Below are 144,179 nucleotides of genomic sequence, written 5' to 3' on the forward strand. Positions count from 1 at the left end.
TTCTTCTTCAGTATCCACACTCACCAACATATCATCGACGTAGTGATTTTCGATTATACACTTTGAAGCATTAGGGTACTCCTGTTTGAATTCTTCACCATTCTTATTTTTGACATATTGTGCGCAGCTTGGTGAACATGTAGCCCCAAAGGTCATCACCGTCATGACAAACGTAGTTGGCTCATTAGCGTTTGGTTCATACCAAAGAAAGCGTTGGAAGTTCTGATCTTTTTTTCGGACACGAACTTGATGAAACATTTCAGCAATATCGGCAGTGATTGCAATTCGCTTTTGTCGAAACTTAAAGAGCACCTTGTGCAAAGGGGTGGTTAGATCGGGACCTTTCAGCAGCATGCTGTTTAGAGATATGCCATTTACCTTAGCAGCTGCGTCCCAGACTAATCGAATCTTTCCTGGTTTGTTGGGGTTGGTTACTGCAAAAATCGGCAAATACCAGTATTTTTTTACGGCAGCGTCCGATGGCCCTAAACGTCTGATGTACCCCTTCTGCATATAATCGTGAATCTTTTGGTTAAGAGTTTCAGCCAGTTTGTGGTCGCGTTGCATTTTTGTCCGTAGACATCGGGCCCGAAATAAGGCCATTGGAAGGCTATCGGGTATCTGGATGTCCGGATGCTTCCACAATAAACTGGTCTCAAAATGACTTCCAATACGAATAGTATGGTTTTGTAATTGCTCCAAAGCAGCCTCGTCCTCCGTAGATATTATGACAACAGGTTTGGTTGACACACCCAAGTTGTCGAGGCAAATGTACGATTTGGTAATTTCAAGCAGTTCGGCTGTTGCCGAGCAATCACAAATATGGTAGACATGGTGTATGGTATCAACGTATGGGTCAGGCGTAAGACCTTTCAATGTCCATCCAAGTTTAGATTTTTCTGCAATTGGTTCATTTTCTGCTCCATATAATGATTTTATAGGAGATCCTAATGTCGCGTTATTTAAGCCAATAAGCAGTTGCGGAATGGCGTTCGAATAGGATTGCAATGGCAACCCTTCCAAGTGTTTGAAATCGGACTGCAATTTGAAAGCGTTAAGCGATTGCGTAGGCAAATGAAGCTTCTTGACGGAGCGAACACCCTTAAGAGCAAATTTCTTATGCCCATTTGGAGCTGATATGCTTAGGTCGGCTACGACCGACTCGTTCTCATAACGATGTGTGTCACCAGTCCAACGTAGGCAGAGTGGTTGCGGTGTGCCTCTTACTTTCAGTCGTTTTAAAAGCTCATCATCGATGAGGGTAAGAGACGAACCATCATCTATGAAAGCGTATGTTGACACTCTACAATGGCCTGAGTGTAAAACTACTGGAAGTATTCGAAACAGAGTGCAACTCCCGGTTGAAATATGCGCATTTATATTGGCAGACTGCGCTCTGGATAACACGTTGACGTTTTTTGATGATTTTTCAGCTACTGCTTGATTAAGGTTTAAGTTGTGGAGTAGCGGATGATGATTGTGAGTGCATCCATTAACGCTGCAAGGTTTAACTGCAATACATTTATTCGTTGCATGTTTTCTCAAACATCGATGACATAGTTTCGATTTTCGAACTACTTGCCACCTTTGACTTCGTGGCATTTCCTTGAAAGAGGTACAATTAAAGACTTCACCACAGTTTTCATCGCAAACGATACATCTTACCGAATTAAAATGATGATTAACTGTCCCGCGTTTACGCTCTCTTACCGATTCCTTCGGGACGATAACGCAGTTGGCCCCTTGAGCTAACTGGAATAGCCAATCGCTGAAGTTTTGTAGATTGCATACTGTCAGGGTTCGCTTATGCATGCCCCAGTATGCCGGTAGAAGCCCAGGTAATTTCGAAACCAACCGCTGTTCAAATTCGGGATTATTCAAATGACTAATCAGGCCAGATACTGACATTGTTGCACAGATGTTTTGCACTTCTACAGCAAAGTCGACTATAGATTCCAGATGACTCTCTGATGGAGGAGGCAATTCGTAAATTTGTCGTTGCAAAACACTGATGATCAATTCTGGTCGTCCAAATCTCATTTGAAGCGTAGCCATAATTTGGTTCACGCATGAGGAGTGAAGTAGCAGATTTTTAACTGCCTTCCGCGCTGGACCTTCCAACGCCTGCCGCAGTCGTAACAGATTCTCTTCGTCAGAGAATCCACAAACATCTGTCGATTGATTATAAGCAGCATAAAACAACGGCCACTCGCTGGGTTTGCCATCATATTTGGGCAACTCTTTAGCAAGGCTGTTACGAGACGCCACCTGATCCCTGGTTAGCCGGCGATAAGCTGAGGCTCCAAAAGACAGGCTGTTAGCGTGTCCAGCTGTAGGCAAAGTTGTATGCGTTGGTTGCGGCGGAGGACATTCCGGAAATAATGTCGAGTTTTGTCGCAACTGTTGCTCTAACGACTGTATCCTGTCCAATAACGATTGAAGGATAGGTGCTTGTAGGTTACTTTCACCTCGTTGATCAGATGATGTTCTATTTGGGATATTGTTGTGCTGCGTAGGTCCACTATTACTTACAGAGTTTGCGATTGAAACGGCTCTATTAAAGGGCGCTACAAATTCTGGAGGTAACTGCAATATTTGTGATGGGAGAGGCGCCTGATCCCTCATCCCGGTTGAGACTCTAGGCATTGAGTATTCATCTATGTCATCTTCGAAACCCATTGCGTCTATGCGATCTAGGAAGCTGTGCTGTTCCCTCGGTAAAGCTTCCCGCTGACGTAGAATTTCACTCTGCTCACGTAGCAACTCAGCCCGGCGACGTAGCCCTTGAGGACCAATAGAATTTGCGGAGTGAACAGGAGTTGCGGGTTGGCTTCCATGAAAATGCATTTGTGGGCGTGATACCGTATGCACCCCATCGACACGTGGTGGAGCTCCATACGAGGTGCCCACGTTCAAATTCTCAGCGTGCATCACAGAGATTCCTTGTTCGGCAGGCCTTTCAGTAGAACTGCTTTCTTCCAAATTACTCACCATTGGGAAGCTTGTAGAAGCAGTGAGACTGGTAGCTCCAGCGAAGTTAGCTGGTACAGCGGACATCTCAGGATTGTTAGCACGCAACATTATAATTTCCACTTCTATGGAATGTGCGATGAGGGTAGAGTAAATTTTTTAAGATGTAAAAAAATATAAAGAATTTTTTGCAATTCGAACTAAAACGCTAGTTTTGAATTAATTTATATTAATTTATTATTTTAATTTAAATTAATTAACAATTAGTTCTGAGAATTAAAAAATTTACTTTACACTCTACCCTCTAATGCGATAATGCCGATCTGTTAGCAACGGCTCCCGCTTTTGCCTATTTATTCCTTCTTTGCTAACTGATCTTCTGATTGCCCCCGTTTCTCCAAATCGACCAATCAAAATTCGCCACGATAGCAATAAGCGCGTATGTAATTAGGACATACGTAAGTAATTAGGAAAAAACGTAACTAATTAGGATTACGTTAATGATGCTGCCATATCGTTCGTAACATTATTTATTTAAGTGTTGTTCATCAGACATTAACATTTTTGTGAAGATTAAATGTTAGTACAACACCCTAATTACCTCAATTGTAGCAAAAAAAGCATAGCACACAACCCAAGTACGCCTCGGTGGTGTGTAAAATTATGAAAAATAATGTAAACAATCCATAAGTTTTCTATTGTATGTTCTAAGTTCTTTGTTCGAGACGTTAATTTACGGCAGTAAAGTAAAAGATCCCAGCGGGATATGGTAGACATTGGTAAGCGAGCAAGGTAAACGATGTAGCATGATTGTTTCGCTTACTCCGACCGATGAAAATTAACAAGGCGATGTCCTACGAAAAGTAACAGATCACCCCTTTCGCTTACCATAGGGACGAAGAGTTCTTTGATGCCAAAGTAAATGAAGAGTTCTTCGATGCCACAGTTAACGATGAATTCTTCGATGCCACAGTTAACGATGAATTCTTCGATGCCATAGTTAACGAAGAATTCTTTGATGCCATAGTTAACAAAGAATTCCACCATGCCACAGTTAAATTCGATACAATCGTTATAAAGGTTTTATTTTTTGCGAAATGCACTTAAAAATTGTTATAACAAAATGCGTTTAACTGAACTGAATTATTACAAATTGAAATAGTTTAAAAACGTTAAATACACATATATATAGTATATATAAAATGATCAAAGGTTGAAAACAGCAGGTTTTAAAAAACGTTAAATATATATAACTATATGCGGGTAACTAGCGGAAAGAACCGGGATGCTGCGAAAGCGGAGATGTTGGTCGAACGACGTCGTAATGAAAAAAGGTGCGCGAGATCCTTTCTCGTTCCTTTTTGTTCGAATTGGTATGCTGCTTTTAATTTTGTGGCTGAGCCTCTTTTCGTTTTTTATCCAAGCAACGAGACTTGAAGAAACGGTCTTTGGCGAGTTTGATACTTTTTTGAATTTGGTGTATATACTCCGACTCGGTGAAACCTTCAACTTTCACACATTCTACAAAAAAAGTTGAAAGAGTATGTTTATAAATTTGAAGCTATGTCCTTCAATGTTAAAAATACGAAAAACTTACCAAATAGTAACGCATTAAAGTGCGTAAATTCCTTCAAAGATTTTTTACCCTTCACACCAAAGTAATTGTATTCCAGCTACAATTCAACTGCTATAATTTTATGCAGTGATTTTTCAATTGCATTGTGACCTAGCAGGTCTTGTATTATAGGCATCTGCAATAAAAAAATGTTGATTTTTGAATTAAAATGTGACACTGAAGTGTAGTATTTTTAAAAAAACTCACATGTTTTTCCTTGTTACCTTCCAATTCTTTGTCAAGTTCTTTTAATGCTGCATCAGTTTTTAATGGAAATTTATTAGTAGATTTGCGCCTGCAACTCATTGCATTTATGAGGGCATTATTTGCTGACTGCACGGTGGTTAATTTTCTCAACAGCTCATTTGTGGTGTCAACGTGTTTCGTCAATTTCTCAATATGTTGTTGCATTTCATCAATTTTTTTTTCCAGACTGGCGATTTTGCATGGACAAGAATCTGAAAACATAAATTAAACGTATAACGTTGTGAAATATCTACTTTTCGTATTAAAAGAACTTACTTTCGTTTTTGTAATTTTCCGCAACCGATTTCACGCTAAAAGGCTTCAGCCCGTGGTAACTCATCTTATAGGCCCTTGCTGTGAATAATCGGTAGAAATACAAATTGATTATCGTAAGGCAGACACATTAATTTGTATAAAATAAGTTGGACATCATAGATTTGCTCCGCTTCTTCGGTGTCAATGTCAGCTATGAAAACGCCCAAATCTATCATCGATTTCAATGGTTCCGTAAATAGATTGCAGCAGTTTTTCAAAACTTTTCCTTATATGCATGGAATCATCTTTCTTCGATAATCTTATAATTTGTATTGCCACTCCCGGTTTAACGTAGCAAAAATTATCCGGTAATTTATCGCTGATATTAAAGTCATTTCCATAAAATCGAATAACCTTCCCACATCTATTGACTTTTGGACCCAGATATCTGTCTTTTGTAAACACGTTTTCGTATTGGTATCTGTTATTTATTTGTTGTAATGTTTCTCGGGGTCTTTTAACGAACCGCTTTAGGGTTTGCAAAAAATTTTCGAATGCATATGCTGATAATGAATTCAGAAAACCGCACGATTTAACGGAGTCCACCAAATGCAGCACTGAATGTACATTGTAACTTGCTTTTTCTTCTCCATAAAAGGTTGGGAAAAGGTGCACGAAGTAATTAAGCATTTGCTTTATTTCTTCTAAATTGTTTTCATAGGTTTTTTGTGACGAAAGCAATGCATATGCACAGTGCAACAAAGAAAAATGATAATAAATACTGTCAGATACAATGTCTTTCAAAGCAACCATTCCCGTGTAAAGTACAAACTGTCGGAACTCTATTGCTTTCCATCTTGCAATTTCATCTAAGCTTCGTGGTTTTCGAGCAAATTCATTGGGTATGTAAGGTATGTACGAAATCAAAGTTTTCGACAGCATATTTTTCTGCTGCTTTGTCAACTGATATCCTACATTCGGACCATTAATTAGACATTTTAGCACTTTTCTTACAACTCCAAGATCTAAAAGGTGCATTGGTTCAACAGGAAAAGCGGAGACCATTCCCACACCTATTTCTTCGAGACACGATTTTTCCATTTTTTTATGATGGCCCACGCTATTTCTTGCAGCAAAGTCATCGTCAGTTCGAAGATTTTCCGTCAATGTACTGTAAGTTATTGTATGGTTTATTTTTTTACCCACTTGTGTGCACTTGCTGCATCCTTGAAAAGAGTTGTGACCTACTGTTTGGCAGATAAATGCTCTTGCTGGGGCATCGCAAATAAAGCATCGCACTTTCACTTTGATTCTTCTGCCATTGACTTCCATTCCGTATTGCGTTAAAGTTTTTAGTTCATAAGCAAAATCGTGTAAATAGTTATTCACGTCTGCCGGTTTCTGTTTGCCTTCAAAAACACCAATCAACATCACCTTCGTATTTCTTTTTGGATGCAATTTTGCCAATATAGGCCACAAGCTTACATTTGAGCTTTTGTACAAAGGTAAGCCGTCAATAACGATATCGATTTCAAATTTATCAACGTGACTCAACGTTATCGCGATACTCCTTAGTTGCTTTTCTAGGCCTATGTGCAAATAATTTCCTGGCGCAACAGTTCTCAATCTGCAGGTCGCTTGCCGTAAAATTCCTTTCGAAGATGTTGGTACAGAAATATTCTCCGACTGCAATATTTTTAACAAATCATCGAAGCAGTTCCTTGTGACTTTATGACGCGCAGTCCACATTTTCAATTTTTCAATTAATTTGTCACAGTTCGTTTTTTGTGAACTTTCTTCTTTTTCAAAAAATTCGACTTCAGCATCAATATTGTCAAAGCTACAATTCACCGCATCCTCTTCAGAATCATCTTCAGTCATTTCGTAAAATTCACTACAATTCACCGCATTCTCTTCAGAATCATTTTCAGCCATTCCGTAAAATTCACTTTCTTCATTTTTAATAAGTCTTCTCATATGTCTTTGTGAGAACATTCTTTTATTTTTTATTCTAAGTTTAAACACAAAAAAATAAACAAAATTTTTAATTAAAATAGTAGCTCACCTGATCACGACCAACTTTTTGCTTGATGATTTGACGAAATAATGAAAAAATTTACTTATAAATTTTATTCCATCAATTTGTATTTGTCGTTTTTCATGTACTTCCTTGATTTGTAAATATGAACACAGTAGAATTTAGCCGTATAGCTTACTTTTATGCATTACCTTGTATCGAAGAATTCTACATAGAATTTTCATCGAAATATTCTTCAAGAAAAATGTAAGCGAAGTTCCGCATAGCTTACTTTTATACATTACCAGGTATCGAAGAATTCAACATCGAATTTTCTTCGAAGTATTCTTCAAAGAAAAATGTAAGCGGTGAACCATTATCCCGCTGGGATGACATGATACGAAACTCTTTGTTTTGTGAGAGCGCTGTCAAAATCCACAGTTTTTATAACATTTGGCAGTGATGCCACTACCGAAGAAATCAGATTGGGTATTTTAGAAATCAATTTTGGGTGTTTTGCAGTTTCCACACTACTACTGAGGTATGCAATTACGCGTTAAGGTCCAGACCCAATGCTGACTGGCTTTACTTGCTTTGCTGTGAGAACTGTCAACACTGAATAGAACTATACTAGAGCATATGAAAAGAGACCAAATGAAGCTTTGCTTCAAGCGCTTGAAGTTACGAATAGATCTATGCTCTATTTGCCAGCGCTTCTGGGGCTTTTGACATTTGATATTGTAACTAGAGTTACCAGTTTGGGCGAAATGTACCAATTTCAGTATTTTTTTTGATGATACATTGACACGCAAATATTTATCACATATGCGTTCGCCAATACAAATAGTTAAAATGGAGAATATTTTAAATATTTGATATATGTATGAAATTTACAAAGAGTTTATAATAATATAACATTTAACATGAAACTATTACCAAGTTTTGATTGACTTTTTGATTTACAAAAAATAAGTGTGTTAAAATTCAGTGATTGTGACATTATTTTGAAAGCGTTCAAAGTGCTCATTTTGTCATACAAGCATTCAAAGTACGCAAAGTCAACGAAAGCAAGTAAAGCCAGCCAGCATTGGGTCTGGACCTTTACCGATGTTATTTTTGGGTGTTCGGTTCCCCAGTAGGCCTATATCACCCATATAACTATATACATATTAAAAATCAATAAATAAGGCAATTATATAACATATAAAACAAAAACAAAACGATTCATAATAAAATATCACAAAAAAAAAAATGATATAAAATAAATACATTTCATTATAAAATATAAAAAATAAATAACAATTTATTATAAAATATAAATAACAATAAAGCAAAACAATTTATTATAAAATATAAATAACAATAAAGCAAAACAATTAATTGTAAAATATCACAATTTTATGAGAAATGTATTATAATCAAATATTTCTCAATAATATAATGTAAACGTAAACAAAATTCCAATTTAAAACATTACAAAAATTCTTAAATACTATTTTTTCCATATTTACAAATAAATAAACAATGGCAAAAACGCCTGAAATTTGTCAGAATCCAGTTATATTTACACAGAAGCCGAAGAAAAACTAGGAAACAAAAAAAAGGTCTCGAAAATATATTTATAAATCATAACAAAAACCTACATATGTGAAACACAAAAAATTCTTTTTTAAAATGAGGCATGCTAAGGCCCCTGTTGAAAAATTTTAGAGTAAAAAGTATTCCATTTCTAATATATAAGGCTAGTATAGTGTTACTGTCGCTATTATTACAACATGTGTAGGGGCATGTTTCATTTTATCAAATAATAATTGCCCTACACCTGTCCTGTGACAAGTGCTCTCGAATTCTCTTATAAAAATTACCTCTATTTCTTTTAAATAATTCAAAAATCCCTGAGGCGGCTTAATCAAATTGCACCTGTCTGTTTGCCTTTCTTGTGTGAAGAGGTATTCGGGAGAAATTTCATCTCCTAAGTATGGGGGGATGGGGTCATATGTAGAAGTTCACGCAAGTGAGGAAAGTTTCTGATTGCCATTCACTTGGGAGTGGCCAGGAACGATTCTTTTGCATATGACTCAAGCAGCTCACGACTTCCGGTTTTAGACCAAGTATCCCCTGGGTAGCTAACAGACATCCGTTTGGAGGCGAGCTAAAGTGAGAAGGCGAAGCCCGCTTGTGCGGTTGTGCGTAGGGCTTGGGACCCACCACATAAAAAAATCTCCCCAATGAAAACAAACACCGAGCCTCGGATGAGAAACCCCCCTTTTGATGACGACCCCTGCAAACGTAATAAGGATCATGATTTGAGGGCATGCACCTGGAATGTCCGGACTCTTAATTGGGAAGGTGCCCCTGCCCAGCTGGTTGATGTCCTCATACAACTAAAGGCTGACATCACCACCGTCCAAGAAGTGCGATGGACGGGACAAGGACGGAAGAAGGTGGGTCCTTGTGACATCTACTACAGCGGCCATATAAAGGAGCGCAAATTCGGTGTTGGATTTGTGGTGGGAGAGAGACTACGTCGCCGAGTCCTGGCATTCACCCCGGTGGATGAACGTCTTGCCACAATCCGCATCAAAGCGAGGTTCTTCAACATATCGCTGATTTGCGCCCACGCCCCAACGGAAGAGAAGGACGATGTGACCAAAGATGCTTTCTATAAGCGCCTAGAACGCACCTATGAGCGCTGCCCCCGCCACGATGTCAAAATCGTGCTTGGCGATTTTAACGCCAGGGTGAGTAAAGAAGGTGTCTTTGGCACAACAGTCGGAAAATTCAGCCTCCATGACGAAACATCGCCAAACGGCCTGAGGCTGATCGACTTCGCTGGGGCCCGAAATATGGTTGTCTGTAGTACCAGATTCCAGCATAAAAAAATTCATCAAGCAACGTGGCTGTCCCCTGATCGAAACACGCGCAATCAAATCGATCACGTTGTGATAGACGGAAGACATGTCTCCAGTGTTTTAGACGTGCGTACGCTCCGAGGACCAAACATTGACTCGGACCATTATCTAGTAGCAGCAAAGATACGCACTCGCCTCTGTGCAGCAAAGAACGCCCGTCAACAAACACAAGGAAGGTTCGACGTCGAAAAGCTGCAATCACAACCGACAGCCAAACGATTTTCTACTCGACTTGCACTTCTGCTCTCTGAGAGCACTCATCAGCATCTCGATATAAGGGAGATGTGGAACGGCATCTCAAACTCATTGCATACCGCTGCAGCCGAAACAATTGGTCTCCGGCAACGCCAAAAAACCAGTTGGTACGATGAGAATTGTCGTTCCGCAGTGGAGAGAAAACAGACTGCCTACCTCGCAACGTTGCGATCGACCACAACACGTTCGGGGTGGGATAGATATCGAGAACTGAAGAGGGAAGCGAGACGCATTTGCAGATGTAAAAAGAAAGATGCCGAAATGCGTGAGTATGAAAAGCTTGAAAAGCTGGCCGACATGGGTAATGCTCGAAAATTTTATGAAAAGATGAGGCGATTAACAGAAGGTTTCAAGGCCGGAGCATTATCATGTAGGGACCGAGAAGGTAATCTGGTAACGGATGTCCAGAGCACACTGAGATTATGGAGGGAACACTTTTTCGACCTGCTCAATGGCAGTGAAAGTACAACACCAGGAGATGGCGAACCCGATTCCCCAATCGATGACGATGGAATAGATGTTCCATTACCCGACCATGAAGAAATTCGAATAGCAATTACCCGCTTGAAGAGCAACATAGCGGCGGGGGCCGATGGATTACCGGCCGAGCTATACAAATACGGCGGCGAAGAACTGATAAGGTACATGCATCAGCTTCTTTGTAGAATATGGTCGGAAGAAAGCATGCCTGACGATTGGAATCTTAGTGTGCTCTGCCCAATCCATAAGAAGGGAGACCCCACAATTTGCGCCAATTACCGTGGGATAAGCCTCCTTAACATCGCGTATAAGGTTCTGTCGAGCGTATTGTGTGAAAGACTAAAGCCCACCGTCAACGAACTGATTGGACCTTATCAGTGTGGCTTTAGACCTGGAAAATCCACAATGGACCAGATATTCACCATGCGCCAAATCTTGGAAAAGACCCGAGAGAGAAGAATCAATACTCACCATCTTTTTATCGATTTTAAAGCTGCCTTCGATAACACGAAAAGGAGCTGCCTTTATGCCGCGATGTCTGAATTTGGTATCCCTGCAAAACTAATACGGCTATGTAAGCTGACGTTGAGCAACACCAAAAGCTCCGTCAGGATCGGGAAGGACCTCTCCGAGCCGTTCGATACCAAACGAGGCTTCAGACAGGGTGACTCACTATCGTGCGACTTCTTCAATCTATTGCTGGAAAAAATAATACGAGCTGCAGAACTAAATAGAGAGGGTACAATCTTCTACAAGAGTGTACAGCTCCTGGCGTATGCCGATGATATTGATATCATCGGAAGCAACAACCGCGCCGTTTGTTCTGCGTTTTCCAGACTAGATAAAGAAGCGAAGCGTATGGGTCTGGTGTTGAATGAGGACAAGACGAAATATCTCCTGTCATCAAACAAACAGTCAGCGCACTCGCGTCTTGGCTCCCACGTCACTGTTGACAGTCATAACTTTGAAGTTGTAGATAATTTCGTTTATCTGGGAACCAGCATTAACAACACCAACAACGCAGAATCACTCTTGCCAACAGGTGCTACTTTGGACTGAGTAGGCAATTGAAAAGTAAAGTCCTCTCTCGACGAACCAAAATCAAACTCTATAAGTCGCTCATTATTCCCGTCCTGATGTATGGCGCTGAAGCGTGGACGATGACAACATCCGATGAGACGACTCTTGGGGTTTTCGAGAGAAAGGTTTTGCGCAAGATTTATGGTCCTCTAAACATTGGCAACGGCGAATACCGCAGACGATGGAACGATGAGCTGTACGATTTATACGACGACATTGACATAGTTCAGCGAATAAAAAGACAGCGGCTACCTGGCTAGGTCATGTTGTACGGATGGAAGAAAACACTCCAGCTCTGAAAGTATTCGATGCAGTACCCGCTGGAGGAAGCCGCGGAAGAGGACGACCTCCACTCCGGTGGAAAGACCAAGTGCAAAATGACCTGGCTTCACTTGGTGTTTCCAGTTGGCGCCAAAAAGCAAAAAGGAGGAATGAGTGGCGCGCTCTGGTGGATTCGGCTATAATCGCTTAAAGCGGTTCCTACGCCAAATATATATATATATAAGTATTGTAAGGGTTGTTAAATATTTTTAAATATAAATAGCCGCTAAAATATGCAAATGCATTTTCTTTCAAAAAATCAACCTCAACATCATCTACTTCTGAAGAACTTTCTAACCCTATTCGGTTGAACGAATGTTCAGGTCGTGGAAGTCCTTGGAACTCTTGCCACGACAAGTCCTGCACTAAACGGTCATTACACACACTTTCTATTAAATTATTAGAAATAGTAGGAGAAAAGCTTTCGTAATGTGTTAACGGTTCACAGTTTCCGTTGGTCACTATATTAGCATAACTCAATCCCCATGACTTCCTGAACAAATTACAAAACATGTGAGGTGTTATCCTTACACATCGACCACCGCCTCTCCTTATCTGTCCAAAATAATTTTCTAAATTGTCTTGACAAAGCCGTCTCGTTTGTAGATGTTGGAAACCTGAGAGTAACAAGAATCGCCACAACCGTTTCAAACTATTTATATTAAGGATCCAACCCATAAGGTAATTGAAGGAGGAAGTTATATCAGCCCCGGTGTCATCCCTAATACCCCTGACAGACGGCGTTGTTAATTCGGGTTAACTGCTTTAATCGGGGTTAATTCGAGAGTTATCTCAGTTAACTCCGTTTGCTAACTCCCATTTAATCCTCAAAATTTGGCATTTTCGTTGGCAACATTGTTAAACATGGCCGCTTTTTAAATGGATGTTCTAATAATTACGTATTTATGCATATTTTTTTAGTAATTAGTGATTTTGTACTATTTGAGCGGCTAACAACCGCAATAATTGCTTTCTATCCAATTTTATTTCACCAAAATGGAAATATTTTTGCCAATCAGCTGTTATGGGAGTTTATAACTCGCTTTGCTGCCGTCTGTCACCCACAAAATTGGAACTGATTAAAACCGCAGTTAATCCGAGTTAACTCTGTCGTCTGTCTAGCGTATAACCGTCTTTAAAAGTTTAACAGCCTCATCTAAAAACTGAATTTGTTCGGGTGTTGCCGAAAAAACTTTCTTACTAGGCAAAATAGCTTCAAAATTACTACTATTAAATAAATCAAAAAACCTATTAAATAAATTATATTCTGCCGTTTTACAAAAACTAGGGGAGGGACATGTTAAACGACCGGAACTATAAACGGATAACATTCCGGAAGCGACTGTGTCACAGAAAACTTGACCTGAAAGTTTGACACTCATTTTTTGAAAATTGTTAAGGGAAATATGAGCATCGGAAAGTTTGATTCGGTGCACAACGAATTGGATTTTGGGAGTCTTTATTATAAAAGTGCACTATATCGGACCAACTTATCGGAAGAGATTTGAAAGACAATTTATTTTTAAAATTTCGAGACAATTTCTCGTATTTTTCAAAAGGTGGGGGCAGTTATTAAAAAAATACCTCTTTGCCATTTACCTCAAAGTATGAATGCTCTATTGAAACTCCTAATACTCTAGCTAAATTAAGAAAATTAATGAAAAAAGACAAGGGATGAGACCAAGGCGTTCCACCAATATCTTGGACCATTAGAGTCATTGCACTATTTCCTATTCTATTAGTGCGATTTTCGTCGCCATAATCCTCTACTCCTACAATTTTATCATACTTGGGCAGGTATTGCATATGACTCTTAAGTGCCATTTCGTCACACAAAATCGACACGAATTTTGGTCCTCACTAAAGTCCCGACTTCTTAACTCTAAACACCTAATACTACTGCTGGATAACGAGGCCATTCCGAAACAAACTCGTCAAGAGTTCTCTCATCCGGAAACCTAAGGATGTCTTAAGGTGTCTATAAGCTAGAGGGGAAAGGAAGTATACACCTAAAGCCAGTGTTTGAAAATAGCTGTCGTATCTACGACAGTTGGGATTTCTATTAAAGTTTTTCGTACTATTGCGCACTATGGCGTCCATTTGTGGAGGAAAATTATCGCAAAAGTGGCCTATCGCATCAAAACCCTCAACTCTTTTTTTAAATTCTTCATCTAATAGCTTATATTTCCTAGACAAATCTTCTAACTGATATTTTAAATATGTCATTCTCCTTTCTTTTTCTTCTAATTCATTTTTTAACTTAGAATTTTCCTGCATCAATTTTTGTTCCCTATGAGCTCCTGAGCTTAATTTTTTTTTTTTTTATACATATTTCTTTATTTATTGAATCTGCTTTGTTTAAAGCCTAACAATAAGTAATAAAATCTTTAATCTATTTACAACTAAAAAAGCTCAGGAATGTGGTTGAGCTGTTTTGGTAGAACGGTGCTCTCTAATAGGCTGGCCGATCTCTCCTTTTTAAACGTGTTTGATTGCAGGAATGTACCAAAGCATTAGCCAAAGGGTTTGGATGTTCACGAAGTTTAGAAATATATTTCTTTCTACTGTCCTCTATCTCCTTCTTTACTGTAGGAATATCAAGATCTTTATGGATATTTTCGTTACGCATGTACCATGGTGAACCCGTGATTGTTCTAAGCATTTTAGATTGGAATCTCTGAATTATATCAATGTTGGTTGCACAGGTCGTACCCCACAGTTGAATGCCATACATCCAAATCGGTTTTATGATTGCATTGTATAACTGGACTTTGTTGTCTAGGCTAAGTTTAGAATTTTTGTTTAAAAGCCAATTTAAATTGGCTGCTCTTAACTTCATGCATGTTATTTTACTCGCTATATGTTTCCGCCACGTGAGCCTTCGATCCAGGTTAATCCCAAGATAAGTTACTTCATTCGCTTGGGGTACTAGCACATTGTTTATTTTAACTGTCCGGCATGTTTCCGATCTTAGCGAGAACGTAACATGCTTGCATTTTTGCTCATTAATATTTATACGCCAGTTGGCTAGCCATTCTTCGACACAAGTTAAGTGCTCCTCTAATACTCTTGATGTTCTTATGGGGCATTTGTTACGGCTTATTAGGGCTGTGTCATCCGCAAAAGTTGATGTCATTACGTTATTAGTTATTTGAATGTCTGCTGTATATATTATGTACAGAGTAGGGCCTAATACACTGCCCTGAGGTACACCGGCCCTTATTGCTCGTTCTTCTAATATGAAATCTGCTACTTTAACTGTAAATTTCCTATTTCTTAAATATGACTCCAATGTTTTATGCAAATCGTAAAGTAAAACGTTTTGGATTTTCCATAACAGGCCTTCATGCCAGACCTTATCGAACGCCTGAGCTACATCGAGAAAAATAGCTGAACAGTACTCTCTGTGCTCGAATGCCTTCCTGATTTCGTTTGTAATTCTATTCACTTGCTCTACTGTGCCATGTTCAGCACGAAACCCGAATTGGTGGGTTGGTATTATATTATTTTCGTGGAGGAAAGGAGACATTTTTGATAGTAAAACTTTTTCGAATATTTTGGAAAGACAGGGTAAGAGACTTATTGGTCTGTAGGAAGACGGTTGTGTTAAGTCTTTTCCAGGTTTATCTATCATGATGATCTGCGACTTTTTCACGAAATTGGATAGTACCCGAAACCAAGAATTGCATTAAAGAGCAAAGAGAGCACTGATATAGCAATATTTGGCAACTCAATTAACATTTTTGGAGTAATATTATCGTGTCCTGAAGACTTTTTCGGATTTAGCTCTTTTAGGATCTTGGTAATTTCATAAGTAGACGTCCTAATAGACACGCTTGACTCGTTTGCGATATTGGGCAAAGTTGGCAACTTAAAATTGTTTTTTGGACCATTGGGTTGAAATACCTTTTCTAGGTGATTTGCAAAGCAATTTGCCTTTTCCTCATTACTACGCGCCCAATTACCATTTGACTGTCTTATAGGCATGTTGGAATCTACTGGTGGCTTAAAAGACTTTTGGGCTTTCCAAAGAGAGTTTTTCTTGCCTGAATTTGGACACAGGTGCTTTATATAATTTTCAGTATTGTATTCTTCATCGCGTTTAACGACTTAACTGCCATTCACGTCTGGCTTGCCTTTTCTCATTTACAAGCTTTTCTATTTCAATATTAGAGATGTTTCTAAAAACCTTAACGTTTCTTTTAGGTGTTGCCAAGACAGCTGCATTAGTTATTACATCATTGAATTCCATTATGCTTTCATTAATATCTCTTCCTGTACTTATTTTTAAATCGATATTAATATGGCTACTGATATATTTTCTATATTTCAACCAGTTAGTTTTAAAAGATGTTAGAGATACTTTTGGCTCAACTATCATGGGCTGTTCACATAACTTTATAAGTACAGGAGAATGATCAGAACATAAGTCAATACATGTATCTACTTTTATTAGCGATCTATCTATATTTTTGACTACAGAAAAATCTATTAAGTCTGGTATTTTGTTTCTATCACTGGGCCAGTATGTCGGCTTACCAGGAGATATTATATCAAGGTTATTGTGCTTATTTATAATAGTGTAGAACACCTGTCGTCCTTTCGGATTAATAAGACGTGAGCCCCAGTACATGTGTTTTGCATTGTAATCACCACCTGCTAGAAATCTTGGACCTGGCGTTCCAAAAAAATCTTTAAATTCGCAGTCTGTAATTTTAAAACGAGGTGGACAGTATATAGCTGTCAGATTGAGGTCAGAACCTCGATTTTTCAATGATATTGTTGTAGCTTGTAACTGCGTTGTAGCATGCGGTTCTAAAGCATGGTGGTTTAGCCGATTTCTAACCAATACTGCTGTTCCACCGTGCGCCTCTGGATGATTTGTAACATAAAGTCTATATCCCGGTATAAAGAAATTCTTTTTATTTGTTAAATTTGTTTGCACTCCCATTTCTGTAAAATTACCTACTTCTTCCTGGGCTTCTTCTGTTATTTGTGATAATAAATTGTTCGAATCCCCAAGGGACTCCGAACGAATTGCAACTAAAATTTCTAGATTCTAATGTGTTTGGTAAATGCGAGTCCGGAACAGAATTTATCCCAAGTTTTTTGTCATTTTTCATTTGGTAAGAGAAGTGCCGATCACAGGCATACAAATATTTATTTTTACTTTGTCTAACACCCAACCGGTTCAGCCAAATTAAATATCTAATTTAAAAAGTAAAAAAGAAAAAAGCCCTACAACTTACAAATATAATCTTATATATATTTAAAAAAAATTAGCTTTTATCTACTTTTTCATCTTTTTTAATTAAGTAAAAATATTATTTCTATTCAAATTACAATAATTAACATCTAAAATTTTAATTACATTTTTACAATCCGAACACTATTAAACGTTTCCTTCATACTACATACAAATACTTCAATGGTCATACTACGTGTAAAACTTAATATCTATTTTTAAAATATTATTATTAATTAAATTAGTATTTCACCATTTCCATTACTATTTCAATGCTAGAAAAATACTTTTTTTATATTATACTACTATATTATTTCATTACAATTTAAATTTGATTTATATATTATTTAATTATATTAATATTCGAATATTAATTAATTAAAATTTTAAATTAAAACTATTAATTATGTTCAAATTGGACCAACCTGTCTTCATCCTTTTCCTCACAGGGAAAGTTGAAAAAATGCTGTCCGCCCTCGTATCCAACCACACACTTCCTAACTTTAGGCATTTTTGCTGAAAATATACGTACACTTTATTATACAATATAAACAAACTTAATAATATATTTCACTACCGTTTCTTTTGTAATATTATATAATTTAATAGCGTTTCAGTAATACCGACGTTTGACTTTTTAAAGAATTGTTTAAAAGCTTGTTTCACCGTAAAGTAAACTTTCGCACTGATTTTCTCAATAGTTTTAGCGGGATTATTTCTGGCATCCCGCCTTTTCTGACAGAAGCTGTCAAAAATTCCTTCAACTCGTATTGCTACCAACTGAGAGATCAGGGAATTCGGTTTGAGGGAAAATTAGAGAGTTTTGTCATCTTTGGTTTCGTATCATGTCATCTTTGATAAAATTTCCGCGTTTGAACAGAGTCTTATGGTTATGATTTTGCGATTCTTGAGAAGAGGTTATTCTAATTTATTGTCGAAAATGGAATATCCCGTAGCAAGGAAAGATTTCTCATATGTGGATAAATTCCACGGTGTTGAAGTATCTGATGTTTATCGCTGGTTAGAGGATCCAAATGCTGACGAAACAAAAATTTTTATAGAAAACCAAAATAAAATTAGTAGAAAATTTATTGAGGAAGGAAGTGATAGAGATCGCATTGAAAAGAAACTCACAAGATTATGGAATTACCCCAAATATAGCTGTCCAACAAAGCATGGAAAATATTATTATTTTTACGTTAATACGGGGTTGCAGAACCAGAAGTAAACTAATTTTTATAATTTCGTTTTATTTATTATTGTTAAATTTTTCATATCTATAGTGTTCTATTTCAACAAAAGCAGCTCGTAGATGAACCGAAAGTTTTCTTAGACCCCAATACATGGTCTGAGGATGGCACGGTCGCTTTATCTCAAAAGTCTTTTTCTGAGGATGGAAATTACATGGCATATGGAATAAGTGAAAATGGTTCAGACTGGTTAAAGATTAAAATTCGTGATGTAAATACTGGAGAGGATCTGAAAGAGACATTAGAAAAAGTAAAATTTAGTGAAATTTCTTGGACGATCGATAACGAAGGTTTCTTTTATGCGGTATGTCGTTCGTGTATAAATTTTCAAGCATTAATTAAATCGTATATATTACAGCAATATGATCAATATGCAGATGGGGCAGAGGTAAAGCAAAACGAAAATCAAAAGCTTTATTATCACTATGTTGGAAAAAACCAAAATGAAGATGTTTTGATCGCAGAGTTTCCTGAGGAACCCTCTTGGCGAATGTGAGTAACTTTTCAAGTTCAGTGATGTATAGTTTTAGAAATTTTGAACTTTAATTCTAATTTCGATGTTAACTTTCCAAAACGGTGTTATGATTTTTTTCAAATGACTCAATATACCCAAAGTGTATTTAGTGTTGAAACAACTTGTGAGCATAGTGTATTTAACAAAGTGGCACGATTCTGATTACTTTGGCGGTCGGGGTTTGACAACTCTGACCGGAGGCTCTCCAGAGCAGGAATACATAAAAATATTCTTGATCGGAGTTATTCGCCCCTATTCCCGTTGTCGTTATCGTTTTAAAACGACTTAAGAACGCCTATTTGGCATTCCTGTTGGCGTTAACGACATTTATCGAAATTAAATTAAGATTCCCCAATTTGAAACGACTATAGAAATGACATAGAAACAGTCGTTTTTTTGTCGTTGCTATAATTGTGAGCGACATAGAAACGACGCGGTCGTTTGAAGGAATATTTGAAGTGAAAATGAAAATTCCAAATCGGAAACAGTTTGAAATTTTAATTTCTAAAATGGAAAAATATCCTGCATATGCCAAGGACTTTAGAAAAGGGATAAATCCTTTAAATTTCTATTTTTGGGAGGGATATTTTTTCTCAAAAAAAAAAAAAAACTATAATAAATCCATTCCACCGCCATCTCGCGTCGGAAATTGTTGGCATTAATAAAATTGCATTTTTATATCTAAGAATATATTTAAGATATGAAAGATATTAAAATTCAAAATGAAGAAAAAAATAGTACTCCAACAAGAGGAGGAGTTAATAAACAGATACCCATGTCTCCTTTGGCTGGACTACTAGTTAGAGTAGTCGGATTAGCCAGAAGCAAGGAGCATGAGACGCTGGAAGTATAACATATTTTAGAAGAAAGTTTGGAGGACGCAGATGTCACCACTACTTCTTTTAAAAAATCAAATAAAGATGGAAGACTAACATTGTTGTACGTAAGTACAATAATTACAGTGATATCGCTGTTTAGAGTCAATATAGAATAGCATAAAATCCATCAAGGACTGCTTTAAAAATGTGTCTCGTTGCATAAGAAAGACATTTTTATATGGGAAAAGATCTCCTTAAAGTATACTATACAAAATATGTAGACAAATTTCGATAACTTTTCATAGGCGTTACGATATACTTCAAGAATACCAATTTAGGAACGAAACGACGATAAGAACGACAACGACTTCGCATCAAGTATGTATGTATATGGGTGATTCTACGATAAGAGGTTTCAATTGTATAGAGAAAACGGCCAAAGAAAAACTTTGGATTTTTGTCATGAAACCTCTATATTATGATTTTTGCCTCTTTTATTTATCTTCTCACGTAAGGGCAAGTCACTTAATACACATTTCATTACTTTTTCGACGACCAGGTTAAATACATCGGCCAGGGGAGAGACGTAAAGTTTATGGTAGATAATTATTTTACCAAAAGCAAAATATTAATTTAAAATAGTATTACAAATTAAAGGTACTCTCTCTCTCTTTCCTAGATGAATAAACCCGAAAATTAAAATAACAAATCAATAAATTCACTCTTTATCATAAATAAACGAAACAAATATTAAATATAAAATCTTAAGATATTTCAAAAACATTTCTGACTTTTTAAAGACGTAATATACCCTTGCCCTCTCAAAAGAAGATTTGGCATGGGGAGAGTCTGGCCAACCTGATCTTGTTTATATATACATACATATATGTATATATATTTGGCGTATGCACCGCTTATGCGATTATAGGCGCATCTATTTGACCGCGCTAGTCATCTCTCCTTTTTGCTGTTTGGCGTGAATGGGAAATGCCAATAGAAACCAGGTCACTTTTAACCTGGGTTTTCCTACGGAATGGAGGGCTTACTGTTCCTCTGCTTCCACCAGCGCGTACTGCATCGAACACTTTCCAAGCTGAAGCGCTTTCGTCATTCGAACAACATGACGTAGCCTCTGTTTTTTTATTCGCTGAACTACATATGTTAGTGTCGTCGTATAGCTCATCATTCCATCATCTGCGGTATTCGCCGTTGCCAATGTTTAAGAGACCGTAAATCTTCCACAAAACCTTTTTCTCGAAAACTCCTAGTGCCGTCTCATCGGATGTTGACATCGTCCATGCTTCTGCACCATAAAGCAGAACGGTGATGATAAGGGACTTGTAGAGTTTGGTTTTGGTTCATCGAGAGAGGACTTTAACATTTAAATGTCCACTCAGTCCAAACTAGCGTCTGTTGGTAAGAGCGATTCTGTTTGGATTGCGAGGATTTTGGTTTTGTTGATGCTGGTAATGGCTGGAGGTGGGGAAGGGGTCATGTTCAGAAGTTCACGCAAGAAAGTATAAAGACTCAAGCAGCTCACGACTTCCGGTCCGGGTGCCATGATGAATAGTATCTCCCCTGGTCTCTAACTGTCTGGAAATACGGCAGGGGAGAGACATTTTCATGAAAAATTTAATTGTTTTAAATGACTAAATTATTTTTTGGGTTAATTATTTACTTCACTTTAATTATCACAGTAGTAGTAACGGGTGATTTTTTTGAGGTTAGGATTTTCATGCATTAGTATTTGACAGATCACGTGGGATTTCAGACATGGTGTCAAAGAGAAAGATGCTCAGTATGCTTTGACATTTCATCATGAATAGACTTACTAACGAGCAACGCTTGCAAATCATTGAATTTTATTACCAAAATCAGTGTTCGGTTCGAAATGTGAAATCCGCTTTTTTATCGACAAATTTTGTTCAGCGATGAGGCTCATTTCTGGTTGAATGGCTACGTAAATAAGCAAAATTGCCGCATTTGGGGTGAAGAGCAACCAGAAGCCGTTCAAGAACTGCCCATGCATCCCGAAAAATGCACTGTTTGGTGTGGTTTGTACGCTGGTGGAATCATTGGACCGTATTTTTTCAAAGATGCTGTTGGACGCAACGTTACGGTGAATGGCGATCGCTATCGTTCGATGCTAACAAACTTTTTGTTGCCAAAAATGGAAGAACTGAACTTGGTTGACATGTGGTTTCAACAAGATGGCGCTACATGCCACACAGCTCGCGATTCTATGGCCATTTTGAGGGAAAACTTCGGAGAACAATTCATCTCAAGAAATGGACCCGTAAGTTGGCCACCAAGATCATGCGATTTAACGCCTTTAGACTATTTTTTGTGGGGCTACGTCAAGTCTAAAGTCTACAGAAATAAGCCAGCAACTATTCCAGCTTTGGAAGACAACATTTCCGAAGAAATTCGGGCTATTCCGGCCGAAATGCTCGAAAAAGTTGCCCAAAATTGGACTTTCCGAATGGACCACCTAAGACGCAGCCGCGGTCAACATTTAAATGAAATTATCTTCAAAAAGTAAATGTCATGAACCAATCTAACGTTTCAAATAAAGAACCGATGAGATTTTGCAAATTTTATGCGTTTTTTTTTTTTAAAAGTTATCAAGCTCTTAAAAAATCACCCTTTAGTAACAGTAGGACAATATAGACAATTTTTTTGCGTTTAACAGCTTTCTACACAGGCGGCCTTCGGCCGCGCTTAAAAAAAAATACCCTGGTCGAGCCAAAACCGGGAGTGTCCGAAGTTTTCTCGCGTAGAACTCCTTTCTGCACAGGCGGCCATCGGCCGCGCTTCAAAAAAATAACCCTGGTCGAGCCAACACAAGTGTTAGCGACATAAGGGACTGCCCTCGATATGATTTTTAAAAATTTAGTTTGTTAAATAAAATAAGAGGTATTTTGACAAAAAAAGAGGATTTTTCGCAAAAAGATGAATGTATGGATGTATTTATATATGGTATCTACAATGTGGCAGCGCTCGTTTTCCGTATAATTGTAAACACATAAAACATAGAGTGAAAAGTGATTTTTAAAATAAGTAATTTTTGCTTAAAAAATGAAATGTCATATACTTAGTTCACTTTGTTAAATACACTATGCTTGTGAGTATACCAAAACAATTCATTTTTCTAAATAAATAGTTAATCAGGTTTTGTAAATTGACATCTGGCAGCGAATATGTGATAATAAACAGCACAAAAAGAAAATAATGTGCTATATCCATATATTTCATTATTCCTATTAAAATACAAATATATTTGATTTGATTTGATAGAAGAGCGTAAAGATTTCGGTGTGTTCCAGAGAACTGCAAAACTCACTTTTTCCTTGAATCAGCTCATACGCAAGAGTTTCTATTCAATTCCAATCACTGAGCGAAACACAGCGTTGAGTAAAAATGAGCTCATGTTGCCGCACCACTCATTCGCATACAGTGTGATGTGTGATAGAAGACGACAAGCGACGAGCGACATCTGTCAAATATTAAAATACACGCGTTCTTATGGGGACAGATTTTTTGACAACAGCACGACTACGCGACAACAGGCTTGTAGTTGACGTTGCCGCCAAATTAGAAATGTTTCTAATTTTGCCGACGACAATGCCCGCTGGAGAGCTGCCACTAACATGTGAAATGTAAAATTATTCAAAGTTCTCACAAGTATGACGTTATTTTGCCAATAGAAACGTAAAATAGCTTTGATATATCATTTATAATAACATTCGATTATTTAAAACAAATAAATCGCCAATTTTTACATTTTTTGCGTAAATAATTTCACTTTAAACTAAATATGTAAATTTTATTGAAGTGAAAGATGTTAGTACGGCAACAATGAAATTGCTGTTTGATATGTCGCTGCCGTCTTCAAAATGTTCAAGACGCTGGTTTCAAAGCGACATTTGTGGTCAGCCGTCGCTACGTCGTGTCGTGTCGTCGTCTTTGTGTTCAGCACATGAGCCTTCGGTCCGAAATGCTTTGCTCACGTTTGCTCACTTCACAAAATGTTTAGCTCACGTTCGCTCACTTCACTAAATTTTTAGCTCACTTTCGCTCAGTGATTGGAAGTGAATAGAAACTTTTGCATATGAGCTGATTCAAGGAAGAATTGAGTTTTGCAGTTCTCTGGTATGTATATTGTTTTTGTATGCTTTGTTCGCGATCAGCTTATGCGTCACATGCATTGCACTAAGAATTTGGTACACATTGTGTTCTATTGTTGAGTTTGCTCATACCCATTGACTTTGCTCATACCCATTGAGTTTGCTCATAGGCGTTGAGTTTGCACTTTTGTGTTTTTGTTTTCATTCAACACGATCATTGTTGAGCCGAATGAGCGAACGCCTGAGTAGAGCTGTTTCAACACGAGCGTGAATAAACTCAGCAAGCAAACGAATTTACTGCAATTGAGCTGAATTTAGCTCAGTAGCGAAAACATTCACGAATGCCTGTTTGAGCGCTTGAGCCGAATAGGCTGATAGTTCGGGTATTGTTGGTGCATGAACATTTTTGCGCTCAACGGAAGCCGTTCTCTGGTGTGTTCCATGATTCAACTATAACAGATTTTGTTTGGTGACAGCAAAGTTTTGACACTGTGTGTGAAAATGCTGTATTTCCAAAGAATGAAAAAAGAAAAAATTATATTATCATGTTGTGTGTATTCATAGGGCAAAATTAACAAGACAATGTGTTGTAAAATCCAAGACAGATTTTCTTAATTGTCAGAATGGCACACCAATTCTGTTTTTCAATTGTGTCACAGCATCTGATTGCATTTTCCTTTTTTTTCGAATATAAGCAAAACCAATATTCGAATCAACTGTGCCACTATTTATTCAAATATTAATTAAACCCGAAAATAGAATTAAAATTTGAAAATATTTCAGTTTTTATTTTATTTTGCAATGAAAGTAGCGCAAACGAGTTAAAGAAAGTTTTAGGGAATCACAGTAATTCGTTTTATGCTCAAAGGAAGTCAAAAGTGGTATTTATATTTTTGTAAACATGTTCATGTTTAAGTGTAGAAATATATTGTTTAACTTTTATGTAAAAAGTTAGATATTTCTATGATCTAATCTGAATTACCTATTTTGACAACTTCTTAGAATAGTTTGATTTTAGTTTTAAATTTGACCAAAATATCTCAAATCTGTCAGCTCTGAAGCTCTTCGTTTGTTTCTGATAGTTAAACCGATAAAATTGGTTTCCAGGACACCTAAAACCAATAAAATTTCTGATTCGAACATCAAACCAATAATATCAGAATTCATGACTTTTTGTCGGTTTGAATTCTGATTCCAACAATTATCAGATTCCAAAACAACCTGAATGTTTTTGGAATGTTATAAATTTTAATCACATAATTACTTCAAAATATTAATTAAACACATCGAACGTGTTTTTGCAAGTTTCACCCAAAAACCTTTTGGTTGTTTTTGCTGTAGTCGCAGGGTAACAAAATGCTATGTTGTTGTAAACCTTGATCTATTCCTGAGCAAATGAATTCGGTTTGGTAAGACGATATATCAATTGTCCTCTGATATTTATCGAAACACTAAATATTTTCAATAAAGTTTTGGTCAGGGCTGTGCGGTGGTCACTTTGAGTTGGTTCATTTTAAACTTTTGTAGGTAAAGATCCTTCATGAAATTGAGCATTGTGCTGTTGTGAAATGTAGTAAATAGTTGGAAAAGGCCGACTAACCACAATAATCGCATGGTAATGTTAATTCTGATATATCCGTATGATTTAGGGTCCCTAAATTAGTAGCAAATCTCCAAAATTTATGTATGGAAAACTTCCCCAAAAAATCAGCATGTCACCTCCGACTCTTTAGCGCTTAAACTTCATTTTTTATTTTCACGTGGTAAATGCATAAAGCGTTTGCTAAACAAGCCCTGGAACCAAAACTCAGCATTATCACTCTTTTATTTTCGGAAATATTGACCAATTTTTGCCAAACGTCAGGTATTTATGTTAAATTTTTTAAGGTCATGAGAAGTGACTCTTCACGCAATATTCTGATTCGATGCTGCTGCAATGTTAACAGGACTAATTGTGGGATTTTGTATGACAGTTCCTACTAATCTTCTGTATTCTCTTTGAGTTATCACAGGTTTCCGCCCATTTATCTTTAATTTGCCCTTGCAATATTTCGTGTCCTCTTTTATACCATTATAAACAGTATTCCATCAAATTCTATGAATTTTAACTAACTCCGAGCCGAAACCCCAGTCTTAAACTTAGTAAAAGTCTCCGATCTAGTTATAATCGATAATTCCTTTGTTAGCGGCATTTTATTTACCAACTTCTATATTTTAAGGCTGAATTAGGTTGTTATGAATGCAATAAAATCAAATTACTACTCTTGCTCAAACCAAATAAAAGGATAAAGGCTAAATCGCCGTGTGTAAATACTTTTGACGCAAAAAATGTGTGTAAATACTTTTGACTACTGCGAGTCTTCAGATCATTTGCTTATTTCTCCGCCATATTTCTAGCCAAATTGACTTCATTCGCTCAGGAATAGATCAAGGTTTACAACAACTTAGCATTTTGTTACCCTGTGATAACAACAACAACAAGCCAAAGGTTTTTGTGTGAAACTTGTAAAAACACGTTCGATGATCCATGATATATTCTGAATTATCTATTTTGTGAACTTAGAATTTCTCGCTTTTCTCCGTTATATTCAATAATTACGTCATTTAGCGTTCATATCTTTTCTTTTAAAAATAATTATATTTATCCAAATATTTATATTTTGTTTTAACGGCAAATCAAAATAAATTTGATCATAATATTTCAAATTTGTCACCCCTGATGTTCTTGGTTTGTTTCTGACAGTACAACCAATAAACTTGATTTCCATGACACCGAAAATTGTCAGAATTTTTATTTTTTATATATGTAGGTTAGGGTGGCCCTTATTTTCCAAAGTATTCCGATTCTCGATCGCTCCCCCTAGAAATATGAGAATAGCCAAAAAACTAGTATATACAAAGTTTTCGGTCAATCAAAAAAGATTTAGAGGTTGCGCAAGGAGCTTGAAATCCTGAAAAATAAAGAATTTTTGCCATTTTTATGTCTCAGATTTCCATATTTCAAAGCCACACTATCCCTTACTGGTTTTCCATACCGTAATTAGATAATTAGAATAACATTAGAACCGTTATAACGGTATATCACAAGCATGCGACGCTTGAGAATGCACGTGCAACACATTTAATTGGTGATGGTATAAAAAATTGTAAATGGGCGTGGTTTCGCCCACTTATGGGTCAAAAACCATATCTTCCTTACTTGTTTTATAATTCTTTTGTTTTTTAACTTTCGACTGTAAATACGCAATTTCATTTGCTTCATTTGTTTACAAATTTTTCATCAATTTGTATTTATTTTGAATTTATTTCTTTTGAAACAACTGTTTGACAGCAAAATGCTTTTCACCTCAATTGGTGACTTTTCTAAGCTTTTTTCTTATGAGGTTCGAGCCAGAATAGACTCACAAAATATACGTCACAAGAAACCTCACAAATTTTTCCTCACAACTCAGTTATGAGGTTTTCAGAATAGGGCTGTTAGTTCACTTTGTTGAATATACTTTGTTCAAAACCAAAATTTTTACAAAAATGTACAAAATGTACAAATTTGAGCAAATATGATGCGTAAGCTAAAATAATACAAATAGTAATATATGCACTTCAAAATAAATCTTTTATCTGTATACCCTCGCACTATTTGAAGAATGATAGAAGACAAGATTACGACAGACTGAAGCGTTCACGACCCACGAATGGGAATAGGCAACAGAAGAATTGTCAAATAAAAAATAACCCTGGTCGAGCCAACACCGGGGATTATCAAAGAGGAATAACAATGTTGAAAATTGTTAATTTTAAATCTTTAATTGCAAATATCTCAGAAACTATAAGTTTGCGGCGGCAATAATTATATATGTATATTCGTAATCTGGAGATCCTCCTCTATCCGCCCATATTCATTTTAACCCCGAAATCGTGGGACGGTATACTAAAGGCGCCATTTTGCCAACTTTTTTGTTGTTTAATTCCGCTATTGCAGACTTATTTTTCAAGTTAATACATTTTTCACTTAGAATTTTAAATAATAATTAAGCACTAGCCGTGACTTCAGCTCTTTGTTTTGGTTTTATTGTTTTGTACCACCGTGCAATTTGTAAATTTTTCGTGAAAGTTGTCACTCAACAGGAACTCAAAACACAAAAAAGCTAACTGTAAACGATTGTCGTAATCTTGTCTTCTATCATTCTTGCACTATTTTGCGCAAATTACAATAGATTTGTCCAACTAACGGCTGTTTTTAACGCCTAAAACTAAACGAGGTAGAGAAATTGTATATTTGTTTGTGTATACATATGTATATTAAATTGTTCAGGATGACGAGACGAGTTGTCCGGATGTCAATCAGTCCGAGCAAGAGATAATTGGAGTAAAAAATGTGAAATCTTAATGAAACATGGTATATATATTATTTGGCGCACTGAGGAGGTTGTATTCGAATAGCAATTACCCGCTTGAAGAACAATAAGGCGGCGGGTGCCGATGGATTACCGGCCGAGCTATTCAAATACGGCGGCGAAGAGCTGATAAGGTGCTTGCATCAGCTTCTTTGCAGAATATGGTCGGAAGAAAGCATGCCTGACGATTGGAATCTCAGTGTACTCTGCCCAATACACAAAAAGGGATTGGACCTTATCAGTGTGGCTTTAGACCTGGAAAATCAACAACGGACCAGATATTCACCATGCGCCAAATTTTGGAGAAGACCCGTGAAAATAGGATCGACACACACCATCTCTTTGTCGACTTTAAAGCTGCTTTCGACAGCACGAAAAGGAGCTGCCTTTATGCCGCGATGTCTGAATTTGGTATCCCCGCAAAACTAATACGGCTGTGTAAGCTGACGTTGAGCAACACCAAAAGCTCCGTCAGGATCGGGAAGGACCTCTCCGAGCCGTTCGATACCAGACGAGGTTTCAGACAAGGTGACTCACTCTCGTGTGATTTCTTTAACCTGATGCTGGAGAAAATAATACGAGCTGCAGAGCTAAACAGAGAAGGTACAATCTTCTATAAGAGTGTACAGCTACTGGCGTACGCCGATGATATCGACATCATTGGAAACAACACCCGCGCCGTTAGTTCTGCTTTCTCCACACTGGATAAGGAAGCGAAACGTATGGGTCTGGTGGTGAACGAGGACAAGACGAAATATCTCCTGTCGTCAAACAAACAGTCAGCGCATTCGCGTCTTGGCTCCCACGTCACTGTTGACAGTCATAACTTTGAAGTTGTAGATAATTTCGTCTACCTGGGAACCAGCAATAACAGCAATAACAATGTCAGCCTGGAAATCCAACGCAGAATCACTCTTGCCAACAGGTGCTACTATGGACTAAGTAGGCAATTGAAAAGTAAAGTCCTCTCTCGACGAACAAAAACCAAACTCTACAAGTCTCATCATTCCCGTCCTACTTTACGGTGCAGAAGCGTGCACGATGGAACATCCGATGAGACGGCACTAGGAGTTTTCGAGAGAAAGGTTTTGCGGAAGATTTATGGTCCCTTAAGAATTGGCAACGGCGAATACCGCAGACGATGGAACGATGAGCTGTATGTGTTATTCGACGACATAGACATAGTCCAGCGAATAAAAAAACAGCGGCTACGCTGGCTAGGACATGTTGTTCGAATGGATGAAGGTGCTCCAGCTCTGAAAGTATTCGATGCAGTACCCGCTGGTGGAAGCAGAGGAAGAGGGAGACCTCCACTCCGATGGAAGGACCAGGTGGAGAGGGACCTGGCTTCGCTTGGAATAACCAATTGGCGCCAAACTGCCAGAAGGAGAGATGCGTGGCGCGCTGTTTTGAACTCGGCTATAACCGCGTAAGCGGTGTCTACGCCAGTCAAGAAGAAGAGAAGAGGAGGTTGTAGATGGACAAATTCGGACCATTGCTACCCCTAAAAAATAATGTTAATTGAAAGCTGTAGTTAAACTAAGCCACAAAAGTGAGCGTGCAATGAGTGGCTCTTGCAGGGTTAATGGTGCATTTCGAACATGTCTTGGGACTCACTCCTTTACTGCATATAGCTGCCGTGAGCATTGCCGCAAGGTGTATCGTCGCGAAAACCACTATCATTCTCAGTGAGATGGAATATCTAGAGCAGTGTATGTATATCCTTAAAAGAGCGGCAATCCTGGAAATATGCTCGCTGACTGTTCGCTCAAAGCTGTCTATCCAAAGCCATAACGGGATCGCTGGGAACTGCAAATCCTATGAGCTTGCGCGTAAGGGCACCCAAGCTAAAATCTCATCAGATTGGGAACAAGCTGGTGCCCCACGATCTGCGTAGGATCAGTGGTCGCTGAATGAACAAGGTAGGCATTGGACAACGACCAGTACCTGTGCGACTGCGATATCATTCTAGCCCACGGGTGCAAATGCAGAGATTGAAACATCCAGACACTTTATCCTTCATTGTCCAGGTTTCGCTGACTGTGGCTGAAACATCTTACATGACAAACTTCGGAGAACCGGTTGAACTTTCACGATTACAAATTACTTGCCTGTACAAATTCATAAAGTGCTCAAAACGCATTGTCGTCACTTGAGTGTCTTTTTGAGGTGTTTGCAGAATCAGAATCAGAACGGACTGGCTTTAGCTATCCAAGTGGATCTCCTGTGAAACAGGGACCAGGCCTTCAGCCTAACCTAACGGATGTCCTTTTATTGGAAACAGCCATTGGAAGTAACCAAAGCCAAATTCAGCCAAATTCAGCGAAAAAAATTCGGTACTAAGGATCACTATAATAAGGAGCATCTAAGGGTGTATTTAAAAAAATGTGAAAAATTCAGTTATGATGAAAACTGCTTAAAGTATTTTAACTCATAACAAAAATCGCCATAACATTTAATTTGTATCATGAAGAGGACACAAGAAAGCTACTGTGGTTACTGTGTATGGCTTCATCTTCGCTGGAATTGTCCGTCATTTCCCAACGAAGTTTCATACTTTTGCGATGCATTATCCCACGGTATTGGATAATTGTACCTTTCGTAGTGATCAGTGTGTTTTTATTAAAGCCTCGGGCATGTTAATTAAATTCTAATTATTATAAAATTAACAAATATCAACAAACAATAATTATTAATTGTACAATTTCAAATATTTGTGGTGCATATTTTAATCCCTTTAATTTGGTTACATGTATGCGCGCATCTGAATTTAAGTGAATTATTTTCGAATATTTCCCTGCGAATTCGTTTTTCAGAACAAGTATTTCCACTCGAAATTAATTTTGGAAAAAAAATCAGAACACCAAATATCGGATTCAAAGTGAATTTGCTTGAATTTCACTCGGAAGTGAATTACAAAACCTGCCTGATTAAAATTTTTTATACATCAAACATTTATTTTCGGAAATTAGTATGAAACTTTTATAATAAATCATAAGACATCTGGAAAATGGATGTACAAATGAAAACTATTTAAAAGAATGTTTTCGTAGTACTTACATATAAGACTCGTTTTCATTCATTTAATATATAATAAGATACCTACAACAGCATCTTATTTTGTATTTCCAAAGTACATTTTTAAAAAGTTTGCATAGCTCAGCTCAACAACAACATCTTGTTTTGAATTCCCAAAGGACATTTTTAAATAATTTGCATAGTCAGCTCATTTTTTTAAAAGCGTCAATCGAGACTCATTGGAATCTGCAAGTGAATCTGATAGTTGTTGTAATATTGTATGCTATGTAATAATGTATGCCTAACCTTAGAATATAAATGTTCTAGCAATAGAACATATATTTTACCAAACATGTGTGCAAAATTTGAACAAAATCACTTCACAATAGTGGTACTCATTTAACGTCGTAAACGTATGGCAACATCACAAAATTGCAATATCGTAAAACAGCTGTTAATTTTTACATGCATTTTATTTTACGACAAACTTGCAAATATGTTAGACCATTTTCAGTGGCATTCATGGCAAGCTTACAATTAATTCACAATCAGCTGATATTGTCACAATATTGCCAAAGAGTGCTCATTTAACTTGTGTTGTCATATTGCAAATTTACCATTTTTATATAATTGCGACGTTAATGAGTACCACTAATGTTTTATATATGTGGGCTTTTCCGCCAGAACGTCAAAATATTGAAGTTTATTAGAATTACAAAGTGTTTGCATATTTTCATAGAAAAATATTTAAATTTTTTATATTAAATACATTTTAAATTTATTCAAAACCAATTACGAGATATATGAAAACCAAGTCACATAGGAGCTACTTTTCTCATTTCGATTTTTCTACTGCATTTGTTTTTTAGTCAAAATTGTTAAAGAAACATATCAATCTTTATAAGGGTACAAAGAGCAAAATAAAATTCATAAGAAAGCATGCGATTTCAAATAAATGTAAGTTTTTGTTCTCTTATTATCTTATATTTCAATGTCCCGTGCGACATTTGTTCCCTTGGGTATAAACAGTAAATTTTTATACAATTAAAATAAAAAAAAAAACCTTGTTCAAAAATCAGAAAATTTGTAATTTTGGTAATTACTTAAAATTGGTCACGTGCGACACCGTAGGTGTGGAATTTAAAAATTTAAAATTATTTTTTGTCTTATAAAATTGACTTTAAGTATGTAAATAAATAGTTTTACATTATTTATTTACATAGGAACAAAAACCGCACTTTAAATTCCACTGAAATGCCTATTCAAATAGATTTTGGCGAAAATTATTGGCTAACAAATCAAAATAACAGCCCTATTCTGTAAAAGCCTCATAACTGAGATGAGAGGAAAATTTTGAGAGATTTCTTGTGAGGCAATTTTGTGAAGCTATTCTGGGTCGAACCTCATAAGAAAAAAGCTTAAAAAAAGTCACCACGTGGTGAAAAGCGTTTTGCTGTCAAACAGCGGTTAATAATAATAAACAAATACAAATTTGAAATGGATAACCAAGAAATGTAAGTAATTTTGCAAATTTAAACATTTTGATGTAAAATTTCATCTATTTCTAGGCGATGTATAAAAAGAGCAGAGGTATCTGGCTACAATGGTGCAGGACCACAAAGGGTACCTATTTGTATAATAAATGCTGTTACACCAATACCAAGAATGTATACTTGGGCGCCAACACAGCAAAACTTCATGGTTGAAGATGAAACTGTGCTACACAACATCCCGTATATGGGGGACGAAGTACTAGATAAAGGTGGTAAATTCATTGAGGAGTTGATAAAAAATTATGATGGTAAAGTGCATGGTGATAAAGATCCATCGTTTATGGATGACGCTATCTTCGTTGAATTGGTACATGCTTTAAAGCGTAACTATAATAAAGAAGAAGAAATATCTGATGGCCTTGGTGTGGACATTACTAAACCGGAAACACCAAAAACTGAAACACTTCCCAGGGATAACAAATCGAACGATAAAGTCATTGATGGCGGAAATATTTAATTGCTTGAAGAAAATGAAAATACAAAAACGAGTGAAGAACAGATGCAAAAAGAAAAAAAACCCTTCCGAACTCCTATTATTTTTCGAGCCATCAGTTCAAATTTTCCAGATAAAGGAAACCCCCAAGAATTAAAAGAAAGTATATTTACCGTGTTTATATGTAATATGTTGATTAAAAATACAATTGAATTAATCAGGTATATTGAACTGACCAAGCACCAGGACCCGAAGAGGCCACAAGAATGAAACATCCAGCGGTCAAGCTAAATATAGCTCAATATATTTCCTTCTTCTTTTTTTGTGCAATATACGTTTGCGAATAATTACCGAAATGAATGTAATTCTTTGCTTATTCGATGTACACTAGTGGGCATAATTATTTTGACGAAAAACAAATGGTTTAAGCTTTTATGTAACTTTGCAATGGTTTAATATAACTCAAACTTAAAAACAAGTAACCGAATATTTTATACTCTCGCAATTTATTTATTTAACTTTATTTATATTATAATGAAAGTTGGAAACCCTAATATTAGGTTAGAAGCATCGCGGTCCTCATGTTCGATACATGAGGCCTTGAAAATCTATGGTCCGATTTCGGGTTTTTTTAGAATGGCGCAACCACACTACAAAGGTACTATTTGTGCAAAGTTCTGCATCGATATCTTCACTAGTGTTTACTTTATATATTGTAAAGCAAACGATTCAAATCGTCTTCAAAGTTCTGGTATATAGGAAGTAGGCGTGGTTATGAAGCGATTTGGCCTATTTTCACAAAATACTATTGGGATGTAATTAAACAATTACAAACCAAGTTTTTTGGTTTTTGACCCATAAGTGGGCGATGCCACACCCATTTTCCATATTATAAAAATATCTGAGTGCAGCTTCCATCTGCCATTTCTTATCTGAAATTTAATGTTTCTAGTTTTGTTTTTCGTTACTGAGTTAACTCACTTTTAGCAATTTTCAACCTAACCTTTGTATGGGAGGTGGGCGTGGTTATTATCTGATTTCAACTAATTTCATGGTGTGTGGTGGGGTACGTAAGAGAACCGACTGCAGAAAGCTTGATTTACATAGCTTTATTGGTTTGCGAGATATATACAAATAACCGGATTGGGGCGGGGCCACGCCCACTTTCCCAAAATTACATTCAAATATGCCCCTTCCTAGTGCGATCCTTTGTTCCAAATTTTACTTTTATAACTTTATTTATGGCTTAGTTATGACACTTTATGTGTTTTCGGTTTTCGCCATTTTGTGGGCGTGACAGTGGTCCGGTTTTGCCCATTTTCGAAAGCAACCCTCTCACGGTTCCAAGGAACATGTGTTCCAAGTTTCATCAAGATATCTCAATTTTTACTCAAGTTATCCGACGGACGGACGGGCAGACAGACATTCAGATTTCGTCTCGTCACCCTGATCATTTTGATATATATAACCCTATATCTAACTCGTTTAGTTTTATGACTTACAAACAACCGTTATGTGAACAAAACTATAATACTCTCTTAGCAACTTTTGTTGCGAGAGTATAATAATGAATTCAACATTTTGTCATATGAACTTCAAAAAATATAAGCTAAAGTAATTTTCATGTTGTGGCATAAGTATTTTGACAAGTACCTATTAATGTGAATAACAAAGTTTAAACTTAAAAAAACTAAAGGCAAAAAAAGGAATTTAGTAAAATATATAATTTCCTTGAGTTTCAATAACTTTTTCCAGGCGCCCCGGTACTGAATCGATTAAATTTTGGATAATCTCTGGAGATATCTGTTCCCAAAGGGAACTGACCTCAGAAATTGTCTCCTCTCTGGTTTTATTCAACGATATTGTTTTTTTACGTTTAAATTTTACGTTTCATAAGAGACCAGACGTTTTCAATTATATTTAAATCTTGACTTTGAGGTGGCCAGTCCAAAGTGGTAACACCAACATCCTTCAAAATTTTTGTTATCATCTTGGCTTTGTGGCATGAGGCGTTATCCTGTTGCAGAATGAAGGATTGACCAATAAGCCTGTCTCCAGAAGTAAATGCATTATCATTTAGAACTCGTTAATATTGGTCTTGGTTCATCGAGCCAGTGACAGGAACGAAGTCACCCAGTCCATTATACGCTACACATCCCCAGAACATCACAGAGCCTCCACCATGGCTTACTTTTTGGCAAACGGTCCGCCTTCTGCCTTTGTTCCATTGGTAATCTTACAAAAAATTTAATTTTTGATGAATTATACTCAAAGGAGCTTTCATCTGTCCATAGAACGCTCCTCCAGAACTCCTTTGGCTTATGGACATATTCCTTTGCGAAAGCCAGTCTTTTGAGCTTGTTTTCTTTTGTTATATATGGCAATTCCTTGACTTTATAAGTCTTAAAATCACATTCTTTTAATCGTCGACGGACTGTGCGCTCGCTAATTGGTGTTTTAGCTGTCAAATTAAATTGATCTGCTTCGGATTGGGGCTTTAGAAAAACATTTTTTTTAATTCCCGTACAAGGACTCGGTCTTCACTGAGATCTGTTTTGCGCTTAGCACCTGATTTTCTTAATTTACGCATGTCATTATGCTTTTTAAACTTTTTAATTTGGTAGTACACAGTTTGACGCGACCCTTTAAACTCATTGGCAATGTCTTTGACTGCTATTCCAGCGTTAAACTTTGCTACCATTGAGGATCTGGTAACCAAACTTAGCTTAGCCGTTTTTCCCATGTTATTTAATAATTTTTAATACCTTTCTATTTTAATAACAACGTTTAATATTGCTCAAAGTTAAACACAGAAGTTCTTTAATTCTCGCGTGCTTAAAAGTGTGAAAATATTTCCATAAAGATGCTGTCAAAATACTTGTGCCACGCAAAAAGCCGATGTCTGCATGCATTCTTATCAGCAGAAAAAGAATGCAAAAGGTAAACGAAATAAAATTTGGCATGCACATAGCTAAAAATAGATTCTTTGTTTTGCGCCTCATTTTCGCACCGTTATTTGACGATTTCAAGCAACGCTAAGTTCAATAGTCAAAAAGAGTTTCGTCAAAATAATTGTGACGACTAGTGTATTTGTTTTCAAATATTGATGCAAAACAAAACAATCACAGATGTTTTTGAACTGTGATCGCTGCTTTCACACGCCACAGAAGTTAGAAGCATTTGAGCTTTTGAATTTTCGCCAGAATAAGGTAATCATTACAAAATTCAAAAACCTCACAGTAGTGAGAGTGGTGATTTTTGTGAGGGAATGAGAATAAAGCTGTAAGAGTGCTCATTATAACAAGGTTGTCAGCAGAAAATCATTTGCTGTTATAAGTGATAAGCTAGAGTATAACATTTTTATTTCTTGATTCTTTTAACTAAAATTAAGTTGGTTTTCGAAAATATTTATTTTTCCTATTGGTACAAAAAACAAAATTAAAATGCTTTTCAAAAACAAAATAGTACAACTGTGCTTAAAATGAATTTTATGTCATCAGATTGAAAATCATTCCATTATTTATAATTTGGATAAAAAAATGGTTAAGTGCATTCCAGGTATATCCCAGTTGCATTTCTTTTGTTGCGATGGTCAAGAAGTAAAAGCTGCTTCATATTCATAATACTATTTTCATTTCATACTATAGAAAAATTTTGTTGTGTTTCTTGTTATTTAATGTTATTCAAAAATAAAGACATTTACTACTTCTTTAAACGATTTTACTGGCCTAGTTGTTAAATAATTCCGTATTATAACAAAATAAACAACATAAATATTATGCTGGAAAAAAATGTCCTGTGCGAATATGGTAAATATTTAACTAAAAAAACTATAAATTATTTTTGGGAGAAATTCATACCAATTTTAAAGGTATCAATGCACAACATCTTACAATCAAAAACATTTGAATATTGTCTCACAATAAGCTGAAATCGACGTTCATTTTTTTTTAGTTGAAATGTGTGCGTTTGTCACGTTCGACATGACGGAAATGCCCATATATATATAATTTTGGGTTTTAAGATAAAGGCGGTTAAAGTTTTAAATTGGAACTGACCTAGCCTGATGGGCTGAACGACCAAAAGGTATATCGATTATAATTTTACTCGGATTGATTTGATATTTTTGGATAATATTTTAATACTGGTTCATTTTTAATTCCTTCCCTTGCTTTGCTTCGGGTATATTGGATTAATTATTATGAAAAATTCTAAATTAAGAAATTAAGAATTTCGAAATTCTCTCCATTACCAGCGAAATCTCATATTTTCTCTTGTGCAGATCATTGATCAAAAGTGTCGTTGACCGCAGGAATTGATGGCATACAGTATGCCAAGAAAGTATTTTGACAAGAGAACATAATTCCTGTGGTCAACTACATATTTCTCTTGTCAAAACACTTTCTTGACATACTGTTTATATATGAACTATTACCTCACTGACTTTTCTTCACTGTAAAAAATTTTAGACTCTCTCCTATTAAATTCATAACGATCATTTTACAACCAGGACGTAGAAATACAATACAGTTTCGCGTAAAGAACATAAAATCCTACTGTCAAAATTAAAAGACATTTTAGTTCATTTTTTTTTAGTTGAAATGTGTGCGTTTGTCACGTTCGACATGACGCAAATGCCCATATATATAATATGGGCATAAATATGGAACCGTATTTCGTATTTCGTACTGAGATATTGGACATTTAACTAATCAAACAACGGTCGTCATAACATAGTTATTGTAATTAAAAATGTAGCTATCAGCTGCAGTAAGCAATTAGGATCTGACTGTAGCTAACCAATTAGACCCGACATAGTATTTTTTTTTATTTATTTTCGCATACTCAAACTTTTTGCCTTTGTACGCACACACAACAATTGTATCTTTAATAATATTATGTTAATTAAATATTATTTGTTTTTTTTTTTCTTAGACAAGCTGTCGTGTCTGATTGTGGAAGGTATTTGATCATGCCCATAGTTAAAGGTTGCCGCGATAATCTACTTTATTACATTGACCTAAATGAGGCCGACAAAATACAATCTGGCTTAAATGTGATAAAAGTGATAGATAAATTTGAATATGATTATGAGGTAAGAAGTTAAATTATTCAGTTTATTTCAATTTCAAATTAATTATTTCAGTACATTACCAATGTTGGACCGAAAATGTATTTTAGGACAAACAAGGATTCTCCCAACTATAGAATTGTTATCATTGATTTGGAAAACCCTGCTGAAGAATATTGGGAGACAATCATTCCAGTAAGTTATAATCACTACAAACTACTTTACTATTAGTTTAGCTTTATTGCAAGCTTCTTGTGAATATTATTCCCTATGGAAAAACTCACTCATTTGTGTGTTTCATAACACCAACTTTTACATATTCGAAAATTTTCATAATTATAAATGTAATTTTTTTCATGTGAAACCGTAAACATTTGTCACAAAAACGAATATTAACAATTGAATGAATTAAAAATAAAATTGACATGAAGGTTAGGATGTCCCACGTTATAAGGCAAGATTTTTATTTGTCGAAATTTCAATCGCATACTCTCTATTTGTTTTCTAAATGACCTTAGCATAAATAAAAAGTATTAATGCGATTGAAACATGACAACCCGAACCGACTTGATACCGAACATAAAATATACATTTTTGTACTTGGTAAATATAATATAAGAAGATTAGAAGTTTATTAATATAAAAAATATTATTCTACAAATTTCTTTTGTTCCTCTTTAACTATAATGAAACCATGAAATTATTGCATCTTCTTGACCGTTCTTTCAGCGGTATCGCTTACTGCCCACAGTACTGATATCTTCTTCATGGCTTTTTGAAACGAAGACAATTAACTTGGCCATAAAGACGGTTATTCGAACAGAAAACAATTGTTATCAATTTGAAGCTGGGTGAACAGCGCTTTACTTTTACTGATACAAAATGGTTGATGTTTTTGTCTTTAAAAAATTAAAGAAAATTGTTGATTTATTTAAAAAAATATGGATTATAAAGGGATTATCTTATCTTATATTTAATAATGAAACTTACGAAACAATGAACCACCAAGTTATTCAGCGTTTACGATAGGTCAACAGATTCTCTTTGTTTAATTTTTAAACCATTTTTATTTTAAATTCTTTGGATACGTCTGAATCAAATAAAACAAAACAACTATTTCATCGGCTAAATACCATAGATGATAGATTTCTGTAAAACAGTTTTGGAGACCTTTGCACCGATTTTTCTTCATTGACTTAAAAAAGGAAATCCTGAAAAGGTGGTTTTAGAACCAAAATACATTTGAGTCATGACTTAACATAGAATTTTACGATGAATAAGCAAATATCAAACATTGCTTCCGTATCCATATTCGATTGTTATCGCCACCTCAAATAATCACTGAGAGCTGAATTAGTTCTAGATAGTCACCTCGAACTATATCTTTGATCAATTCAGATTCGTAAAATATGATCATGTTTTCTGTTTCGGAAACAGTCAGGTACAAATCAATTCTATTTTTATAGCACTCTATATCATTTGGGTCAACAATCTTCCAGTAATTTTGGAACTTTTGAAAAACCTGAATATTCGAGATTGTCACTTGACTGATTTTTATTCAAGAATTACACAAGTGCCATTAATACGACCTGTGTTGGTGATGTAGTATAGCACAAAGAATTTGTACCTTATCCTAAAGATTCTGAAACCCCATACCAAACCGCTTTTGCCAGTTCTGTTCCTAATGCGTTTTCTTGCTTTTTATTTCCGTATAAAATAACTATCGGAAGACATTCGTCTTTTGATTCCCTAGCATATAAAGCAGGCAATAATTCTCCATCAAAGTCAACAGTCACAAACTTCGACATAATATTTCTAATTTTATAGAGCAGTAAGCTGCGAATAATTTTTTTTAATACTTTTTTCATATTATTTTGTATTAAATATAAGTAAAACTTTTCTAGGAACAAAAAAACGATGTACTAGACTGGGCAAAATGTGTCGATAATGATAAATTGTTACTATGCTATATGCAAGATGTCAAGGTGAGTAAAAATTGATGTATTTAAAACCTGTTTATGTATGTTATAATTTCAGGTGTTTTTATTTCCATTTTTTGTAATCTAAAAATAATGGGATACCTACAAAATTGATATTTATTTCTTTGCCAGTTTTATAATTTTTTGAATATTATGCTTTCCTAATTGGCTCCTTCTGGAAGGCTAATGAAAGCAAAGTTATTTTCAGAGTTCGACGTGTGTACAAAATATCGTCATTACTTCTCGAAAATTATTTTCAATCGATGTACTTTTGATGTGATTGTGAATTACCACTAGAATTGCTATAAAATTATGGTATTTTCGAACTGAATAATATTAAACTGCAAAAATTAGTTGCTGAAAGCTTAATAAAGGGGAACGCACAAAAAAACTTCGGATAAAAAGGATGAACTCATCAAAAGAATCGTTAAAGGTTTATTAAAAACGTCGGCTCCCATATACATACATATGGGTATAAAATTTTCGGTTACATCCGAAATTAGCCCTTCCGTACTTTTTTAATATGAGTTTTTACTTATGTACATTAATAATACTTACATTTTGTATGTGCTACGATAGCGTCTTATAGCAAAAAAATCCTATTTTCAACTCGAAATTTGAATTATAGAGTACAACAAATGCGAAAGGAAAATTTCAATGCGTAAATCGCATTACATAGTATCTTTCTTGCGAATGTGAACAATATTTCATTCGCATCGCAAAACAGAGTAAGCCCCCAGAGTTCCGTCCGTAATAAGTTACTTTATTGTGGTATTATGATTTTGTTCACTTTTGGTCTTATTGAAAATGGAATATTTTTGTACATTTTAATTTCAGTACTGTCCACCTATGCCCTCTTAAACATTGGTATTGCAAATAAGCCTAATTTATACCAAATTCGCTTTCTAGTTCTAGCACTGTGACTAAAAATCGACCAAAGTCTAGCTTCCATATATCAAATTTTAAGATTTTGGTCAGTATTTTCTATTCTATAGCTGAATATAAGTTAATATTTTTTAATAACGTTGAGAACGATATGTTTTGGTTTTATACTAAAATTCGATAAAAAAAACATCTAAATACCCAGTAAAATAATTTACTCATGAAACTGTTTGATTGTAATTGCTTGCGAATTTATTTAATATTTAAAGATTCCTACTTTTCTTATTTTATAGAGTGTACTTCAAGCAAATTGTATTAAAACTGGAGAGTTGGTTGAAAAATTTCCTTTGGATATAGGAACTGTTGTAGCGGTATCTGGCAAAAAAAAATATTCTGAAATTTTCTTTAATTTCTCATCATTTTTAAATCCTGGGACTATTTACCAGTACGATTTCGGATCACCAGATAAACAACTACAAATATTTCGCGAAATTAAACTACAATTGGATGGGTTCAGCCAAAATGACTATGAAATAAAACAAGTATTCTATGATAGTAAAGATGGGACAAATATACCTATGTTTATAATACACAAAAAGAAGGAAGTTATATCGCCTCGACCATGTCTGCTATATGGTTATGGTGGTTTTAATATAAGCCTGCAACCCTCGTTCTCTGCCACAGGCTTAATGTTCATGGATACATTCGATGGTATATTAGCATACCCGAATATACGAGGAGGTGGGGAATACGGCGAAAAATGGCACAATGCAGGTCGACTTTTGAACAAGCAAAATGTTTTTGACGACTTCCAGGAATCCGCCGAATATTTAATTAGAAATAAATATACAACTAAAGATCGTCTTGTGATACAAGGAGGCTCCAATGGAGGACTGTTAGTTGGTGCTTGCATTAATCAACGACCCGATCTTTTTGGCGCAGCCATCGCGCAAGTTGGGTAAGATAATTGGTTATGAAAATTAAATTATAATAAAAATAAATTTGTTCTCAATAGTGTCATGGATATGTTACGTTTTCATAAATTTACTATTGGACATGCTTGGTGCTCCGATTATGGTAACCCTGATGAAAAAGAACATCTAGAAAATTTGTTGAAATATTCACCTCTGCACAATGTTCACGTTCCAAAAGAAAAGTGTGAAGAATATCCTTCTAGTTTAATTCTAACAGCTGATCATGATGACCGTGTTAGCCCATTACATTCGTTGAAATTTGCAGCAGCTCTGCAGGATGCAGTACAAAATTCTATTCAAGAAAATCCAATTCTTCTACGTGTCTACAGTAAAGCTGGACATGGTGCTGGTAAACCTACTTCGAAGAGGATAGAAGAGTCTGCAGATATTCTTACTTTTATACGCAAAACTATCAATGTTGATGTTGTAAATCTCTAACATTATATGTTATGTGCTAGTTAGTAAAATACAAAATGATGCTGGAAAATACTTACCCCTCTGATTTGGCAGATCCAAAAATCTATGTATTGAATATTAATTAATTGATTATTCTGAGTTAAATAATAGAAATTGAAGGCACATCAATCATAGTTAAACAATGTAAATTGTTATATTTTTATTTTATATTTTTTAATTTAAAGTCTTATATAACACTATAAAGAGTTTATCTGTATTTATTTTAATTTTTTTTGAATATTTTTAAATGTAAATGTATTTTACTTAAAAATAATATTTTTCTCGGAAATATATAACTACTTGCAGATATTTCACTTTCGAAGTTTATTTACATCCCTGTTGTATAGCATAAATATCAAAATCCATTTTGGTATATTCTTGTTTTCGTTAATAAATTCAAATAAAATAATACATATTTTATTTAAAGTTATCCAACGAATTTATGCTTCATGTATGTTATAATACAAAAAATCAGTATTTTATGAGAAAGAGAAAAATCTTGCAATTCAATCCCCCACTATCAAAAGACAAAAGCACAAAACGAGCGCCGCACAAAATTAACAAACATCAATCGGGCATTGTAAAACTAAAGAGGAAAAAAGGGAAAAAAAATATTCTAATAACAAAACAGCATAGAGGAACATTAAACAAAAAAATAAATGAAAATTGAAATATATATATATATATATATGAAAATACGCTGAAACTCTACCCTAAGTTCGATCACTGAATTGTCAAATAAAAGTCACTATTTAATGGCTATACACTTGTCTTTATTTCTAATTTAAAGAACTGAACACTTTATTAATCATTATACGAGTTTTCAACTTCTCACTTAAAACTTCTTGCACTTTACTCGACAACTCACTATGTGGTTAGCAGAGCCCTCTGTAGTGGTTTTTTATTTAATCAGCCATCTATCAGTGGAGATTGTTCGATTTATCATTTTCAGGATCACACCTTAGTCACAGGAAGTAAATGTATTGGTTATTTGCTGGGTCACCGTTTCGTTACTTAAATATTCATTGGTCTCCATGGTTTCTATCATAGGTCACCCTACTTTTTCGTTTAAAAATGAAAAATTGAAATTGTTTTATTTTTAATTATTTAATGGTATGAGGTATTTACATTTATAAATTAGTATTGTATTTTACATTTTAATAATTATTATAGATTAATTTTTAAAGATTAGCAATCAGCACAAAGTAAACCTTCATTTTTACAAACGCTTTTGCGGCTATCATTTATACATTGACAAAATTTACATATTTTACATATAAAGTTCGTATTAATTATTAAATTTGTATAATTTACAATTTCTCAAAAGTTTTAAGTATTGATTTTTTGTGTTGTTATACAATACAAATTAAATTTCTCTACTATTACGATTGTTACAAATATTGGTACAGTAATTTGTATATAGATGATAATTTAACAATATTTTACATTTAAATTAATAAATTTAGTGCTATTGCGAACGTTCAAAATTTATAAATTAACAATCATAATACTGCATAGTCAAATCAGAAGACGGATAAGCAACTTCTGCGCCTCAATATTTTTTTTTCGAGCACTATGTTAACTCTCCATTGTGTAGATCCAAGGGCATCATGGGTGACACTGTTTAGTACGTCGAAAATAAGTGAAACTGCTACTCCTAAGTCCGATGTAATTTGTAGCCTGAAAAATATGTATAGTTGTTTAGAAATAATTAAAATATCTATATTCGTAGAACAAACCTTGTTATTTGCCGGTTGCATGTGCGATTTTGTCATTTATTCTGAATTTGAATACGTATTAATTGTTGCTGTTGCTGCCGATGTTGTTATCTGAGGAGTGATTACTTGCTAGTTGAAGGCATACAAATGTTACACTATTTGGCGATTATCCACCATTATTTATTATAAGCATGGGAAGTATTAATACCAACTCTGTTAAATAATAAGAATATTAAAATTATTGTGTTATTTTAGTTTTGTAATTAATCCACTTCAATAATACCTGTTGTTGTATACGTAAAAGTATATTCTAACAAAAGATTTTATGTTTAATATATACATATGTAAGGATGGATATTATCAACTCACCCATCTGCCTACAGTGGCATAATCCTTGTTCTGCTTCTCTTTTTAGTTTTGTATGTACGCACCAGTTATATGCTGCAGTTCTATTCCTTGAAAATACGCTGCAGTACCCAGTCAAGCATAGTACCGCTCTGTAAAGAGAAAATTTACTATAAATATAAAATAATATGATTAACAAATTATTAATACGCACTTACATCCACCCACTTCAAATTTTCTTTTCATATGAATGGCGGCCATGGCGGCGATTTTGAACGGTTCATTGTAGTACGTGCATCTCTCTTAGAGCTAAACTAAATAGCTCGCGAATGCGAATGCGAACGTTTGGCAGTAGAGTTGAATACACATGTTCTTATGAGATGAGCTACATATGTAGCTTTCGCATGTTTTCGCAACCAACGCTCCGAAATTCGAACTCGGATTCGAAGACGCACAGAAGTTGAAAATTTTCAACTTTCATGCGCTAACACAGCAACCTTCACATTCTTAAGAATAGCAACCAACATTATGTTACTTACAATCTTGTGTGTTTTAATTATTTAAGCTCGTTTTCGTCGATACAATATAAGTATTTTGACAAATATAATATTTATTAATAATATATTTATCAAATATTTAAGTTATTTTTAAAGATTAGGGGTGAGGAAGTTTTAATAAACAAAGTAGGTAGTTTAAATTTTCCTTCCGTTTCTTAATTCGAGGTTTTCTATGTACATTGCTTATAAAAATCAATAAATATTTAAAATCGACGTCCATATTATTTAGGTCGTTTTCAAACTCGCAAATAAAAAGTGTGTATGTGTATCACCTTGTACACAGCTGTAAACGCATTCAAAAGCGCATTTATGGAGTTGCTCGATATATACGCAGTCAAGCGCATTTTTTCGCTTTCGCATTCGCATACGCGAGCTATGTAGATTGAGCTTGATACATACAAAAATTAGAGTTAATGAATTTTGCCGAGAGATTGTCATTTAACTACAAAAAGTTACTATTGTGTATGTGTTGGTAAAAGCTGAAAAACTTTGCATGTGTAGTGGTATATGAGTTAGATACGTCTTGTAGGGGTATATTGCTGCCAGTCCTTCAGCCCTTATATAGTCGATTTTTAGCAATATGTCGCCATTCGAACATTCTGGTAACTACGAATATCGATGTCTGAATAAATCTGGCATGTTATTGATTTCGATTGTCGATTCTAGTTTATTCTAGCATACATGTTCGTCACACTGCCCTCCACTTAAATCTGATAGTCCCGATTATACACACTTCCAGTCTAGCCGTTCTAGATGAACCATCTTCATTTTATTCCTGGGACTTCCAATTGTCTGTATGCGATACACCACGTCATTGATCCGTTTAACAACCTGGTATGGTCCTTCCCAACTACATTGAAATTTAGGAGACAATCCTTTCTTTCGTTGTGGGTTATATAGCAACATCCAATCTCGTTCCACAAATCATTCAGAGTTCATAGAAGACAAAGCTTCATTGCATCACTCATGATTTGTGTGCGCTGTCTCACCATAGCATGTATTTTTCTCATCTCGTCTTCTAGGACACTGTTGGCTTCCTTAACATTCTTTCCTCCATTTGCGTTTATTCCAAACTTTAAATCAACCGGTACCGAAGATGAATACCGAATCCTTTTGATACTTATCTACCACTTTCTTTGAATGTTCTTCTAAAGTTCGATTGAAACGTTCTACCATTCCATCAGACTGTGGATGTAAGACTCTTGTACGAGTTTTTCGTATACCCAGTTTGTGGCACTTTTCCTGAATTAGAGCTGATTCGAAATTCCTCCCTTGGTCAGAATGTAATTCTATTGGAACACCATACCTTGTTACCCAATTATTGATGAATACATTCACTACTGTTTGAGCTTCTTGATTAGGAATTGGGTATACTTCTTTCTATTTGCTGAAATAATCCATTACGACCAAAACGTATTTGTTTCCTAATTTACTGGTGGGAAATGGACCAGCTACATCCATGGCAATTCGTTCAAATGGAGCACCCGAATTGTACTGCTTCATCTGGCCGTGACTCCTGAATTTGGGTCCTTTAGCAGTAACGCACTCAGCGCAATTAGCAAACCACTCCGTAACTGATTGCCGACAACCAACCCAATAAAACCTTTGCTTTAGCTTTTCCATGGTTTTCGTGATTCCCATGTGCCCTCCACATGGGCCGTTATGAATCTGCTTGAGAACATCAGGAATTCTTACTTTGGGAACGATTATAAGAGCTCGGGAACTTTGTCCATCTTCGCTTTCCCGTACTCGATGCAAGCAGCTAGATATCAACTTTAAGCTGTTCCACTGTGCCCAATATGCCTTTGAAATTGGACTCTCTGCAGCTATTTCTTCTCTCGTTGGACGCTTGTTCAACTCCACTCTATGTATACATTAGCAGTTTCACGCAATAATTCTTTTCTGGCTTACTTATCGTCTGGCTATAATACTCGAGCACTTTTTCATCCTGTCTTGTGATAGAACGCCTCCTATTGCATAGCCACTAGCGTCCGTGTCCAAGACAAACGTTGTGCATGGAACTGGATATGCTAACATTGGCGCAGTACATAACCTCTCCTTCAGAGTATGGAAAGCCAATTCCTGATCTTTATTCCATTCAAAGGCTTTGTTCTTCTTCGTGAGTTCATGGAGGCTACATTGGCGAAATTTGGAACGAATCGTCGTTAAAAGGTACACAGTCCAAGGAAACTCCGCAACTCGTGTGAATTTTGTGTTCTGGGCTAATCTTTCACTGCTTCTATCTTTTCTTGAGCTGTACAAATGCCGTTCGTTGTCACCTTGAGTCTTAAATAGCTCACTTCCTTCTTGAACAGAGAACACTTCTTTGGTCTCAGTTTTAAATCAGCGCTAGCTTTGCAATCCTTTTAACACTTGGTCCATAAGTCTCTCAAAAATGGGAGGAGCGTTACATAACCAAAAGGGCATTACAGTGAACTGCTATACACCACCTCCAACGCTGAAAGCCGTCTTTTCTTTGTCTTCTTCGTTTACCTTCATTTGCCAATAGCCACTTTTCAAATCGAGTGTTGAAAACCAATTCGTGCCTGATAGCGAGTGTCAACTATTCTAGGTAATGTAACTGTTTTTCTTCGTGACATCATTCAACTTTCTGTAGTACACACAGGACCTCATGTTGTCATCTTTCTTCTTCACAAGTACTACAGGACTCGATGATGGTTCAATTATCGCTCTTGCGGCTATCGCGGATTGGTCTTGCATCTCCGGTGTTGATGAAATGTTTCACAATTTTGGTTCTACTTGGTTTGCATTTCTCTTTATAAAATATGGTGAAGTACCTGAGAATAAGTTGTTTGGCCTTCTTTTTATGGTCTACCTCTAGTTCCTCGGTCCAAGCATTAATCTCGTTCGAAATATCGTTTTTACCCACAGAATTTCCTTCAAGATGTGTTCGCAATTTATAATGCCCTCAATCTCCTGACACTGCCCTAATATAGCTCCTTTGGAGACTGTGATTGGTGACCTACACTCATTAAGGACTTTTCCTATACGTAAGTTTGGTGTAGATTCTTTTGCGCCTTCAACAACCCACAACGTGTTTGTCCCATAGTCTTCATCTATTGGTCTACAACTTTGCTTCCGGACCCTTAATAAGGAAGGTGCCTCTGCCAAGCTGGTTGATGTCCTCAACGACTAAAGGCTGATATCACCGCCATCCATGAAGAGCGATGGACGGGACAAGGACGGAAGAAGGTGGGTCCTTGTGACATCTACTACAGCGGCCATATAAAGAAGCTCAAATTTGGTGTTGGATTTGTGGTGGGAGAGAGACTCCGTCGCCGAGTCCTGGCATTCACCCCGGTGGATGAACGTCTAGCCACATCCGCATAAAAGCGAGGTTCTTCAACATATCGCTTATCTCCGCCCACGATCCAACGGAAGAGAAGGACGATGTGACCAAAGATACTTTCTATGAGCGCTTAGAACGCACCTACGAGCGCTGCCCCGCCACGTTGTCAAAATCGTGCTTGGCGATTTCAACGTTAGGGTGGGTAAAGAAGGCGTCTTTGGCACAACAGTCGGAAATTTCAGCCCCCATGACGAAACAACGGCAAATGGACTGAGACTGATCGACTTCGCTGGGGCCCGAAATATGGTCGTCTGTAGTACCAGATTCCAGCATAAGAAAATTCATCAAGCTACTTGGCTGTCTCCTGATCGAAACACACGTAACCAAATCGATTACGTTGTGATAGACGGAAGACATGTCTCCTGTATTTTAGACAAGCGTAAGCTCCGAGGGTCAAATATAGATTCGGACCATTATCTGGTTGCAGCGAAGATACGCTCTCGCCTCTGTGCAGCAAAGAACGCCCGTCAACGAACACAAGGAAGGTTCGACGTCGAAAAGCTTCAATCGGAACAGACAGCCACGAAATACTCAACTCGACTTGCACTCCTGCTCTCTGAGAGCACTCATCAGCATCTCGGTATAGGGAACTCTGGAACGGCATCTCAAACTCATTGCAATACTAACACGGCTATGTAAGTTGACGTTGAGCAACACCAAAAGCTCCGTCATGATTGGGACCTCTCCGACCCGTTCGATACCAAACGAGGTTTCAGACAAGGTGACTCACTATCGTGTGAATCAGAGATAAAGAGATGTACAACTCTCATATCATTGGAAGTGAGAGGGCAATATCAAACGCCAAAACCTCCTCGACTTTGACAGTGGATGGAGGAGGTTTTGACGTTTCGCAATTGGGAAACTGGAACGGCCAGAATGAAATGTTGCTAAAAAAATTATACGATAGAGACATTTTTAACCGCCGTGCAAGATTACTTATAAGAGCTTAAAACAATAAATATAAATGTAAACGCGAAATTTAAAAGAGGGTAAAGACATCTTTTATGATATGCAGCATCGGGAAATTAATTTTTCATGAAAAATTGTAAAAAAAATTATCAAAAATTGACAAAAATTTGTATTTTGGCTGGTCTGGCAATAATGCCAATTGTTATAAAAAACGCTTATTTTGAGGCGCTCTCACACTGGAATAAGTTGGACATCCCTTTATCTCTGGTGTGAATTGTTTAACTTCATGCTGAAAAAAATTATACGAGCTGCACAGCTAAATAGAGAAGGTACAATCTTCTATAAGAGTGTACAGTTGCTGGCGTACGCCGATGCTTTTTCCTGCATGGATAAGTAGGCGAAGCGAATGGGTCTGGAGGTGAATAAAGACAAGACACTCGGCGCATTCGCGTATTGGCTCCCACGTCACTGTTGACAGCCATAACTTCGAAGTCGTAACAACATTTATGGTCAGAAGAGACAAGATTTATGGTCAGAACATTGGCAACGGTGAATACCGCAGGCGATGGAACGATGAGCTGTATGAATTATACGACGACATTGACATCGTTCAGCGAATAAAAAGACAGCGGCTACGCTGGCTAGGTCATGTTGTCCGAATGGACGAAAACATTTCGGCTCTGAAAGTGTTCGATGTAGTACCCGCCGGAGGAAGGCGAGGAAGGGGAAGGCCTCCGCTCCGTTGGAGGGTCCAGGTGGAGAGCGACCTGGTTACACATGGAATCTCCAACTGGCTCCGAACTGCGAAGAGAGGAGTGGCGCTATAACCGGCGCTATAATCTGCCACTATAAAATTATGGAACTCGGGCATCTTTTCTATTACAATTTCGCATGCTACTTCCCCGAAAACTTAGTTGCAGTACCTAACTGCCCCAGCTAGTGGTTTTACTTCCTTGTTGACCAGATCCGATCGAATTATGGAATGTGTTGAGGCTGTCAGTATGCGCTTTCTACCGTCCACACATCCACTAACGGTAACGTTGTTTACATTTCTATTTATTTGAGAGACAGAGATTACAGGGCATTCACTTGGGGGAGCCAGCACGCCCCCCTTTCGACTGGCTCGATTTAGTTTAACGATTGGTTGTTTTTCAGAGTTGGTTGATTTTTTTCAGCTTTGCGTTTGCGTCCAACTAGATTATTGGATCGATTAGATTCCTTGTTACAATTACGTGCAATATGGCCGCTTTTTCCGCAATTGTTTTTCTCCAGATTTCTCTAGCATTTTATGCATTTCTTCAAAATTTCATCAGGATTTTTATATCCTCTCTGTACCCTGCGACTTGTGCGCATGAGCCAAATGAGCTATTCTTTCAATTTCCGTAGCAAATTCTTGCAATGACTCACTAGTTTTCTGTTTCCGATTTTGCAGTTCTATTTGGAAAATTTGTCTACCGTGCTCACTCCCATACAGCCATTCTGCAGCACCCATCAACGCTTCGTAACTGCTTGACTCGCAATTGGGTATAGTTTGAAGAATTTCCGCAGCAGCCCCTTTTAAAGCCACAAATAACGCAGCAACTTCTGCATATCAAACATTCGTAGCTGCCGTCTTTTCAATTTGGAGTTTGAAAATCTGGAACGGAGTTGTGCCGTCAAATGATGGAGTTTTGACTTTGACAGATCCTGTTGACACCATTTAATTGTAGGTCACGGAAACGATCCTTCAGTTCTTCTACATCAGGCTTATTCTTGTCTTGTTCTTCTGAAATCTTTGTTGACACTTCTGCTATTTGTGAGGTCACCTGTGATATACGAGCGTACTGTTCTTTTAATTGTGCTGACATCTGTGATGACAGCTCTTTTATTTGTGACACTTGTGTTGCCATACATACTTAATGTTATTTCATTTCGTTCTTTATTTGTTGGGACAACTTTGTTGTTAAGCGTGTGTCCTGGTCTTCAAAAAATGACAACTGCAGGGCATTCATTTCTAATGACTGCGCCTGGAACTGTGACGACATCTGCAATGAAATCTGTGACAATGCAGACAAAAACATCTTCATGTACCGGTACCCCTGATAAACATGGATTATCTTCTTTTTCCTCTATTTTCGTTGTCGATTCCTCTAACAGCGATTCGAAAACAAATTCGTCCACGTTGATGTTTTCTTCTTCCATGGCCTCTCGCAACCGGGCTGAGTTACAAAGCTTTCAACCATTCGTTGCTAAGCCTCGTTGTTCCAACTCCTTTTTGAGTTGTGGCATCTTTAAATCGTTGAACTTAACCATTATCTCCAATGGATTTTATTTGTATACATGCAGCACACATGTTCGTCACAATAATAAAAGTAATTTATTGCTACTAAGTGCTTATCTTCGTTGTATTCTTCTTCTTCTCAACAGCGTATACAACACTTACGCGGTTATAGCCGAGTTTACAACAGCGCGCCATTCGTTCTTCCTTCTTGCTGTTTGGCGCCAATTGGTGATACCAAGTGTAACCAGGTCCTTCTGCACCTGTTTTTTTCCAACGGAGTGGAAGTATTCCTCATCCTCTGCCACAATCAGCGGCTACTGCATCGAACACTTTCAAAGCTCGAGTGTTTTCATCCATTCGAACATCATGACCTAACCAGCGCAGGCGCTGTCTTTTTATTCGCTGAATTATGTCTATGCCGTCGTCAGGCTCATACAACTTACCGTTCCATTGTCTGCGGTATTCGCCGTTGCCAGTGTTCAAAGGAGAAAGGTGTGAGAAAGGTTTTGTGTAAGATTATGGTCCTCTGAACGTTGGCAACGGCGAATACCGCAGACGATGGAACGATGAGCTGTACGATTTATACGACGACATTGTCATAGTTCAGAGAATAAAAAGACAGCGGCTACGCTGGCTAGGTCATGTTGTACGAATAGATGAAAACACTCCAGCTCTGAAAGTGTTCGATGCAGTACCCGCTGGAGGAAGTCGCGGAAGAGGACGACCTCCACTCCGGTGGAAAGACCAAGTGCAAAGTGACCTGGCTTCACTTGGTGTTTCCAGTTGGCGCCAAAAAGCAATAAGGAGGAACGAGTGGCGCGCTCTGGTGGATTCGGCTATAAGGGCTTAAAGCGGTTTCTACGCAAAAAAAAAAAATATATATATATATAAGCCAATAGCTGTACACTCTAATAGAATATTGTACTTTCTCTATTAAGCTCTGCAGTTCGTACTTTCGAAGTTTATTATTTTTCCCAGCATCAGGTTAAAAAAGTCACACGATAGTGAGGGTGCAGGGTGCTGTCTGAAACCTCGTTTGATATCGAACGACTCGGAGAGGTTCTTCCCGATTCTGACGTAGCTTTTGGTGTTGCTCAACGTCAGTTTACACAACCGAATTAGTTTTGCGGGGATACCAAATTCAAACAAAGCATAGAGGCAGCTCATTTTCATGCTGTCAAAAGCAGCTTTAAAAACGATAAAGAGATGGTGGATGTCGACCCTTCTTTTCACAAGTCTTTTCCAAGATTTGGCATGGTGAAGATCTGGTCAGTTGTAGATTTTGCAGGTCTAAAGCTACACTGATAAGATGCCCTCAGTTTGTTCTGAGTGGGTTTTAATCTTTCACACCGTACGCTCGATAGATCCTTTAGGCGATATTGAGGAGGATTTTCCCACGGTAATTGGCCCAGGTTGTGAGGTCTTCGCTTTCGTCGATTGTGCAGCGTACGCGATTTTTCGGCAAACTGCACAGTATGGTTAATGCTGTATGCGTAAAAAGGCGCAAATTAAGCAGCGAAGAAGAAGTAGTTGTATAGTCAAATTACAAGGCAATATTCAATCAATGTTGCTATTTTGTCATTCAAGTAATAATTCTTATTTTATGTGAATCGAATTTTTTTTGTCAAATTAAATAAAATACCTGATTTTTATTTTCATTAATCTTTAAGGCCAAAAATGCAAATGTTTCGAATAAGCATCATGCAACAGCATCAGCTGAGCAAACTGCGTAATGTTGCCGGAAATTTCTGCATTAGCGGAAAAACCCTACACTTAGATTCCAATCGTCGGCCACGCTTTCGTCCGACCATATTCTACAAAACCACACCTTATACGTTCTTAGCCGCCATATTTGAATAGTTCGGGCGGCAATTCATCGGCCCCCTCCGCTTTGTTGTTACTCAAGCGGGTAATTGTTATTCGAATTTCTTTATGGTCAGTCAATGGAGCATCGGCAACATCCCCGTTAGTTTGGGGTTCGCCATCTCCTGATATTGGACTCTCACTGCCGTCCAGCAGGCGGGATAAGTGTTTCCTCCACAAATTCAATATATTCTAGGGATCAACCTCTAGATTGCCTCTGGAGAAGGTCTTGAAACTTTCGTTAGTCACCGGATATTTTAGTAGAACATTCGAGTATTACATCTGTCGGCTAGTTTGTTAAGCTCTTCATACTCACGCATTTCGACTTCTTTCTTTTTTTGTTTTATGAAAAAATTAAAAACATTCTCAAATATAAGGTTACAGAGTTCTCACTGGGTGTCTTTTCTTTCGTGCTCACCTACACAGTCACAATTCCTCTCGTGCCGACCACTGCTCTATGCCAAGTTGCTGAAAAGTCCTTTCAGAGAGCAGGAATGCAAGTCGAGTAGAAAATCGTTCTGTCGGCTGTGATTGCAGCTTTTCGATGGCGAATCTTCTTTGTGTTTGTTGACGGACGCACTTTGCTGCACAAAGACGGGCGCTTTTCTTTGCTGCTACAAGATAGTGGTTCGAGTCTATGTTAGGACCTCGGAGCCTACACACAGCATAAAAAACCCCTACAATAAATGAAATAATTTCTATATTCCCCTACTTAATTCAAAAGTAGCTAATGCCGATATTCTCTAATAGAGAGTCATCTGTAAAATAAATTTAGTGACTTTGTGGTATTCTAGTGAGTTTATCTCATCTCAAACTGAGTAATATCAGTCTCTAATTTGTGATTTGATTTAAGTCAGATCACAAAAAAAGCACGCAAAGATGGATGATATAAATATATTATAATGAAAATACAAGCAGAAGAAAAAAGTAATGCATTAATAGTTGTAATTATACAAGAAAGAATAACAAAGTGCTTATCTTCCAACTACACACGCAGCCGCAATCTGCCTATTTTGCGCAACACGAAATATCTCTTTTTATATGAAGAAACTAAATTTGGAAATTCATTTGATTTCCAAAATATAAATACAGTCAAACCTGGATAAGTGAGAACTGGATTAGTGAGAAAACTCTATAAGTGGGAGTAATAGCTAGGACCCGTCATTTTAAGCTTCCAAAACCTCTATTAGTGAGAAACAAAAACCTCTGTAAGAGAGAGTCGTTTTTGCCTCATAGACCTCCGTAAGTGAGTGGAATTCTATTTCGTGGAACTAAAAATGCTGTTACTCTATGGCATTCTTTTCGAATGGACACGTGTGCTTGTTTACCGTCCTGTTTGTCGGACTCACTCGGTTTATAGTTATCAATTGCGAAGGAAAGTTCTGCTCTGCATCATGTCAAAAAGAAAAATCAGAATGCCTTTGAATCCTGAAAATCGTGGACTTCTGTGACTTGCTATTGCTGCGTACCTCTATAAGAGAGAAACACTACATATGTACGTGCATTAGCGAGAAACTCGGGTTAGTGAGAAACCTCTTTAAGCGATAATAAGATTGTCCTCCCTTGATCTCTCGCTTATACAGGTTTGACTGTATGTATATACAGTTGAACTTCCCTAATTTGAATCACCATAATCCACAACAAAGCTTCAAGTTAGAGAGACTTCGAGTTATAGAAGTTTTCATTAAATCGTTAAAGTTTTCAAAAAGCGGTTCAGTTCTATATCCATAGGTTAAACATGTGTTCTGTAATTTTGTTTGTTGCATAATCATAACTTCGAAGTCGTAGATAATTTCGTATACCTGGGAACCAGTATCAACAACACCAACAATGTCAGCCTCGAAATCCAGCGCAGAATCACTCTTGCCAACAGGTGCTACTTTGGACTGAGTAGGCAATTGCAAAGTAAAGTCCTCTTTCGACGAACCAAAATCAAACTCTACAAGTCGCTTATCATTCCCGTCCTGCTTTATGGTGCAGAAGCTTGGACGATGTTAACATCAGATGAGACGACTCTAGGAGTTTTCGAGAGGAAAATTTTGCGCAAGATTTATGGTCCTCAGTACATTGGCAACGGCGAATACCGCAGACGATGGAACGATGAGCTGTACGAGTTATACGACGACATTGACATAGTTCAGCGAATAAAAAGACAGCGGCTACGCTGGCTAGGTCATGTTGTCCGAATGGACGAAAATACTCCAGCCCTGAAAGTGTTCGATGCAGTACCCAGAGAGACCCTTTATATAGTCATCCGCGATGATCATTCGTTGCTGGTTGACAACGACTGACCGATAGAGCAAAAACGTACATGTGATGTAACTGACAATTGTGCCTCGCAGACCCGATCACTGACTTAAATTAAGACTGAAGTACCTGGTCCTTATAAGGGTTGAGAATTTTGGCTCACGATCGATATGTAGTTGAGAAAATAAGCGAGTAAGGGTCCCTGATGCACAACCACCGTCGTTCAATATATGCAGAAATGGGCGCCTTCCTTCGAGCCGAACAAATAATCAGGAGGACCGAATGTAGGATTGCACATTCCATATGCGCTTGTATCTTCTATTTTAATAACAATTTATTTTTCAAAGCGTTTTAACGGCAAATCGTAATAAGTTGAACATAATATTACAAATTTGCCAGCCCTGACTTGGTTTGTTTCTCACAGTAAAACTGATAAAATTGTTTCCCATGACACCAATAAAATTTCTGATTCGAATATTTTTATTTTCTTCAATATTTCGTTATTTATTGAATCTGTTCGTTGAAGCCTAACAATAAGTTATATAATCTTAAATCTAATTAAAACTAGAAAAGCTCAACCAAGTGATGGAGTTGTTTTGGTGAAACGTTGACCATTAGTACGTAGGCATACCTATTCTTGTTTGACGTTATATATATATCTTCCAATATCAAATCAATTATATCAGAATTCATGTCATATATCAGAATTGTTTATCAGTTTCATTCCGACAACTGTCAGATTCCATAACAACGCTGATTATTACAGTATATGAATGCTTGTGTTCCTGGACCGTTTTTCAACTACTTCGTCACCAAATTACATCACACACATATGTATATCCATCCGTAATCCGAATGTCAATTCAGGTTCATGTTCGGTAGCTGGAGCCTTGAAATGTTAACGTCCTAGTTTAGCAGGTTTTAGACGAGCGATGGCGCATTATAAAAGCAGTATTTACTATATTTATTTCCGATATATTCACTGGTGCTTAATTTAGTGGGCTGCAGTTGATCGACTTTGGGGGGGTCGGAATATAGTCGTTTGTAGTACTAGATTCCAGCATAAAAGATTACATCAAGTTACTAGGCTGCCTCCAGATCGAAAACTCTGAATCAGACCGATTATGTTGTGATAGGTGGACGATATGTGTCCAGTGTTTATGATGACACACATCTGGTCCTAACATAGACTCGGACAACTATCTTGTAGCAGCAAAGATAAGCACCCGTCTTTGTGTAGAAAAGTGCGCCCGTCAACAAACACAAATCCTTCGAAAAGCTGCAAAGATAACATGATACGAAACTATTTCATTCGAGAGATAGCTGTCAATGTCCGCATTTTTTATAACATTTGGCAGTGGTGCCACTGGGAGAAAACATAAGTTGGAGATTTTTATTCGATTTTTTGGGTATTTATTGGTTTCACGCTTTATAGAAACTTCTTAACTAACTTTAGTAACACATATTTATTTATATTTTATAAACAAATAAACACTTTAATATATGTATTCTCTAAAAGTTTAAGAGAAAATTCGTATCCAAATATGTAAGTGGCATTTAACACTACTTTAATTACTTTGATGCAAATAGCCACCGTTTCTTAAATAATATACACATATTAACTCCATTTAAATAAAAGTGAATAATAATTCAAAATCACAAAAAAACTTATCATACCAAAAACTAATTATTACATCATTTATTTTTGCGGGATTCTTAGTGGTAGCTCATCATTTTACTATCAGCTGTTCAGTAGCCCATGATCTGGCTTTGATGTCAACCTCAAAAATGAGTTTATGGGCTCTCTCAACAAGCAGAAGAGAAGAGTTTCGTATCATATTATCCATGTTCAGCACTTCTTATGTATAGAAATCAAAAAGAGCTGATTTAGATTGTGATCGTAGAACTATTTTAGCCGCTCAGAAAGTTCCTCTTCTTTGAAACCACGTTTGGCATCCTAGCTCAAATAGAGCCATAAACGTACTAAAATGCGATGAATCACATTTTTTTCATATAAAAGTAACGCAGAAGAACTTCTCTCGAAAAGATTTCTTTGGAGCAAAATTCGACAAGTTTAAGTGAATCAAGTAAGGAAGGGCTAAATTCGGGTGTAACCGAACATAACTTTTGGTTTTTATAATAATAATTGTGTTTTTGTTTTTATACAAACTTGTTTAGTATTGAATACCTTAAAAAAAAGAAGTTTATTGTGTTTTTTTAACTTGAAAATGCTTACATATGAATTTTCTTTTTGACGCAAATCGAACCATCTTTTATAAGTGGTTTTCTGCTCGGTTTACACATTAAAAAAGGACCTTTTCAGCCCTGGGTATTTGGTAACTTGCAGAGCAATTATGGAAGACAACCAATCCAGTAGTAGTTACATGCTTGTTAGTTAAATGATAGCCATTGCAGTAAATAGATATCGCATCGAACAGACATAAATTGCTCATTTAAGGTCGAAAGTAATTAAAGCGTTTTAAGGAAGTAATGTTGAAGTTCCATAACTTTACGCTTGTCTGCGTAAATTACAAAGTTAAGAGAACCAGCGCAAATCCCTAATTTGACGGGATGAACATATTTGCGAATTTCAATTTAGTGCCGACTGATCTTTTAAAACTCTATGTTGAAAAGGTATTTAAATATCATTCATAAACTATTATACAGAGCCAAAGAAAATCATTTATGTTTACTAGTAAATATCCAAACATTTCCTGAATTGAGATCATATTATTTTTGTTTATATTAAATTCAACAGATTTTACGTACATTGGTTTGAATTGCGTTCCAAAAAATATTTAATCCAAATAAGGAATTATAACTTCCTGGATGACTCGTCGATTCGTATGCCAAGTAAGATGATGAACAAATGGCTTGATGACTATTATTAATTTGCCATTATTATCGAGAGATTTCAACCCAATCGAATCATTTATGTATATTAATCGCTTATGTAAAGGTATAACATTCAATGTTTTATTAAAATACCCGAAGTGACTAAAAAAAGCACTAATAAATAAATTAGTTCCTTACAATCGGCAATGAACTTACTAACCTAGATTCCCAAGGGGTAATTACACCATCATTTGGACCTCCTATTAAAATCATTTTATTCAAACGTAGTAAAGCGTTTTTGTACTGACTGGAATTATATGTTCGAATTTCATTATTCATTAATGGCAAAAATTTGCTAAATTTATAGTATAATTCTTGCTCTGAAGGATCATTCCAGTAATTCGCTATCGATATGTGCTGTCCAATAGTGGAATAAAAAAGCTCATAAGCAGTATTTGCTGCCAAATCCGGAAATACGAGATGTAGAAAATTCGCTAAAAGTAATTCTATTCTGTAAACTGTACTCTGTGAAGACTTTTTATATAACTTTACCTCCAAATTGACCAGCTTGTGGTGATGAGAGTGAAATGAAAGTGTTAATGTTGTGAGAAGGAAGAGTTTGAATAGCAGTCCGAGCTATAAGCCCTCCTTGAGAGTACCCTGCATAAAAATACATATTATATTATTGCAACCAAGAAGTATTCGAACAAAAAATATAGAGATCATGCCTACTACGTTGATTCCACCAGGATGCTCTTTTCCAATTACTTCCAAAAAGTTGCGAAATTCTATAACTTGCCGCCAACTATTTTCCAAACTAGCCCATCCATCATATTTATCAAAGTTGTATATTTTTGTATCAGGGTGTGCCTATAATTTTAAACAAAACTCACTCAACTAGAACGTGTATTGTAATGATGAAAAATAAATTTCTCGCGTTTTTAAATAATATATACCTACATATTTTATTAATATGCGCAAATTATTTCCGATTTGACTGCAGCCTTGTATACATTGAGTATACATATGTATGTATAATGGAAATTTAAGTTCTGAATGAAGAGGAAATACTAAATATTTAATTCAGAATTATTAAGTTATTAAAAGAAAAACGACATAAAAATAGTTTGAAATGGTCCTGACATATGCAATTTGTGAAAAGTAGGTAATTTCAAAAATCAAAGAATTTCGTAATTGAAAAATTGTAAGTACTTCGCCATTTATTTCCAATTTTTTTTTTCAATTTACCTTAAAATTAACAATTTTTACCTCGTTATTTCTCACTGTATATTGAATTTTTCACATATATTTTGCACTTTAATGCCGGTATTCTGCTTGTCACATTTGTCTCATGTCTTTATTTGTCACAATTGCGAACTGGCGACCCTGTTAGTCAGGAAGTATCATTTTGGTATTCTGGCTGATACAGTCTCAAAAAAGTTCACCAAATAGTGTGGTGAAAAGAAAAGCAAGCTATCAGCTGTTTATTTTAGTTGATTAGAGATGAGTGCATGTTCACAATGATACTTTATGAATTGATTGCACGCAATTAGTTTTTTTTTTACCAAATTTCAGCAGAAAAATTTCTTGTAAATAATTGGATAATACTATTAATGAAAATAATACTGAAATAGTTTATAATAAATGCGTAATATATGCATTTTATCTGAATCAATTGTTAAGTAAATATGAAAAATGTTAACAACCTAACAATCGACTAACACATGTTCTCATCCTTACATTTGAGCATAATGGCAATCGAAGGTAAATAATTGTAAAAAATACAAATTCATTATTTTATGATTATTATATATTTTAGATTTTGGATATATATATACATACATATTTGTGTTTTGGAAATCGAAAGAATTTCCTAAACGTATTTTCTTCATATAAAAAGTGATCTTCCTTGTTGCGCAAAATATCCAGATTGCGCCTACGAGTGTAGCTAAAACATAGGTACTTTGTTATCCATTATTGCAAAATTACAAATATTAATACATTACCTCTCTTCTTCTCGTTTTTTTTTTCATTATAATATATATTAGGCCAATTGCATCAACCATTATTGTGCTCTTGTTTTTCTGTGACCTGGTTTAAAGCACATCACAAATTAGAGACTGATATTGCTCAAATAGAGATGAGACAAACTCGCCAGAATACCAAAAAGTCACTATAGAGATTACACCACAGATTCGTCTCTATTAGAGACTTGAGACTGCTCGCAGAATACCGGCATAAATATATTTACACTTCACACATTTGTTTCTACATATTCATTTTTAACTAATTATATTAAAATATGCTGTAAATAAACATTTTACTTCTTGCACAATTCTGTTTATGTGTACAATAAAAAGGGTTGCATTCTGACACAAAATAAGTGTTACCAGATCACATATTGTGTAAACGAATTGCACCTCTTTGATAATCCGCGGTGTTGGCTCAACCAGGGTTATTTTTTTGAAGCGCGGCCGAAGGTCGCCTATATTGAAAGGAGTTCTACGCGGATGTCATTGCACCTCTTTGATAATCCCCGGTGTTGGCTCGACCAGTGTTATTTTTTTGAAGCGCGGCCGAAGGCCGCCAATGCAAAAATTGGTTTTAACCAAAAAAGTAATATTGTTATAAAGGGTATATCTCTCTCTCTTTATTAATTCATTTTCTTTAACGGAAAAAGTAACGGTTACAGTTACTTAAAAAAAAAAAATACCGTTTCTTTTTCACCGTTGTGCTATTAATTTCGTATTTGGTAATTCAAAGTGAACTATTTCAAGTGAAAGCAAGTGATCGGGCACTTTTTTATTTATTACATTTTTTTCTATATTATTTGGAAAAATGAACGCAAATTCAGCAGGTATTTTGTTATAGATTTTAAATTATTATAGAATTTTCAATTGATTTCGAAGAGCAATCTACCAGTCGAGGTGTTAGGAGGACTAATGTACTCACTGCTGCCGAAATTAGAAAGATGTGGAATATCGGCAGAATCATAGAAACCTTTAACACAAAGGAAAAATGTATTTCTTTTGCCGAAAGAGAGGGATTAATTCCAACGAGGAAATTGTGCCGGACACATAAACAACCAATGGTGGTGTCAAACGCCGGCGATACCGCAGTAGGTACATTCCGGTGCCGGAAAGGAGCGTGTCGCACACCTTCTGCCCTTTCCATGGCTAAAGGTACCTGGTTTGACAATGCCAAAATCCCGCTACCACAAATTTTCTACTTAATGTATGCGTACGCATCACATTGGTCGCATGAAGAGGTGCGAAAAAATAACCAGTTTTGTACAGCGCTACCATTTGCGATTGGTTTAATTACTGTCGTGAAGCGGTAGTTATATACCAAATAGACCAGTATACCAAATAGAGAGTAAATTTTGGAAAAGAAAATACAATAAAGGTAATAATATATAATATATTTATTTATATTAATACTTTTATTTTCCCCTCATTTTAGGTAGGAGAGTAGAAGGCCACTGGGTGTTGAGTTTGGTGGAAAACGGAAGTGACGATCTCCGTTTGGAAGTTTGTCCCGAGAATGTCAAATCCGCGGAGGTACTCATACCGTTAATACGGAAACATGTTGCCCAGGGTACAACAATACACACAGATTTTTGGAAGGCGTACGACTGCCTATCTGGTCACGGGTATGAGTGACCCGGACAATCCTTTTGTGGCAAGGATAGAATCCCAGTGGCGCGTAATGAAGAGATTTTTTGTACGGGACAATTATAACAACCCCGAAAACTTTCCAGACTTCATTATGAAGAAGTATACATGGAGAAAAAATATTGCTAACCACAATGATGATTCATTTGTAAAGTTGCTAGAAACAATTAAATACACTTATAAATTTTGAAACCTTGGTTTTTTTGTAGTTAGAATGTTTACTTAATAACTTTACATAGGGTATTTGTTTTCTTCATTTTGGGAATTTTATATATTATGATTATTTTTATTCGATTGCATGTGGCAACACATACGTTCTGTCATCTTGCAACCCTTTCGTTATTGTACAAATAAACAGAATTGTGCAAAAAATTTAAATGTTTATTTACAGCAAATTTTGATATAATTTGTTAAAAATAAATATGTAGAAACAAATGTGTGAAGCGTGAATATATTTAAAGTGCAAAATATATGTGGAAAATTCAATATGCAGTGAGAAATAACGAGTTAAAAATTGTTAATTTTAAATCTTTAATTGCAAATATCTCAGATATTATTATATATATTCGTAATCTGGAGATCCCCCTCTATCCATACCCATTTTAACTCCGAAATCGTGGGACGGTATACTAAACATTTCCCTTTAATTTATGCCTCATTTATTATGGAAATACCTCAGCTTATTTTGGATATTCGAGAAATTTATCGGTAAAAAATCTGGGTATCTGGGCCCTTGAAGGCTTATGTATAGTCCGATTTCGACAATGAGTTACCACACCTCAAATGCAGTATTTGTTTTAAGTTTCATTTATATATTGCAAAACAAACAAATTAGATGGAATTTAAGAAATAAAATTATAGCGTATACAATTTAGTTGAAAATGGTTGAGCAGTTCCGAGATTTGATTTTTAGCACAGAAGTTAACGGCGCAATGTTCTTTTTCCATTTTTTATACCAGTCTGAGTGCAGCCCTTCTGTGCCATATATAGTGAATTAACCCACTTTTAATAGTATTCAATACAACCATTTTCACAGTATGATAAAGAGTTTAAAGAAATTGTTTCCAGTAAGTTTGGATGATACAGCTTTAATAGTAAGCGAGATAAATCAAAATACCTATTAAGCAGCGGGCCACGATTTGTTTTAATATGATCCTTCCTACTCTGAACCTGTGATTTTAATTTATATAATAGTTTTATTTCGTAACATGTTTTAAGATACTTAGAACAAAACAGATTAATAATTAGGAATCAGTCGGGGCTTAAGACAAATGTGATATTTGATTGCAAAGAAGTGTAAAATAAAAACCAACACTATATATTTTATTGTAAAATGAAAATATATCACAATATATATCTTTACAAAAGATTAAATAAATACTTGGAAACGGCCTGCAAATTAGCAGACAAATGAGCTCGGTAAAACGACCAATATTATTTCTTATACACATAATTGATATCATTGATTTAGTAAAATTCTGTAAAATAAAATAGTTTACAGGACAATTGATAAGAATGCTAATAAATATAGTCAATAGAACGCACTATCCAGTTATTCAAACAAAGAGACAGCACTTGCGATGCAAGTTAATGCGCAATAGTGTTGCACTATTTTCTTTGGTGAAAAAAATTTAATCTGCGAACAAAAATGTTTTTTACCACTTCATTTCCATGCAACATTTTATTTAATCAAGCTAAAAATATTCAAAAAATATATTTGTATTGAGTTCTTGATAATAATTTCTCCTTCGAGCCATTTTTGGTAGCACTCAGCAAGCGGCGACAGAGTTTTTCAAGAGGAATCCGAATACTCTATTGCTCGAATTCAACTGAATAATTTTGTTGTTGCTTTCACATAGATAGTTATTCACCAAATTAAAAAAAAATTGAAAATTAACTCACTAACGTAAAACGTCAGATACACTAAATTTTACATAAGAAATGGCAGATGGAAGCCGAACTAAAAATTTTTACAACATAGAAAATGGGCGTGGCGTCGCCCAGTTATGGGTAAAAAACCATATCTCAGGAACTACTCGACCGATATTAATGAAATTCGGTATACAATATTTTCATGACACTCTGACAACACGGATGAAACATGGACTTCACTTTATAATATATACATACATAAGGAACCGATGAAGATAGTGGAATAAAACTTTACACAAATACTGTATATCATCTTTGGCTTCACTTATGGAAAAATATTCGAAATCGGACTATAACACTTCAAGGTCCCGATATCTACATGAAGAACTCAGTGCCAAAGGGTAATTTTTCACCGAAAATATCGGCAAATCTTTCAGATATTTTAATTTAATTCAGAGGAAATTTTTTTATCCTAATTGTGTGTCTCTGTTCCAAAAATTATAAAAATCGGAAAAAAAACTACAATACTCTCTTAGCAACTTTTGTTGCGAGAGTATACAAATCGAATATACAGATTTTTTTTCATTTCCAACAAACAAAAAAGTTGGCAACAATTCGAGAAAAAATTTAAATAATCTATTATCTATGATTACTAATATTAAATAAATATTAACTTCCTACCTTGGACTTGACTCAAAAATTCAAAACCATTATTAGAAAAAATCGGACATATTTTAATGCTACTTGTTAATTATGGTTGGATAATAGTAGTATATTTTATACAACTTAGAATATATTTTTAAATACGATCACAATAAAGCGAATAAATGTTTCTCATTTTTCTTTTCTTCGCAAATACAACCTTTTGTAACGCAGTGTCAAAACTTTGATGTCACTACTTACTAAACCTTTTATAATTGAAACATGAAAAAATGTACATTTTAACATACATATCAATACCACTTTTGCCCTCCCTTGAGGATAAAGCGAATTACTGTTATTTTGCAAAATGTTCCGTATCTCGTTTCCGCTACTTTAATTGGTTCGGCTTTAGTATACTATCCCAGCCTTTCGGTAAATAAATGGGAAAGAGGAGGGTCTCCAAATTATGAATATATATATATAGCTGCAGCTGACTTATAGAGTTCGAGATATTCGCACTTAAAGTTGAAAAAAGTGCATCTTTTATTTTGAATTTTCTCAATATATATTGAATATTTTATTAATATTATGCACGTATTTTACACTTACACTTCACCACATTGTTTCTGCATATTTATTTTATAAAAATTATCACGAAAATAGCTCTAAATAAATATTTAACATTTTACACAAATCTTCGATCCAAAAATAGCAAAAAGTGTAGCAGGTTGACAAGTAATCAGTGTTGCCACATCAGATATTTTGCAAACATTAAAAGAATAAAAATAAACAGAAAAAAGCAGGATTATACCCCAAATACATAAACCATAATGCATTATGACTAATGCAAAATCTTTCGGTATTACCTTTTCTTTGATGACCCCCGGTGATGTCCCGACCAGGGTGATTATTTTTAAAGCGCGGCCGTAGGCCCCCAATGCCGAATGTAGTTCTTTGCGAAAGAACTTTACATTTCCACCTCTTTGATAACCCCCAGTGTTGGCTCGACCATGGTTATTTTTTATACTCTCGCAACAAAAGTTTCTAAGAGAGTATTATAGTTTTGTTCACATAACGGATGTTTGTAAGTCATAAAACTAAACGAGTTAGATATAGGTTTATATATATCAAAATGATCAGGATGACGAGACGAGTTGAAATCCGGATGTCTGTCTGTCCGACCGTCCGTCCGTCTGTCTTGAGATATCTTAGCGAAACTTGGAACACGTATTCCTTAGGGATGGAAAAGTCGACTCTGACTTTAGTCGAAAATCGATCTTTTATTAGAAATAATAGACTTTTTAGGATCGATTCAAGCTTGTCTTGTCAAGCTTGTCTTGAATCGATTAAAATCGACTTTTACTCGATGACTTTGACAGTTGATGAATTAAGATAATCACTATAAGATTACTTTTAAAAGCACAATACAAAGTACCAATCGAAGCGTTTCTTTATAAATAGCCTCTTTCTGATTTTCTGATTGGTCTATAACAATATAATGTTTACATTGCCGCCGGTAATTGATGTAATTAACTTTTTAATATACGGTACATAGTATTGAACAATTCTTCATCATGGCTCCCAGTTTGATATGGGCCTATTGCACAAAAGTTAACAATGGCAGTAAAGTTAAGTGTGATTTATGTCATAAACAGTTTTTGTTTAATAAAAGCACATCAACAATGATGAAGCACTTACAATGTGCTCACAAGATTGCTCCTCCGTCAAGTAATGAAAAACAAACTCAGAAAAGATTGAATGACAGTCACAATGATTTCGAAGTTCAGCCTAAAAAAGTAAGTGCTTTTGAAGAACTTTTTAAAGTTTGTACATAAATTATTCCTCTCCACAGACAATTTAATTTTTTATATTGATACTAACTTAATCATGTTTGTTCTTAGGTTTTAGTCGCTGTCGAATCATCTGTTCCATCGGTTGCTTTGGTACCTCAAACAAAATCATCTCTTCAAGAAAATACCACAGTACAATCTCAGGTCCAAGGTCCTATGGATCGTTGTATAAACAATGCTAATTCTTTTTCAGGTAGTAGTGAATTAAATTAGGAAACAACGTTAATCTTATTAATTTCTTCTATCATACATTTTCATTGTTTCCTAGCTGGTGGACGTAGATATGATCAAGCTACCACAGCTCTTTTACGAATGATCGCTGTTGATAATATGCCTCTGTGTACCACAGAAAGACCAGGATTCAGAAAATTTATTAAAACACTGCAACCGTTGTATCACATACCCTGTGAGCCAACTATAACTAATGCTATGAGTCGTAAATATCAAGATTTGTCGAATAAAATAAAACTTGAACTGCGACAGACTGAATCTGTGTGTCTTACTACTGATATCTGGACTCACCAACACACAATGAAAAGCTATCTTGGCTTAACAGTTCACTATCTGAAAGGTCAGTTACTGATTTTATTTTCAAAAATCATTACATTCAGTTTTAACTTCAAATATCTAACTTTATTGACATATTAACCTTTCTTCACAGAAACTGAGATGAAGACTGTTGAGCTGGGCGCTTATCTCATAGAAGAGAGGAAAACAATAGAAAATTTGAGCTTGAAATTAAGAAATATATGCAATGACTGGGGTCTTGATGATAGTAAAATAGCAGTATTCGTTTCAGACGGGGGCGCAAACATCAAAGGAGCTATTAAAAGTGAGTTCGGTGATGGGAAACACATTTCATGTTTTGGACATGTAATAAATAATATTGGTCAGCGCCTTATCGAAGTTAATATTACTCCACCTGCATCTGAATCTCGAAATCAAGTTTCCGACTTACCCACTGATGAAAATGATGCTATTGACAATCTTGAAGACTTAATTACAGATCATACTGAGCAATCGTCATTGCGTGAGCTATTGTCAAAAGTTAAACAAATTGTCACATTCTCTCGACAAAGTGAAAGAGCGACTACAGAGCTGCTGAAATTACAGAAGGACAAGCTTGAAAATTCTCGTCTGAAATTAATTCAGGAAGTGCGAACGAGATGGAACTCCTGTTTTGAAATGGTTGACCGTTTCATTGTGCTTGCTGATCATGTCAGTAAAGTGCTTTTACAAGTGAAGATGGACAAATCTTCGAAAGCTAAGCCACCTAACATGATCACAGGTGAGGAAATCGATGCGTTAGTAGAAGTTCGTGACATCTTAAAACCTCTCTAGCAAATAACTCAAGAGGTTTGTTTTGAGAAATGTGTAACATTGAGCAAGTGCATTCCTTTGATTTCAAGTCTTAGAAAAGTAAGTTCCCATTATTAAACTAGCAAAGCTATTGCAATATTATCTTGTTTTGAATTTTTATTGAATGAATTGATTTTATATTTTACAGAAGATTGAAGAGTTAACGCCAGAAACTTTAATTGGGCGACATTTGAAAAAGAGAATGGTTCAAGACATCGAAACAAAATACGGCAATATTGAATCCGTAAAACTGTACGCTTGTGCAACATTGGTTGATCCTCGTTATAAAAAGTTTGGTTTTCAAAGTATTCGGGATTCTGCACGAGCGGTAACTAATGTCGGTAGGTTGATTATGCAAACATTATTTGATTATTTCTATGGTTTAGTTTAATCTTAATATAATTTTTTGTGTAGCTGATCTTGTCAAGACAGAACGAAAATTAGCATTGGCAGCAACGGTGGCAAATATTAACTCTCAAGATGATATATTAGCTATTCAAGGTCCGGAATCTCAGAAAACGAACGATGACAATGATGATTTATGGTCTTATTTTGATAACACTGTGAGTTGTAGTTCCAATCTTGCAGATTCTGATGAGGCTGGAGGATTACCAATACAATTACGACAATATTTGACACGCCCTGCTGTCAATCGGAAACAAAATCCTAATCCGTTCACTGTGTGGGAAAGTATGAAATATGAATACTTGCCAATAGTTGCAACGTCTGTACCCTGTGAGCGATTATTTTCACATGCAGGACTTATCGCAAATCAGTTGAGGAGTCGCTTATCACCTCAGCACATTAATGAGCTAATATTTTTAAGATCAATCGGCGAAGAAATGTGGTTTTCGTAGTTATTTATTTTTAATTTTTTTGTTTTTTAATAAAAAAAAAAGCAATTTTATTATCCAATACCAAAATGTATGCAATGAAATCCTAAAATACTTTTTATAATATGTTAAAACTAAAAAATTATTGATATATCTCATCTGGCAACACGTCAAACTGTGAAGTTTAATTTTTTCTCGGTTCTTGAATTTGTGCTTAAATTTATTAATATAATTAAAGAAAGTTTACTTTTAATAAGTGTAATCTAAAGCTAAGTATTTGTGCTAATTTGCTTTTGTGTTATATTTAAATTTTAATTGTATTTTAACTATTTTCTTAAATTCTGGTGCCGAGTCTTTTAAATCATTTGTTGTTGTTATCAATTATCAATTTTATTTCCTACTTTGCAATTGTTTGTGCGATTGCATATTGTTTTTGTTTTAATTTGCTCTTTTTCTTTTGATTCGTCTTTTTTTCTTTCATTTTTGCTCACAGCTGTTTGCGTGTTATTTTTAAGTGGCTCAGTGCTTCTCAAACTGCTCACTATTATATTGGTTGTGATCTCGGCTAATTCAGTATAACTATTATTGTTTTTCTATTTACTATTATATCATATTTTAATTTTTATTATTATTTACTATTCTGTTTTTTCCTTCAATTTAAATTTTTTTTTTCATAATGACTTGCAATTTTCCGAATTGTACTATTAAAGGCGATTCTGATCGTTTTGTTTCTTGTTGGCTTTGTGACGGGCTTGCCCATCTTAAATGTGCTGGATTGACAGGTAGAATCTTAGATTCTATTCTCGATGGAAAGGGTCTGCGCTGGTCGTGCTTAAAGTGTAGACCGACAGATATTGAATTATTTAAAGTTTTTAAACAGGCGCGCAATAATTTTAAAGAAATCGGTCGAGAACTTCAAAACCTTACAGAAAAATTTAAGCATTATGAAGTGTTGTTTCAATCATTTAAATGCCTAAATGATCAAGATGATAATGCTAAGCCTTCATCAAAACGTAAACGTCCGTCTAATGAGGAACCTGCCACTTTGTCCGTGAAAAGTATGTCACCGGTGAAATTAGACCTTATTAATCTCTCATCTCCTTGCCCTCAAGGAGAGAAGCCTTCCTCTTCAAAAGTGCTTAATCCTCCGAAAACAATTAACGATAACCTTAAGCGGAAAACTATTCAGGATCCGCCTCCTATTAACTCTGAGTTTGTGGCAAAAAATTTGGTAGTAATACCTCAACGAAAATCTATTTTCGTTTCGAGATTCGCTTCGGATACCACAATCGAAGATATAAAGTTTTACATCTCGTCGAAATTAAAAATTAACGATATTGATATTGATGTGAGAAAATTTAACTTTAAATACGAAAGAAACATATCTTCTTTCAAGATTGGCGTTTCAGCTGTTAATTTTCAATTGCTACTTGATGAATCATTTTGGCCACCTGGTGCTTTCGTGCGCGAATTCGAGCAAAAGCAACAAAAACAAACTGTAATTGCTCATATTCCAAAAAATGCCGCGGATTCAAAAAACTAATTATAAAAAATTCATTACAAATTCACTATCAAAATGTAAGGGGTTTAAATACAAAATTAAAAGAATTGTATTTGAATAGCACTAATTGTAATTTTAAAGTCATCGCTTTTACTGAAACTTGGCTTAAACCTCATATCTTTGATAACGAAATATTAAATAGTGAATTTCAAATCTTTAGATGCGATCGACTGAACAGAGTCGGGGGGGGTGTATTATTTGCTGTGCATTCTTCAATTCCATCTGAAGAAGTAGAAGTTCCTCATGCGGACTTTATTGAATTTAAGTGCATACGAATTTGTATTAATAAATGTTCTATTTATCTAACTTTATCTTATATTCCGCCTCAATCGGACTTATCTGTATATACGCAGCATGTTTCTTTAATAAATAATGTTTTTTCAATTGCTAAGAATACTGATTACATAATTGTTCTAGGCGATTTCAATTTACCGTGTGTATCTTGGAAATCTGTTGACGATTGCATTACCCCTTTTTGCACTCGTTTAAGCTTTAATGAGTTTTTGGAAGAAATGTCTGGGATGGGTCTTAACCAAATTAACTTAATACCGAACAAGTTTGGTAAATTCTTAGATTTGGTCTATGTTGATAATTCTTCAACAGTTTCTGTGGTCCGATCTGATCCTTTAGTTTTGCCAGAGGACTCTTATCACCCTGCCTTGGAAATTAATATCGAAATCATAGACGAATTACTTGTATGCAACAAACAGGACCTTTGTTCTCGGTTCAACTTTGCGAAAGCTAACTTCAAAAAGATTAATTGTGAACTTTCTAAATTGACTTGGCCTGATTATAGTGGTAATATTGAATTAAATGTATCACATTTTAATGAAACAATTTTTAATATTTTTGAAAGATTTGTTCCGAAATGTTTTATTATCAAAAGAAAAAGTTCAAATTTGTGGTATTCGAATGAGCTATGTAAATTAAAAAATAAAAAAGCTCGTGCTTTTAAACTTTATAAAAGAACTGGAGCTCTTGTTGACTATTTAAAATATTCTAAATTGCGTCGTCAGTTTGAGGAACTTAACAAAAAATGTTATAAAAACTACATAATCAAAGTAAAAAATAATATTATTCGTAATCCGAAATTGTTTTATGGTTTCGTTAACTCCAAACGCAGGATTTCAAATTTTCCGTCCGCGATGAAATATAAATCAACAATGTCATGTGACAATTATATTATTTCTAATATGTTTGCAGAATTCTTCAAATCCAATTATTGTTCAAACTACCCTATGAATGTGCCATATCATCAAGTGTTATGTCCGAGTACTGTAATTAATACACCAATTATTTCTGAAACAGATGTCTTAAATTATTTAGTTACGTTAAAAGATTCGTTTAAATATGGCCCTGATATGATTCCCTCAAGCTTTCTTAAAAATTGCGCAAAATATATCTATCTGCCCTTAACTAAGCTTTTTAACCTATCTCTTAAACAAGGTATTTTTCCGTCAATGTGGAAAAACTCTTTTATATTACCTTTGCATAAAAGTGGAGTTAGATCATCTGTTGAGAACTATAGGGGGATAGCTAAAATGTCAGCTATACCCAAACTTTTTGAAGCTATTGTCACTGACCAAATAACTTTCTTAATCTCTCCTTTAATTTCATTCTCTCAGCATGGATTTTGTAAAGGGAAATCTACAGTAACTAACTTGCTTGAATTTGTAAACCATGTGTCAATGGGTTTTAGGGATAATAAGAATACTGATGTTATATATACTGACTTTAGTAAAGCATTCGATAGAGTAAACCACTCAATTCTTTTGCAAAAACTGAATCTTCTTGGTTTTCAACCAAGACTTCTTGAATGGGTATCCTCATATCTTACTAACAGAAAACAACAAGTTTTATTTAATAATACTTTATCCGATTCAATTAGTGTCACTTCAGGGGTTCCACAGGGTAGTCATCTCGGCCCGATTCTGTTCTTGTTGTTCATCAATGATATACCTTCAGTAATTAAGTTTTCAGAAATTTTATTATATGCGGATGATGTAAAACTTTTTAAATCATATACTTCTCATAACGAAAGGACTGAGTTGCAATCGGATTTAAATAATTTAGTTACTTGGTGTCACAAAAATGATATGCCACTGAATCTTAAAAAATGTAAAACGATGTGCTTTTCCCGTAGAACTGTTGATCTTTCCCCCTATGTAATAAATAACTTCAGTTTAGAGCAAGTTTTTAGCTTTGTTGATTTAGGAGTTAATATGGACCCTAAACTAAATTTTAATTCTCATGTAAATTCAATTGTCTTAAAAGCTAAAGGTGCTCTTAGCTTTGTTAAACGTTGGTCTAAAGAATTTAGTGATCCGTATATTACTAAAATTCTTTTTACAACATTGGTAAGGCCTATATTGGAGTATGGTTCTGTGGTATGGAATCCTACCTATCAATCCCATTCTGATAAGCTTGAGTCCGTTCAAAAACAATTTTTACTTTTTGCTTTAGGCCACTTACATTGGGATTCAAGATTGAATCTTCCCCCGTATACTAGTCGTTTAAAACTTATAAATCTTCCCACACTCACTAGTCGCAGAGAAATGCTAGGTATAATTTTTCTAGTAAAACTTCTGAATGGTTTAGTTTGTAGTTCATTCCTTTTGTCTGATATTAAGTTTAATGTCCCATTGCGTTCATCCAGGCAGTTTAGACCATTATTTCTAAAATCTTCTAGAACAAATTTTGAGTTAAATGAACCATTCTGCCGAATATGTCATGATTTTAATTCGCATTCCAGCACATTTGATCCATCTGACTCAATATTTAGCATCAAAAAAACTATTTTGTCTTCTCTTAATAAATAATATTCAAAAATTTTTAACTTTTTGTTTTTATAAATTTTTAAATCTCAGCTGTTGAAATGTTTCTTTCTGTAGCTGAGCAGTTTGAGAACCGGACGCTTAAAAATCTCTTGCCTTTCTAGACTCGGCAAATTCCGCTCGTATGCGGACTGCGCCCCACGCGTCGGTTGGGCGGGAGGAGGGTAATCGTTTGGGTTAATAATAATAATTTCGTGTACGAGTTGCTTAATTTATAAAAAGTCAACTTAAGTCACAAAAGTCGATTATCGGGGTTGATTAATTGACTTCCAGAATCGAAAAACTAGAAGTCAATTCCAAAGTCAAAAATCGATTCCGCTCGCGCTCTTTCCATCCCTAGTATTCCTTGGCACCCTGAGGAGGTTGCTTTCGAAAATGGGCAAAATCGGTCCACTGCCACGCCCACAAAATGGTGGAAACCGAAAACCTATACAGTGTCATAACTAAGCCATAAACAAAGTTATGAAAATAAAATTTGGAACATAGGATCACATTAGGGAGGGGCACATTTGGATGTAATTTTTTTGGAAAAGTGGTCGTGACCCCGCCCTAAAATAGGTTTTTTCTATATAACTCGCAAACCAATAAAGCTATATAAACAAAAGTAGTTTCCTTTAGCCGTTTCCTTATACAGTCCAAAAATAAAAGAAATCGAATAATAACCACGCCCACCTCCCATACAAAGGTTAGGTTGAAAATTACTAAAAGTGGGTTAACTCACTAACGAGAAACGTCAGAAATACCAAATTTTACAGAAGAAATAGCAGAAGGAAGCTGCACTCAGATTTTTTTACAAAATAAAATATGGGCGTGGCATCGCCCACTTTTGGGTCGAAAACCATATCTAAGGAACTACTCGACAGATTTCAATGAAATTCGGTACATAATACCTTCTTAACAGCCTGATGACACGTGTGAATGGATGAAATCGGTGCATAACCACGGCAACTTCCCATATAACTCAATTTTGAATTCCATCCGATTCCTTCACTTTATAATGTATACATAAGGAAACAATGGAGATAGCGGAATAAAACTTTACACAAATAGTGCATATCATCTCTGGCTTCACTTGTGAAAAAACTGTCGAAAACGGACTATATCTTTTCAAGGCCCCTGTTATCGAACATGTTGAACTCCGCACCTTAGGATAAATTTTAACCGAAAATATGGATAAATCTCTCTGATAATTTAATGTAATTCAGAGGAAATTGTTTTCTTCTAATAGTGTGTCTCTGTTCCAAAATTTATTAAAATCGGATAATAACATCTCCTAGCTCCCATATACCTAATTATAGGATTTTCATAAATACGGTGGGCTTTACTCAGCATATATGTATTGGTTAATATGTGAAATATCTGAGCCAAATTAAGTGAGCATATCTATATTCTTGGATATAATGTATGTCGGTGGTGAAATTGAGTGAAATCGGTTCAGGAATTACCTCAGCCCTCATACACTATATAGGAAGATTTTCGTTATTCTATTTAAAGTTTAATTTGCCGAATTTATTGGTAAATTTGTGTGTTATCTTAATAAAATTTCTTCAATAAATTGCGAGAGTATAAAATGTTCGGTTGCACCCGAACTTAGCCTTTCCTTACTTACTAAAATAAACTTCATTTTCTATAACGGATTTTATGTAGTAGTTGCTTTTATAGTAGAGTGAATATCATAAACTGTCTTTATGTTATCTTTATACAATCTTTTTGGAGGGCATTTGTTTTCTGCATTTGGGTTATTTATTTATTTTGGTTCCTCTCATTCGTTTGCAAAATATCTGTTATGGCAACACTTATTACTTGTTAAGCTGCAACCCTTTTTGTTATTGTTGAAATTAAGAGATTTTTGTAAAATGTTAAATATTTGTTTACAGCTATTTTCGTGATATTTTATAAAATAAATATGCAGAAACAATGGGGTGAAGTGTTAAAGGGTCGGCTTTAGTATACCGTCCCACGATTTCGGGGTTAAAATGGATATGGGCGGATAGAGGAGGATCTCCAGATCACGAATATATATAATTATTGCCGCCGCAAACTTATAGTTTCTGAGTTATTTGCAATTTAAGATTTAAAATTAATAATTTTTAACTCGTTATTTCTCACTGTATATTGAATTTTCCACATATATTTTGCACTTTAAATATATTTACACTTCACACATTTGTTTATAAATATTTATTTTTAACTAATTATATTAAAATATGCTGTAAATAAGCATTTTACTTTTTGCACAATTTTGTTTATTTTTACAATAAAAAAGGGTTGCATTCTGACACAAAATAGGTGTTACCATATCACATATTTTGTAAACGAATTATAAGAATCACAATAATGAAAAAGAAAGATTATACCCCAAATACAATAAACATAATGCATGTAATGTGTAATGTAAATTATTTTATTATTTCCCATATTTTGATAATATCCGGTGTTGGTTCGACCAGGGTTATTTTTTTGAAGCGCGGCCAAAGGCCGCCAGTGCAGAAAGTAGTTGTACGCGAATAAACTTTCCATTTCCCTCTCTTTGATAACTCCCGATGTTGGCTCGACCAGGGTTATTTTTTTGAAGCGCGGCCGAAGGCCTCCTCTGCAGAAAGTAGTTCTACGCGGAAGAACTTGTTATTCCACCTCTTTGATAACTCCCGGTGTTGGCTCGACCAGGGTTATTTTTTTGAAGAAAAGTAGTTTTAACCAAAAAAGTATTATTGTCATAAAGGGTATATCTCTCTCTCTTTATTAATTCATTTTCTTTAACGGAAAATGGTTACAGTTACTTTGAAAAAAAAATACCGTTTCTTTTTTTCGGTTGTGCTAATAATTTCGTATTTGGTAATTCAAAGTGAACTATTGAAAGTGAAAGCAAGTGATTGTGATTTATTTATTAAAATTTGTTTTCTATTAATTTTTGGAAAAAATGAACGCAAATTCAGCAGGTATTTTGTTATAGATTTAAAATTATTAAAATTATTAAAGAATTTTCTATAGATTTCGAAGAGCAATCCACCAGCCGAGGTGTTGGAGGACTAACGTACTCACTGCGGCTGAAATTCGAAATATGTGGAATATCGGCAAGATTATTGAAACATTTAATACAAAAGAAAAATGTATTTCTTTTGCCGAAAGCGAGGGATTAATTCCCACAAGGAAATTGTGCCGGACACATAAGCAGCCAATGGTGGTGTTAAACGCCGGCGATACCGCAGTAGGCACATTCCGGTGCCGGAAAGGAGCGTGTCGCAACCGTTCTGCCATTTCCAGGGCTAAAGGCACCTGGTTTGACAATGCCAAAATCCCGCTACCACAAATTTTTTATTTAATGTATGCGTATGCATCACATTGGTCGCATGAAGAGGTGCGAAAAAATAGCTTCACCAGGGAGCCAGTTTTATCCAGCGCTACCATTTGCGATTGGTTCAATTACTGTCGTGAGGCGGTAGTTATACACCAAATAGACCAGCAGGTAGCGGTGGGTAAAATTGGCGGCCCTGGTAAAGTTGTACAGATTGACGAGAGTAAATTTGGAAAAAGAAAATATAACAAAGGTAATAATGTATATATATTTGTTTATATTAATACTTATATTTTCCCTTCTTTTTAGGTAGAAGAGTAGAAGGCCACTGGGTGTTGGGTATGGTGGAAGATGGAAGTGACGATCTCCGTCTGGAAGTTTGTCCGGAGAATGTCCGATCCGCGGAGGTGCTCATACCGTTAATACGGAAACATGTGGCCCAGGGTACAACAATACACACAGATTGTTGGAACGCGTACGACTGCCTATCTGGTCACGGGTATGAGCACCGACGCGTTAACCACAGTGACCCGGACAATCCTTTTGTGGCAAAGGATGGAACCCACACCCAAAGGATAGAATCCCAGTGGCGCGTAATAAAGAGATTTTTTGTGCGGGACAATTACAACAACCCCGAAAACTTTACCGATTTTATTATGGAGAATACATGGAGGAAAAATATTGCGAACAACCATGATGATCCATTTTTAAAGTTGCTTGAAACAATAAAATACACGTATAAATTTTGAAACCTTGGTATTTTTTTGTAGTTAGAATGTTTACTTAATAACTATTTATTGGGTATTTGTTTTTTTCATTTTGGGAATTTTATTCATTTTGATTATTTTTAATCGATGCATGAGGCAACACTTATGTTCTGTCATCTTGCAACCGTTTTGTTATTTTACAAATAAACAGAATTCTGCATAAAATTAAATGTTTATTTACAGCAAATTTTGATATAATTTGTTAAAAATAAATATGTAGAAACAAATTAATGAAGTGTAAATATATTTAAAGTGCAAAATATATGTGAACAATTCAATATACAGTGAGAAATAACGTGTTGAAAATTGTTAATTTTAAATCTTAAATTGCAAATAACTCAGAAACTAGAAGTTTGCGGCGGCAATAATTATATATATTCGTGATCTGGAGATCTCCCTCTATCCGCCCATATCTATTTTAACCCCGAAATCGTGGGACGGTATACTAAAGTTTTCCCGTGTTAAATAAGTGCATAATATTAATAAAATATTCAATATATATTGAAAAAATTCAAGATAAAAGATGCACTTTATTCAACTCTAAGTGCGAATAACTCGAAAGCTGCAGCTATATATATATATATTCTTAATCTAGAGAACCTCCTATTTTCAACCATGCCCACTTTATCCCCAAAAGCCTGGGTTAGTATACTAAAATGAAAAGATGAAAATCCAATCAGATTCTGTGAAATCATTGAAAATTGCCATTCCGACAATTAAGTAAATATGTCCTGGATTTCACAACACCCTTGAATATTATCACAAGTATTATATAAACTGTGAGCAACCGCACTGGAATAGAGTTTTGATTATGGTTGAAAATATAAAATAAATAAATACTCTACCATTCCTGTATTTGCAGGCCAATTCTGCCTATAGCGACATCCGACATAAAAAAGTAAGAAATTGGAGGCATTATATCCCTACTCCTATTTACCTTTTGGATTTCTTCAACCAACACCTCCATCTTTTCGGGTCCAGATAAAATACCATGCATCAATACTACTGGCTTAAAAGTAGCCCCGTTAGAAATAATTCCGAGTAAAAACAATATAAAAAATGCCATTGTTGAAAGCATTTATCACTAGGGATGCAAACGATGTATCGATGTTGTTTGTCATCGATACTTCGAATTTAAAAACATTAATGCATCGATGTTACCTCGAGCGTTGTTTTGTCGATGTTTTCTATTCAAATTTTAGGTGTCATCGATTGGGTAACGCTGCCGTTACATGGTAAAGAACTTGCTTTCACGTTGATTACACGAACTAATTGTCAAAATTGACATAAATTCAAAGTCATGACGTAGGCTCCAAGCAAGTTGATATTCAATTTGATACGTCGGAAGATTCATGTTCCAAAAAACGCACTGCTTGTGTACAATTTTGTAAAAGGGAATAATTCACTTATTTCAACAAACAAATAATACAAAGGTTCCAATCGAAAATGCTTAGATCAATCACGTGCTCACCATGGTACATGCGCAAGGAAAATATCCATAAAGATCTTGGTATCCCTATGGTAAAGAAAGAAGTAGATTGACATATTTATCTAAACTCCGTGATCACCCAAACCCATTGGCTAATGCTTTAGTACATTCCTGCGATCAAACACGCCTAAAAAGAAGGGATATGCCAGTGTACTAACGAGCAACGTTTCACCAATACAGCTCAATCACTTGGTTGAGCTTGTCTTGTTTTCAAATATATTTAAGATTTTATAACTTGTTGTTAGGCTTAAAAACAAGCAGATTCAATAAATAAGGAAATATTGAAAAAAAATTTTCAACTTTGTCATTTATTTTAATTTTATTACTTGTACTTTGAAATTCGAGAACTCTGCACTCAGCTGATTATCTCTTGATCATCAACTTGAAATACTTCTTGCTCGCAAGATGATGAAAGCAAGATGGCTTTCAAGTTCGGAAAGTGAGAGTGTGGTAGTAAACATTTGTGAGTGTGTGGCAACTTGAAAGCAATTTCTTGAACGTGAAACGTCCGGTAAACATTATAGAGAGCCAATAGAGCACACTATCTCGTAATTCAAAAAGACAGGCAGCACTTATGGTTCAAGTCTGCGCTAAATTGTCCTCTTAATGATGCGCAATAGTGCTGCATCATTTCCTTAAGTGGAGAAATACTTAAATCTGCAGAAACATATTTTTTATCCCCTTGTTTCGAGCTTACGTTTTATTTAATCAATTAAAATGTACGATAGAATTTTTAATGAGGTATCCGCATACTCTCCTACATGAGCTCAATTAGATAACTTTGTTCTTTCTTTCACATGTAAAATTTTTGACAGACGAGCAGCGCTCAAAGATAGCGAATAGAGAAGTGACCAATCGATTACAGCTTTTACTTCACATTAACACCTTTTCTCGTATAACCCGAAACTGTATATTTGGAAATGCTATGTCACACAGGCATATGTTTTGTTATAAAGTTTGAAAAATATTCATAAATCTTTCATTAATTAGTGTGAAGTAAGTTTAAAAATAAATCGCAAATACATTTTGTGTTCAATTTTAATAATTTGTTATGAAATTTAAAAGTTGCTTGTTGCTTGATGTATCTGTTATGGCAATTAAATTCTGGCGTTGGCTACTACGTTAGATTCGAGATTCAAATTACTACAATTTTAAGATGCTATAGCTAAAAAGTTTTTTATTTAAACTGTTAAGCAGTTTAAAAATATGCAAAAAATGGCGCTTATTCGACGGAATCTTCGGTTGTGTGTGAAATAGAACATTCGTTTGATATTTGTAGTCACCATAAACACTTGGCTCAGCCAGATATCAAATGTAAGCTTTCCATTTTCTTCTTCTTCTTGACTGGCGTAGACACCGCTTACGCGGTTATAGCCGAGTCCACAACAGCGCGCCACGCATCTCTCCTCCTGGCAGTTTGGTGCCAATTGGTTATACCAAGCGAAGCCAGGTCGCTCTCCACCTGGTCCTTCCATCGGTGTGAAGGTCTCCCTCTTTCTCGGCTGCCACCCACTTTCAGAGCTGGAGAACTTTCGTCCATTCGAACAACATGACCTAGCCAGCGTAGCCCCTGGACTATGTCTATGTCATCGATTAACACATACAGCTCATCATTTCATCTTCTGCGGTATTCGCCGTTGCCAATGTTTAAGGGACCATAAATCTTCCGCAAAAACTTTCTCTCGAAAACTCCTAGTCCTGTCTCATCGGATGTTGACATCGTCCACGCTTCTGCACCGTAAAGTAGGACGGGAATGATGAGAGACTTGTAGAGTTTGATTTTTGTTCGTCGAGAGAGGACTTTACTTTCAATTGCCTACTCAGTCGATAGTAGCACCTGTTGGCAAGAGTGATTCTGCGTTTGATTTCCAGGCTGACATTGTTATTGCTGTTAATGCTGGATCTCAGATAAACGAAATTATCTACAACTTCAAAGTTATGACTGTCAACAGTGACGTGGGAGCCAAGACTCGAATGCACTGACTGTTTGTTTGACGACAGGAGATATTTCGTCTTGACCACCAGACCCATACGCTTCACTTCCTTATCCAGTCTGAAAAAAGCAGAACTAACGGCGCGGGTGTTGTTTCCAATGATATCGATATCATCGGCGTACGCCAGTGGCTTTACACTTTTATAGAAGATTGTACTTTCTCTATTTAGATCTGCTGCTCGTATTATTTTCTCCAGCATCAGGTTAAAGAAATCACACACAGCTTTTGGTGTTGCTCAACGTCAGCTTACACAGCCGTACTAGTTTTGCGGGGATACAAATTCAGACATCGCGGCATAAAGGCATCATTTTCGTGCATTCGAAAGCAGTTTAAAGTCGACAAAAAGATGGTGTGTGTTGATTCTCTTTTCACGGGTCTTCTCTATGATTTGGCGCGTGGTAAATATCTGGTCAGTTGTTGATTTTCCAGGTCTAAAGCCACACTGATAAGGTCCAATCAGTTTGTTGACGGTGGGCTTTAGTCTTTCACACAGTACGCTCGATAGAACCTTATAAGCGATGTTAAGGAGGCTTGTGCCAAGGTAGTTGGCGCAGGTTGTGGGGTCTTCCTTTTAGTGGATCGGGCAGAGTACACTCAGATTCCAATCGTCGGGCATGCTTTCTTCCGACCATATTCCGCAAAGAAGCTGATGCGTGCACCCTATCAGTTCTTCGCCGCCGTATTTGAATAGCTCGGCCGGTAATCCATCGGCCTCCGCCGCTTTGTTGTTCTTCAAGTGGGTAATTGCTATTCTAATTTCTTCACGGTCGGGCAATGGAACATTTGTTCCATCGTCGTCGATTGGGGAATCGAGTTCGCCATCTCATGGTGTTATACTTTCACTGCCATTCAGCAGGTTGGAGAAGTGTTCCCTCCACAAACTCAGTATACTCTGGTCATCAATAACTACATAGATCACCTCTGGGGGCCCTACAGGAGCTGTCCATTTTATCTACAATTAAAGCAACAAAACCAGAAGATCAAATTTGTATTGGATCAACTGTTCCTCCATTGGAACAGAAAAGCGGGCTGACCTGAAAGTGTGTTTCCGGAGTTGTATAAACAAAGTTCTTAACATTTTTACATTGTGACCACTTCAGTTCCAAGTTAATGGATTGTGTTCTAAAGCACCTATCACACAGAAGAAAAACGCTTGTCAGGGAAAAGAAAAATAAGTTTTTGTTTATATACACCTTTTATATCTAATTAGTTTTAACAGTGTTTACATTAGGCGTACTAACTATTATATTTAATTTATGTATGCTTCTGAAACTAGCTTTATATATATATATATATATTTGGCGTAGGAACCGCTTTAAGCGATTATAGCCGATTATATATTATGAATATATATAATTATTGCCTACATATTTTACAAACGAATAAAAGTGAATAAAAAAGGACATGGATTATAATAATTTCCTTTCTCTTGATAAACCATGGTATTAGATCCACCAGGGTTATTTTTTCGAAAAGTGGCCGAGGTCGCCAATGCAGAAAAAAGTACTGAGAGAAAGATTATTTTTTATTTTCATTTGTATGGATATGGCAACACTTGATATCTGTCAATATGGTTATTGTGCATATTAACAAAATTATGTAAAAATTAAAATGATTATTTAAAGCAAATATTAAAAGAATTGATACAAAATAAAATTTTCAAGTGTTAGTGTATAATAAGTGCATAATATAAATTAAAAATTAACTATTAATCGAGAAATTGTAAAATAAATTTTGTGAAATTCTCAACTTAAAATGCTAATATCTCGAAAACTATAAGATTCCGGCGGCAATAATATAATATACATTCATAATCTGGAGATCCTGCTCTGTCCAACCATACCCATTTCAACCCTGAAATTGTGGGATACTATACTACAGTTTCCTCAAATACAAGCTGACATCGATTAGCTAATTGCTATAGACAAGCCAATCGAACAAACTTCCCAAATTTTCATACGAACTGGAAGCACTGAAATCGAATTGTCTATACTTGGTCGCACTGAACTCTTCCACCACCATCAATGTCTAACGTTTTCTGCAAAAAAATTAAATTTTTATTAAAGTTTTTTATTCAATAAATTCAATACAAAAATACTTACGATGTATCTTCAAATTTGTGTATGACAATTTTTATTATTTTAACAGTAATTTGTCCTTTGAGCTGGTTCTAATGTGTAAAACAAAACTTGGTAGCACTCAGCAAGCGGCGAAAGAATTTTTAATGAGGTATTCGCATACTCTCCTGCACGAATTCAACTAGATAACTCTGTTGTTGCTTTGACATGTAAAATTTTTGACAGGTGAGCAGCGAGCAGAGAAGTGACCAATCGATGGCAGCTACTTTAAAGTATAATAGATCAAAAATACATCGATGTTTTATAGTCGATGGTTTTGATTGCAATGTCTTTTGAAAATACATCGAGCCGTCGATGCTTCACATCACGATGTTTGTATCCCTAATTGTCACAGCAGATATAGATCATTTATTTATTTATTCAGGATACTTTTACTGCTGTCAATATTACTATTTTCAATACTGCATATCACTTGTCCTCGACAAATTTGTTTAATTATTTCTTCTGATATCTATTGCTACCAAATATGTCATCTTGGTGTTTATTGTTGGTAATACATGATCATATTACTGTAGTTTGACAGCTCAGCTTCGCACAAAAAAATTTAGGCCAGACACATGTACAACTATTCTGGCTGTCTGCGCTCAACATTCATTATCATAATGCTTTGAACATAAGATGACGATGACATAAGCTCTGGACTTGCAAAAAGGTTTTGATATAGTCAATCACACAACGCTACTACAAGATATTGAACAATCTTCGCTCCCTCCAGGGTTGAAAAGGTGGACCATGAATTTTATGAGCGGTCGTCAGTCATGCTTAATATTTCATCTAAGCAAAGAAGAATGAAACAAGGGGTTCCACAGGGTGGTTCCCTATCTCCTCTACTATCCAACATCTGTTACCCATAAATATTATTTAAAAAAATGCAAAACTATTCGGAGATACAATGGAATGACTTTGAAGCCGAAATAAATAGATTCAGGTCACACATAGGACTTTAAAAGAAAGGCAGAAGCTAATATTTTAATAATACTATATTTTTAAGCAATTTGTAAGATTTGATTTTCTTCTGTAGATACATATATTATATTATTATACAGATGTTGCAGGTGTTGAAATGTGCACATGTGTTCCATTCATACATCGGAGTACACCAGGGAATTCTGTTTGATTGCTTATAATTTATTATTTTAGTAGCACAATAGTTTTCCGAAATAACGAATATTCGTTTTAACGAAACGAAAACCGTTTATAACAAACAAGCAAAACGTTTACCTTAAATAACGAACATGGTGGTTTTGAAGATACTCAGTTTCACGAACAACATGACGAAGACATATGTTCATTAAATAAAATCGTGGTAAAAACTGAATTAAAAATATAAATTGAAAAAATTCAAAAGAAATGTGCAAATTGAAAAAATGAGTGAAAGAGTACCGTTTCGGCTATATAAATATAAGGTAAACCTTTCGAAAATTATGATAAAATATGTATACTCTGTTGAGCGCCAGGGAGAAAAATATCCAAGCCAGTAGGTGCTGTGCTTTTATGCTGCAATTTAAATGGCACAAAAAGGCAGCAAAGAAGAGCAATGTTAATTTCATCGATGTAACGAACAGGCCTGACAATTTATATGTTCGTTATTTCGGAAAACTACTGTATTTTGCTCTTTTACACTTCTGTTGTCAATGAGGTCACTTCTGTAAGAATCTCTGACATTGTATTTAGGTTGTGAAATTCCGAATTTTATTCAAATAAAAGATTTTTGTTCACGTATATCTATTTTTAACTGCACAAATTGTCACTCCGATTTGAACAATGCTGCCAAATACTTTCAAAATAATTGCCAAAAATGTAAACTCAGGTTGTTATCTGCGTATTCTAGGGGTGTATATTTCGAATCTCCCTCAACCACCAGAAGGAGTCACCTCTTACGCCATGACATGTGTTCGAAAGTGAACGGCCACCTCCTCGATCTTTCTCGCGTCGCTATTCACTAACTGTACGAAAGAGTAACGTCTAGACCTGAACAGATCTGTCGATGGCATCAAAATTCCCACTAATAAATAAGCCAAAATTTTGGTTGTTACACTGAATAGCCTGTACACTTGCACTCCCCATACGAACCCGATTGTTACCAAGGTACAGATCCGCAACAAAATCCTCAAGTCTGGGTCTCCCGTTTGATGACTTTGATGACATTTAATTTCAGACACGTTTTAATAACATTTTAATTGTAAAATGTTCATGGCGACACTCGAGACGAGGAAATTTCGCTGTCGCTACCTTGTGAAGTGCAACCGGCAAAACATCCTCCGTCTTTGTCCCGTCCATCGCACATCTTGGATCGCGGTGATGTCAACTTTAACCCGTGTGAGGACATGAATCAGAGACACCTTCCAAATTCAGGGTCGGGACATTCTTTAAACTTAAAGAAATTTAGCCAGTCGTCTCTCCGAGAGGTATCTTAAGTCCACTTTTGCATATTTATACATGAGACTTACCGTTAGCACCAAACAGTATGACTGCCATGTTTGCTGAAGACACCGCAATACTATGCGTCAAAAAAATATCAGAAGAACTGCGCCAAACCCTCGACATTCAGTCAACTCTATAGTAAATTGGACTAAGAAATTAGAATAAAACTAAACGGTGACAAGTGGGTTCATGTTAATTTTACAAACAAAAGAATCTCACTCATCAACCTATAATATACATATATACTGTTTTTTTTTTCAAAACCACAAACTACACTAAAGAAACTGGATCTGACAATTTTCTTATCGGGTATTTCTTTTATCTCTGCTGAAAGCTGAGTTTCTTAAAGATTTAATTAACACAATAATTTATTAAAATAACATACTTATTGTTTATTACAATAATTATAGATTATTACTTTTGGTTTTACATAACAAGTTTGGATTTCGCCGATTGTCCATTTAAAGAATTTACACACGCAAATTCATTTATATGCACCTCAGGTACCGTGCTCTTATTTTCCGAAATAAACCACTGTTTTTTATTGAATAAGAATAATAGCATCAATAATGGCAAATGGATAAGTGAAAAGCGAAATAACGTCCGTGAAGTGTTACTATCCGATTTTTTATAAAATTTGTAAGCTGAAAGTTGAAATGTAATTATAAAAAAAAAACAAAAATATATTGTAAAAATTTAAAATAAGGGTAATAATTATTTTAATATTTTTTATGATTACGATACACATTTTTACTGAAAAATAGTTGCCAGTGTAAATGCCCCCACAACTGAAACAAGATTTCGTGTTACGATAGGTTATTTAGATCAGTATTCTAAGTTTATATTTTTAGGAAGCACTGTTTGAAGTATTTGGCCGCCTTGCTCAAATTTCTGAACGTGTTCGAGAAATGAAAAATAATGACATGAACAACTATGTTCAATGAAATTTAATCGATGCTTGGTAAATTTTATTTGTACGTTTATCGTGAAATTACTAGTTTTTATGCATTAATGTATCTTTTGCTCAGGTTGTTGTTATTGGTAATTTTAAAGAACCTGGAAAAATATTTACTATCAACTTATAAGAAAGCACCGGATATATGAACTATAAATATGTTTAAGTTTAATAAAATTTAGACATAAAAAACATTGTAATTTATAAAAAAAAAAGTATTGCGCGCCTGAAACAACAAAACGTAGTAAAAAGCTCTTGAAAATTCTGCTGGTAACTTGTCTTGTTCATTTCTATATACTACAAAGTGCGACTGAGTAGCCTGTAATATTATATATTCGAAGAAAGCCTCTCGTAATGTACTTTTTGATCTACTGTCGGCGACTTTACTATTATTGAGTACGATACAATTAATATCAATTTAGGCTGGGATTTAGGATAGCATCCCACGATTTCGGGGGGAGCTTATTATTTGTCAGCATGCAACCCTTTTGTTATTGTTACTACGTTTATGATTCATTTCTACTCGGTTATATTCTACATGGGTAAAGCCTATAAGCATAAACGACAAATACTCTACTCGAGGTAAATTCTGAATTGAATTAAATTGAGGGCTGCCACGTATTATAAATTTTGATAGAATTTTTGGTAAATAATTAAATTTTTAGTGAAAAATTGGCAATACGGGAACCCTGTATATGCAATTTGTCAAAACAATATACACCGGCACAAAAATCAGCTGATTTGACGTTCAACTTAAGGGGTTATATACAGTTAGAATTTTCAAAAAATCGATTTTTTTATTTCATTTTCTTAATGTACATATATTTAAGAATACACACAGAAAATTTCATATCGTTCCGGTGAATATTTTCAAAGTTACAAGCAAATTTGAAAAGGCGTTTCAGTTGCTTGGAAGTACAAGGTCCAAACTTTAAACGCGTTTTTCTCAAAATGGTGTTTTCAAAGTCGGTGACCAACATTACTCGAAAACGGCTAGACCGATTAGTCTCAAATTTTAACACGACCTTCTTAAATAGATAGATAGTAGATTTTTTCTCTCCGATAAATATTTTTTTTATAAACAATTTAAGGCCGAAATTTCGGTGAAGAATCGATTTTTTTGTTTTGAGATACCGCCATTTTGTCAAAAAATTGTATTTTTCTTATTCCTTCGATTAATTACTAGATTTAACATTATTTTAACGAAATCTGTTTGGTTTTTTAATTTCGGATGATCCAGTTCCGAGATATAGTGGTCACCGCAAAACGTCTTTTTTGAGAGGAGCTCATGGAGATCAGCTGTAGCTCTTTTTCAAATAAATATTTTAACTAGTACTAAGCCTTAAAATACAGTTAAAAGATACCATAATATGTGTATAAATTTTTGGATCAATAAATTAAAAAGTTTTCTCAGAAAAAATTCTGGAAAATTCACTTTTTTTCGGCCGTCTAGCTGTATATAACCCCTTAACTCTAAATCCGTTTATGCATCCGAGTTAACTCGTCTACATACGTAAAGAAAATGTGTATATTCTATCCGAGTAGATCATTTAACTCGTGGTGAAAAAGTGTTTATGCATGTGGGTTGAACTTACCCTTGCATAATATAACCGAGTAGAAATGAAGCATAAGCGTAGTATGTGTGAATTGATAGAATTGAATAAAAATTAATATTCTTATTTAAAGCAAATTTTTAAATTATTAATATAAAATAAATACGTAGAAAAAAAATTGTGTGATAAATTAAAAATTCCCTATATTCACTATCTCCTGCGTCTATAATTATATATATTCTTAATCTGGAGGATCTCCTCTATCCAACCATAATCGTGGGATGCTATACTAATGTTTTCCCTAAATTTAAATTGTTTAAGGTGTTAAATTCCAAATTAGTAGACTATTAATATATTTATTTTTTTATATTTTCATTAACTGATAAGTGTAATATTTGTTTAATTTTCCTTAAATTCATTTTAATTATATTTACTAAAATTTTGTTAATCATGTATCATTTGTTTATTAACTTACCCAAATAGCAAAAGTATGCGTTCAACGGAAATGATTCCAAAGCAAACCAAGTTGAGGTTAGATTTAAAACAGGAGCAGATGCAGATAATAATGTAATTACTGCAGTATACTTTAAAGCCGTTTTTCGACATAGCTCAGGATTCGTCACCGACATCATTCGATATCCAGCGCGTGAATAATCAGGTCGTAAATTCCACGATAATGCATTAAAGTGAGGAAATTGCCATGCAAAGAGAACTCCTGCTAGTACAAATGCCGATACATCCAGGTTCCCAGTACAACCAGCCCATCCCATAAGCGGAGGAATGGCACCCACAAGCGATCCAATCCATGTATTTAAAATACTTATTCTTTTTAAAGGTGTATACACAGACGTGTACAAAAACAGATTTGTAGCACCTAAAGCGGCAGTTAGCCCATTCGCTCCAAAATATAACAAACTCAGCCCTGCCGTAGCTGATAAAATCGCAAATTCAATTGAATGGAGCGGTGTTAATTGCCCCGTGACTAAAACCCGATTTTTAGTTCTAGACATTTGTGAGTCAAATGGTACTTCATGATATTGGTTTATGGCATTAGCAGCAGCAGAAACTAAACCCGTACCCAAAGCACATGAGAGAAATGTGTACAACTCAAAAGGTGCCGGCGCCATTGCAAATCCACTCATTGTTGTTATTACCACAAGAGCTAAATTTTATTTCACATGTTTATTATTGCGATTATTCTAAACTTTACATATACTTACATGTCAAACGGAATTTCGATAACTTCTTCATGTAGCTCGTCATATGTTTCAACTCGGTATTGGGACTAGGGCACCACACATTTCCTTTCATGTCCTTTCCAACTACATGTTGGGGGAGATCTTTAAGTAAATTATCGTTACAATTCTGGTTGAGGGATGGTGCCGTTGTAACAGGCACTAGTATCACATCTGTACATTTTCTTTCAGCATTACTACAATGTGATACATGACACATCGAAATAAATCTATTGAACTTTATTATTGGTTATTTTAATTTTTATTTTAATAATACATTACATACTTTTTGAGTTTTTATATAACCCCTCTGAAAGGTTCTCCAAAGAAGTATCATATTTTCTTTGATAATTTACGTATCTTCACAATATCATTTTGAAACTTTTGACAAATTTTGATGTAATAAATAAAGGTTTTACGGTACATCTCCACTGGCAACCGATGTTGTCTCTTATTTCGCAATATTCCTAACGTGCCTCCAGTATGGCAAAAGATAAATAAAAAGTTTTATTGCTGTCAATATTGCCCCTGTAGACTTTTTATACTCTCGCAACAAAGTTGCCAAAAGAGTATAATAGTTTTGTTCACCTAAAGGTTGGTTAAATACACCAAAGTGATCAGGGTGGCGACTAGAATTGAAATCCGGATGTCTCTCTGTCCGTCCGTCCGTGCAAGCTGTAACTTGAGTAGACATTGAGATATCTGGATGAAACTTGGTACACGTATTTCTTTTCACCATAATAAGGTTAAATTTGTAGATTCGGTTCATAGCATATTTCTAGCTTCCCAATGATATGTTATGAAAATAGGCCAAATCATTTCACAACCACTCCTACTTCCCATGTATATATGTATATTTGTATGTAAAGTATGCATCAAACAGAAAACATAGGTAAGGCTCTCAGATATGAAATGAAATGCAGGGGCAATATTTTTCTTCTAATAAAATGTCTCCCTGCCAAAAATGAGTGAAATCTGGTCATGTGTGTGTCTGTGTCTGTTTAGTTTGGTAATAATAAATTGTTTGTCATTTTCTTCCCCTAGCTCCCACATTTCAAATATTAGTGTTTTCAAACTTTTAATGGACTCTATACCATATATATGCTGAATATGTGAGTCAAATTGTATGTTACATTAATAAAATTAAATAAATAACTTGCAAGAGTATAAAATGTTCGGTTATATCCGAATTTAGCCCTTCCTTACTTGGTTAAATTATGGTTGACACTATTTTACAACAGTAATTAGTTACCTTCAAAGGATTGGTGATGAACCAATCGAACAAATTATTCAGATTTTCGAACAAACAGGCAATCTTGGGGTACAAGAGTGTGGAGAAATTCTAAAACCTGCGAAAAAAAATGTTTATCCTTAGTTTCTAGCTGCGTCCATGCCTTACAAATAAATTGTGTTGGTAATGGAGGAGCGAATACTTAACTGAAATTTATTAAAAAAAAACGGTAGAATTTTGAATTAAATTTTACATATAATTTTTCCACTTTTCTATAAAATGTTGACATTTCAAGAACTCTACAATCTTTTTAAGTTCTGGAAAGTCAAAATAAATACATATAATGTTTTTATTTGCCATTTTGCATGTATACCAGAATTTATAATTTTGGTTTGTTTAATAGAAAAATTGTGAATGAAACAGGTAAGGAAATGCTTACTTCGGGTGAAACCGAACATTTTGTATTCTCGCAATTTATTTATGTTATTTTATTTTGACAAAACGTAATTGGGCAGATATATTAAATATTATTATATGAGGGGTGCTATAAATATTTCTGGCCTAAGCAACACTAAGTGTTACCAGGTGCAATCTGACATTTCCATTTTAAAGTTTGACATTTTTTAATAACATAACATAACATCACTCAGAACGTTTTGTTATTTAATCGTGAATTGTTTTATTTACAGGGAATTAAAAAATTCATCTCGGCCAAAAAATGGAATTAACTCGTGATCATTTTCGTGCGATCATTTTTCACAACTTTGACTATGAAGCACCATCCTATAGCACTGTGAAAAACTGGCACAACGAATTCAATCGTGGCCGACGCTCGCTCAAAGATGAATTTCGTGAAGTTCGTGCAAAAACAGCCGTTGTGCCAGAAAACATCGATGCCGTACGTGAACTGATAATGCAAGACCGTCATGTAACATACCTTCAGATAGAGGCATGCCTATGCATTTCTCCCACCAGCATACATTCGATATTGCATGAACACCTGGCCGTAAAAAAGGTTTGTTCTCGTTGGATCCCGCACAATTTGAAAATCGCTCAACAAAAGGCTCAAAAAAAGTTATCGAAAATTGATTTGAGCGCATGCAAAAGTGTATAAATCTTGATGGAGAATATTTTGAAAAACAATAAAACCATTTTCGTTGATAAATATTCCTATTTTCATTATTAAGCCAGCAGCCCTCGTATTATATTTTATTATTATATTATATTATAATCAGGCATGTTCTGGAAATCGCGCAATTTAATTCGGATCTGAAATTACAATTCGTACGATTTTGTTTTAGGTGTTCTGCAATACGTACAATTTCATTTGATTTATAATTTCAATTCGAAACAGCTGATTTATTTGTGACAGCTTGACAAAACAAATAAAAGTGAATTTTTTGGTTCGAATTTTTAAATAATTTGAAATTAAACAGTTTATATTAAAGAAGCAATGTGTTTTATGGCCATTTATTTGTTGTGAACGATATTATCAAGGTAGAATTGAAAGGCGGCATTTGAGAGACCATTCTAATCCCCAGTATGCATCGGATTCCACGTGAGTTTTGCTAAAACGGTTCTACTTGTCGACTTGAGATGATTTCTTTTTGTTCCAGGTTTGTTTCCAGGAGGCTTACTCTGTATTGCGATGCGAATGAAATATTGTTCACATTCGCAAGAAAGGTTCTATGTAATGCAATTTACGCATAGAGATTTTGTTTTCGCATTTGTACTACTCTGTAATTCGAATTAAGCTGTCAGACGAATTGGAAATAGCATTTTTATTGTTCGAGGCAATCGCAGTATATACAAAATGTAAATATGAATACTTTATATAGATAAGAAGTTGTATTAAAGGGCTAATTTTGGATGCAACCGAACATATTATACTCTTGCAGATTTTTTATTAAATTTTATTAAGTTAGCATTCAATTGGCCAATATATTCATATAGTAGAGTATATGGGGACGTAATTTCTGGACCGAATTTACTCATTCTGGCCACTAAGCTTCTTTATATCCAAGATTATACGGTCACTTAATTTTGCTAAGATCTCTCACACATTAGCATTATCTGTGGTTGCAAGGAGATGCTACCTTATGGTGCCAAGAAACACGTGTATCAAGTTTCATTAAGATATCTCAATTATTACTCAAGTTATCGTTTGTACGGACATACGGACGGACAGAACTGAATTCTACTTGTTACTCGGTACGTCATCCTGATCACTTTGGTATATAATACTCTATATTCATACCAATTAGTTTTAGGTGTTACAATCAACTGCATTTATAAAAAGGGTGGTTGGATACAGCGGACGCTAAAAAGGCTTCGTCAAACTTATAGAAATGGCTAATTTACCAGTTAAATGCAGCTGACCCACCTATGCGGGACATTATCGGATGAAAAAGTATTATTATTGTAACGGATTTCCAAAACCTGTCGTTAACGCTGAAACTCTACCCTGAGTTCGATCACTGCATCACACTGGATTGTCAAATAAAAGTCACACTTTAATGGCTATACTTCTTCTTCTTCTTAACTGGCGTAGAAACCGCTTACGCGGTTATAGCCGAGTCCACAACAGTGCGCCACGCATCTCTCCTTTTGGCGGTTTGGCGCCAATTGGTAATACCAAGTGAAGACAGGTCCTTCTCCACCTGGTCCTTCCACCGGAGTGGAGGTCTCCCTCTTCCTCGGCTTCCACCAGCGGGTACTGCATCGAAAACTTTCAGAGCTGGGGCACTTTCATCCATTCGAACAACATGACCCAGCCAGCGTAGCCGCTGTCTTTTTATTCGCTGGACTATGTCTATGTCGTCGAACAACACATACAGCTCATCATTCCATCTTCTGCGGTATTCGCCGTTGCCAATGTTTAAGGGACCGTAAATCTTCCGCAAAACCTTTCTCTCGAAAACTCCTAGTGCCGTCTCATCGGATGTTGACACCGTCCACGCTTCTGCACCATAAAGTAGGACGGGAATGATGAGGGACTTGTAGAGTTTAGTTTTTGTTCGTCGAGAGAGGACTTTACTTTTCAATTGCCTACTCAGTCCATAGTAGCACCTGTTGGCAAGAGTGATTCTGCGTTGGATTTCAAGGCTGACATTATTATCGGTGTTAATGTTGGTTCCTAGGTATACGAAATTATCTACAACTTCAAAGTTATGACTGTCAACAGTGACGTGGGAGCCAAGACGCGAATGCGCTGACTGTTTGTTTGATGACAGGAGATATTTCGTCTTGTCCTCGTTCACCACCAGACCCATTCGCTTCGCTTCCTTATCCAGGCGGGAAAAAGCAGAACTAACGGCGCGGGTGTTGTTTCCGATGATATCAATATCATCGGCGTACGCCAGGAGCTGTACACTCTTATAGAAGATTGTACCTTCTCTATTTAGCTCTGCAGCTCTTATAATTTTCTCCAGCATCAAGTTAAAGAAGTCGCACGATAGCGAGTCACCTTGTCTGAAACCTCGTTTGGTATCGAACGGCTCGGAGAGGTCCTTCCCGATCCTGACGGAGCTTTTGGTGTTGCTCAACGTCAACTTACACAGCCGTATTAGTTTTGCGGGGATACCAAATTCAGACATCGCGGCATAAAGGCAGCTCCTTTTCGTGCTGTCGAAAGCAGCTTTAAAGTCGACAAATAGATGGTGTGTGTCGATCCTTTTTTCACGGGTCTTCTCCAAGATTTGGCGCATGGTGAATATCTGGTCAGTTGTTGATTTTCCAGGTCTAAAGCCACACTGATAAGGTCCAATCAGTTTGTTGACGGTGGGCTTTAGTCTTTCACACAGTACGCTCGATAGAACCTTATAAGCGATGTTAAGGAGGCTTATCCCACGATAGTTGGCGCAGATTGTGGGGTCTCCCTTTTTGTGGATTGGGCAGAGTACACTGAGATTCCAATCGTCGGGCATGCTTTCTTCCGACCATATTTCGCAAAGAAGCTGATGCATGCACCTTATCAGCTCTTCGCCGCCGTATTTGAATAGCTCGGCCGGCAATCCATCGGCCCCCGCCGCCTTGTTGTTCTTCAAGCGGGTAATTGCTATTCTAATTTCTTCACGGTCGGGCAATGGAACATCTGTTCCATCGTCGTCGATTGGGGAATCGGGTTCGCCATCTCCTGGTGTTGTACTTTCACTGCCATTCAGCAGGCTGGAGAAGTGTTCCCTCCACAAACACAGTATACTCTGGTCATCAACCACTAGATCACCGCTGGGGGTCCTACAGGAGTGTGCTCCGGTCTTGAAACCTTCAGTTAGTCGCCGGATCTTTTCGTAAAATTTTCGAGCATTACCCCTGTCGGCCAGCTTGTCAAGCTCTTCATACTCACGCATTTCTGCCTCTTTCTTTCTTTTTCTGCAAATGCGTCTCGCTTCCCTCTTCAGCTCTCGCTATACACTAAACTTTATTTCTAATTCCTTATAACTTAACACTTTAGTACTCAATACTCTACTTTAAAGCTCTATCTTATAACTTGTTTAAACTTTGCTTGACAACTCTCTCCTTAGAATTGTCCTCACTCGACAACTCTCTTATCAGAACTGTGTCTTGCTGCCAGTCCGGCAGCCCTTGTATAGTCGATTGTAAGCGATACTTCGGCACTCGTACATTCTGGAAACTGCGAATAGCGATGTCTAGATACATCTGGCATGTTATCGATTTCGATTGTCAATTCTAGTTTGTTCTGGTGCCATTTCCGTTACACTGCCCTCCACTTAAGTCTGATCGTCCCGATTAGACATATTTACTTCCAGAACCAAACGCTTAGCATTTCTTCCTTTAATTTCGTCTTCTTCGACACTGATGTCCTCCTTAGCATTGCTTTCTCCATTGGCATTAATCCTAAACTTTAAATCAATCAGTAACCAAAAATTATACTCGCAGTAGTCTACGCCGTTGTTTCCTGGACAGCAGACTGATAAGCCAGGAACATAGATATATGGATATCCTCTGTACCGGTGGTGGTACCTATCCACCAATTTTCTAAAATGCTCTTCCAAATTTCGGATGAATCTTTCCATCATGATATCGGATCGTGGATGTGATGCAGCTTCAAATATTTTCGGCACACATAGCTTCTGGCACATCTCCCAACTTTTGATGTCCACGTTCACCATCTCGTCAATCTCTTTACCATGAATTGGGTATTCCTCCATCCTGACTACCAAAACACTCCTGTTTTCTGATTTACTGGTAGGTAATGACCAGCTACAACCATGGCGAATCGTTCAAATGTCGCTCCTAAACTGTACTGCTTCATCTGACCATGACTCTTGGAACTCGACACTTTAGATGCAATGCACTCCTTCATTGATTGACGACAACCAACCCAATAAAATTGATTCTTCTATTTCTCCAAGGCTTTCGTGATTCTCAAGTATCCTTGATTTGGACCCTTGTGCATCTCGTTGCAACCTTTAGGTAATCTTTCGTTTCGAGCAACCGTGAGAGATCGGGAGCAGTAACTTTCTTTGCCTTTCCACACTCGATATAAGCAACCAGCCACCAACTTAAAGCTGTTCCACTGTGCCTTTACGACTAGAGGTTCTGCAGACATTTCATCTTTCTTTGGACGTTTCACTTCAATTGTGTAGACACCGTGCTGAAACCTGCGAAGGTATACACTCTCCATGCAGTTCCAACTGTGTTAACACAAGAGAGCAGCTTCGGGTATGTTCGAGTGTGTTCAATCACACTAGCTTAAATTCGATACGAGTGTGTGGTAACACTCTTCAAACACGTGTTCGATCTAGTTTGGAACCCGAAGCGAAAATAACGCAAAAGAACAATCACGACGCTCCTATCTTCGAGTTCAAGCAGCAAACTCGGATTTTATGTGTATTATATTTTCGGGTGTGTCGTGCATGTGTTGATTGTGGTCAACACACTCGAGTGGCACTCGAAGACCAAAAAATAATAGATAAACGTACGCACACACATATGTACATATGTATGAATGGTGGCGTCGGGATGTCGCGTTCTATCTTAGCTTTTTTGGATGAATAATTTGAATACGTACATAGTACATATTAAAAAAGAATAATTGAATTAAGAATAGAATTCAATCAAAACTTATTTTATTTATTAATCAATCATAAATATAAACCAAACATTTCATTGCACTTAAATATTTTGATTTTTTTTTAAATATAAATTTCAAGGTGTTTGTGCCATTGGAAATATTCTCACAACCCGAATTTTCTATCGTTGTCATTATGAATTATAAAAAGTTAACAAAACAAACAAAACCACTAATCGTTGACAATCATTACGCAATAATAGCATGACTGTCAATTACATACATACATATTGTCAAATTTTGGGCACACTCGTGTGTAACTCGATCACATTCTATACGATCGGGTTAGAGTTCCAGCTCGTTTACAAACGAGTGTCAACTCGGTACTCTGTTAAAACAAGCATATATGCTTGTGGTTCGAGTGCCGCGAAAGGCTCGTTCGTTTTGAACATGTCTCCTAGCGATCAATACATGTATTCATACTGAAAAGTTTGATCAAACAAAATCAGAGTGGACATTCGAGTGTGCACGAAAATGATATACCCGTTGCAGCTCTCTGGTTAACACCTCTGCTCTATTTAAGGTCACCTCCATCGACTACGATTTTCAACTACGAATATCGATGTCTAGATACATCTGGCATCTTATCGATTTCGATTGTCAATTCTAGTTTGTTCTGGTGCCATTTTCGTTACATTATTTTAATGCAATTTCAATTTCTATTTTAAGAGTGGCAAGATTAAGATTTAAGAGTGTATTGGAATAAGAAACAAGAGTTTGGTGCAACGCCGACTTTGAGAATCCATCCATAACATCACAGAGTCCGTTTTCCAAAAACAATAATTCGAATTCACAACAATGTTTACAAATATCCGAATTGTATGAATTTTTGTGTTTGTTTTGTTTTGATTTTTCAAATTTTGATCGGTATTGCCTAATTATTCAACATGAGTCATGCGAAAGCAATTCAGAGTTTAAATGATTATCGCATCGCATTTCAGTTTTGAATCGCATTGCTTTGCATATCGTAATACAGAGTAGACACCGAGATGTCGGTTAAATAAGCATGTATTTTCAGAAATACTTAACGAAATTATACCTTTAGGAAGAGAAACGTCCATACCTAATTTAATAAAAATTGGGCGCAAGTTTTAGGGTTTTCGATGAAGTTCAACGTTGGAAAGGATACCGATATTGCTATGGGCAGAAACACAATATCCAAAATTTTATCCGAAGTGATTAATGTTGTAGAAAATATTTTGTATCCGAAGTGGATTAATCTTCAAATATATGAAGTGCAAAACTTCACTTTGAGCAAAAATTTGGAATAAAATGTATTTTCAGAAATACTTAACGAAATTATACCTTTAGGGAGAGAAACTTCCATACCTAATTTAATAAAAATGGATGCAAGTTTTAGGTTTTTCGCTGAAGGTTCATATCAACGTTCAACGTTCGAAAGGATACCGATATTGCTGTGGGCAGAAACACAATATCCAAAATTTTATCCGAAGTGATTAATGTGGATTCCAGAAAAGCAAAACTTCATTTTGTGCAAAAATTTGGAATACCAGGAGTGATAGGATGCATTGATGGCACTCACGCAGCTACGATATAACGATTTTTAAACGAACATCTTTTTTTAACGGAAAAGGTTTTTTCAGTATAAACGCGAGGATTCTATGAGTGAATTCTTCTTTTACTTCTTAGCACATTCTTGAGTTTCGAAAACATGTAGATATTATTTCACGATACACTACACAAAATCTTCGAGAAACTTAAATGCCCTCAACGGCCGCGAAAATTCTACTACAGGGTGGCTACCGCATTTTTTGCTTTCTTTCTATTTTTATACTATCAAACTGAACATATTATTTAAGAGCCAATCAGCTGTTTTCTAGTTTATTAACTTGCTGCCGTCTGACACATACAAATTTCGATCTAATTAAGTGCGCAGTTAATCGGGATTAACAATACTGTCTTCAAGGCTATAAGACCACCTCAAGCGAATAGCTAAATCATGGACAAATAAAACGCATTTAGCTTATTTTATTTTTAGTAACTAGATATTTACAGAAACTAATCATATTTTTTCTTAAATCCCGTTACATACCGTTACCGCTGCAGACCATTGTGGTCTTCAGTATACCGGCCATGCGTCAGCGAATAATACATATGTGCAAGTTTAGAGTAAAGTCAAACTGCTGACCGTCCTCGGTTATTTTGTAGCTATCGTTGGCCCTTTGTCGCTCTTCGACGTTTATCTTCTCTTCAAAATTTGCCAGATTATGATAAAGCCACTGCAAGTTATACTGAGAGCAAAAGCGACTGCAAACCGAACTTTATGCGATCGGGTGGACTTCAATTTGTTTTTGAATGACGTGAAGGTGATCCAGCTATACCTCGCGTTCTATCCACTATTCTCTCTGGTCCACATATTTTGTGCCGTTGATGATTGCAGAGGAACGGAATGTGTTAAACAGGACATATACTGTTTAAAATAACATTTGGACCTTCCAACTTTTAATGTTTTTGACTTGGAATAATGCTGGAAACTAGCGGGTAAAAATAACAAAGCACAACATTATTGCGCATGCGTAATCGGAAATTTTAGCGCATGGTTGCTCCTCAAGGGCAGCTTAGTACATCAGGATATATTGCTCGATTGGATTATCTTAAACGCTTTGCCAATCGAAGGCTACTATTATATTCCAATTGAAATGGGTTACTGCATATTTTTAAATCTCGCGATATGTTCGTATTGTTTTTTTTTTTTGTACAATAGTATTGTTTTTAGCCGTTTATGTGTTGGGATGAGACACTTAGTTCATCATAGAAGAGGCGATGATTAGCACGTCGAAAATAGGTCGGTTTTAAAATCGTGAGTTCAAGAATGATAGAAGACAAGATTACGACATAGTGACGCGCTCACGACCCCCGAATGGGCATATGCAACAGAAGAATTGTCAAATGGAAAACGGAAATATGAACCAAATTGAATAATGTGCAGATAAAATATCACAATGAACGTGATTCTTAAAATCGTCATCTTTAAAATGATACAATGTAATAATGCATATTTAAAATTAAAATTATATGTTTTGTTACAAAAAGGGGGCGGGCAACAGTGCTGCTAAGAGGAGTAATCTCAAAATCAATAATTAGACAGTATTCAGTTTTTACTCAGAACCTTACTGTTACTAATTGGCTTTTATAGAGATGTTTTGAAACATATGTACATATGTTATTCAAGTTACACCATCGTTGGTTGAAACTTATAGGTAGGCGCTCAAATATTTTAAGTTTCACCACTAAAAAGAAGTTACAACCATATAAACATACAGGTGGAGAAACGTATTAAAACGTATTAAAACGGGGTTTCTATTGCAGCATCTGAATTTTAACTTTAAAACACCGAAAGTTCTTCCTATTATAAGCCTTGCTTATTACCCAAAAGCCATGTGTTTTAGATTATTTTATATTGGGTCTAATCATTGAATCCGCAGCGAATTCAATTTCGATACGATAAAGATTTTCGAACAAAATCCGCATCAAAGCGAGGTTTTTCAACATATCGCTGATTTGCGCCCACGCCCTAACGGAAGAGAAAGACGATGTGACCAAAGATGCTTTCTATGAGCGTCTAGAACGCACCTATGAGCGCTGCCCCCGCCACGATGTCAAAATCGTTCTTGGCGATTCTCTTGGGGTTTTTGTGAGAAAGGTTTTGCGCAAGATTTATGGTCATCTAAACATTGGCAACGGTGAATACCGCAGACGATGGAACGATGAGCTGTATGTGTTATTCGACAACATAGACATAGTTCAGCGAATAAAAAGACAGCGGCTACGCTGGCTAGGTCATGTTGTACGAATGGATGAGAACACTCCAGCTCTGAAAGTTTTCGATGCAGTATCCGCTGGAGGAAGCCGCGAAAGAGGACGACCTCCACTCCGGTGGAATGACCAAGTACAAAGTGACCTGGCCTCACTTGGTGTTTCCAGTTGGCGCCAAAAAGCAAAACTGAGGAACGAGTGGCGCGCTCTGATGGATTCGGCTATAATCGCTTGAAGCGGTTTCTACGCCAAATATATATATATATATATATATAGTGTAGTACGATAATACATGTATAAAGTAAATATAATACTAATAAATATGTAATATAATTAATGATTTTGTTATTAAATTCTCATCGGGTTTTGGTAGAACTAACCGAAAATAGCGGGTATAATTTCAGGGCTTTTGTGGGTCTCCGTACTGAAAGTGTACGTAGAGTTTTCGTTCGCAGTTTTGGCTCTTTCATCCGTGATTATACCAAGAATAGTGCTTAAAGTGCACTTGTAGTTTTGGTTCGCTGTTTTGGGTCTTTCATCCGTGATTGTACCAAGATCATTCCCCGAATTGTGCAAGTGGTATATATAATGTGCTAAATGATGAATGTAATGCGCAAGAAAGGGATGAACGTTCACACATACACAAGAGTTTCGGGTACTTTTATCAATTCGCCCTTAAGAATCGCATAGAAACTTTCATAGAAAGTGCTAGTACGCTCCCTGGCTTTTCACCGAAGAATTCGCCGGTACCTGTCTCTAAGGGCGGTCTTTGTTCGCAGAGTTGCATTTCATTTTCAAGTCGATTAAAATTCATGGTAAATGGATCTTAATCAGGGTGATCCCTCGTAAGGACATGCTATGTTAAAAAGGAGTAATAAATACATAGGCCTCGGAGCATTGCTCGCAAAGGATCGATCTAAGATTAATCTTTGGATCATGTTACTAAATAAGTGATATTGTTGGCTTTCATATTGTGCCTTTGAAAAAAGGCAATATAGATGAACGAAAATACAGACATACAGTGAGAAAAGATTTATGGAAGTTGTAAAATTTTTGTCAAATAAATATTATTCTTATTAGCTGAAGAGCTCGAAGTGTCTAATTGTTGTCATAAAAGTTACAGAGTCTTACGTTGTCTCCAGCGAAGTCAAAGAAGCTCTGAAAGAATGCGGTGTTGGCATTAAAAATCTTATAAATATCTTCAATAGAAATAAAGTACCGCAGCCAATGTATAAAATTGAATTATTACCGAATTCTAATCAATTTAAAAAACAAAACGCATCCCATATATATTTTAAAATATTTGCTTAATCCCAGAGAAACCGTTAAAGAACCACATAAAAGAAATGGTCCAGTACAATGTACCAACCGCCAAGAATATGGGCATACAAAATTATTATGCACCCTACGCAGTGTTTGTGTGGTATGTGGTGATTTACATCCCACTTCCAAATGCACTCTTAAGAAAGACGAGTTAAATGAAATATAAAGCAATTGTGGAATTATACTGCCAACTATAGAGGTTGTCCGGTATATCTATTTTAATTTTTATTATTATAATATCCTTGAAAAATCGGGGTTGTGACTTTAATATAACAGCTATATACTGTTCAAAAACTATAAGCATTTGGTCTCAGAAAAATCACCAATAGACCTTGTAAATGCAAAAAGGCGTGATAGAGGAGAACGGCAGATAAATCGCTCCCTTCTTCACAGCTTCATTTAAATTCTGCTGTACGTAAATTAAAAACAGGCTTAACCGCGAGGAAGATTGCAACACTGAAATTTATATAAAGAATCTGTGTCCCAATTGAAACAAGACATCATCTTAAAAAGTCGTTTGAAAATGCTACATAATATTGCTACAACAGCGCTCTTTTTTCTCTTAAACGCCATTCTCAGTTTTGGATATTATCCAATTTCATGGATCACCATGCTAGATAAACCTGGGAAAGACTTGACACAGCCGTCTTCATACATACCAATCAGTCTTCTATCCTGTCTTTCCAAAATATTTGAAAAATCGTTTTAATTGATCAATTGACCGACCTTTAAATTACTAATTAGATCGATTTACCATACAAAATAAAAATCTAATTTTTCTACATTAATTTTTGAACACAAATCGGGCTGAAAATAAAATGCAACTCTGCGGGTTGTAGTCTACGCTGTAAATTTATTGATAAAATAGTAATCAGCTGTTAATTTTAATCGTTACAAAAATGAAATATGGAAGAAACAAGTGAAAAAATGAAGATGATATAAATAGTAAGTAAATAAACAAACATATAATGCAAAATGTTTATTAAATAATTTGATGTTCAATTTTTCTTTATTTAGCACCAAAAATAAGAAGAAGGGGCTCTCTTGGGCTGAGGACGGAGAAGTGGCCATCCTGGATTTGTGGGTAGAGCGAGTTTCAGATATCCGCGGCGCACGAAAAAATGGGCACATCTATGCGGAAATGGTAAAAGATGAAAATAATGTTAATATCAAATAAATATTTGTTTTTTTTTAAAGAAAGGAGAAAACGGCAATGTGACCGTCTGGTGGGTCGCCATCAACATGGCCGTTTTTCGGAAGAGTGCACCAGATAATTGGTGGCTTTATAGTAAATACATATGTATGTTTAACCAACTGACGTTCGAAAGTATCGACGGCACGTATTATGTTTATATATAAATGAGATAATTGAACTTTTTAATAACAAATTTAGTTTTTTATATGGGTGATTCTACGATAAGAGGTAACTTGCGCGGCAATCAGCTTAAAGTATTGTTTTTGTTCTTTATGTTGCCATATTTTTAAAGAAATCACATCATATTCTTCTTCTTCTTGACCAGCGCCGTAGACAGCGCTTACGCGGTTATAGCCGAGTCCAAAACAGCGCGCCACGTATCCCTCCTTCTGGCAGTTTGGCGCCAATTGGTTATACCAAGCGAAGCCAGGTCCCTCTCCACTTGGTCCTTCCATCGGAGTGGTGGTTTCCCTCTTCCTCGGCTTCCAGCAGCGGGTACTTTCGGAGCTGGAGCACTTTCATTCATTCGAACAACATGACCTAGCCAACGTAGGCGCTGTCTTTTTATTCGCTGGACTATGTCTATGTCTCCGAATAACACATACAGCTCATCATTCCATCTTCTGCGGTATTCGCCGTTGCCAATGTTTAAGGGACCATAAATCTTCCGCAAAAACTTTCTCTCGAAAACTCCTAGTCCTGTCTCATCGGATGTTGACATCGTCCACGCTTCTGGACCGTAAAGTAGGACGGGAATGATGAGAGACTTGTAGAGTTTGATTTTTGTTCGTCGAGAGAGGACTTTACTTTCAATTGCCTACTCAGTCGATAGTAGCACCTGTTGGCAAGAGTGATTCTGCGTTTGATTTCCAGGCTGACATTGTTATTGCTGTTAATGCTGGTTCCCAGGTAGACGAAATTATCTACAACTTCAAAGTTATGACTGTCAAAAGTGACGTGGGAGCCAAGACGCGAATGCGCTGACTGTTTGTTTGACGACGGGAGATATTTCGTCTTGTCCTCGTTCACTTATCCAGTCTGGAAAAAGCAGAACTAACGGCGCGGGTGTTGTTTCCAATGATATTGATATCATCGGCGTACGCCAGTAGCTGTACACTCTTATAGAAGATTGTACCTTCTTTATTTGGCTCTGCAGCTCGTATTATGTTCTCCAGCATCAGGTTAAAGAAGTCGCACGATAGTGAGTCACCTTGTCTGAAACCTCGTCTGGTATCGAACGGCTCGGAGAAGTCCTTCCCGATCCTGACGGAACTTTTGGTGTTGCTCAACGTGTGTGTCGATCCTGTATTCACGGGTCTTCTCCAAAATTTAGCGCATGGTGAATATCTGATCTGTTCTTGATTTTCCAGGTCTAAAGCCACACTGATAAGGTCTAATCAGTTTGTTGACGGTGGGCTTTAGCCTTTCACACAATACGCTCGACAGAACCTTATACGCGATGTTGAGTAGGCTTATCCCACGGTAATTGGCGCAGATTGTGGGATCTCCCTTTTTATTGATTGGGCAGAGCACACTGAGATTCCAATCGTCAGGCATGCTTTCTTCCGACCATATTCTGCAAAGAAGCTGATGCAAGCACCTTATCAGCCTTCGCCGCCGTAATCGGCCTGTAATCCATCGGCCCCCACCGCATTATTGTTCTTCAAGCGGGTAGTTGCTATTCGAATTTCTTCACGGTCGGGCAATGGAACATCTGCTCCATCGTCGTCGATTGGGGAATCGGGTTCGCCATCTCCTGGCGTTGTACTTTCACTGCCATTCAGCAGGCTGGAGAAGTGGTCCCTCCACAAACTCAGTATACTCTGGTCATCAATAACCAGATCACCTCTTTGGGTCCTTGGGTTGGAAACCTTCAGTTAGTCGCCGGATCTTTTCGTAAAATTTTCGAGCATTACTCGGTATCTTTCCCATCCCGCTCGTGTTGCGGTCGATCGCAACATTGCGAGGTTTCTCTCCACTGCGAGACGACAATCTTCATCATACCAGCTATTTTTTTTGACTTTTCCAAAAGCCAATGGTTTCGGTTGCAGCTGTACGTAAGGAGTGTGATATGCCATCCCACAGTTCCCTTATTCCGAAATGCTGATGAGTGCTCTCAGAGAGCAGGAGTGCAAGTCGAGTAGAAAATCGTTCGGTTGTCGGTTGTGATTGCAGCTTCTCGATGTCGAACCTTCTTTGTGTTTGTTGACGTGAGCGCTTTTCTACCCAGAGGCGGGTGCGTATCTTAGCTGCTACCAGATAATGGTCCGAGTCTTTATTTGGTCCTCGGAGCGTACGCACGTCTAAAACACAGGAGACATGTCTTCCGTCTATCACAACGTGATCGATTTGATTCCGCGTGTTTCGATCAGGAGACAGCCAAGTAGCTTGATGGATTATCTTAATCTAGTACTACAGACGACCATATTTCGGGCCCCGGCGATGTCGATCAGCCACAGACCGTTCGGTGATGTTTCGTCATGGAGGCTGACACCTTCTTTACCTTCCTTTCGTCCTTCTCTTCCTCGCTTTGATGCGGATTGTGGATAGACGTTCATCCACCGGAGTGAATGCCAGGACTCGACGACGGAGTCTCTCTCCCACCACGAATCCCACACCGAATTTTGGCTCCTTCATATGGCCGCTGTAGTACATGTCACAAGGACCCACCTTCTTTCGTCCTTGTCCCGTCCATCGCATTTCATAGATTGCGGTGATGTCGGCCTTTACTCTTACGAGGACATCAACCAGCTGGGCAGAGGCACCTTCCTAATTAAGGGTCCGGACATTCCAGGTGCATGCCCTTAATTCGTAGTCCTTTAAACGTTTGCAGTGATCGTCATCAAAATTGGGGTCTCTCATCCGAGGCTGTTCGCTGTTGTCGTTCCTGGCCACTCCCAAGTGAATGACAGTCAGAAACTTTTCTCACTTACCTGAACTTCTACATATGACTCCATCCTCCCTCTACCACATCATATTAATGTAGTGTATTAAATAACATTACAACTTACTGCATAATTAACGCAATTTTTTCTGAAATTCCTTAGAAAGTCTAAAGAAGTCTCTCCCCTGGCTTGTCCCATTGCTACTTTTTATTTAACTTTCGGACAATACATATATTTTTTGTATGAGATGCTAAACCCAAACTAAGTTCAATCCGACGTAAAATAATTGAAATTAAGTATTGTTAAATAAAAAAAAAAAACAAAATTATTTTGTTTATTTCATATAATTTTTTAAATTAACTTTTGTACCGATTTTTTATGTATCTACTCTGCTAAATTTTGTTTCGTTTGTACGACATAAATTCAAAGGTTGCATTGAAAAAAGAGCTCATGGGTCCATTTCAGCCTGAAGTTAACAATACTAATCGCAAAATTCGTTTGAGCGCTGTAGTTTTTTAGTTATTGCGGCGGTGTACTGGATTCGAAAACTAATTTTGTCTCTCCCCTGGCAATTCATATAACGTATACTATTAATTTAATTTATTTACCTTTATTGTCCTAAATTACTAGTACTGTGATAATTAAAGTGAAATAAATAATTAACCCAAAAAATATTTCAGTCAATTAAAACAATTAAATTTTTAATGAAAACGTCTCTTCCCTGCCGTATTTCCCCTGGCAAAATAACTGCCGGGTGCTACTTTGGACTGAGTGGATATTTTAATGTCCTCTCTCGATGAACCAAAACCAAACTCCACAAGTCGCTTATCATTCCCGTTCTGATTTATGGTGCAGAAGCGTAGACGATGTCAACATCCGATTAGACGGCACTAGGATTTTTCGAGAAAAAGGTTTTGTGGAAGATTTATGGTCATTTGAACTTTGGCAAACGTGAATACCGCAGATGATGGAACGATGAGCTATATGACGACACTGACATAGTTCAGCGAATAAAAAGACAGAGGCTATGTTAGCTAGGTCATATTGTTCGAATGACGAAAGCGCTTCAGCTTGGAAAGTGTTCGATGCAGTACCCGATGGGGGAACAGTAAGTCCTCCATTCCATTGGAAAACCAGGTAAAAAGTGACCTGGTTTCTATTGGTATTTCCAATTGGCGCCAGACAGGAAAAAGGAAAAAAGACTAGCGCAAAACTAGATTCGCCCATAATCGCATAAGCGGTGCATACGCCAAATATGTATATATTTATGTATGTATACATAAATAAGAACAGGTTGGCCAGACTCTCCCCATGCCATGTCAGAAATGTTTTTGAAAGATCTTAAGATTTGTTTCGTTTATGTAGGATAAAGAGTGAATTTATTGATTTGTTATTTTAATTTTATGGTTTATTCATCTAGGAAAGACAGTACCTTTAATTTATAATACTATTTTAAATTAATTTTTTGCTTTTGGTAAAATAATAATCTACCATAAACTTTACGTCTCTCCCCTGGCCGATGTATTCACCCTGGTAATAAAAAATGTTCAGTACTTTTCGTTTAATTGACCCTATGGTTAATTGGTTTCCCCGTTTAATTAAACGGTGTTATCGGGCAAAATATATAGCATATGAAAGCAAAGCACATTTCCCGGATAATTGGACTCGGTTAATTGATTTTCCCACTTAGTTGATTTAAAACATATGTCATCAAAAATCATTTTCCTTTTAAATTTCCCCGGTTAATTCCACCAAATAATATTGTTGAAAAAACTAATCTTCTAATCAACACTGTATAATTTTTTAATTACAAATATTTATAGTATTCATATGTACATAAAGATATTCATAGATACCTATGTTAGTACGTAACATGGTCGGAAAAAATCCCCCGCTGAACCCTCCGCGAGAGTGCCGACTGGTAATAGTTACCACAGTGTCGCAACTGTGGAGGGAACTGTACGGTAACGGTCTGTCCCCACCACAGTCGCGAGGTATCTAGCTAAGGTGCGACTCCGTTGTTGAGTGTTTGTTGCTCTTCAATAGCACAGCATTCGGTGACGCAGTCGTATCATGGTAGGGGGTACAACAAAGGGCTGGATCAAGGTGTCATGCGACCCGTGCCGAGGATCAACCTGGCTGGGGACCCTTAAATAGCCCAGTCTCGAACGGAACTTACGGATACCTGGCGCCCTCCGTAATAAGATAGCCTTGCTTGCGTATCGGGGGCTATGCGCAAGTGAACATTTATTCCCCTACACTCGTGGGTCCAAAAAATGAGCACAACAAAGAAAAATATTGAAAAATCAGGGGAGTCCGGTCCTCCCTTAATAAAGCCGGAAGGAACGGATTGTTCCGAGAAAAGAGCAGCGTTTGCAACGAGCTCTAAGACAGTCAGCACGAAGGCAGTGGCTATGCCTGGTCTGAATGTTAAGGCTGGCGAAACAATCCCAAGTAGAGCAGGACTGGGAACGATACTATAGCCTTCTTAAGTTATACAAAAAGGAAATCAAACCGTAAATACTTCTGTGAAGAAATCGAGACGACGACAGAAGCGTCTCGGTTAAGAAAAGTAATAGCAAAGGCTACACATAACGTTGGGTACCTACAGAAGCCAGATCAGAGCTGGACGGAATCTAGTGAAGAAACCTTAAAATTGCTGATGGATACTCACTTCCCGGGCAGCTCAGAGAGCTTCACCGCTGAGTATACTCTAGACAGAGTAGTGGACAGATCCTAATATTGGAGACTTAATATCAATAGGCAAAATAAGGTGGGCAATTAACAGCTTCAAGACTTTTAAATCTCCGGGACCTGACGGTATATTCCCGACTCAATTGCAGAAATCGCTCAGTTATGTAACGGGCTGGTTAATAACCATTCTCGTAATATACATACCAAAAGCGGGCAAAAGCTCTCACACAAGTCCAAAAGATTTTAGACCAATCAGTCTTTCCTCATTTCTACTAAAAAAACTGGAATGATTAATGGAAATTAACATAAGAAGTAAGCTAGCTCCGGAAAAGTTAGCAGTTTCACAAGCACGCATACTAAAGGAAAATCCACGGAAACAGCCTTAAACTCGGTGGTGACAGAGATTGAAAGGGCTCTAGTAGTAAAGGAATACGCTCTCATAGCCTTCTTAGACATAGAAGGCGCGTTTAACAACATCCAGCCGAAGGCCATTATCAACGCGCTTAAAGATCTGAACGTCTCGGAATCACTCATGAAACTTATTGAACAGATGCTTCTAGGCAGGTTCATAACTTCAACGCTGGGGGTTTCGACGATGTGCAGATCTGTCCAAAGGGGTACACCTCAAAGAGGCGTGCTATCCCCACTTCTATGGATCCTGACAATGAATAGTATGTTGTTAGATTTAGATCTACATGTACTCCCCCTATGTGGTGGCCTACGCTGATGATGTGGCGGTATCAATTAGGGGAAGATTCCCACATATACTCTCGGACCTTATGCAAACAAGGCTAAATGAGATAAATCGTTTGGCAAAATAATGTGGATTAAGCCTAAAAGCAACCAAAACTGAATTAGTGATGTTTACAAGGAAACACAAGATTCCAGAGTTCACACCACCTTCAATAAACGGCACCTTGCTACCAATAAATGAAAAGGCAAGCTACCTGGGACTAATTTTAGACAGGAAGCTGTTATGGAAACCAAACTTGGAGGCCAGGGTAAAGAAGGCAGCTTTGGCACTATACACTTGCAAAAGAATGGTTGGACCAAAATGGGGACTAACTCCCCGCGTATCATATTGGCTCTACACAGCTGTAGTAAGACCGATTATGACATATGGAATACTGGTCTGGTGGGATATGGGATAAAGCGTATGGCAAGTTTACAAAGAGCGGCATGTATATGTATCAGTGGAGCTCTTTGAACAACGCCGAGCCAGGCATTAGATGCGATTCTGTATTTACTGCCTATAGATCTATTCTGCAAACAACAGGCGGCGAAATCGGCACTAAGGCTGAGGGAATCGTCGCTACTGCCAAACTGCAATAGGGGACATTCCAGTATACTCGGCAAGTTCCCATTTCTACCGAATAGTACGGACTTTCGAAATCCTATAGAAATGAATCTAAAATCGGACCTACACATATCATTTCCCCTAGAGAGGAGTGGGAAATGGGAAAAGTGGACAAAGATTCAGAGATAAGTATCTATACAGACGGTTCAAAACTGGACAAACGAGTAGGAGGCGGGGTATTTTCAGAGAAACTGGATACCAGAATCGCTTTCCGATTACATAATCACTGCAGTGATTTCCTAGCAGAGATCTCTGCAATTAAAGAAAGCCTTCTCAAAAGCCTTTTGTCAAAAAGAGTGCTGACGACTAAGCACATATTCATATTTTCGGATAGTCAAGCGGCTTTAAAATTACTAAAGTCGCATAGAATATCATCGAAGATAGTGAAAGAGTGTCTGGATTTACTAATAGCAATGACATCATATTTCACGATACACCTGCAATGGGTCCCGGGACATAGTGACATTCCTGGAAACTGTGTAGCAGATGAATTAGCTAGATTGGGGACAACATTGCAGTTAGATGCTAATAAAGAGGGAATTTATATATCTCTGGCAACGTCCAGATACCTAATAGATAAACATGCTGTTGATATGGCTGAATCACAATGGAAACAATCAACGACTTGTTCCGTAAGTAGACAAACATGGCCTGAATGGAGTAAGAGCCGCACTTGTCGTTTACTGTAATTTAAGAGGAATGACACAAGAACCCTTGTAGGGGTGTTAACGGGACACTGTCTAATTGGTAGACACGCCAGCAGGCTGGGGTTTCCTTGTAACGATTACTGCAGAAGCTGCCAGGAAGAAGAAGAGGAAGAAACGATTACACAGCTTCTATGTTGATGTAAGGCTCTATACAGGAAAAGAATTGCAACTATTGGACGCGGTTTTCTCGAGGATGTGGGTGAAGTTGCTCATATCAAATTATGTGAACTTTTAACTTTTAAGACCACAGGGTGGTTCAAAGATGACTCTATAGTGTGAGGGATCACAGTCCCAGTGGTGTCACAATGGGCCGCCAAAAGTGCGTCTTTCTGACAACCACATAACCTACCTACCTAGTACGTAAAATTGTAATTGCATTTTATTAAAGATACATATTTATGCCCGGTTTCACAGTTCGTACTTAGGTTGTGCTTAAGATAAGACAGGAAAATAGTGTTTTACAGTTCATACTTTAGTTATGCTTAAGTACTGAAAATGGGAGACCTAAGCTGTGCTTAAATAACAGCTGATTTTTGTTTTGAAATGCTTAGAATTTTGAATTATTTGTCAAAAGAATAAAAAAAGAAATTATTTACTGAAAAAGAAAATATGGAATCGCTTGAATTACATGGTGGTTTTATGATTTCCAACGAGTTGTAATAGGTGCCCCGATTCGCATGCGGTCAATTTCGGTGTCCGTTTATTGTTTACCTTCATTTTCAATATTCATTTTTATATTTTTTCAACCCAATTTTATTTTTTATCAATAGAAATTTCCATTTGTCAAACATAATTTTACACATGGCATTCGTAAAACATATGTTTTCTATTGAGCTACCATATTTAATAATAAATGGCTAAATGAGTCTGAAGGAAGACGCACAGCCAAATCATTTCACCACACAGAAACACACCAATCACCACATAATCAAAAGCACCACACTGATACGTTACATTCACCTCATCACGAGAGAGAACACCACACACACACACACAAACATACACATACATCAACATGATGACACCACTCAGCACAAAAGTTCAACAAAAAGGAACGAGAAAGGATCTCGCGCCACCTTTCGTAGATATCAGCCGATCGCTCAGCATCTCCCGGTTTCCTTTAAACGTTTTAGATTTTGTTATACCACGTTTAATATTTAATATAACCATTCATCTCAACATTTGTTAAAATATATATATAAATTCTTCAAATTATATAGATTGAACTAAATAAATATTGTTATAATTCTTACCGAATTGAGTGCGTTTCGCTTTTCTTTAAAGAAGGTGACATAAGGTTACAGGAAAATAAGGTGAGAATATTGTTCATGGTCCTTCGAGCCACAAAGAAAGGCACTGTGGCTAAATAAATATAAAAAAATTAATATACATATATGTGAAAAAGTGTTTAATAAAATAATAAAAATTATACAAGTGACAAACAAAATCAAACAAAAAAGAAAACCAAACAACAAAATTGTGCCAAAAACCGGTTTCGCGAAACAGCAAGTGCAGTGACCTATATTATTTAAGGTACATACAGTATATACATATGTATATAGTATACACTGTGCTACAAAAAGGTACAGATATAAATAAAATAAAATATTTACCAAATAAAGAAATGTGCAGTGCAAATATTCAAAACATACATATTTAAATATAACTAAATTTTATAAAAACAAAAAAAATAGTAATAAATAAAATAAAAAAAATTTACAAAAATAATTAAAATCTGTAAAGTTATATTGTTCTGCGACCTTTTACATACAAATACAAAACAACAAAAATATAATAAAAATACATATATGTTTAATGCTGTGAAAAAAACAAACAAAAAAATTACATAGATGTTAAACAAAATAAAATTCAAACGCGCGCGAAACTAAAATTTAAAACAGAAATCGGGCGCGTTCTAACTATAAAATGAAAACTATAAAAACACCAAAAATTTAAAATATAAATCGGGCGCGAAATAATTAGAAAAATATAATCACACAATAAAGCAACGAAGTCATATTGAAACAATCTACAAAGGAGGAAACGGGAGCAAGAGGACACTAAACAAAGGAGGAAATTAGGAAAGAACATTAAACACAGGAGGAAATTGGAGTAGAGGATCACTAAACACAGGAGGAAACTAAAACAAAGCAGGGGATAATAACTACAAAATTATCCAATTTTACATACGTATTCTCCCAAAAACCCCTTGAGGCGAGACAAAGTAAGTCCTTTCCATTTTTGTTAATATATGTAAATATGTATGATATCAAACGGTTTTATCAGATATAAAACCAATATAATCCGTTTGAGCGATTCCAAAACGGGAATAAAAAACAGTTTGTTAAACTATATAATCAATATATTTATATAAAAACATAAGGTAATCATTTCCGGCCTTATATGCTTACCCTTTTGTACACAAACACACCTATAAAAAATAGAAAACCAACAAATTATATTCAAGTATTTACTTGCAAAACTTTCAAGCAATACCCCTTCTGTTTTTTCAAACAGTAAGCAGGATTGCATAAAATAGGTAAGCAAAAGGCACAAAAAATCCATAGCAAAGAGAACAATTTCAAACATACATATTTACATATTCACTTATCAAAACCATAAGTCTAATATACATAAAGGCAACAAACATAACTTAGTACTTACTAATACAAATAAACAAACATTCAAACACAAATTATTATATTGAAACATATTAACTCATATATCCACATGTGCAGAGGTTAATCACCTTCACATTTTCACTTTTCTCGCTCTCTTCTTATCGCGCTAATATAAGTATACATATCTACACAAACAGATACACGGTATTCATTTGCATACGCGGTAATGCACCCTACATCCGGGTATATGCAAATATAAAAATCTTAATAAATCAAAAAAAAAAAAAAAACAAAAAAGCGAGCATATAATTTTTTCTAAAAAAAAAAAAAAAAAAAAAAAAAAAAAACACGGTTAAAATACAAAATACACGTATAAGCTGGTAAGAGTATTATAATATATAAGTACATATATAAACAATTTAAGTCCGTATAGGCAAATATTATTACAACAATACCCCTTGTTCTTTGTATTACAAAAAACAAGCAGGATTGTATACCAACCAATTCAGCATATCATATGCACATAAATAGGCACATAGCGTGCACACATATGTACAAAGGTTACTGACCTTCTTTACCTCTTTTACGAGCGCTAATATACAAGGACATACGGATAAGTCCGTAATATATAATATAAATATAAAATCGCAAGTAAATACAAACGTGCGGTCAACAAAAACGATTAACGCGTATTTTAGCAAATTTAATAATTTTAATAACTCTTATTTCCAAAAAGAGTTTCGGTTTTCGAGATTTATCAGTTAACACTATCAGTTAACAACAAACAATTTATCTTATCAAATTTTCAATTCTAAATGAGCACAGACTCAAAAGAATCTAAATCAAGTCAATTTTTACAAATTCCGAAAATGGCTGATGAATATAAACCACAAAACACACCTGCAGAAGCTACACGCTCAAAGCAGAGTGTAAAACAAAAAAGATCAAAAGATCCTTTACTATCAAGATTCATCACTGAAAGTGATACTTTTATAAACTATTGCACGCAATTCAAAGCTTCCCCTATTGCTGACACCACGGAATCGGTTTTAAAAGTAAAACTCGAAAGTGTCCACGAAATATGGGCACGCCTTCTGGCAGCGTACGATACAGTAATTGATGCTGACGACGCTGAACTCCCAGAAAACATAAAAGCTTCGGCGACAGCCAAATTAAATAATTGCCGTGGTCATAAAGAAATAATAAAGGGAATGATAAGCGAACAGTTAAATGTATTAAGGCCAAATAGCGCCACTACTCCCCCTCCCAGAGAAGTCACAACAACAAAAGAAGACCTAGATAAAGGCATGTATCTAAATGTACCAACTTGTGATACTGAAGTTTTTACTGGATGTTATGAACAATGGCCGTCCTTCCGGGACATGTTCACAGCCCTTTACATAAACCATCCTAGACTTGCAGAAGCACAAAAGCTATTCCAACTAAGGTACAAGACACAAGGGGAAGCAGGCATTATCGTCAAGCAATTCGATGTAAATGGCGACAATTTTAAGCTGGCTTGGGATGCACTAGTTCAAAGATATGAAAATAAAAGGGTAATGATAGAAAACCCTATAAAAACTATATTACATTATCCAAAAATTAAACAAGAATCCAGCCAGGAATATCAAAAATTTTACTCGACAGTGACTAATTGCCTGTCAGTGTTAAAAACACAAAATTCTCCCGTAGAATATTGGGACCATATGATAGTAACTATCTGTACAGAAAAACTCCCTCAGGCTGCGGTACTACGATGGGAGCAATCACTTGACGATAGAAGAGTAATGCCCACTTGGGAGCAAATGAAGAAATTCCTCGCTGCTCAGTACGAGATAGCTGAGCGAATGGGCAGCCAAAATATGAATATATCAAGTCATCAAAATGAGTCGAGTAAAACCTCGTTTAAGCCTCAAGCCAGCAATAATATGCAATATAATAGACCTGTCAATAAAAGTCACACATTCGTTTCAAATCAAAATAATCAACGGCAATCGTTGTGTGACCTCTGTAAAGAAGGTCATAAATTAAGATCTTGCGAGATATTCAAAAAATTACCCGTTTCAGATAGAAACAATGTTGTCCGTCAACATAGACTTTGCATAAACTGTCTGTCGAATAATCATATGACAAAAGACTGTGAAAGCAAATTCAATTGTGTATATTGTCAACGAAGACACCACTCACTGCTTCACATTACTAATTTTCAAAATATGAAGCAAAATAAGTTTAATAAAACCACGGGGTTAGTCGCTACGACCACATCAAATAATCCCGAAATATCAAATCCCGAAAAAAGGGAAGAACAACCATCATGCTCTAAAGCAGCAAAAATTCAAGCGCTTCATTCAGAAAATGAAAGCAAAATTCTTTTACCCACTGCGGTCATCACCATTGAACATAAAGGTGATTTATTCAAACTAAGAGCACTAATAGATCAAGGCTCTCAAAGATCCTTTATATCTTCAAAGGTTCAAAATCGGCTCAAACTGCCAATAAAACATTCTAACTTTCAAATCTCGGGAATGGGTGGGAGCATTATTCAAAATTCCAACAAAATATGCCCAATCACCATAGTATCTCCAAGTGCGGATATTAGAATAGATGCGCAAGCCATCGTTCTACCGCAACTTACAAATTTGCTTCCAAGCTATGAAGTTAATAAAAAACACTGGGAAAAATGCTCACATCTCAAGTTAGCAGATCCCAACTGTCATACCCCATCCCAAATCGACATATTATTAGGCAGTGACTTAATACCTCAAATAATTCTTGAAGGTATTGAGAAAATCTCCAATAAATTGTTAGCCCGAAATACAATCTTTGGGTGGATTATAAGTGGCCAAGTCACTGAAAAAATAAATTCTTTCACAACACAAGTGGAAAACATCACAAACGAATATTTAAATAACCAACTTAAAAAATTCTGGGAAGTAGAAGAATTACCTCAAATCACTCAACTTTCAGAAGAAGACCAGGCATGCGAAGCCTACTACAAGTCCACAACAACAAGAAACGAACATGGTCGTTATGTTGTGCGACTCCCATTCAAACCTACTTTTCCAGAAACCACAGCTCTTGGCCACCCTAGAATATCAGCAGTCCAGCAATTCCTAAGCATGGAAAAAAGCCTGATAAAGAAAAGTGAGCTTAAATCAGCATATGATAATGTGATGGAGGAATATCTTGACCTCAATCATATGGAAGAGACTGTACCATATGAGAAAATTTCCAAAGGTAGATATTTGTCTTTTTACCTTCCACATCATGGGGTAATAAGACCAGATAAAATCACAACGAAAGTACGAGTGGTTTTCAATGCCTCAAAATGTACGAGCTCAGGCAAATCACTCAATGACGTACTATACACAGGGCCAACATTACAACCTGACCTCATGTTGCTAATACTAAATTGGCGCATGTTTAAATACGTTTTTAACGGAGACGTTGAAAAAATGTACAGGCAAATTATGGTACATGAAGATGACCAAGATTTCCAACGCATAGTCTTCCGCAATTCAATTAATAGTCCAATTAGCGACTACAAACTTAAAACAGTTACCTTTGGCATCAATTGCGCACCTTATTTAGCCATTAGGACATTACATGAAGTTGCAAAAACATGCGAAACTAATTTGCCCCTAGCATCTTCTGTGTTGCAAACACAAACATACATGGACGACATACTATCAGGTAGCCACAGTATCCCATTAGCGAGCGAATCACTATCTCAAGTGATCAAAGCACTTAATTCAGCAGGGTTTCACCTCAAGAAAATTACATCAAACCACCCCGAAATAATAAAAGATATAAAAAAGGAAGACTTATTAGATACAGACTTCCTTAAGTTTGAAAAGGCTAGTACAACAAAAACACTAGGGATTCAATGGAATGCGATAACAGATCAATTCTCATATACAATTGAATATCTGCAATGTCCGCCATAACCAAACGCCAAATACTTTCCTCGGTGGCAAAACTTTTCGACCCCGCAGGATGGCTTTCGCCAATAATGATTCAAGCCAAAATCCTCATTCAAGAATTGTGGCAAGATGGCACTGAATGGGATGAACAGGTAAAACCTATACGCTTAACAAAATGGGTTCAATTTGCTAACAACTTACACACTATATCAGAAATTCGAATCCCTCGATGGGTAAACTTCAGCCCTGACATTAATGTAGAATTACACGGTTTCTGTGACGCCTCTGAAAAGGCATATTGCGCAACTGTCTACGTACGAACTCAGTACGATAGTAAAATATCTTCACATCTTTTGGTAGCCAAAGCGAAAGTTGCACCTTTGAAGACACTAAGCCTGCCACGGCTCGAACTGAATGGCGCCCTTCTGTTAGCAAAATTAATTTCAATAGTTCAAACCCATCTCAAATTAAACGATCACAAAATGTATCTTTGGTCAGACTCAGAAATAGTTCTAGCATGGTTAGAAAAACCACCCTATACTTGGAAGACGTATGTCTCTAACCGTATATCTCAAATATTAGACTTAGTTGGCCCAGCAAAATGGCAACATGTTGCAAGTGCAGATAACCCAGCGGATCTTGGCACAAGAGGTTGCAAACCACTTCACCTCACCAGCACTACACTCTGGTGGAACGGTCCTACATGGCTAACAGAGTCACAAGAATTCTGGCCAAAATCTTCTGCTCGGAATATAATTCCGCCGGAAAGTCGGAAAATTGAAAATTTTCATATCACTCCCGAAGAGGATGATATTCTCCACCGATTTTCATCATTCCCTAGAGCACTAAGGGTAATCGCTTACATCCATAAATTCATCCAAAGGATTAAACAAAAAATTAAGGGAATATCAAGTGATCATTGCGCACAACTAACTCATTCCGACTACTGGAAAAACGACCTCTCGAAAAAGGAAGCTCACTTCTCGTCCTTAACCCATTCCTGGACGCTAAGGGATTAATACGGGCAAATGGAAGACTAGCAAATTCCAGCCTTAGTTATAACGAACGATATCCCATTATTATTCCAGAGAAATCCCGTTTTACCAATTTATTTCTGATATATCTCCATCAGCTTACACTGCATGGTGAGCATCGCCTGATGCAACAAATGGTCCGGCAAGAATTTTATATACCGCGACTAAAGCCACAAATTAAAAGAACCATCTTCATGTGTAAACAGTGTACGATATACAAGCACAAGATGCGTACGCAGATCATGGCAGCCTTACCACCTGAACGCTGCAATTATGCTCTACCCTTTACCATCACTGGGGTTGATTTTGCTGGACCTTTCCAGATAAAGGCCTCGATGTTAAGGTCTTCCTCATTTAGAAAAGGGTATGTGGCTGTCTTTGTATGTTTTACGACAAAGGCAGTACACCTAGAGCTATGTTCCGATCTGACTACTGCGGCTTTTCTTGCAGCATTTGCACGATTTGTCGGACGACGTGGATTTCCTTTAAAAATTATGAGCGACAATGGAAAAAACTTTGTCGGAGCTCAAAGAGCCACAGAAAGGGAGTTTTTACAATTCAGCCAAGAAGTAGCCCCTGAAATTGTCAAAAAATATGCACCCCAAGGGATCGATTGGCAATTCATACCACCATGTTCTCCACACATGGGCGGACTTTGGGAATCAGCAGTAAAAAGCTTCAAATTCCATTTAAAGAAAACGGCAGGTAACCATAAGTTCAATTATGAGGAGTTTACCACACTACTCGCTCGTATCGAAGCCGTTCTTAACTCTAGACCTATCTCACCACTCTCGCAAGATCCCTACGACTTCACAGCCTTAACCCCAGGGCATTTTCTCAAAGGAGCACCCATTCTGGCCATACCTGAGCCAGGCGTGGAGTCGCTATCCTTATTAAACAGATGGGAACGAATTAAAATTCTCCATCATGATTTCAGCCGTAGATGGAAGGAAGACTATATCAAGGACCTCCACAAGAGATACCGCTGGAAAGTTCAAGGAAAAGAACCAAAACTTGGAGATTGTGTCCTTATACAAGACGATTGTCTCCCACCTTCGGAATGGCGACTTGGACGCATAAAGCAGCTTCACTACAGCTCCGACGGTCATGTTCGAGTAGTTGATCTCCGCACCCAAACCGGAACGCTAACCAGACCGCTCGTCAAATTATGCTTTCTGCCAAACGCCGAAGATAAAGAAACGTAAATATACTCGAAAACCGAATGTTAATTAATAAATCGTTAAAACAGACAAACCGCTTACAAACTCGAAGCCTCGAACATCAAAAAACGCCATAAAACCCTAACATAAATGTCCGAAAAGAAATAACAATCTATGCATGCCACATAACGTGGCACTCATGTTCATATTATTGTTGACTCCACAATACATATAACTAATATAACAATTTTTCTATACAGAGCAATATGGACGTAGAAATGGCATCACCATCAACGCCAACCATGCGTTCGGTTGTTCCCGCTCCGCGCCCTGGAACTGCCCCAATCGCAGCACGCCGGACCACCATTCCAACCGCCGTGCCTCAACCAACAACAGGCACCACCGCGCCAACGGCCCCGGGCAATAGCATGGCATCAACACCAGCATCACCCGCACTAACAGCGGATTTGCAGCGCATTCGATGCCCATTGTGTCGACGCCCGCATCGACTATCGCACTGCGGCATATTCAAAGGCATGCCACCGATGCAACGCCAGCAGGTTGCACAGGCACACGGGTATTGCCTGAATTGTCTGGCAACTTCTCACGCAACGCAGGAGTGTTCATCGAACAATCGTTGCCAAATCTGTGTGCGGTCGCATCACACCCTGCTGCACCGCACTAACAGACGCGACGCTGGGCGACAAGCGGCTCCTCGCAGCAGTGGTAACCACCGGCGTTCTCAAAGAACTGTGATGACGAAATACCGCCGGCGCGGACCGCCTTCGGTAGAATCCCGTCACTGGCAACATCGTGCCACATCAGCACGACGTCAGCAGCCTAGGCCGCACTCCCACCGGTCAACAGGCCTCAGCAGCGTCGTAGCCACGCTACAGCAGCTACAGCGGCTTCTAGGCTAAATATTCGCCTAGGGGGGCCGGGATGGCTAAATGAGTCTGAAGGAAGACGCACAGCCAAATCATTTCACCACACAGAAACACACCAATCACCACATAATCAAAAGCACCACACTGATACGTTACATTCACCTCATCACGAGAGAGAACACCACACACACACACACAAACATACACATACATCAACATGATGACACCACTCAGCACAAAAGTTCAACAAAAAGGAACGAGAAAGGATCTCGCGCCACCTTTCGTAGATATCAGCCGATCGCTCAGCATCTCCCGGTTTCCTTTAAACGTTTTAGATTTTGTTATACCACGTTTAATATTTAATATAACCATTCATCGCAACATTTATTAAAATATATATATAAATTCTTCAAATTATATAGATTGAACTAAATAAATATTGTTATAATTCTTACCGAATTGAGTGCGTTTCGCTTTTCTTTAAAGAAGGTGACATAAGGTTACAGGAAAATAAGGTGAGAATATTGTTCAATAAATATTTATAGAAAATAAGCATCGACTGTGAAACGCAAACGACTACTCAGTATACAACAATGCTTAGCTAAGATTTTATTTGGGCAGAACTTAAGCACAAACTGTGAAACCGGGCATTGAACAGTATTTTGTGAAATTTATATTCGAAAAATAGTTGTAATAAAGATGTGTGGAAATTTTTCAACAGAATCGCTTCATAACTTTTCAAGAAATCGTGTCCACTGACTTCAAAATTCGAATTTTGAGATAGATCCGTTTAAAGTTTTACATTCTTGAAATTTTAATAATATCGATTTCATCCCTTGGATAATATTTTAATATTGTACTATTTAATAGGACAAACAACTTTCAAATTTTGATTCCTACGTAATCGCTTAATTCATCAAATGGTCCAAATAAGCGTGATTCCTGTAATTGAACAAACTGTTAATTTAAACGGGATTATTTTAATTGAACAAATTGTTCAGCTAGCAGTATCTATTAATTGATTCCTCGGTTAATTGAACGAAAATTTGTGCAATTAAGCGAAAAGTACTGTATATAGAGTTTCAACGGGGACAGTTTTGGTAAATGACAAAAGTATTTAAGGGTATTTAAATATACAGTACTTTTCATTTAATTGACCCTCGGATAATTGGACTCGATTAATTGATTTTCCCGCTTAGTTGGTTCAAAATATATGTCATCAAAAATCATTTTTCTTTTAAATATCCCAGGTTAATTCCACCAAATAATATTATTGAAAAAACTAATCTTCTAAGCAACACTGTATAACTTTTTATACTCTCGCAACAAAGTTGTTAGAGTAAAAGGAAAACATAATTTTAAGTTCTGTAATGCGTTTTTTCATATTTATTGTTATTAATAAGTATTTTTATTATTAATAATAAATAAATGTAATTTTCATTCTAAAAGAAAAAATATTAGATCGAAATATTTGAGAAAAAGCTTGATAAGTACCTCGAGGCACTTAAGAGGGATTTATTTAAGTGCCTTTCCCGCTTAAGTGCCTCAAAATTCTTGCATGTTCGGAGGGGGCACTTAAACGGGGATTACTGTATACCAAAGTAATCAGGGTGAAGAGTGGAGTTCAAATCCGGATGTCAGTCTGTACGTCCGTCTGTGCAAGTTGTAACTTGAGTAAATATTAAGATAACTTAATGAAACTTGGCACCATAGAAAGTTTTCTTTCGAAGATAAGTAAACTCGGTCCATTGCCACGCCCACAAAATGGCGAAAACTGAAAACATATTAAGTGTCATAACTAAGCCATAAATAAAGTTACGGAAGTAAAATTTGGAACAGAGGATGACATTAGGGAGAGGCATATTTGGGTGGAATTTTTTTTCATGTGGGCGTGGCCCCGCCCATCTTGCAAACCAATTAAGCTACATAAACCAAACTTTCTGTAGTCGTTTATTTTAGCGATTTCCTTATGCAGTCCAAAAATGTAAGAAATCGGATAATAACCACTCCCACCTCCCATACATACTCACTAACGAAAAACGTCAGAAACACTATATTTTACATGAGAAATGGCAGATGGAAACTGCACACAAAATGGAAAATGGGCGTGGCTTCACCCACTTATGGGTCAAAAACCATATCTCAGGAACTAGTCGACCGATTTCAATGAAATTCGGTATATAAAATTTTTTTGCACCCTGACAACACGGACGAAAAATGGGCGAAATCGGTTCACAAGCACACTAACTTCCCATAAAACTCAATTCTGAATTCCATCTGATTCGTTCACTTTATAATATATACAATAAGGAACCGATGAAGCTAGCGGAATAAAAATTAACACAAATACTGTATATCATCTGTGGCTTCACTTATGGAAAAATTTTCGAAATCGGACTACAACTTTTCAAGGTCCCGGATATCTACATGAAGAACTCAGTGCCTAAGCGTAATTTTTCAACGAAAATATCGGCCAATCTTTTAGATATTTTAATTTAATTCAGAGGGGATTATTTTCTCCTAATTGTGTGTCTCTGTTCCAAAAATTATTAAAATCGGATCAGAACTTCCCCTAGATCACATATACATACCTAATAATGTGTGAGCTTTATTCCGTGTATATCGGTTAATATGTGAGATATCTTTGCAAAATTAAGTGAGCATATAGTCTTGTGTGTAGTGTAGCTAGGTAGGGAAAATTAGTGAAATCGGTTTAGGAATTACATCAGCCCTCATATACCATATATGATGATTTTCGTTATTCTATTGGACTTGATGCCGAATATATGGGTCAAATTGTGTGTTATCTTAATAAAATTACATCAATAAATTGCGAGAGTATAAAATGTTCGGTACTTGTTAATAATAAAATTGAATAACAAATATATACAGTTGAACTTCCATGACTCTAACTGCTCTAACTCGAAGTTCTCCATAATTCGAACTTTCGAATTGGCAATAGAAGTCAAAATTCATACAAATTACATTCTGTAACTCGGAAGTCTCTCTAAATCGAAGTTTTTTTTGGATTATGGTGATTCGAGTTGGAGAAGTTCCACTATCTACATACATATGTACATAAATAGATACCTACATATGTATGTAAGTATTATACAAATAATTGTTATTGCATTTTTTCTTATAATGGAAAAAAATATTCAAATATTTGAAAAACTTTAAGTGCACATATGTATGTACATACAGTTTGTCAAGAAAGAGTTTACACATTGAAAATAAATACACCTTTAAATTTTCCGCAGCAAAATTTATTACTTTTTTCTTCCGTTCAACATTTTTTTTGGAATCAGGGGTGATTACATACAGTATTTAAAGAGAATTGATGCAAAAAAACTGTGAAAGCAATGCAAAAACAAACCAAGAACATCAAAAAACAAAAATCACTCAATTTTGTTAGTGTCAAGAAACACTTTGCACACTTCGTTTTTTTCCTTGTTTAGCACGTGTTACACAGTTAACCGTACTTTACCGTTACCTATTCTTCGTAAAGGCATTTACAATGAATTTGCCAATTAGTTGGTGATTCATTTTTGCTTTTTTCATTTCTAAAGTACCCAATATTGTCTTTTTAATATGCCGTGCAAAGGGTTTTGTTTAAGAGGTCCAACTATTGCCCCATAATCCCCAATGGGTTAAAAACGTTTGAGATCTAACAGCAATGCTTTCTTTAACTCTCTAAATAGTGAATAATGGCTACACTTGATCGGAAAATAAGGAAATACTAGAACCAAAGCGAGGAAAAGACCCTAAATTATAAATAAGTGGACATGTTCAGTGCCTAATGTCTCGAAAACTTGACTAAATTCCAAAAATTTCGATAAGTGTTTTTACGAAAGAGTTATAGGAAGAGTGCAACATACAGATTTCTCATGAAACTGCGCGCCAAAACATGCTATGTCATGAATACGTACCAAGATGTGCTATAAAAAAAGAGTCCTTGAAGTATCCAAAAAAATTCTTGCAGTGGACATCATAACTCATAATTGGTTCATCCAAATCAAAAATATTTGTTGTTAATGAACAAAGGAAAAAAATATTAAAAACTGAATTCTTGATAGATTTTGAACAAAAAACCAGCTTTTGTGGTCAAACTTTCGCCATATACTGACTCAAAAAATAGTTGTAATAAAGATGTGGGGAAATTTTTCAACAGAATCATATCTTTTAAAGAAATCGTGTCCACTGACTTCAAAATTCGAGTTTTGAGATAAATCCGTTTAAAGTTTTACATTCTTGAAATTTTAATCATATCGATTTCATATTTTTGGATAATATTTTAATATTGTACTATTTAATAAGACAAATTCCAAATGGTCAAAATAAGCGTGATTCCTGTAATTGAACAAACTGTTCATTTAATCGGGACTCTTTTAATTGAACAAATTGTTCACCAATTCCTATCCAAATCCAAGTTTTTTGATTTCAGTTAAAGTCATTGAAAATGCGAATGGCTTCATTAGTGAGGTGGAAAACCGAAATTCAGAATCTCCCATTATACATATTGGCAGTTGTATACCACCGAGTTCTTTTTTGTTGTTTCAGCAGTTCATTGTGCTCCATAATTTGCTTCAATAGTGATGCATTATACATATATCTTGAAATCATTGCATCGACCAGGAGCACCAATTATTATATAAGGGAGCGATATCTGGATTTATAAATAAAAATATAAAAGCCCGTTAACAAAAATAAAATATTCTCATAAAAGTAACCTAACATGTAATCCACGATAGCTAGGAGAACAATAGAATATCATCCGTTGCAATTATAGTAACCAGTGGCATCCATCTAAATATGTATGTATGTGCATGTTTATATAAATCTCATTTACTAAATTGTACATTACCAATTGCTCGTAGACATTGTGAGAAGCCCAAAGGGTGATAACCATCAACTCAGTCAGCTATAAAATCAGGAGATGGTGGTAACTTTTTTATAAAGTTAGCTGACAACGTCTTCGCAGAACTCGAAGTTCAAAAACTCAAAAGGTTCAGACACTACCTTACATATATTCTCCATACGATCACAAAGTAAATAAAGCCACACGTTTTTGTAACGATATAGCGTAGCACCAGTTTGTGTTAACTTTATTTAAATTAGTAAGAAAGCTACAGAGTAGCTAAAAATTTTTGCGGCTTATGCGGAAGTGAGTCTTAAATAAGTTGTCATCGTTGCAATTACAAGTAATTTCCGAGAAGTATGATTGCCGATTCTATAAGGAAAAATATTATATCAGTAAAATTACAAAAGCTGCTATGCCCCAATTATACTTACATATGTACCAACTTCCAAAAGCATTTTCGAGTAGCGTTTATCTGCAATAAACCTATGAGAAATAGCTGCTGCCTTCGCAAGTATTGTAATATTAACAAGTAAGGAAGGGCTAAGTTCGAGTATAACCGAACATTTTATTCTCTCGCAATTTATTTATTTAATTTTATTAATATTACACATAATTTGACCCACATATTCGTCATATATATAAAGTCCATAGAAAGTTGGGTATATGGGAGCTAGGAGAAGTTATGACTCGATTTCACAAATTTTGAGTACGGAGACATATCATTGGAAGAATCTGCCCTTTGACTTTCTTAAAAATATATAAGAGACTTATTTATCTTTTCGGTAAAAAAATTATTAGAAGCACTGAGGTCCTCATGTTGTATATAAGGGGCCTTAAAATCTTATTATCCGATTTCGACGAGTTTTAGAAAGGTGATCCCACACTATTAATGCAGTATTTGTGCAAAGTTCTGTTCCCATATCTGCACTAGCCCTTAACTTATCTATACTAATATTATAAAGAGGAAATGTTTGTTTTTTTGTTTGTTTGTGTCGAATAGGCTCCGAAACTACTGAACCGATTTGAAAAATTCTTTCACCGTTGGAAAGCTATACTATCCCTGAGTGACATAGGCTATATTTAGTTTAAAAAAAAATAGGGTTCCTTACCAAAACTCCGATAATGTAAAAAAAATACCAAAAATTTCTTTAATCTTGAATGCTGCGAAAACGATTGAAGATATAACAAAGTGATGTACTACAATTTTGTAGAACTTATCATTATCTACGTCGCGACATCATACCTCTAACTATTATAGTTTTGTCACAATAAGCGATTTTATATAAAAAAATTAATTAAAATACCACTACTTGAAAAGGCTCTTTATTTATACCTTAGTATTAATCCTTATCGAAATAAATGATTTATTATTTAAGATCGCTTCAAAACCTTTATATAACTTTTTGAATTATTAGATTCTGACATACCATTCAAAAGATATCACGAGTTAAAAATTTTGAAATTTTTGAATGGTCCTGTGCGGAATTAAAAATAATTGTCGCTTGATAATAATATGATATAAAAATGAATTGCTGTTCGTTTGTGCCGCAAAAAAACGAGAACGGCCAAACCGATCTGGCTAATTTTAGTCTTGAAATATTCGTGGAAGGCCAGAAAAAGATTAGCAGATAATAGGAAGATAATAATAAGAGAATTTTATTCGAGTTGACAAGAAAAATATGAAAGAGAAAACAAAAAATTATAATTTGAAGGTTGTCATTGCTGCTTTGTTAAAATATTTTTGTTATTGTTCAATTGTATAAGGTTGTGTCGATAGCCCAAAACAATTTGTAACAAATAAGGAAAGGCTAAGTTCGGGTCCAACCGAACATTTTATACTCTCACAATTTATTAATGTAATTTTATTAAGATAACACACAATTTTACCTATATATTCGACATAAAGTCCAATAGAAAATCATCATATATAGTATATGAGGACCGATGTTATTCCAGAACCAATTTCACTCATTTTCACCACCAAGGTTAACGGGAGAAGGGGCGACTTGGCACCTGTTAGTAGGCAAACATACGGCACATTCGGCCTTGAAATTACTCCTAAATTGCAAATGAACGAAACACCAGTCAGCAAAACCGTCAAAAATAGCGCTTTAACGAAAATTTTCCAAATATTCAAGAAGTCGTTGGAGGTACTGCACAGGACTTTAAAAGATCTTGATTGTCGACGAACGTTTTTGGTGGAGCCAGGATTCTGTTAGTAGGTGATTTACGCCAGACTCTTCCAATTATTCCTGGATCAACTGTTACTGACGGGCTAATCGCATGCCTAAAATCATTTAATTTGTGGCGACACATAAAGAATCGCCAATTAACAACTAACATATGAGTGTTTTTGCAACAATATCAAATTACGATTGTAGAAGTAGTTGGCAGTTGACACCTCGATGGATTAATAGCATTTCCGACCGATTTCAGTCGCTTCATTGACTCGAAAGTGAAGTTTTCCTGACATGAAACCTCAATAACCATAAATGACTGATTGAATGACCTATATTTGTGGTAAAAAAAGATATCGATGATCTTAATGCGACAATTTAGAATTTCGGTCCAAGAGAGTTCACACAGCTACAAACCAGGATGACGTAGCCAATTATCCCAAACTATTTCAAATTGCATGTACTTTGCAATTAAAAGTAGTGTGAGTTGTAATCATGCTGCGTAACATAAATCAACCTCGAGTAATCAATATCGTCGCCGAAGCTAAGATTGGACCAACTTAATTTAATGTATACCTTAGCCACAAAAACGTGTGGCCGGGTCTGCTAGTATATTCTAAAGTAAACGATTCAGATTGACTTTACAGTTCTGGATGTAGGCGTGGTTTTGAACCGATTTGCGCTATTTTTACAACATATTAGAATGCCAGGAAAATATTACGAACCGAATTTCATTGAAATTGGTCGAGTAGTTTCGGAAACATGGGTTTTGATCCATAAGTGGGCCGATTTCCTCCATTTTTGGACTGCATAAGGTAGTACCTAAAAGAAACGACTCTAGAAAGTTTCCTTGATATAGATTTAGCAGTTTACGAGATATGTACAAAAACCTTAGTTGGGGTCGGGGCCACGCCCACTTTCCCAAAAATATTACATCCAAATGTGCCCCTTCATAGTGCGATCCTTTTTACCAAATTTAACATTTATACCTTTATTTATGTCTTAGTTATGGCTCTTTATATGTTTTCGGTATTCGCCATTTTGTGGGCGTGACAATTGTCCAATTGCGCCCATTTTCAATATCAACCTCCTTAGGGTGCCAAGGAATATGTGTTTCAAGTTTCATTAAGATATCTCAATTTTTACTCAAGTTATCGCTTGCACGGACGGACGGACCACATACATCCGGATTTCAACTCCACTCGTCATCCTGATCATTTATATATACATATATAACCCCATATCTAACTCTTTTATTTCTGGGTGACACAAACAACCGTTATGTGAACAAAACTATAATACTCTCTTTAGCAACTTTGTTGCGAGAGTATAAAAAGTGAACAGTAAAAAAGTGGCTCACATCCAAAGTGATGCACCGTTCAAGAAATACTAAAGCAAGAATTACTTCAAAACTAAATACATTTTCAAAAAAAAAATTAAATACCACTTAACAGCGGCAGATATACACATTAAATGTATGCTTTAACAAGTAAGGAAAGGCTAAGTTCGGGTGCAACCGATATTTTTTGCTAGAGTTTTATTAAGATATCACACAATGTGACCCATATATTCGGCATAAAGCCCAATAGAATAACAAAAATCATCATACAAAGTTTACGAGGGCTGAGTTGATTCCTGAACCAATTTCACTCCTTTTCACCACCAAACAAACATTTTATCCAGGATTATATGCTTACTTAATTTGGCTCAGATATTTCACATATTAACCGATATAAGTATGCGGAGTAAAGCCCACCGTATTTTTGAAAAACCTATAATTAGGTATATGGGAGCTAGGGGATGATATAACCCGATTTTAATATTTTTTGGAACAAACCCATAAAAATATTTGAAGGGTTTGCCGATATTTTCGGTGAACAATTACCTTAGCCATTAAGTTCTTCATGTTCAATATCCGGGGCCTTGAAAAGTTAAGGTCCGATTTCGTCAATTTTTTCACAAGAATTGCTACAGATCATATACAGTATTTGTGCAAAGTTTTTTCCGCTATATTAATTGGTTCCTTATGTATATACAGTAATCCCCGCTAAGTGTCCCTTCATACAAGACTTTTGAGACACTTAAGCGGGAAAGTCACTTAAATGAATCCCGCTCAAGAAAATATATACCGAATTTCATTGAAATTGGTCGACTAGTTTTTGGTTATTGTTTTTGACCCATAAGTGAGCGACGCCAAGCCCATTTTCCATTTTGTAAAAAAATCTGTGTTCAACATATTTCTGCCATTGCCTCTGTAAATTTTAGTGTTTCTGATGTTTTCCGTTAATGACTTAACGCACTTTTATTAATTCTCAACTTATCCTTTGTACGGCAGGTGGGCGTGGTTATAATCCGATTTCAACTATTTTCATGGTGTGAGGTGGGGTATGTAGGGGAACTGACCCACTTCCCAAAAAAATTGCACCCAACTATGCCCCTCCGCAATGTGATCCTCTATTCCAAATTTTACTTTTATAACTTTATTTATGGCTTAGTTACGACACTAGAGGTTTTCGGTTTTCGCCACTTTGTGGGCGTGGCAGTGGACGATTTCGCCCATTTTCAATACCTACCTCCTCAGGTTGCCAAGGAATATGTGACCAAGTTTCATTAAGATATCTCAATTTTTACTCACGTTATCGCTTGCATGGACAGACGGTCGGACAGATATCCGGATTTCGAATCCGCTCGTAATCCTGATCATTTATATATGTATATAACCCCATATCTAACTCTTTGATTTCTTTGTGATACAAACAACCGTTATGTGAACAAAACTATTCTACTCTCATTAGCAACTTTGTTGCGAGAGTATAAAACAAACAAACTACAATATAATATTGCATTGAATTTGTTTTTTTCGCATGTCCCGTACAACACTGACCACAGATTTTCAATTGCATAAAAATCTAAAGTTTGCGGTGGTGTTTGTACTATGTGGACAGTTCTAAATTAGCCAAACTTTGCACAACTCCGAATTTGCGCTTCGGACCTTTATCTTAAAGTACCGAAAGTCATCAAAAGTATTTAATTTCGAAGCATTTTGTAGCAAATTTCGTTTCTAAATGTCCAGATACACACATTGTACATAGTACAATCGATGAATTCCAAATTCCGTACACCAAAAAACGACATGCTTTCCCCCATCATTACATGCCCTCTATCATGTTTTACGGTATTACGTAGATTTTGCGGTTGTAGCTCAGCAAAGGAGTCATATGTAGAAGTTCACGTAAGTGAGGAAATATTCTGACTGCCATTCTCTTGGGAGTGGCCAGGAACTATTCTTTTGCACGTGGCTCAAGCAGCTCACGACTTCCGGTCTTAGACCAAGTATCCTCTGGGTAGCCAACAGACATCCGTTTGGAGGCGAGCTAAAGTGAGACGATTTTCTACTCGACTTGCACTCCTGCTCTCTGAGAGCACTCATCAGCATCTCGGTATAAGGGAGCTGTGGGACGGCATATCAAATTCCATACGTACAGCTGCAACCGAAACCATTGGCTTTCGGAAAAGTCAAAAAACAGCTGGTATGATGAGGATTGTCGTCTTGCAGTGGAGAGAAAGCAGACTGCCTACCTCGCAATGTTGCGATCGACCGCAACACGAGCGGGATGGGAAAGATACCGAGAGCTGAAGAGGGAAGCGAGACGCATTTGCAGACAAAAAAAGAAAGAGGCCGAAATGCGTGAGTATGAAGAGCTTGACAAGCTGGCCGACAGGGGTAATGCTCGAAACGAAAAAACGAAAAGATCCGGTGACTAACTGAAGGTTTCAAGACCGGAGCACACTCCTGTAGGACCCAAAGAGGTGATCTAGTTGTTGATGAGCAGAGTATATTGTGTTTGTGGAGGGCACACTTCTCCAGCCTGCTGAATGGCAGTGAAAGTACAACACCAGGAGATGGCGAACCCGATTCCCCAATCGATGACGATGGAACAGATGTTCCATTGCCCGACCGTGAAGAAATTCGAAGAGCAATTACCCGCTTGAAGAAAAACAAGGCGGCGGGGGCCGATGGATTGCCGGCCAAGCTATTCAAACACGGCGGCGAAGGGCTGATAAGGTGCATGCATCAGCTTCTTTGCAAAATATGATCGGGAGAAAGTATGCCCGATGATTGGAATCTCAGTGTACTCTGTCCAATCCACAAAAAGGGAGACCCCGCAATCTGCGCCAACTATCGTGCGATAAGCCTCCTTAACATCGCTTATAAGGTTCTATCGAGCGTACTGTGTGAAAGACTAAAGCCCACCGTCAACAAACTGATTGGACCTTATCAGTGTGGCTTTGGACCTGGAAAATCAACAACTGACCAGATATTCACCATGCGCCAAATCTGGGAGAATACCCATGAAAAGAGGATCGACACACACCACCTTTTTTGTCGATTTTAAAGCTGCTTTCGACAGCAAGAAAAGGAGCTGCCTTTACGCCGCGATGTCTGAATTTGGTATTCCCGCAAAACTAATATGGCTATGTAAGTTGACGTTGAGCAACACCAAAAGCTCCGTCATGATTGGGAAGGACCTCTCCGAGCCGTTCGATACAAAACGAGGTTTCGGACAAGGTGACTCACTATCGTGTGACTTCTTTAACTTGATTCTGGGAAAATTATACGAGCTGCAGAGCTAAATAGAGAAGGTACAATCTTCTATAAGAGTGTAGAGCTGCTGGCGTGCGCCGATGATATTGATATCATCGGAAGCAACAACCGCGCCGATGTTTTTTCTGCATGGATAAGGAGGCGCAGCTAATGGGTCTGGAGGTGAATGAGGACAAGACGAAATATCTCCTGTCATCAAGCAAACAGTCGGCGCATTCGCGTCTTGGCTCCCACGTCACTGTTGACAGTCATAACTTCGAAGGCGTAGATAATTTCGAATACCTGAGAACCAGTATCAACAATACCAACAATGTCAGCCTCGAAATCTAAGGAAAGAGAGGAGTAGCGTGCTCTAATCGATTCGGCTATAACGAGCTAAATGGTTCAACGCCAATCACATACATACAAACATGGTTTTTTACGAAGTGATTTTTTATTTGGTTGCATAACAGCTGATAGATTATCGAGCTTATCGTAAAGAGAGTTGCTGGCTGTGCGCGGGGCATGAAATGGTTTCTCAATTATATAATTGATTAGTCAATTTTGCTGTACGAAAACGCTATTAATATCAAAGATCTCTCGTTTCCTTCATGAAAATAATGCAATACCACCGCACCAATTCGGTTTTCGTACAAAACATGGCAAATAAATAGAATTAATAACGAAAGGCCCAACTCTATACATAATGTAACTCTACCCTGAATTCGATCACTGGCTTGTTAAATAAAAGTCACACTTTATCTTTATCACATCTTTATTTCTAAATCTATTACTCAATACTCCACTTTACAACTCTAACTTATGACTTGTTTACACTTTGCTCGACAACTCTTTCTTTAGAATTGTGTCTTGCTGCCAGTCCGGTAGTCCGGCTATATAGTCGATTGTTGGCAATACATTGCAACTCGAACATTCTGGCAACTACGAATATCGATGCCGGGATAAATCTGGCAAGTTATCGATTTCGATTGTCGTAAAAATGTTGTTGTTGTAAAAATTTACACAAAAATCATTCAAACAACAAATTTCAATAAAAATTAAAAAAAAACGTTATGCATATTTTAAGATCAGCATTACGCTCATCGTTATTGAGTGATTGCTGTGCCGTTATCTCTTTTGTGGCGACACTGAGACGTGGAGAATTCAGAAAGCAGCGAAAAAAGTCTTCAAATAGTTTTGGTACACTTTATTCAGTGTGTCGTGTAATTTGGGTTTTTATGGCGTTTGATCACATTTTTTTAGATATTTCGTTAAGCCGGACAGAGAACTACATAATCAAGCGAAAAAGCAAGAGCTTAGTGTAATGAGTTGTTTAAATAAAATAAAAAATGGGCCGGGGTGTACAAATTCCGCTCGAAATAAGAAAATTAATATTTAAATGATATTTGGAAAATACAACTTTATGGGAAATTGGCATGGCGGTAGGGAAACGTCATTCAAGTGTTTATAACATAATAAAATCGTATACAAATAATGGTGGTCTAAATATAAAACACAGGCCGGGCAGACCTAAAGCTTTGACGCCCTACGAAGAACGCAATGCCATCGTTGCCGTCAAGCGTAACCTGCGTATTTCGGGTGTAAAGATAACAAATAATATAAATGTCGAATTTAAAAAAATATAAATTCCCAAACTGTGAAAAAAAGACACGTCGTATCTAGTCCGTGAATGGCCTCTATATAACTGCAAGCAACTTCAAACACCACCACAATCCCATATTAATCCCATAGAGTACATATGGGATTTGTTAAAAAAAGGATTTGAAAATATGATATTTCGTCCAAGGACACTTTAAAAGCGGATATAAAGATTGAATGGGCAAAAATTACAAAAAGAATGACACTAATGTGCTAATAAAAAGTATGCATCGACGTTTGCAAGCAATAATTAAAGCTAAAGGTGGACCCACAAAGTATTAAAATTATCATATATTATCTGTATCAAATTATTTTTAATTCGCTTTCGTTTTTGTACCAAAACTTTTTTGATGTGAAATCAATGGATTTGATAATTTTGTTATTATTTTTTGTAGTGCTTTTAAAAAAAGTAGTGTTTTTGATAAATATATTAAAATAAGTTTGCTTCTTGAATACCAAAAAAAAAATTTTTTATTAATTTAAATGAATAACTGAGAGGTTTATTAGGGAAAATTTATTTGTACCTAAACTTAATTAATTAACTGTATAAAGCCAATCTTCCAACAGCTATCAATGTACACTACTTTTCGGTTAATTGCACATCAAAATTTGCACAAATTTTCGTTCAATTGACCGGGGAGTCAATTAACAGATACTCACTTAATTGAACAATTTGTTCAATTAAAACAATCCCGTTTAAATGAACAGTTTGTTCAATTACAGGAATCACGCTTATTTGGACCATTTGGTGAATTAAGCGATTACGATATCAAAATTTGAAAGTTGTTTGACTTATTAAATAGTACAATATTAAAATATTATCCAAAAATAAGAAATCGATATGATTAAAATTTCAAGAAAGTAAAGAAGGTTCAAGAAAGTTGACACGATTTCTTGAAAAGTTATGAGGCGATTCTGTTGAAAAATGTCCACTCATCTTTATTACAACTATTTTTCGAGTCAGAATATGGCAAAAATTTGACCACAAAAGTTAGTTTTTTTATTCAAAATCTATCAAGAATTCAGTTTTTAATCTTTTCTTTTTTCCTTCGGTCATTAACAACAAATATTTTTGGTTTGTTGATTTGGATGAACCAATAATGAATTATGATGTCCACGATAAGAACCTTTATGGAAGATGACCAAACCTTTAAGTGACCTCAACCACGTTTCACTGTACATCGAAGATTCTTCGGATCCATCTCCGTGTTGGGTTTAGGTCAGACGAAAGACAATTTCAGCAATACAGTTGATCTCCTTTTTACACGGTTTTTTTTTGCACGGTTTTTCTTTACACAGTGTTTTTGAACACTTCGCAGTTACCATTTTTACACGGTTTTACTTTTTTTACACGGATTTTTTATTTTAATTGTATACTTTTTTGCAATAAAATCAAAATTCCATCCGTCAATACGTCACAAATCCATTGCTGTTAATAGAATTTAATAAATTCTAAATTAGGTTTAAACTAAAAAATACAAATCTTAGATTCGAAAGCCAGTGAAAAGGTTGCAACAATTTAAATACGTAAACAAATAAATGCCGCTGTATGAAGAAGTAAGAAAAAGGAAGGCACAGCGATTAATGACGGAACTTTGAAATGTATTATTTTTTTACCATTCCCAGAATAGTTGTTGTTTGTTCCTTCTAACAGTAATATCTACATACAAATAATACCAGAAAAGTCTATAACAACAACAACAGTGAAAATTCTCACTGTACGAATAGATAGAATTTCATGTAAAATTAGATCTTTTTTACACGTTTTCTATTTTTTGCACGATTTTTCTCTTAAATTGGTCCCAATAGTGAGTTTTTTATAAAAATTTGTTTTTTTTGCACGGTTTTTTTTTTTACACGAGTAATTTACTGTCCCAGTTAACCGTGCAAAAAGGAGATCAACTGTATTTTATGCTTTTGTTAGTCACGCAGCTATCGAATAGGGATGGAAAGAGCGCGAGCGGAATCGATTTTTGACTTTGGAATTGACTTCTAGTTTTTCGATTCTGGAAGTCAATTAATCAACCCCGATAATCGACTTTTGTGACTTAAGTTGACTTTTTATAAATTAAGCAACTCGTACACGAAATTCATTAGATATATCAATCTTTTTTTAGTTTAACATATTATAAAAAGTATTTTAGGATTTCATTGCATACATTTTGGTATTGGATAATAAAATTGCTTTTTTTTTTATTAAAAAACAAAAAAATTAAAAATAAATAACCACGAAAACCACATTTCTTCGCCGATTGATCTTAAAAATATTAGCTCATTAATGTGCTGAGGTGATAAGCGACTCCTCAACTGATTTGCGATAAGTCCTGCATGTGAAAATAATCGCTCACAGGGTACAGACGTTGCAACTATTGGCAAGTATTCATATTTCATACTTTCCCACACAGTGAACGGATTAGGATTTTGTTTCCGATTGACAGCAGGGCGTGTCAAATATTGTCGTAATTGTATTGGTAATCCTCCAGCCTCATCAGAATCTGCAAGATTGGAACTACAACTCACAGTGTTATCAAAATAAGACCATAAATCATCATTGTCATCGTTCGTTTTCTGAGATTCCGGACCTTGAATAGCTAATATATCATCTTGAGAGTTAATATTTGCCACCGTTGCTGCCAATGCTAATTTTCGTTCTGTCTTGACAAGATCAGCTACACAAAAAATTATATTAAGATTAAACTAAACCATAGAAATAATCAAATAATGTTTGCATAATCAACCTACCGACATTAGTTACCGCTCGTGCAGAATCCCGAATACTTTGAAAACCAAACTTTTTATAACGAGGATCAACCAATGTTGCACAAGCGTACAGTTTTACGGATTCAATATTGCCGTATTTTGTTTCGATGTCTTGAACCATTCTCTTTTTCAAATGTCGCCCAATTAAAGTTTCTGGCGTTAACTCTTCAATCTTCTGTAAAATATAAAATCAATTCATTCAATAAAAATTCAAAACAAGATAATATTGCAATAGCTTTGCTAGTTTAATAATGGGAACTTACTTTTCTAAGACTTGAAATCAAAGGAATGCACTTGCTCAATGTTACACATTTCTCAAAACAAACCTCTTGAGTTATTTGCTAGAGAGGTTTTAAGATGTCACGAACTTCTACTAACGCATCGATTTCCTCACCTGTGATCATGTTAGGTGGCTTAGCTTTCGAAGATTTGTCCATCTTCACTTGTAAAAGCACTTTACTGACATGATCAGCAAGCACAATGAAACGGTCAACCATTTCAAAACAGGAGTTCCATCTCGTTCGCACTTCCTGAATTAATTTCAGACGAGAATTTTCAGGCTTGTCCTTCTGTAATTTCAGCAGCTCTGTAGTCGCTCTTTCACTTTGTCGAGAGAATGTGACAATTTGTTTAACTTTTGACAATAGCTCACGCAATGACGATTGCTCAGTATGATCTGTAATTAAGTCTTCAAGATTGTCAATAGCATCATTTTCATCAGCGGGTAAGTCGGAAACTTGATTTCGAGATTCAGATGCAGGTGGAGTAATATTAACTTCGATAAGGCGCTGACCAATATTATTTATTACATGTCCAAAACATGAAATGTGTTTCCCATCGCCGAACTCACTTTTAATAGCTCCTTTGATGTTTGCGCCCCCGTCTGAAACGAATACTGCTATTTTACTATCATCAAGACCCCAGTCATTGCATATATTTCTTAATTTCAAGCTCAAATTTTCTATTGTTTTCCTCTCTTCCATGAGATAAGCGCCCAGCTCAACAGTCTTCATCTCAGTTTCTGTGAAGAAAGGTTAATATGTCAATAAAGTTAGATATTTGAAGTTAAAACTGAATGTAATGATTTTTGAAAATAAAATCAGTAACTGACCTTTCAGATAGTGAACTGTTAAGCCAAGATAGCTTTTCATTGTGTGTTGGTGAGTCCAGATATCAGTAGTAAGACACACAGATTCAGTCTGTCGCAGTTCAAGTTTTATTTTATTCGACAAATCTTGATATTTACGACTCATAGCATTAGTTATAGTTGGCTCACAGGGTATGTGATACAACGGTTGCAGTGTTTTAATAAATTTTCTGAATCCTGGTCTTTCTGTGGTACACAGAGGCATATTATCAACAGCGATCATTCGTAAAAGAGCTGTGGTAGCTTGATCATATCTACGTCCACCAGCTAGGAAACAATGAAAATGTATGATAGAAGAAATTAATAAGATTAACGTTGTTTCCTAATTTAATTCACTACTACCTGAAAAAGAATTAGCATTGTTTATACAACGATCCATAGGACCTTGGACCTGAGATTGTACTGTGGTATTTTCTTGAAGAGATGATTTTGTTTGAGGTACCAAAGCAACCGATGGAACAGATGATTCGACAGCGACTAAAACCTAAGAACAAACATGATTAAGTTAGTATCAATATAAAAAATTAAATTGTCTGTGGAGAGGAATAATTTATGTACAAACTTTAAAAAGTTCTTCAAAAGCACTTACTTTTTTAGGCTGAACTTCGAAATCATTGTGACTGTCATTCAATCTTTTCTGAGTTTGTTTTTCATTACTTGACGGAGGAGCAATCTTGTGAGCACATTGTAAGTGCTTCATCATTGTTGATGTGCTTTTATTAAACAAAAACTGTTTATGACATAAATCACACTTAACTTTACTGCCATTGTTAACTTTTGTGCAATAGGCCCATATCAAACTGGGAGCCATGATGAAGAATTGTTCAATACTATGTACCGTATATTAAAAAGTTAATTACATCAATTACCGGCGGCAATGTAAACATTATATTGTTATAGACCAATCAGAAAATCAGAAAGAGGCTATTTATAAAGAAACGCTTCGATTGGTACTTTGTATTGTGCTTTTAAAAGTAATCTTATAGTGATTATCTTAATTCATCAACTGTAAAAGTCGATTTTAATCGATTCAAGACAAGCTTGAATCGATCCTAAAAAGTCTATTATTTCTAATAAAAGATCGATTTTCGACTAAAGTCAGAGTCGACTTTTCCATCCCTACTATCGAATAAAGTGTGTGCTTTTGCGATGATAATCAACAGGTCACAAAGACAGTCGCTGGAAGTGTGTTGCATAAATCGCGAAATGCCATTTTTTTACACGGCCAGCTATACGTGGAGTGTTCACGAGTTGAAAAAACACCTCTGTACACCTCTGAACTACAAAAACTAAAAAAAAAATCGTAAATAAATAATTTTCAAAACAATATGAATTGAACTTTATTTTCAAAACACACAATTTCACGCAGAGCAACGTCTGCGGGGTCAGCTAGTAGTTTATATACAGTATGTAACACAATTGAGCAAATAACCACAGGTTCTCAATAGGATTAATATCGGGACTTTGAGGGGGCAATTCCAAAATTTCAATTCGTTGACTTCTAAGATACTCCATAGTCTTCTTAGCTTTGTGCTTGGGGTCATTGTCTTGCATCAGAACGATTTCACTGCTGTCCAGACTCAATTTCTCCAACGAAGAAAAATACCCTTGCCTTAATATATCTACATATATACATAGTCGCGTCCATATTTCCCTCGATTAAAATTAGGTCCCCAACACCACTTTTACAAAAGTCACCCCAAAATTCCGCCCCCAAATTTGAGTGTTGGGATGACATCGCGGCTGGTAATATTCTTTGATGACTTCTTCCAAACGTTATGTATTCCGTCTGACCCGTGAAGGTTAATCTTGCTTTCGTCTGTCCAAAATACATTCGCCCACTGTTCTGGGGTCTAATTTCAGTGCGCTCTAGCAAATTTTAGACGTAGTTCTTGATGACGTTTAGTAAGTAAAGGTTTTTTAATTTTGCGCCTGATTTTATATTCTAGTTTTTTCAACTCGCGGTGTACAGTCATGCGAGAAACTTGTTTTGCGTAAGTCCTCTCCAATTCTTTTTGAATCTCAGTACCTGATTTTACTGCTCCTGAGGCCACCAGGCGGTTGTCATGGTTATTTAAAACGGATCACCGACCAGATCGATGTTTTGGTACTGAAATTTCATGACAATTAGCAATATTTTTCACTGACCCAAAATGAAATTTCAGCTAAATTTGCAACTTGCCGATATGAGAGCCCTTCATTCAATAATTGTCTTCATTTTTTCTAAAAAAAAACACGAAGTTAAACGGCTTCACAAAAAACAATCTTTCTAATTCTACTTACCGTCTATAAAATGAAAATACTTTCGAAAACGTTAGTTAATTGATAAATAGAGCTACTGGTATTTAAAATACTCCGCCGCCAGAAAAATATTGAGAAATTGTACCGTTATATTTCCGCGAAAAAAACTTAACTAGTGTTCCTATTCGGATACATATGTATATATTCTTTTCGTAATAAGTTGCGTAGTGCAAAAAAGTTTTGAAATCAGGAATATTTGATTTTATTTGCTCAATTGTGTTACATACTGTACATAAACACAAACATACATGCAATGTACAATATTCGTAAACGCCACTGCATTATTTTAGACAAAGTAACGAATTCATAAATGCATAACAGCCCTATTTCTTGCGTACATATGAGTTGTCAACTTGTGCATTAGTTTTATTTTACATGCATTGCAGTAAAAAGAAAAGAATGAAATAATTAATAGAGAAAAAAAGAAATATTTATTAAAATTGGGGTCCCGCCAATAAATATTAATATATTTATTATTATAATAAAAAAAAATATTAAAAATATTAATTATTTTTGTAAGCTTATATTAAGAATTATTTTAAATTTTTTAGTTTGATGTTGTTTAAAAGCGTGTTTTTTAGTTTTTTTAAATTATATTTATTTTTAACTTTTTAGTTTGATGTGATGCGGACAACAGTGCTGCTAAGAGGGGAAATCTCAACATCGATAATTAGGCAGTATTCTGTTTTTACTCAGAACCTTCCTGTTACCAAAGAACGTATAATTATTTATATTATTATATATTATATATATTTATATATTATTATACGTTCTTTGGTAAAACCATCGATGGCTGAATCTTATAGATAGGCGTTACATACTTTTAGGGTACTTCCTTACACTAAAAAATGTTAGTTTTGATGATCAGCGTCTGACATTTCATTTCAAAACATCAAAAATTATTTCTATTATAAGCCTCGCTTTGCAATTGCAATACTAACAGCCGGTTTCAAGAAACAAATTTAAGTGAAAAATAATTAATTAATGTTTCACCATTTGACTTAATTTTTATTTAAATGGTCACGCTTTGCCATTTAAATATTATTTAAATACTGTCATATGTAACCATGGTTACGCTTTTCTATCAGCTGAACTCCCATTTGTTTACCATTTTGACAAAGAAATACAATTTATTTGTTTACATAAATCAGCTGTCATTCTTACTAACATCCCTGCCTTTTAATGTTTTGGATGCCAAATGTCAATAATGGTGAAACGCAGGAAGCTTAAGTGCATAGTTAAATAAAAATTAAAATTAAATGAAACTAAATTTTCAAAGAAAAACTTTCGTGAAACCGGCTGTAAATTATATTACCTGAAAGCCAGGTGTTTAGGATTATTTAATATTATTTCTTTTGGTGTGCTGTTATTTTTATAATTATGTTATTACATATTTTTTGTACTTTAAATTTCCCGCTATATATGTATGTATACATAGCTTTTCTATAAAAGTATACTTTATTTAAGGATTTGTATTTGAGTTGCATATGTTGCATACTTTTAAGCGCATCTTCTTGCTGAGTCGCCCACACTTTTGATCGCCTTCTTGCATTAACAGTACCACTGGAAAACATACATACATACAAGTGAAACTAATAAAAGCGTATTAAAAATGGAAATTTCTGGAAGTTTTTCCAAAGTGAAAAATTTTCTAACGCACTCAATAACAAATTTTCCATCCAAAAAATTATTTAGAAAGTAGTAGTTCTATTTAGTTTTGACGGTTCTCACAGCAAAACAAGTAATGCCAGCCAGCATCGGGCCAGGGCGTTAATGTGCAAGTTAAAGCAAATCAAGGCCGCTAATGTAAATTATCGTTGCATTTACGTTTTTCCATCAGCTGATTTGCAAGTAGCAGAAGAGAAACATATCGTGAAAAATGGAATCTGACGACGAAAGTTATATGGGGTGTGAGATTTTAACAAATATATGTATGTACATATGTATATATGGAGGATGGGATCATGTGTAGAAGTTCACGCAAGTGAGGAAAGTTTTTGATTGTCATTCACTTGGGAGTGGCCAGAAACGATTCTTCTCCACATGGTTCAAGCAGCTCACGACTTCCGGTTTTAGACCAAGTATCCTCTGGGTAGCCAACAGACATCCGTTTGAAGGCGAGCTAAAGTGAGAAGGCGAAGCCCGCTTATGCGGTTGTGCGTAGGGTTTGGGACTCACCACATAAAAACGAAGTACCAATGAAAAATCTACGAAAGCCTCGGATAAGACACCCCCCTTTTGATGACGACCCCTGCAAACGTTTTAAGGATAATGATATAAGGGCATGCATATATAAGGCATGCTGACGTCACCGTCATCCAAGAAGTGCGATGGACGGGACAAGGACGGAAGAAGGAGGGTCCTTGTGACATCTACTACAGCGGCTATATAAAGGAGCGCAAATTTGGTGTTGGATTTGTGGTGGGAGAGAGACTACGTCACCGAGTCCTGGCATTCACCCCGGTGGATGAACGTCTTGCCACAATCCGCATCAAAGCGAGGTTCTTCAACATATCGCTTATTTGCGCCCACGCCCCAACGGAAGAGAAGGACGATGTGACCAAAGATGCTTTCTATGAGCGCCTAGAACACACCTATGAGCGCTGCCCCCGCCACGATGTAAAAGTCGTGCTTGGCGATTTTAACGCTAGGGTGGGTAAAGAAGGTGTCTTTGGCACAACAGTCGGAAAATTCAGCCTCCATGACGAAACATCGCCAAATGGTCTGAGGCTGATCGACTTCGCTGGGGCCCGAAATATGGTCGTCTGTAGTACCAGATTCCAGCATAAGAAAATACATCAAGCTACTTGGCTGTCTCTTGATCGAAACACGCGGAACCAAATCGATCACGTTGTGATAGACGGAAAACATGTCTCCTGTGTTTTAGACGTGCGTACGCTCCGAGGACCAAATAAAGACTCGGACCATTATCTGGTAGCAGCGAAGATACGCACCCGCCTCTGTGCAGCAAAGAACGCCCGTCAACAAACACAAGGAAGGTTCGACGTCGAAAAGCTGCAATCGCAACAGACAGCCACGAAATACACTACTCGACTTGCACTCCTGCTCTCTGAGAGCACTCATCAGCATTTCGGTATAAGGGAACTGTGGAACGGCATCTCAAACTCACTGCGTACCGCTGCAGCCGAAAGAATTGGTTTTCGGCAAGACAAAAAAGGATTGCCGTCTCGCAGCGGAGAGAAAACAGACTGCCTACCTCGCAACGTTGCAAACGACCACAACACGTGCGGGATGGGATAGATACCGAGAGCTGAAGAGGGAAGCGAGACGCATCTGCAGACAAAAAAGAAAGAGGCCGAAATGCGTGAGTACGAAGAGCTTGAGAAGCTGGCAGACAGAGGTAATGCTCGAAAATTTTATGAAAAAAGAAGCGACTTGACGAAGGTTTCAAGACCGGAGCATCCTCATGTAGAGGTGCTACTTTGGACTGAGTAGTCAATTGAACAGTAAAGTCCTCTCTCGACGAACCAAAATCAAGCTCTACAAGTCGCTTATCATTCCCGTCCTGCTTTACGGTGCAGAAGCTTGGACGATGTCAACATCAGATGAGACGACACGAGGAGTTTTCGAGAGGAAAATTTTGCGCAAGATTTATGGTCCTCAGAACATTGGCAACGGCGAATACCGCAGACGATGGAACGATGAGCTGTACGAGTTATACGACGACATTGACATAGTTCAGCGAATAAAAAGACAGCGGCTACGCTGGCTAGGTCATGTTGTCCGAATGGACGAAAACACTCCAGCCTTGAAAGTGTTCGATGCTGTACCCGCCGGAGGGAGCCGAGAAATGGGAAGGCCGTTGGAGGGACCAGGTGGAGAGCGACCTGGTTACACTTGGGATCTCCAACTGGCGCCGAACTGCGAAGGAGAGAGAGAGGTGGCGCACTATCGTCGATTCGGCTATAACCGACAAAACGGTTGCAACGCCAATCACATACATACAACTCTTCAAGTTCCCAAAACTTGCTGATAAGTTGATTTAAATGAGTGTCGGAATGTAAAGTTGAAACCTTTAAAGGTGGGTTCTGCGAATTAGTTACATTGCCAAATAATACCCAGCCGAATACAGTGTTTTGTGCCATTGGATTGCCCCGTTCACCCTTGCGGAGTCCACTTAGTAGAAATTTGTCCATTGTGTCCATTCCAATAATAATGTCGATTGGACCGAGGTCGGAGTAGTTCCAATCGGCTAGCGGTAAATCGGTTATATGCGGCCATGCAGATCTCGGTAGAGAAGCGGTTGGAAGCTCGTTAGTGATTTTCGGTAAGATAAGCGTACTTACTTGAAATTCTGTCTTAAGGGTTCGAGGAGATATATTAAGCGTTACCTCTC

The 144,179-nt window shown here is 36.2% G+C and overlaps 5 protein-coding genes and 1 long non-coding RNA gene across 18 annotated transcripts; 2 read left to right on the top strand and 4 right to left on the bottom strand.

Moving 5' to 3' along the window:
• Positions 1 to 3,119: 3,119 nt before the first annotated feature.
• Positions 3,120 to 8,000, bottom strand: LOC128920409 (uncharacterized). Of its 4 annotated transcripts, XR_008470459.1 has the most exons (5): positions 7,152 to 8,000; positions 5,108 to 5,185; positions 4,793 to 5,043; positions 4,568 to 4,721; positions 3,120 to 4,491 (listed from the first exon to the last, which is right to left on the bottom strand). XR_008470459.1 is itself a non-coding variant. In XM_054227617.1 (4 exons), exons 2-4 carry the CDS (start codon positions 5,169 to 5,171, stop codon positions 4,644 to 4,646), a joined length of 393 nt encoding a protein of 130 aa, XP_054083592.1. In that variant the 5' UTR covers positions 5,172 to 5,185; positions 7,152 to 8,000; the 3' UTR covers positions 3,120 to 4,643. The 4 variants fall into 4 exon arrangements, 1 of the variants encoding a protein (XP_054083592.1); XR_008470458.1 differs by having other exon boundaries at positions 5,108 to 8,000; XM_054227617.1 differs by having other exon boundaries at positions 3,120 to 4,721.
• Positions 8,001 to 18,195: 10,195 nt separating this feature from the next.
• LOC105219938 (prolyl endopeptidase) lies at positions 18,196 to 43,179 on the top strand. Its single transcript, XM_011196294.3, has 8 exons — positions 18,196 to 18,620; positions 18,680 to 18,950; positions 19,005 to 19,138; positions 38,439 to 38,598; positions 38,650 to 38,769; positions 40,479 to 40,559; positions 41,729 to 42,393; positions 42,451 to 43,179. Exons 1-8 carry the CDS (start codon positions 18,283 to 18,285, stop codon positions 42,845 to 42,847), a joined length of 2,166 nt encoding a protein of 721 aa, XP_011194596.1. The 5' UTR covers positions 18,196 to 18,282; the 3' UTR covers positions 42,848 to 43,179.
• On the bottom strand, positions 42,834 to 88,823 carry LOC105219934 (lysosomal thioesterase PPT2 homolog). Of its 5 annotated transcripts, XR_008470460.1 has the most exons (9): positions 88,685 to 88,823; positions 82,174 to 82,270; positions 78,594 to 82,091; positions 59,698 to 59,839; positions 59,522 to 59,629; positions 59,190 to 59,463; positions 58,904 to 59,131; positions 44,605 to 44,796; positions 42,834 to 44,545 (listed from the first exon to the last, which is right to left on the bottom strand). XR_008470460.1 is itself a non-coding variant. In XM_054227623.1 (8 exons), the coding sequence occupies exons 3-7, from the start codon at positions 78,732 to 78,734 to the stop codon at positions 58,933 to 58,935; spliced, it is 864 nt and encodes a 287-aa protein (XP_054083598.1). In that variant the 5' UTR covers positions 78,735 to 82,091; positions 82,174 to 82,270; positions 88,685 to 88,823; the 3' UTR covers positions 44,961 to 45,080; positions 58,904 to 58,932. The 5 variants fall into 5 exon arrangements, 4 of the variants coding, with proteins under 4 accessions (XP_054083598.1, XP_054083596.1, XP_054083597.1 ...); XM_054227623.1 differs by lacking the exons at positions 42,834 to 44,545; positions 44,605 to 44,796 and adding an exon at positions 44,961 to 45,080; XM_054227621.1 differs by lacking the exons at positions 42,834 to 44,545; positions 44,605 to 44,796 and adding an exon at positions 57,270 to 57,413.
• Positions 86,069 to 89,891, bottom strand: Cox10_0 (protoheme IX farnesyltransferase, mitochondrial). 3 transcript variants are annotated; one of them, XM_011196287.3, is made up of 4 exons: positions 89,731 to 89,891; positions 89,430 to 89,682; positions 88,685 to 89,371; positions 86,069 to 86,345 (listed from the first exon to the last, which is right to left on the bottom strand). In XM_011196287.3, exons 1-4 carry the CDS (start codon positions 89,779 to 89,781, stop codon positions 86,128 to 86,130), a joined length of 1,209 nt encoding a protein of 402 aa, XP_011194589.2. In that variant the 5' UTR covers positions 89,782 to 89,891; the 3' UTR covers positions 86,069 to 86,127. The 3 variants fall into 3 exon arrangements, with proteins under 3 accessions (XP_011194589.2, XP_054083593.1, XP_054083594.1); XM_054227618.1 differs by having other exon boundaries at positions 89,430 to 89,674; positions 89,731 to 89,884; XM_054227619.1 differs by having other exon boundaries at positions 89,430 to 89,641; positions 89,731 to 89,875.
• A 21,652-nt stretch (positions 89,892 to 111,543) lies between these two features.
• On the top strand, positions 111,544 to 120,472 carry LOC128920175 (uncharacterized). Of its 3 annotated transcripts, none has more exons than XM_054226788.1 (2): positions 111,544 to 112,931; positions 119,706 to 120,472. In XM_054226788.1, the coding sequence occupies exon 2, from the start codon at positions 119,712 to 119,714 to the stop codon at positions 120,363 to 120,365; it is 654 nt and encodes a 217-aa protein (XP_054082763.1). In that variant the 5' UTR covers positions 111,544 to 112,931; positions 119,706 to 119,711; the 3' UTR covers positions 120,366 to 120,472. The 3 variants fall into 3 exon arrangements, with proteins under 3 accessions (XP_054082763.1, XP_054082762.1, XP_054082761.1); XM_054226787.1 differs by having other exon boundaries at positions 111,544 to 112,020; XM_054226786.1 differs by lacking the exon at positions 111,544 to 112,931 and adding an exon at positions 119,346 to 119,486.
• Positions 120,473 to 121,821: 1,349 nt separating this feature from the next.
• Positions 121,822 to 135,751, bottom strand: LOC105220346 (uncharacterized). 2 transcript variants are annotated; one of them, XR_852315.2, is made up of 5 exons: positions 134,763 to 135,751; positions 125,625 to 125,665; positions 125,197 to 125,562; positions 125,068 to 125,138; positions 121,822 to 124,998 (listed from the first exon to the last, which is right to left on the bottom strand). It is a non-coding gene; the product is annotated as an uncharacterized LOC105220346 (long non-coding RNA). The 2 variants fall into 2 exon arrangements; XR_008470287.1 differs by having other exon boundaries at positions 121,822 to 125,562; positions 134,763 to 135,734.
• Positions 135,752 to 144,179: the final 8,428 nt, after the last annotated feature.

Source organism: Zeugodacus cucurbitae, chromosome 3, assembly GCF_028554725.1.
Source record: "Zeugodacus cucurbitae isolate PBARC_wt_2022May chromosome 3, idZeuCucr1.2, whole genome shotgun sequence".
NCBI classification, from domain to species: domain Eukaryota; kingdom Metazoa; phylum Arthropoda; class Insecta; order Diptera; family Tephritidae; genus Zeugodacus; species Zeugodacus cucurbitae.

Excerpts from the sequence above, each read along its gene's own strand:
- LOC128920175 (XM_054226788.1), top strand. The coding sequence starts at position 119,712 with ATGGACGTAGAAATGGCATCACCATCAACGCCAACCATGCGTTCGGTT.
- Cox10_0 (XM_011196287.3), bottom strand. The coding sequence starts at position 89,781 with ATGATACTTCTTTGGAGAACCTTTCAGAGGGGTTATATAAAAACTCAA. Across the intron at positions 89,372-89,429 it reads ATCGAAATTCCGTTTGACAT|CTCTTGTGGTAATAACAACA; the intron begins GTAAGTATATGT and ends AATAAAATTTAG. Across the intron at positions 86,346-88,684 it reads CGCATACTTTTGCTATTTGG|CTTACAAATTTTATAAAAAA; the intron begins GTAAGTTAATAA and ends TTCAACTTTCAG.
- LOC105219934 (XM_054227623.1), bottom strand. The coding sequence starts at position 78,734 with ATGCTTTCAACAATGGCATTTTTTATATTGTTTTTACTCGGAATTATT. Across the intron at positions 59,464-59,521 it reads ACAAGCTGGTCAATTTGGAG|CGAATTTTCTACATCTCGTA; the intron begins GTAAAGTTATAT and ends AATTACTTTTAG. Across the intron at positions 59,132-59,189 it reads ATTACCCCTTGGGAATCTAG|TCACTTCGGGTATTTTAATA; the intron begins GTTAGTAAGTTC and ends TGCTTTTTTTAG.
- LOC128920409 (XM_054227617.1), bottom strand. The coding sequence starts at position 5,171 with ATGAGTTACCACGGGCTGAAGCCTTTTAGCGTGAAATCGGTTGCGGAA. Across the intron at positions 5,044-5,107 it reads GGAAAATTACAAAAACGAAA|ATTCTTGTCCATGCAAAATC; the intron begins GTAAGTTCTTTT and ends TTATGTTTTCAG. Across the intron at positions 4,722-4,792 it reads AAGGTAACAAGGAAAAACAT|ATGCCTATAATACAAGACCT; the intron begins GTGAGTTTTTTT and ends TTTTTATTGCAG.
- LOC105219938 (XM_011196294.3), top strand. The coding sequence starts at position 18,283 with ATGGTTATGATTTTGCGATTCTTGAGAAGAGGTTATTCTAATTTATTG. Across the intron at positions 18,621-18,679 it reads ACGGGGTTGCAGAACCAGAA|TGTTCTATTTCAACAAAAGC; the intron begins GTAAACTAATTT and ends TCATATCTATAG. Across the intron at positions 38,770-40,478 it reads ATTGGGAGACAATCATTCCA|GAACAAAAAAACGATGTACT; the intron begins GTAAGTTATAAT and ends AAACTTTTCTAG.